General features: G+C 34.2%; 13 protein-coding genes across 24 annotated transcripts in view; 7 read left to right on the plus strand and 6 right to left on the minus strand.

The window, feature by feature from the left end:
* Positions 1-1,619, minus strand: part of LOC110623978 — a 4,015-nt gene extending 2,396 nt beyond the window's left edge. Inside the window, exon 1 of the mRNA XM_021769014.2 lies at positions 1,325-1,619. Within this exon, the coding sequence (XP_021624706.1) occupies positions 1,325-1,587 (263 nt within the window). The 5' untranslated portion in view covers positions 1,588-1,619. The remainder of the gene's footprint in view (positions 1-1,324) is intronic.
* Positions 1,620-18,831: 17,212 nt separating this feature from the next.
* Positions 18,832-21,871, minus strand: LOC110623903 (protein WHAT'S THIS FACTOR 9, mitochondrial). Its single transcript, XM_021768925.2, has 2 exons — positions 20,257-21,871; positions 18,832-19,662 (listed from the first exon to the last, which is right to left on the minus strand). The coding sequence occupies exon 1, from the start codon at positions 21,781-21,783 to the stop codon at positions 20,485-20,487; it is 1,299 nt and encodes a 432-aa protein (XP_021624617.1). The 5' UTR covers positions 21,784-21,871; the 3' UTR covers positions 18,832-19,662; positions 20,257-20,484.
* Positions 21,872-22,204: 333 nt separating this feature from the next.
* On the plus strand, positions 22,205-32,918 carry LOC110625293 (phospholipase ABHD3). 3 transcript variants are annotated; one of them, XM_021770900.2, is made up of 15 exons: positions 22,205-22,560; positions 22,676-22,765; positions 22,880-22,941; positions 24,812-24,912; positions 25,498-25,587; positions 26,110-26,232; positions 26,713-26,790; positions 28,695-28,780; positions 28,890-28,938; positions 29,472-29,527; positions 29,871-29,927; positions 30,026-30,136; positions 31,075-31,158; positions 31,884-31,953; positions 32,285-32,918. In XM_021770900.2, the coding sequence occupies exons 1-15, from the start codon at positions 22,295-22,297 to the stop codon at positions 32,708-32,710; spliced, it is 1,749 nt and encodes a 582-aa protein (XP_021626592.1). In that variant the 5' UTR covers positions 22,205-22,294; the 3' UTR covers positions 32,711-32,918. The 3 variants fall into 3 exon arrangements, with proteins under 3 accessions (XP_021626592.1, XP_021626593.1, XP_043817175.1); XM_021770901.2 differs by lacking the exon at positions 29,472-29,527 and having other exon boundaries at positions 22,206-22,560; positions 30,006-30,136; XM_043961240.1 differs by lacking the exons at positions 28,890-28,938; positions 29,472-29,527 and having other exon boundaries at positions 22,206-22,560.
* A 487-nt stretch (positions 32,919-33,405) lies between these two features.
* Positions 33,406-37,079, minus strand: LOC110624473 (uncharacterized protein At5g49945). Its single transcript, XM_021769643.2, has 3 exons — positions 35,906-37,079; positions 33,915-34,118; positions 33,406-33,833 (listed from the first exon to the last, which is right to left on the minus strand). The coding sequence occupies exons 1-3, from the start codon at positions 36,926-36,928 to the stop codon at positions 33,603-33,605; spliced, it is 1,458 nt and encodes a 485-aa protein (XP_021625335.1). The 5' UTR covers positions 36,929-37,079; the 3' UTR covers positions 33,406-33,602.
* A 184-nt stretch (positions 37,080-37,263) lies between these two features.
* On the plus strand, positions 37,264-42,102 carry LOC110624472 (APETALA2-like protein 3). Of its 3 annotated transcripts, none has more exons than XM_021769641.2 (11): positions 37,264-37,392; positions 38,925-39,727; positions 39,824-39,849; positions 39,939-39,969; positions 40,146-40,233; positions 40,327-40,472; positions 40,762-40,806; positions 40,904-41,004; positions 41,083-41,189; positions 41,297-41,446; positions 41,550-42,102. In XM_021769641.2, exons 2-11 carry the CDS (start codon positions 39,339-39,341, stop codon positions 42,006-42,008), a joined length of 1,542 nt encoding a protein of 513 aa, XP_021625333.1. In that variant the 5' UTR covers positions 37,264-37,392; positions 38,925-39,338; the 3' UTR covers positions 42,009-42,102. The 3 variants fall into 3 exon arrangements, with proteins under 3 accessions (XP_021625333.1, XP_021625334.1, XP_043817176.1); XM_043961241.1 differs by lacking the exon at positions 37,264-37,392 and adding an exon at positions 38,764-38,782; XM_021769642.2 differs by lacking the exon at positions 37,264-37,392 and having other exon boundaries at positions 38,683-39,727; positions 41,129-41,189; positions 41,550-41,711.
* Positions 42,103-43,339: 1,237 nt separating this feature from the next.
* On the plus strand, positions 43,340-46,064 carry LOC110624124. 2 transcript variants are annotated; one of them, XM_021769228.2, is made up of 7 exons: positions 43,340-43,936; positions 44,070-44,095; positions 44,178-44,208; positions 44,519-44,606; positions 44,721-44,876; positions 44,996-45,163; positions 45,274-46,064. In XM_021769228.2, exons 1-7 carry the CDS (start codon positions 43,521-43,523, stop codon positions 45,733-45,735), a joined length of 1,347 nt encoding a protein of 448 aa, XP_021624920.1. In that variant the 5' UTR covers positions 43,340-43,520; the 3' UTR covers positions 45,736-46,064. The 2 variants fall into 2 exon arrangements, with proteins under 2 accessions (XP_021624920.1, XP_021624921.1); XM_021769229.2 differs by lacking the exon at positions 44,070-44,095 and having other exon boundaries at positions 43,598-43,936.
* Positions 46,065-47,502: 1,438 nt separating this feature from the next.
* LOC110624428 (DExH-box ATP-dependent RNA helicase DExH7, chloroplastic) lies at positions 47,503-86,961 on the minus strand. 5 transcript variants are annotated; one of them, XM_043961090.1, is made up of 35 exons: positions 86,519-86,959; positions 86,311-86,416; positions 85,988-86,175; positions 83,930-83,983; positions 83,666-83,816; positions 83,453-83,581; positions 83,160-83,317; positions 82,338-82,556; positions 80,546-80,657; positions 80,164-80,346; positions 79,521-79,600; positions 74,035-74,157; positions 73,762-73,848; positions 68,039-68,139; positions 64,881-64,938; positions 63,919-63,984; positions 62,615-62,697; positions 62,356-62,539; positions 61,588-61,740; positions 61,398-61,499; positions 61,142-61,294; positions 59,612-59,716; positions 56,543-56,683; positions 56,358-56,447; positions 56,219-56,275; positions 54,927-55,010; positions 52,791-52,889; positions 52,555-52,695; positions 51,980-52,050; positions 51,310-51,379; positions 50,969-51,061; positions 50,479-50,691; positions 50,063-50,155; positions 48,769-48,891; positions 47,503-48,040 (listed from the first exon to the last, which is right to left on the minus strand). In XM_043961090.1, exons 1-35 carry the CDS (start codon positions 86,813-86,815, stop codon positions 47,963-47,965), a joined length of 4,245 nt encoding a protein of 1,414 aa, XP_043817025.1. In that variant the 5' UTR covers positions 86,816-86,959; the 3' UTR covers positions 47,503-47,962. The 5 variants fall into 5 exon arrangements, 4 of the variants coding, with proteins under 4 accessions (XP_043817025.1, XP_021625249.1, XP_021625248.1 ...); XM_021769557.2 differs by having other exon boundaries at positions 61,588-61,734; positions 83,160-83,581; XM_021769556.2 differs by having other exon boundaries at positions 83,160-83,581.
* A 1,631-nt stretch (positions 86,962-88,592) lies between these two features.
* On the plus strand, positions 88,593-89,443 carry LOC110625296 (WEB family protein At1g75720). Its single transcript, XM_021770908.2, has one exon. It carries the CDS (start codon positions 88,638-88,640, stop codon positions 89,298-89,300), a length of 663 nt encoding a protein of 220 aa, XP_021626600.1. The 5' UTR covers positions 88,593-88,637; the 3' UTR covers positions 89,301-89,443.
* Positions 89,444-89,771: 328 nt separating this feature from the next.
* Positions 89,772-92,788, plus strand: LOC110625356 (nifU-like protein 2, chloroplastic). Of its 2 annotated transcripts, none has more exons than XM_043960556.1 (4): positions 89,772-90,096; positions 90,184-90,295; positions 91,064-91,374; positions 91,838-92,452. In XM_043960556.1, exons 1-4 carry the CDS (start codon positions 90,016-90,018, stop codon positions 91,895-91,897), a joined length of 564 nt encoding a protein of 187 aa, XP_043816491.1. In that variant the 5' UTR covers positions 89,772-90,015; the 3' UTR covers positions 91,898-92,452. The 2 variants fall into 2 exon arrangements, with proteins under 2 accessions (XP_043816491.1, XP_021626670.1); XM_021770978.2 differs by having other exon boundaries at positions 89,779-90,096; positions 92,374-92,788.
* A 6,859-nt stretch (positions 92,789-99,647) lies between these two features.
* LOC110624086 (ATP phosphoribosyltransferase 2, chloroplastic) lies at positions 99,648-105,389 on the plus strand. The gene is made up of 11 exons (XM_021769162.2): positions 99,648-100,156; positions 100,856-100,915; positions 101,768-101,874; positions 102,453-102,525; positions 102,646-102,753; positions 102,854-102,937; positions 103,519-103,620; positions 103,757-103,870; positions 103,968-104,048; positions 104,457-104,576; positions 105,023-105,389. The coding sequence occupies exons 1-11, from the start codon at positions 99,878-99,880 to the stop codon at positions 105,116-105,118; spliced, it is 1,224 nt and encodes a 407-aa protein (XP_021624854.1). The 5' UTR covers positions 99,648-99,877; the 3' UTR covers positions 105,119-105,389.
* A 3,596-nt stretch (positions 105,390-108,985) lies between these two features.
* Positions 108,986-113,449, plus strand: LOC110625092 (probable magnesium transporter NIPA4). Of its 2 annotated transcripts, XM_021770625.2 has the most exons (9): positions 108,988-109,704; positions 110,472-110,528; positions 110,669-110,759; positions 110,839-110,999; positions 111,092-111,219; positions 111,316-111,453; positions 112,114-112,206; positions 112,754-112,859; positions 113,064-113,449. In XM_021770625.2, exons 1-9 carry the CDS (start codon positions 109,548-109,550, stop codon positions 113,165-113,167), a joined length of 1,035 nt encoding a protein of 344 aa, XP_021626317.1. In that variant the 5' UTR covers positions 108,988-109,547; the 3' UTR covers positions 113,168-113,449. The 2 variants fall into 2 exon arrangements, with proteins under 2 accessions (XP_021626318.2, XP_021626317.1); XM_021770626.2 differs by lacking the exons at positions 112,754-112,859; positions 113,064-113,449 and adding an exon at positions 112,634-112,747 and having other exon boundaries at positions 108,986-109,704.
* Positions 113,450-114,947: 1,498 nt separating this feature from the next.
* On the minus strand, positions 114,948-117,627 carry LOC122724884 (cx9C motif-containing protein 4). The gene is made up of 2 exons (XM_043960834.1): positions 117,191-117,627; positions 114,948-115,165 (listed from the first exon to the last, which is right to left on the minus strand). The coding sequence occupies exons 1-2, from the start codon at positions 117,274-117,276 to the stop codon at positions 115,060-115,062; spliced, it is 192 nt and encodes a 63-aa protein (XP_043816769.1). The 5' UTR covers positions 117,277-117,627; the 3' UTR covers positions 114,948-115,059.
* An 8,880-nt stretch (positions 117,628-126,507) lies between these two features.
* Positions 126,508-129,244, minus strand: LOC110625060 (transcription factor TCP8). The gene has a single exon (XM_021770565.2). It carries the CDS (start codon positions 128,869-128,871, stop codon positions 127,183-127,185), a length of 1,689 nt encoding a protein of 562 aa, XP_021626257.1. The 5' UTR covers positions 128,872-129,244; the 3' UTR covers positions 126,508-127,182.
* Between the last annotated feature and the right edge of the window lie 13,501 nt (positions 129,245-142,745).

Raw genomic sequence — 142,745 nt, forward strand, 5'->3', positions numbered from 1 at the left:
GGAAGATTTCTAAGTTTCAGCCATTTGAAATTCAGATATAAAATATTATAGCTTTAGTTTTCTATTTTTTATTATTGAAATGGAAATTGAGAATTGAGAGAGTAGAATTTGAAATCTCTCAAATTTATTCGGATTGCGGATGCAATTACCACTGGTCTAAACCACCGATTAAATCTAGTAGTTATAGTTTTAGATTAAAATTTATTAAATATGAAAACTTGTATTAAATTTTTGTGTATATTACATCATACATGTGAAGGTTAAGTCATCTCCATTAATATAAAAACTGTAAAATCAACGGTCACTGCACGAAACAATGAAAATTAATATATGCAATTATTCTTGTTTCTTGTGGAGAATGTTTTTTTTTAAAAAATAAAAAATAAATTTACGATTAAGTCTATTTATCTGAAAAATACAATTTACATTTAAAAAATATTTTTCATGAACTAATACAATAATTTATTTAACATTAATAATTTATACATAATGATGCTAATCAAATATTTAAAATGTAGAAAATATTTTTTTTAAAAAAAAATCATTTTGACAATAAAAATATTTTCAATTTATTAACTTTTTAATATCCAAATATTAAAAAATTTAAAAAATTCTTAAAAAAGTATTTTTCATAAAATAAAAGAATTACAAACTTACTTGAAAATTTTAAATTGACTTGTTTATTTAAAAAAGGTATTTTTCATAAAATATTTTTTACATTTTTTGGTAATTGAAGTAATTCATGCCAAAGTGAGAGGATTAAGACTACTTTATATAAATTTATTAATATATTTTGTTTTTTAAATTAAATTAAATAATAAAAAATAAGTTATTTTATTAAAATATTTTCAAAAAAACAATTTTCCTGTAAATATAAAAATATTTTCTAAATAGGAATTATTTTCTGCAAACATACACTTAGGGCGTAAAAATTATTTCATTTAAGAAGCAATCTAAATTGTAAGTTATTTAGCTAAAAACAATTAAATCACTTGTGGATTTTAATATGTATTGTAATTTACCTAAAAATTTTGACAGATCTTAAACAAAATGATTAATGTTTAAATGGTTTGATTACAAGTAGAGAACTCCCTTTCACATAGCATCGTTCATCTTGAAAATTGAAACTCTAATCTAGAAATTAAGCTTTCTTTATCCTAAAAACATGCATAAATTTCATAATTTCCCAAGTTTAACAATAGATTTTGAAGCAACTCAACAAATTCCAAAAACAAAACCGAAAAATAAACAAGTTGACAAATTCCTAAAACCCAAGAGATTGAGATTGAGAGAGAGAGAGAGAGAGAGAGAGAGAGAGGTGTACCAAGCTCCTTCAAAATTGAAAGAAGAAGGTCGTTTGATGAGAACAAATCCCAAAACATCTTCATAGAATTTGACAGACTCAGGAACAGATTTGCAAACAAAGGAGACATGATTTAAAGAAAGAATAGGCATTGTTCTGTTGGTAGAAGCAGAAGCTGGTGAAACCCATTTCTCAATTTCTTCAATTTCCCCCAAATTTCCCATCCAATATTCTCTCTCTCTCTCTAAAACTCTCCTCGTTTCCCCAAATGTTGGTGTATGCATGTACTCGGAGGTGGGGTTTTTATAAGGGCAGGCTATAGGGTGTTGTTCTTATCTAACCACATAGGCAATGCTCCAGAACGATCTGATATGTGTACATGATTTTCATTTCCTTTTTTTCAAAAAAAAAAAAAAAAATCTTTTTCTTGTGTATACTCCTTTTCATTGTACGGGATGGTGGGTGAATTAAAGTTTGAATCGCAAGATGAAAGTTTCTTATCCAAGAGCTGAGTTGTTCTTCGGCTTATACATTTTTTGTTTTTTTAGGAAAAATTACTTTTTAATCCTTGAGATTTAACGTAATTAACACTTCTATCTCTCTATGTTTGCGACCCAACACTTAAGTCCCTCACTTTCTTTTCTGTCCAAATCCGTTTGGAACACATGAATTGACAAAATTAACCCTTACTCAAATCCTGTTATTTCAAAATCACAAAATCCAAATCCAAATATTTTTTCTTATTCTTCTTTTTTTTCTTCCAACCCTTTCTTTTTCTTTTTCTTCTTCTTCCTACCTTTTTTGTAACGGGAAAAAATATGAAAAAAAAAATAAAGATTTTACATTGAGAGAATAGTATTTTTAGAAAAATTTATTAACTCTTACTTTTGACTCTTTGACCAAACGGTTTAAATGGACGGAAAGACTATGAATTTGAACGGAAAAGAAAGTGAGGAACTTAAGTGTTTGATCGCCAAAATAGAGGGATAGAAGTGTTAATTACGTTAAAATCTCAGTGATTAAAAAATAATTTTTTCTTTTTATATTTTACTTGAAATCAAATAAAAGATGACAGTCTTAAATTTATTTAGATACATTAATTATTAAATTAAATTTATAAATATCAGTTAATAATTTTTTAAATCATAATATTTTAAGTATTAAAATAATATAATTGCAGTGTGTAAATTCTGTGATAATTTAAAATATAAATTATTTAGAAATTACGGTAGAATTGAAGGTTGGAAAGTGTCTACATCCCGTATTTGAATGTTGAATGATTTCCATTTGTCTAAACTATTAAGTTATAGACTACACATTTTAAATATAATATTAAAAACAATTAGCTTCAAGTAATTATGTTTAACAAGAAATTAGAATACCATTTTCAAGTTAACCCAAATATTATACAACATTAACCCTCAAGTAATCGGTTTACAATTATTGTATTTATAATAATTATATTCTTTTTTTTATACACATAATTTAATATTTTTACGCACGAATTAAAAAAAATTATATCTGTAACGGTTATATTTTACTTTTTATTACTTGAAAGTTTAACTAATAAATTTTTTAATAATTTATAAGACTAAATGATGAATTTTTTAAAATTATATAATATTTAATAAATAAAATTAACGGATAAATTAATTGATAGATATTTAAAATATCAAACACGTTTTAATGTATTTTTAAAATAAAAGTATATTATAGGAATTAGTTGTAATAGAACAAGTAATGTGTGGCTCACCCACTATGCTTTTTTATTGCTTTGAATTCAATCAAGCTTGTTGCATGAATTCAAAGGAAAAAATAATTTAAAAAAAGTCCAAGCAAAATTTATAATTTTTTAATAAATATTAAAATTTTATTATATCAATAAATGAAAGCACAAAATTCTTTACTGAATCAATAAGTCAATAATCCATTAGTTATTTTTTCTGTAAATAAATCGATGTATATTAAAAAAAATTGATGACCGCTAACATTTTGGAGAGACGCCGAACCTAAATAAATATAGAGGTCCAAAATTCACGATGCCATGTTTAAGCAGACTAATTCAATATTTTAAGTCTTAACCTGAATATTTGAGGCAGATCGGATTAACTCAATGAAAAATAATTGATCCAATTATTTCGCAGTCCTATTAATATGCACGTCGAAGGAATTAAATGGCCGTCTGAAATAAAAATACGACATATCCGTACGTATAGATCTGAATAATAGAGATATATAGTATTATAACAGAAAAACGGTTAGATGTCACGAATAGATAGAAGAGAAGAGAAATAAAAGGGAAGAAACGTGATTAAGTCAAATTTATACACCCACTATAAACTCTATTTTCTAATTATTTAATTTCTTTATTTGATTTTTTTAATGAATTTTAATGGTTTGTCAATCTACTTGCAATAAATCTATATTTAAATATGAAATATTTTAATTAGATAGTGACTTTTTAATGAATTTAAAAAATCTAATTATACTTTAGAAGTTAAATTACATATTTTATTTTTTACAAATTATAAGTTATGACTTTATTGTTAAAAAAAATTATTTAAAATTTAAAAAATAAATAATGAATTTTTTATATAAAAATCAAGTGAGATTCTTTTATTTATATACTGAATTTATAATTTATTGAGTTTAGATAATTACGTTTTTATTTAATATTGTATATTTTTAAAAATTTTAAATATGCTGAGATGTATCCAAGTCATCATTATTGGTGATAGTATTAGAAGATTCTATAATTTTATATAATATATCAAAGTGTTGAAAATTTCCTTGTGTACGTTTAAATTACATGTCACATATTAAAATTTATATTAATTCGATTTAAATAGAAAAAATAATTAAATTAAATTAAAATTTTAAATAATATTTTTATTTATTTTGATTTAATTAAAATTTTAATTTTAAAAATTTTAATTATTTTAATTTGATTTAATTTTAATAAAAAAATTAAATTGAATTGAAATAATAATAATATATTATTTTTAATAATATAAAGAGATTATACTATAATTGAAATTGAAATATTTTAATTAAATTTTAAAATATTAAAAATAAAGTGTAAAAAAATTTTATTAAAAAATTTAATCGAATTGAATCAAATCAGGCCGATTCAATTTCAATCGATTTATATTTAAAATCAATTCGATTTAATTTTCATAAATATTAAAATTTTTAATTTTCAATTTATTCGATTCAGTTTCGTTTAAATTTAACTAATCGAATGTTAGACTCCCATCCTAAAATATATTATATATATTTCGATCGAAATAAAAATTATAATTTAGTTAAATAATAATTTTATTATTTTTAATATAAGCTTAAATTATATTTCAATTAAAAAATGGAAATAAGTTTAAAACTTAAGCTATCCTAGAATCTCACTTGAAGTAGTCATGTTGTCTAATGAATGAGAATCTTTAAATATTATATATGAAATTGCCAAAATAAAAAATAAAAAATCAATTGATTGCTTTAAAAATAAAATTTTAAATAAAATAATAGTTCACATGAGCTGTGCTATGTAAAACCTCAACCCAATTGGCAGGCTTCCATGATTGAAATTGAAAATGTAACATGTGCCCTCCCTATATTTATAAAAATTGGTTATCCAAAGTATTTAAATTTCGGAGAATTACTATTTAATTTTAAATTTATTAATTAATTTTTTAATTTTAAAAAATATATTAATTAATTAATAAAATATTTAATATTTAAAATTAATAAATTAATTATTAGTAGATTTATTAATATTTAGTAGATTTAAAGATTGTAATGTGTTTTTTTAGTTATATATATATATATAAATCTCTTATAAATTTACATAGCATTCGATCGGTTCGGTTTAAAATCAAATCGAACTGAATAATCTAAAAATCAAAATTTTTAACATTTATAAAAATTACATCAAATTAATTTTAATCAAAATTAAATTAAATCGAATCAATCTTATTCAAATTGATTTGGTTCAGTTCGATCGATTTAAATTTTTAATAAATTTTTTATTTTTTATATTTTATTTTTAATATTTTAAAATTTAATTGAAATATTTTAATATAATATAATATAATCTCAATATTATTAAAAATAATATATTATTATCACTGATCGATTAAATTTAATTTTTTTTAATTTTTTTATTAAAATTAAATTAAATTAAAATAATTAAAAATTTTAAAATTAAAAATTAAATCAAATTAAAATAAATAAAAAAAATTAAACTGAATTTTTCTATTCAATTGATTTTTTAATTTCAATTAAATATTTGCTCACCCGAATGTTTTTAAATTATATATATATATATATCTCCCATAAACCTGATGTGTCAAATACTTGATTACAAAGGTTTGTGTGGCTGAGAATCATCGCAAAACAATAGAAAAAGGAAGAAAAATATTATTATCGGCGAAAAGCCACATCATCACATTAATTAACACAAACAGGTACAGCTTCCACATCAGCCGTGGGCATTAGACAGCTCAGCTGGAGAAGATAAAAAAAAATTTAAAAAAAAACTGGTGATAATTGCACATGGGTGGACACCCACAAGAAGTGGATCCCACAGGCACGTGAAACAATATTTATAGGATTTTATCAGGTGTGGCAATTCCCACCGACCAAAAAAAGGAATCGAACGCTGATATTAAATATGACGACTTTGAAATTTGGCCTTTTCCTCTGCTTTATGATAAGATATCAACACGTTTCTCCTTCCTGTAACAAAATCTTACTTTCACTGAATCATATCTGCTTATTAAATTCTAAAAAGGTGTATTCTTAAAATAAAAAAAAGTGGAAATTATTTTTTAGTCCCTGAGGTTTAATATAATTAACACTTTTATCCCTCTATTTTGACAACCCAACACTTAAGTCCCTCAATTTTTTTTCCGTTCAAATTTGTAGTCCTTCCGTCCATTTAAACCGTTTGGTTAAAGAGTCAAAGGTGAGAGGTGATAATTTTTTCTAAAAATACCATTTTCTCAATGTAAAATTTCTATTTTTTTTCTCTTTCACATTTTCTCCAGTTGCAGAAAGGGTAGGAAGAAAAATAAGAAGTTGCAGAAAGGGTAGAAAAAAAAGAAAAAGAAAAAGAAGAAAAAGTTGCAAAAAGAGTAGGAAGAAGAAGAAGAAGAAGTTGCAAAAAGGGTAGAAAAAAGAAGAAGAAGAAGAGGCATTTGGGTTTTGATTTTGTGATTTTAAAATAGCAGGATTTTTAGTGAGGATTAATTTTGTCAATTCACGTATCTCAAACGACTATTTTGGATGGAAGAACTACGAATTTAGACAAAAAAAAGTGAGGGACTTAAATGTTGGGTCGCCAAGATAGAGGAACAGGAGTGTTAATTACGTTAAATTTCAGGAACTAAAAAATAAATTTTCCTAAAAAATATTAATAATAAAATAATTTTTTTTAAATATGGACAAAAATACAATAACAGGAGAATAATATTAAACTACTATAGTAATAAATTAAATTTTTTATAAATTTATTTTATATTAAATATTTTATATTAAATTTACTTTTAAGAAATTATATTGACATAAATTCTATATTTAAATAATTCTTTGATTCTATTCAATAAAAAATTTATTATTTTATTAAAAAAAAAGAAGCCTTCTTAACATTTCTAAATGTAAGAAAATTAAGGATCTTAAAAAAAGAAAATTCATGAAAATTTCAATTGAAAAATTACACAGTAAAATTTAGACTCCATCTATTTAATCAAAAATATTATTTAAAAAATATTTTTCATATTTTAAAGGTTCAATAAATTTAGTTAATAAATAGTATTTTTAATTAAAGAAAAAATTAAGTCATTTATATTATTTTTATATATAAATTTATTAATATATATTTTTAAATTAAAATTAAATAATAAAAATTAATTATTTTATTAAAAAAATATTTTATGTAAAAAATATTTTTTTAAAAAAATTTATAAAAAATGTTTTTCACACACAAATTATTTTTTTAAGAGCAAATGGAGCCTTTAATGACAATTGTTTTTGAGAGCATGCAAATAACAAGCTACCCTTTTTCTTCATCTCAAGCATCTATAATAACCCGCTCCTTAACTCTAATATTCTGTTTGGTATCAAATAATAATTTTGAAAGAATTTAATTAAATTAATTTTTTAATGGCTTTTTTATTTAAAATAAAAAATTTTAATTTTTTTAATTTAAAAAATTTTCATTTTAAAAAAAATTAAAATCTTGTATGATTTTATAAGAATTCATTTAATTTTTTTTTATTATAAAATGTATCATATAAAACGAAAGTAGGAGACAATTTTCGCAAGAAATTTCACAAACACTAAAATTGTCTTTCTTGTTAAAATTTAAAATTATCTTGTGGACTTGGCGTAAAACGATTTATTTAGCGAAACTAATATTCAGATTATGATTTAGCGAAATTCATTTCATGGCTCAGTATTAAATGTTTTGTTTAGCGGGACTAATACCAGGATTATAGTATAATGAAATCCACCTTGTGGTATAATATCATATGTCTTGTTTAGCGGGATTAACACTCAGATTATGATCTGACGGAACCCACCTTATGATCTTGGCATAAAAAGTATTGTTTAGCGGAACTAACACTCAGATTATAGTTTAGTGAAACTCACCTTGTGGCCTGACATCATATGTTTTGTTTAGCGGGACTAACACCCGGATTACGGCCTGGAGAAACCCGCCCTGTGGCCTTGCCTGACAGTACGCGCCTTGTGACAATGTTCTTGTCTCCACGCTTTCATCCGTGTCCTCACCTCTTTAGCTTTTGGTTTTACCCTTGACTCATCCTGTTGTCCTCTTTCATCGCTCATCCAACTTGATGTACTTTTGGGGTTTGTTTATTAGCTATTGGTAGATAGCAGCTGGATTCTTGATTAGAGAATCCATGAACTTGGGGTTATGTGTTTCTTTTTTCAATGTTTTCACATGCTATCTCATAATTTAATTCTTCCACCTGTATTGCTTTTGCATTGAACCGTGAGATAAAGTTCCTTAGAAACTTGCCCTCTTCTTAGTGGATCTTCCACAAGTTAGAGGAGAGTCTTTTAGGGGGCATACAAATAATAAACTTGAATTTAAATAACATAGCAAATTGGATAAAATTCTGAATTGAACCTGGACTCAAATGTTGGTACCATTTCTAGGCCAAACCTGTAAGTGTTGACGGAAACACTCAGCACAACATCAAATCGTTGACATCTTGAAGCTGCATTGTCGTCCTAAAGATTGTCAGGTGAGTTTTGAGATATGTTGTTCCCTCTTATTTGTTCAAACTTTAAAGTTTGAACTTAGTGAAAATGTCCCTCCCAAGATCTCTTCTGACAGGGGTGATGTAACGACCCCAAAAAGGACCGTCACCGGCGCTAGGATTCAGGTCGGCTTAAGGCCGCCAGAACCCGTAGCAAGCCTGCTATGCTCTCTGTGTACCTGTAAACCTCATACATGATCATACATTTTCTGTGAAAATAAAACTCTTTGCTGAACCAAGGCTTAACCTGTGCATGCACTATCTCTGTACTCTGTATCCCTGACTAGAGCTTGCTCTAGATGGGTTAATTCATACCTGTTAAGCCTGGTTTTCACATACAGGAAAACATATATACATATACAGATCATGTACAACACATACATCACTAGGTTAAGCAACAACTATTACATCTCTTTAAATACATGTCCACTCTAAGCTATTACAGATCTTTTTACTTTTCCTGTACTCTGCTGGACTGTCCCTGGACACTGTACACTGAACCTGCAAAACTGGGGTTAAGGGAGTGGGATGAGCTCTATAGCCCAGTGAGTAGAACAGTAAAACATCTCAGTAAAATATGATCTCATGGAATGCGCCATATCACAGACAAGCCACATCAAGAGTAAACCTGTCACCACATAGTCCCAGTAACTCTGTGCCAGGGCGTAGAATCGAGCACCTGGTCTTCCTGTCATATATGTATATGTGTATATAACACCTGTGAACTTACCATTGCCAGGGCGTAGTCAAAGGCTCCTGGACTTTGCTATATACCTGCCAGGGCGTAGTCAAAGGCTCCTGGTCTTTGCTATACGTGCCAGGGCGTAGTCAAAGGCTCCTGGTCTTCCTGTCTGTGACTATTGGATCATTCAGCATTTACTCACATCATCAAATAACAATGCAATGCAACATATTCGTGACTACTAATGCAATCAACCTATGGCATAAACATGATGCATGAGATATGCTAAAAGCAGTTTATGGTTCAATTAAAAGTCATAAGTTTAGTTCCACTCACCTCTGGCTATCTGGACTGACTGACTCTGCAGGTTTACCTCTGGAGCAGTACTCACTGCTGCTCTCTCTGGTTCCTCTGGTCTGTACCTATACAGATGGACTCAAATGAGGGACCAAACTAACTTATCAATACTTCTATTAAACTCCCCAAGAATCCCCTGAAACTCACTTAACTAGCCATGCAAAGCATGCAAAAGAAAGCTGGACAGAACACTTTCGGCGGCAGGTTCGGCGGCCGAATGTCCTCTCCAGAGACGAAACTCAAGCACCTTCGGCGGCACCTTCGGCGGCCGAATCCCCCAAACAGAGCCGAACATGCAAAACACTCGGGGGCAAACTGTGGCAGCCTCCGCTACCATGCAAGAGGTTCGGCGGCCGAATGAACTTTCGGCTGCCGAACCTGAGTTCATCCAGAACTCAGTTTCAACGGCAAACCATCTCCTTCTTTCCTTCAACTTCTCAAACCATGCAAACATCACCTCCTCACCATACATATACTCATGTATATGATCACAGGGGTCCAAAACTAGCTAATAACCCCAAACAACAAAACAAACATAACACATAAACATATATACATGCATAACTCATCAAAAACACTACTTCTCTCTTAAACATGCATCTCTCTCCCTGAACTTCCATAAAACCTTCAGAAAACTTAACAACATGTTCAAGAGCATCACTTACCTCCTGGAATCACGAAGATGAATACTCTGAACAAGGGAAAACGGATCACCTCTTCTCACACTCTCAAACTCTCTCAAACTCACTTTTTGCTTCAAACCCTTCAACCCTTGGTGAATGAGCAAACGCCCGCATGAGCTGCTCAAAACACTTGCAGATGAGTCATTGAAGACGTGGCTAATTCATGGCAAGAATCTGAGGCCAACATCTGTCAAAAGCCATGACTCAGCTTGGCTGGCCAACTCATCGTCGGCTGCCCAATGACATGCAAGACCATGCAACATTCGGGGGCCGAACTTCCCTTCGGAAGCCATACACTTTCGGCGGCCGAACTTACTTTCGGCGGCCGAACTTGGCTCAACTGCCTTAGGTCATTTCAACTCCATACTCATTTCCCTTAACCTTAAAACATGTAAACACATCATAACCCTTAGTAACACAGAACTCCTACCCTTAGATCGAATCCCAACACCCCGGATTCCGCCAGATAATAGGAATTCTGGTGCCGGATTTTAGCCGGGTATTACAGGTGAGGCATCGTCCAGTCCATAATCCTCCTCCTACTCCTTTTGGTACCTTTATATAGCTGTATCAGCTTCCAGTCGACATCCTGGAGCCTCATCCAACGACTCTTCTTCCTCCAACTTTGCCTTCCCTTTGGCCTATGTCTGGATCGCCTCTATCCGAGTTCTTAAGATATCAACGGAGGCTTTCTCCCTTCCCCTAAGAGCCATGAATGATGCCTCCCACCAAGTTTTGTATTTCTCGAGAATAGCCTGCAACCTTCTGATGTATTGGAACATTTGCTCATTATTTAGATTATTGAGATCTACTTCATTGACCGTAGAGGATATGTTTTATCCACTGCCAGAAGCGGAAGAAATGATAACGCTCTCATTAGTGGTAACCTTAACAGTAGCTCGTAAATTGCCGACAATTTTAAGAAAGAGAAAATAAATACTTCTTTTTTAAGAGAAAAAGGATAAGAGACAAATTTTAATCCAAATGAATCAGAGAGACTTCAATGGATTTCTTGTCAACGGAACCAAATGACATAACCGAAAAATAGAGCCGTATTGTAATTGGTTAAACCTACAAGAAAGAGAGTGCGAGATGGTTGGCGCTTACGACAGCCACCCTGACGTTCAAGTTAGTAAACTGGAGAATAGGGAGAGTATAGAAAATTGCTTAAAACTTAAGAGTCGTTGTGTAAGGATTGTGAACCTTTATCTCTGTGATCGTTAGCTTTTATACTGTAAGAAGATGAAGTTATTTATAATATTTCTTGAAAATTCGGTAGGTATCGGCTAATTGATAAGGGATCCCACCGGCTAATTAATCGGGGATCCTATAATTATAGGCGTAATGGAGATCTGCTGGATTATGCCTGCCAACGATAACTTTATATGAAGACTCGACCTATTTAGGAGAGGGCGAGCCTTGATGAAGAACCAGGTGCTATAGTGTCCGTGTCTTCCTTTCCATGGATGGAACCACGTATCGGCTTATCAGATTCTTACCATGTGGCCTATCTTATGGTAACAACTCATGACTTATTATGGGCGATTGTTATGTAACATAAAAAATAATATAACCAGAAAATAGAGTTATGTTGTGATTGATTAAACCTGCAAGAAAGAATGTGAGGTGATTGTTTGGGCACTGTTCGATACTCAAGTCAGTAAACTGGTGAATAGAGAGAGTATAAGGAATTGTTTATAACTAAAGAGTAGTTATGTAAGAATTGCATACATTTGTCTCTATAATCGTTAACTTTTATATTGTAAGAAGATGGAATTAATTATAGTATTTTCTGAAAATTCAGCGATGATGTGGCCGATTGTTTGATAAGGGATCTCGCCGGCTAACCGGTCGGTGATCCCGTAGTTACAGGCGTAATGGAGATCTGCTGGTTTGTCACTGCTAACGGTAATTTTATGTGAAGACTCGCCTATTCAGAAGAGGGCGAGTCTTGATAATGAACCAGGTCTAATGGTGTCCGAATCTTTCTTTTCTCGAGTGGGACTGCATATCCGATTATCAAACTCTTACCACATGGCCCTGTTTTGTGGTGACAACCCATGACTCACTTTGAGCAATCATTGTGTAACATCAGAAGTCTCTCTGCTGGTCTTCGATTTTTTAGATTCAAAGGTGACATAGGGCACATGGCTTGTTTAGATTGACCTTCCATACTCGTATCGGTTTGTCTGCTCCTGCCCATAAATAACAATTGCCTTGTGGCTATGAAATAAATTAAAAATAATCAACCGGTCTTATCACTTGGTCATGATAACGACTTAAAATTTTTATTAATTAGGATTGATATCCAGTCGTTAGCCTAGTAGATACCCTCTTATTGGCCTGGTCGTGAACTATGTCACAGTTCCAAAGTGTGAATCACACCAACTATCCAAGATCTTCGTGCATTCGTGTGGTCTAAGTTTAGTCTATCAAATTAAGTCAGCTTCTATCAGGTGTTGAGCGTGCGTTATTCTTGCTTTCTTCTTACTTGCCCTGCCTATCAGCCCTGATGACCTTCCGGGCATTTTCTTGTTTTGACGAGTTTTTGGGTATTTTCTAGCCCTGACCAGCTTCCGGTCTTTTTCCTCATTGCGGACTTCACTCGTTCGCTTAGCAGTCTATCCCGTCTTTGCCAATCACCAAAAAGTCTTGCTCGCCTACAATGGGCTTTATTTCTTCGCAAAAAGTTTTGGATTTTCGGAAGTATTCATAAGAGCAGTAAAAAATGCTTTGGAGACTTTTTGTGAAACGAAACCAATGCTCAGTTGCGTGCCCTGGCTCACACCAACCTTGTTACCTGGGCATGAAATGTTTTAGAATTTTTTTTGTGAAATGGGACTAACACTCGATTGGTCGACCTGGCGTATGCCCGCCTTGTGATTTGTCATGGAATGCGTTAGAATCTTTTGGTGAAACGGGATTAACAACCGATTGGTCGGCCTAATATATACCCGCCTTATGGCTTAGCATGAAATGCCTTAGAATCTTTTTGTGAAACAGGGCTAACACTTGGTTGGTCTTCCTAGCATATATCCACCTTGTGTACTGGCATAAAATTGCTTAGATTTTTTTTTGTAAAATGGAACTAACTCTGGTTGGTCGGCCTGGTGTATACCCACCTTATAGCCTGGCATGAAATGCCTTAGAATCTTTTTGTGAAACGGGACTAACATCTGGTTGGTCGGTCTGGTATATAACCGCCTTGTAGCCCGGCATGAAATGCCTTAGAATCTTTTTGTGAAATGGGACTAACATCCGGTTGGTTGACCTGGCGTATATCCGCCTTGTAGAGGCATGAAATGCCTTGTTTAGTGGGACTGACACCCAAATTATGGCCTGATGATTCCCACTTTGTGGCCTAATATAAGGTGCCTTGTTTAGCGGGACTAACACCCGGATTATAGCCTGGTGGATTTCCATATTGTGTCCTGGAGTAAGATGTCCTATTTAGCGGGACTAACACCCTGACTATGGCCTAATAGATTTCCATCTTGTGGCCTGACATAAAATGTCTTGTTTAGCGGGTCTAATACCCGAATTATGGCATGATAAATTCTCACCTCGTGGCTTGGTATAAGATGCTTTGATTAGTGAGACTAATACCCAAATTTTAGCCTAAGAGATTCCCACCTTGTAGCCTGGCATAAGATACCTTATTTAGCGAGACTAACACACAGATTATGACCTGATGGATTTTCACCTTGTGGCCTGGTGGATTTTCACCTTGTGGCCTGATATAAGATACCTTGTTGAGTGGGACTAACACTTGGACTATAGTCTTATAGATTTTCACTTTGTGGCCTGGTATAAGATGTCTTGTTTAGCGGGTTTAATACTCGAATTATGGTCTGATGGATTTTCACCTTGTTGGCCTAGTATAAGATGTCTTGTTTAGCGAAATAATACATGGATTATAGCCTGATAGATTTCTATCTTGTGACCTGGCATAAAATGTATTGTTTAGCGGATCTAATACCCAGATTATGATCTGATGGATTCTCAACTTTGTGGCCCGGCGTAAAATGTCTTATTTAGCGATACTAATATTCGGATTATAGTCTGATGGATTTCCATCTTATAGCACCCTGTAGCCTGATATAAAATGTTTTGTTTAGCAGGACTAACACCTGGATTATGATATGATAGATTTCCATTTTGTGGTTTGATATAAAATATCTTACTTAGCAAAATTAATACTCAAATTATGATATGCCTGATATAAAATGTAATGTTTAGCTAATTTTATTGTTGAGCTCATGGGCTATAATTTTGTATGGCTGATTACTCCATTTACACTTTAGCCTTTTATAAAAAAAAAAATTAATTAAGATTTGCCTATATATATAGGCACATTTTTTCTTTTTTGTTTTTTTCCCGAGACCTATCGGTAAGGGTTCCCACGATTAATGTAACTTCGGAAAATTGGCCCCAAGGGATCTATTTTAAAATCAAAATCATATCAAAATGGCTCTGGAAACTTCCATAGAGCCACCTTTCAATGTCAAACTCAAATCGTGATTAAATTAAATTTGAAAAAAATTAGTATTTTATTTATTATTTTAATTTTTATTCAATTTAAATATAATTTTTCAAGTTTTTTTTACTAAAATTATTGAGTCAAACCATACTAACTTGTTAATTATTTGATTTAATTAATTTTTTTAAAAAATAAGGATTAATCTCACTCGCTTTATTCAACTCCAATAAAAGAACTAGCTAAAGGCAATGATATTTTCACTTGCTTTTCAAGCACACATCAAGACTTGTCCTTTTCTTTACAATTACAGGAAGAAATAAATTAGCTAGATTTTTTTTATAAAAAATATACATGATTATGATAACCGCCGGATCTCATCATTTCAAAATGAGGCTGAATTTAAAAAGATAGTATTAGTTCAAAACCTATGAAGTCTCCTCGGCATACCAATTCAACACTTTCAGTCTCCTCGGCATACCAATTCAACACTTTCAGTCTCGACGCAGACGCATGGAGCAGACCGTATCACTCATAAGCACAGATCCAAAGAAGTTTAGCTCAGTGATGTGATATGAGGAAGGGTCCAGTCACTTCGCAGTCTTGTCTGCATGCACGCTAAGGGAAATTAAATGATCGTCTGGTGTGAAGAGGATATCTGACGCTTTCGTATGTATAAAGACAGGTGGCACCGTAACAGAGAGACCGTCAAGTATCACTAGCAGACATAAAGGAAGGGATAAAAGGGGAGAAACATTCTTCTTTCAAGCCAAACATTAATAATTACCATAAATTCTATTTTCTAAATTTTAAAACATTAGCTTATATTTAAAAAAATAAAATCATCATAAACTCACAATTTTAATAAATAAATAGTGTTACGTTAGAAAAACTTGAGTTTAAAGAGAGAATTTTTATATAAAAAATATAATAAATTTTAATTTTAAATTATATATAATTATTATTATTTTGATGGATGGTTGTAAAATTATATAACAATTTAAATTTTATGAATATGTATCAAAATGTTTATATTATATTACTTTGCATTAAAATTATAAGGTATCTTAATTATATTTTTAGAAATTTTATGAATACGACATTTTAAAATTTAAATTTTTACAAAATTTTTTTAGCCAAGTTGAGAGAATATACCGTAATTCTATAATCTAATAATCACCGACACTTTAAATATGTTATAATTAAATAATATATTTTAACATGATTGAGTTTTTTTTAACCAAAATTATTAATTATATTAATAAAATTTTATTCAATAAAAAGAGATATTATTTCAAATATATAGAGGATTATATCTGATAAATTTTTTAGCCAAAATATGAGTAATAAAATTATAACAAACCTATCTATCAGAAATATCAATTCTAAAATTTAACAAAAATTTACAATCATTTAAAATCAAATTTTTATATAAAATAATTTGATAAAAATACTTTTCAAGTGTCTGTCTAAATTCCTATATAAGATAATTTAATGAAAATACTTCTTATTCTTTTTTCATCGGTCGAGTATAATTATAATTAAGTTTCAACGTGACATAATTAAAATATAATTAATACAATTGTACTTATAACTAACTGTATTTGTATATTAATTTAATTATTTAAACACCAACCTTTAAAAAATTATATTAATAAACAATTGGCGGCTTATAAAGATGAACGTTGCAATGCACAGGCAATACTGCCAGGGGCGGATGCACGTGGATAATAATATTTATTTATTTATTATAATTTTATAAATTATAATTTTAATTAAGTATTTAATGAATCAATTTCAAATAATACAAAGGCCTATCTATATCTTTCCAAATTAATTTTTGCATTTATTTCATTTTTAATAATTCTCAGTAGCATTGCTCAATAATTTAACCATCCACGAATAAAACCTGAAAATTATTAATGATTTTATATTTTCTGATATTTGGGATTGATAGAAAATATTTTTTTAATAAAAAAATATAAATTATTTTTAAAAAAGTGACTTTCTGTATTAATCAATAAATTTTAATTTTTACGCTAAGTTAAACTTAAATTAAAATTTTAAAATAATTTAAACATAAAAATAAGAATAAATTAAAAATAAAATAATAATTTTTTTTTTATAAATATTATTTTTTTTACTAATTAACCCAGCCGGACTCAAAGTCAAACAGAATATAAATGGGAATAATGCATGCACATGCATGTCTACCTGCCTACAACTCAACAATTATTATCTTACCAATCCTTCTTATGTTGTTTTTTTGCTGCCGTTCAACTCTAGTTTTGATAAGATTTTTGTTAAAAATTAAAATTGAAATTAAATTTTAAATTTTTAAAAAATTTTAAAATTATATTTTAATATTAAAATAGTTTCAGTACGATTTTAATTCAGTGCTAATTTTTATTTTAATTTTTTTTATTTTAATTTTATAAATAAAATTGTAGCATTCTTATATTTATTTTAAATAATTTAATTTATAAAAATAGTTAAAAAATATTAAATATAAAAATAATAAAATATATATATGCACAAATGAAATAAACTTTTATTAAATTTGGAATAACGCTAAAATAACTATTTTATTTATATTTATTTATAATTTTATTATATATTATTTAATAATTTATAAAATTAAAATTAAAATTTATTATTAAAACTATATAAGATATAAAATATATTATTGAAATTATATAATATAAACATAATATCATTAAAATAATTTTAAAAACATATATATAAAATTAATTTTTATTTAAAAATAAATAAATCAATTTTTTGATATGTTTTCGATTTAGATGGAGCTTTTAATAAAAAATCAAAATTAAAATCAAATAATTAATAAATTCAATTCGATACGATTCAGGGAACATCAATTTATTTTCAATTTCGGTTTAGGATTCCGGAAACATTTTCGAACATAATGCTTTTTTTTTTAATGGCATTTTTCGTCCATATCATAGAGTCAATGGTTAGATCAAATTAGCTCCTAAAAGCCTGTTGATTATGTGGGACAGATTTAGGCATATTTTTCTAAGGCCATTTTCAATCCTCATTAGGGATGTAAATGGTAAGGCCTACCGCGAAAATTAAACTATTCGAATTCAAACCTAATTTATATTAGTAATATTTAAATTCGTTTCGAATCCAATTAAAAAATAATTTAAACTATCCGAATCCGTTTCAAACCCGATTATTATTATTCGAATAAAACTCAAATCCGTTTAATTTTATATATTTTAATTAATAATTTATATAAAAAATATTTTTCATTAATAATTTTCATTTAAAAAATTTAATATTTCTACAGAATATTTAAATTTAAATTTTTAAATAAAAAAATATAAAAAAATTTATAAACATTATTATAAAATATATTTTTTATATTAAATTAACTATTTATATAAACGGATTCAGATAATGGATACCCTGCACATAAAACCCGAATTCGATCCGAACCCGCAACGGGTATTATTTTTAAAATCCAAACCCATCCCAAACCCGATTATAACTACCCAAATCCGTTCTACTGTTTTATTAGGGTTCGATCGGATCGGATATCTGAAAATACCCGATCCTTTTGCCATCCCTAATCCTCATATATTCTATTAATTGCTAAACAACATTATTGGCCATGTCTATAATGCTGCTCAGTTCCAAAATGTTAACAACAACAACAGCAAATCCCAAACTAGTTGAAGTCAGGTACTTGGATCCCTTTTCGCCAAAATGTGAAGGTTATGGCTCTATAGCAAACTATGCAATATTCATTCCCCATGTCTACAGCCTATTTGCAAATATTCCTCTTAAGGCTTTCAAGTTAGTCATCTACACATACGCAAAATTCAGGGCCTGTTCAGTCAGTCATTTGTCAATTTGAGCTTCATCACTACTTCCCAAAGCTTTGGTCATAATAACAAGGGTGAACAAAGCATGCTCAATGCATATTTTCTTTGATTTAGAGACTGACACAAAAGAATGGCAATCATTTAATAAGAAATGAAGTTAGAGAGTAATTTGAAAATTAGGGAATGCAAAGCATATCATATCAGAAATTTAATGGTAGATTTCATTAATGGCCCAAAATAAAGAATCCTAACGAAAGTCCCAGCAAAAGAAGCCCAGACAAAGAACCAGAACAAGAGCAAGCCCCAAGCAAAAGAACCCAAAGTAAAAGCCCAGAGAACACAGCCTAAATCTAAGCCTCCACAACTCAACGACCCTAGGTTAATCAAGTCAAACTTGACCCCAATGCCAAGAGAAATCCAGCACAAGCAAGAATTGCAATGTAGCAGCATCGCCAGACCACGAAGCTATCAGCTGCCAAGTGAAGAATGTCAGAGCATAAAAGTGGGAAGACCTCCTCTACTACAGGTAAACCACCAGAATGAAGCCCCAAGAGGTCCCCAACTGTGGAAAAAGCACTGAAGCATCCCTTGAGGTGTCACTTGTCAGCAACAAAACCGCAGCAACTGGAGTGGAGTAGAGGGTGGGTTTGGCTTCAAAGAACTTTGACCTTTGAGGGTCACCATTAAAGTCATGCAAGCCTGGTTCATGACCCCAAGAGGTACCCATCATCTTTAAAAGAAAGCCCTTTACCTAAATGTTATTATCCAAACATGGCAAGACCTCTAAAAACACTCACCATTAAGCATGCAAGATCATAATATACAGAGCCTCTCCCAGAAGTGAGGAGGGAAGGACATGCACTCTAGGGAAGAGGAGAAAAGCTGGGCAGGGGAGACTGAGGTTTGCCCCGGGAAAAAAGAAGAGAAACAGAGAGAGTTTTGTTTGAGACAACTAGAGAGAGTTCTTTTTCCACTTCGTAGTTTCTGAGCCAATTAACAATTGGGCCACATATGAGACCAATCTCCATGCTGCCAATGATATGATAAGAAGAATGAACATTCATATATTACGTACTTTTAACACTCAATCTATGTATGATCAGGAAACAGAATGGAATAAACACCTTCATTGTAAAAGAAAACCAGAAATGACTCCATTTTTTGGAACTACAAGCTAAGTATGTCTATACAACACCATGATGCCTATAAACTTGGATGTCATAATAAATTCATAATGCTTCCAACAATACCAACCAAAATTCTACCTGGACTGCTAAAAACATCACAGATAAAACTCAATTCAAATTAACTTTTTCTTTTGAGAGACAATTCACTATAATTTTTCAAAAAATTCTATTTTGCAAATGCTGAGAGGGCATGTTGAAAAATAATGGAAACAATAAAAATAATTAATTATCCAAAAGCCAAAGTGAAATTACTCCAAGTCCATTTTACAATAACATATTATATTAATCATGTTTAACATGTGAACTTTGCAGAGCATGATGCTATCAAATATATCTCTTCTGCAAGTATACTCAAGTATTCATGGTTAAATCAACATCTCAAAAGGATGGCATAATGAACAGTGCAATTAAAAAGCAGAGTAAAAAGGTAATTCACCATCCAAGAAGCTGTAAACAGAGAACCTGATCCCTTCACTGCATATTTCAATTAGCAATATGTGCTTTTTTATTGGATCTTCTGGTAAATCTTCTTCTATATTCTCTTAATTTCTTATCTTCAAAGAGTTTTGTCCAACTGATTGTATCTTCCAATTGAGCCCTTTTGAGCATAACTCCAAAGCTCTAGCTTCCTTGTTCACAAGTCACCAATTATCATCATATCAGTTCACAAATCCAATTTCCTTACCTCATCATTGCCATCCTCAACTTCAGACTCTGAATAGTCAAAATCCTCAAACTCAGAATCAGAAGAGCCGTTTGATTTATCTTCCTCTCCCTTCCAACTCTTATCTCTTATCGTTCTTACTTTCCCTCTATTGATGGATGAGGCCACCCGCCTTCTTGACCAAGAACCTAAAGCTCCACCAGCTGCTTTTCTTTGCTTTTCATTAGCTTTATTCATAAGATGAATATACCTAAACCTCATACCCATCAATGGATGTTTTATTACCAAGAAATCCTTCCTATATGCCTCCCTGAGCACTACAGTTTGGGTCCTAATCTTATTAGAAACATAAAACATTCCAGGATGATGCACCAAAGCATTCTTAAACCTATTACCAAACCCGAAATAATCTCCCAAAATTAACACATTCTCCTTCTCTGTCTTCTTCGACACTAACAACCATAGAAGCTCATGTAGCACAGCCACAACCCACTTCTCAGCTTGATCCCCATTCGGGTTTAAATGAAAGGCATTTTCATATGGTGATATATATGGCAAACCTTGCCATTCAAAAACCCAATCTTTAACCTTCTTCTTCAAATCAAACCCATTTGGGTAACTTAAAGAGAACCCAATACGCTCTCCTTTCTTGACATTTTCCACATCTCCATGAGCCACTCTTTTCTCCATTTCAGACACAGCTAATTCATCTCTCCAACACACCAGCTCAAGATGAAGCGTTTCTTTATCACTAAAACAATCTTGAGCCTCACAAACCTGAAAATATTCAGGATAATCTGATAAAAGGGCAGTGATATAATTATGTGGCAATCCCAGATCAAACTTCAGCCTATCAATAATATGCAAAGGCAATCTGGTTGCCCTGGTGAGCATTAAAAGCTTAGCTAGCCTTTTAACTGCATCATCTCTATGAGTTGAGGAATTATGGATCTCTTGTTCTTCCTTGTGGATTGAGAGAGCATGAGGGGTGAGCTTGACGTGGAGAGGCAGGGAAGCAGAGGGCTGGAACTGGGTAAAAAGAGTTGGGTATTTTTGGAATAACTTCAGGGCTGTGGTGGGGAGGTTTAAGAGGGGTTTGAGGAGGGACAGAGAGGAAAGAGGAAGAGATTTAGATGGAGAGGTGAGGATTTCATTCTTGACAGAAATGGCTTGTTTAAGGTCTTTTTCCTTGGACACTGCTTTGTCTAGATATGGGTCGCGGACCCATTTGACCTTGGCGGCGATGAAGGTCCGGTGATGATGCAGTCGGCATGGGAATTTGGCGCCGTAGAGACGCATATGGGTTGAGAGGTGCCGGTGGTTTAAGCCCTGAAGGCTGATTGTGGTTCTCGGTGACGGAGAAGTGAGGAAGAAGGGTGATTAATAGTAGAATTACTATATAGGTCCCTGAATTTATAAAAAGTTTATTAATTCGCCTATATTTTAAAATTAATTAATTAAAATATTTTTTTTAATAAAGCTTTTTAATATTTCTATTAAATTGATCGTATGAAACATTTATATTTAATTCAATAATTTTAAATATGTTATTTAATTTTAATAATTCTAAAAATCTGTTAAAATTACTGTTTTAGCAGTTTCTTTGATAAAAATAATAAATAGTCTAAAATTTTATAAAAATAATATTTTCCTTCAGAAGCTTAACAAAACGGCATCGTTCTGAGAAAACCCAACCAACCAATCAAATTAGTCGTTCTTCTACCCGTCATTACTACAAACACAACCACATCTGTCACCACCAGTCTCTCCACGAAACTCCCTCCTCCTTCACTTTAAACTCGCTTCTTCAATGGACGATTTCACGGTACTATCGATAGACTCGTCGCCGGTCTATCCTTACGAGCTTCTCTTCAAAGCTTTATCTCTAATTCCCATCTCTCACTTTCTGCTTTGCCTTCTCTTTATACTTCTCCTCTTCCTCTACAATTTCCTGGAGATTCATTTCTTTCGTGATTTGGTTACTGGATTTGGAGGCGATCCTGTGTTGCTCAATTGCAGTTCCTCCTCTGAGCTCTACCAATCCGTCGCTTCCAAGTGTCGGATTCTTCATGGAAGGTTGAGCTTTGCAATTTGCATGCGGATACTTTGAACTTCAGTTAGTTTTGCAGATTTTTGGTTTAGAATTGTTACTTTAGCAATTCAAAGTTTGCTTCTTTTTCATTTCCTGAAGGTTTTTTCCTACACCATGGCTATCTAGTCCTCATGTCCAGACAGCTTTCTTGAGTCTTTTTGGCAATTCTCCTAATTTTGCCTATAGAAGGTTAGTACTATCGTTTTACACTGTGCTTGGACCAATATTAACTCTCTCTCTCACTCCCTCTCTCTCTCTCTCTCTGTTTAATTTAAGTGGGTTAATATATGTTTTCTGCTTCAGACATATATTCCATGCTAATGATGGAGGAACAATTGCTTTGGATTGGCTAATGTCCATTGATGGTGAGTATCAGTTGTAACCCTTTCATCTAAATGCCTTAATTGCAATGCAACTGATTCAAATATGCCCTTTAGCTACCACTGGTTTATAACTGATTACTCGGCACGCCCGGTCCATTACTCTAGTTCCCAGAAGGAGGATTAGTAGTTGGCAAATAATTAAGCGGAGTATATAGCATACATGTTCTTAGCTTAAGATAAAAATTGAAGCATAAAAGTTATGCGTTTATTGGAGCTGCACATTCTCAAATTAGAAATCAAAATATTATGCCCATTCCCACAATGATAAGCATCGCTATCATATAATCAAGAATGACCGAGAAGAACATGCATAACAATGGGATGAACAGCACCACAAATATAGAGTCATTATAAAATGAAACCAAATAGCGCTAAACTAGTAGAGAAGCAGAAATGTTACTTGGTGCAACCTTTAATCCATGGTTGGAGATGGTTTATTATTGGCAGCTTCAATTTGAGATTGCAGATTTGCGCTGCTGTTGCAAATCCATATGTATGTATATGCACACACGCAGTATTTAACAATAATGCAACTATTTCCAATGTGAAATATCACTCTATCTTGTAATGAGCGAATTCATGCCTGTCATATCATGCTATATGTTGCCACACTCTTTTCTGATACTTTGTTTTTTGCCTGGCACTATTTTTTTTCCTGAAACTGTTTTGGCTCTCACCATACTTCCAACATATTTTTCCACTCTTTCCATCGTCATCCTCTTATAATTTTGTCAAAAGCAGAGAGTTAAGAAAATTAATGCAGGGTCACAAGTGGATGTAGTAAAGTTTAGGTCAAAATTTTATGCTTTTCTGTTGAATGCTTTTGAAGCATGGATGAACATATGTGACGACAAGTTAGCAGATCTATCCGTCTTGACCATCAGCAAACCTTTAATGTCTCTTTGGTAAATGCTTTGATTGAATGGTAGGGAGAAATGTATGTGAGTTTAAGTGAGAACAAAAAGAACATGAACAAAATTGGCATTTTTTTGTTGGGTATAAAACATTAAATCTATGTTGATTTATGCTTTTATTACTTGCCAAAATATCTCTGACAAAATGATATTATGTCCTCTAGTATTTAATATCTCCTCAAGATTGAGATATGGTCTCCTGGTATATTAAGTGTAACTCCTATATAATGAGTAGTGGAATAACAATTATTATTTGGGAACTGTTTCATGTTTCTCGCGATGGACAACAATCCAGTAGAAATTACACCCTCCATCCCATAATTTTTATCCACTTACTTTTTCACAAAGATTAAGAAATGATAGTTATTTTAGTTAAAGTTTAAATTTTTTCTATTAACTTTTTAATTATACCTATTTGTAATATAAGATGAGGATATTAAATTTTATTGAAACAATAAAATTATTATTAATAACATATAGTTTGAATAATTCTTCATCCCATAATTTTCGTCACTTTACTTTTTCACAAAGATTAAGAAATGATAGTTATTTTAGTTAAAGTTCAAATTTTTCTATTAACTTTCCAATTATACCTATTTGTAATATAAAATGAGGATATTAAATTTTATTGAAACAATAAAATTATTAATAATAACACATAGTTTGAATTAAATTCTAAGAGAGAGTTTAAATTCTTATTTGAAAATAACATAACATTAAATAGAATTCCTATTTGAAAATAACATAACATTAAATAGGGCTATAATAGTCAATTTATATGTTAACCGTAATGTAAAAAAGGAAAATGGATAATATTTTGGGACATAAAAAATTAAAAAGTTGAACAAAAATTATGGGATGAAAGGAGGAATTTGAAGCTTCTAGTGAACAGGGTAGCAAATTATTTGTCTGTAGTTCTTACAACTTTAATTCTACAGTTGAAGAAGGTGTCTGCTACAATAATGATACTGTTTCACTGGATGATAAAGCTCCAATACTAATAGTGATTCCTGGCTTAACTAGTGATTCAGCCTCTGCTGTAAGTTCCTTTCATTTTCTGTATCCTCTGTGATATGTTCAAAGAATTATTGTTATTTATGTGTGCGCTGCTCACTGACATCAAACTATCTTATATCATATGGAAGTTGATAGTAGTCAATGCAAATTATTCTGTTTTGTGTACACTCTACACCACTCAAAATCATCTGGTTTGAAGTCTTCTTACTGTTTCATGTTTGATGATCTTTTATTTTTGGTCAATGCAAAGAGGTTAGAAACATTTTCTGTTGAGAACAATGTACTAATTGTTGATATTGACATGGATTGTAAAAATTATAAGGAGTGGATTCAACTATAGCAAAAATCTAGAACAGAAACTCCCTTATTATCTCCTTACAGCTGCATGTTATTAAGCAAATCTGTAAGAATTGTTGGCATCTCAAAGTTCCATTTATTAATTTTTATTTTGGTCTGTGAAATTTGAGGTTAAACTCAACTTCATGTTCACTTTTCTTATCAGTTGACATAAAACATGCTCTTCTATGGTAATACTTGCCTTTTTTGAGTACTAATTACACCATCGCACTCTCCTTTTATAATCTAATAGAAATGTTCTGTGTAACAGTATATAAAGCACCTTGCTTTCACAATGGCAAGGCAGGGTTGGAATGTTGTTGTATGCAATCATCGGGGATTAGGAGGCATGTCAATTACTGTGAGTATGAAATATTCACAACCAACCTTTTATTTTATTTTTTTATGAAGTATATTTTTCTTTCACTCTCCATGGATCATTGGTTCTCTCTTTCTCTCTCTCGACTCCCTCTTAAAAATATTGCAAAAGAATTCACATTAATAAAAAAAAGTTCATCCTAATAAATATGATGAGTAGTGGTTCATCGTTGGATTTGGTCTGAACTTTTTGATTTATAGGCTTGCTTACATAATAAATTGCCCTTTCTCTATTGAGAGGTGATTCTATGTATGGGTAAAATTTGTAAGCGGATCACGTGCTTGATGAGCATCTCATCTCATTTTGAGCATATTCGTTATTATCTACCTGCACAATAAACTATATAATATTTTAATTTGCTTGAAGAGATTTTTGTCTGTTTATCTTTTCAAAATTCTCGTCCATGAGTATTTTTTATACATCCAATGCTTGTCTGGACTTTCATTGTTGTGTTATCAAGATTGTTGACTGACTAGGTATTTTGTTATAAACATATATGGTCAGTCTGATTGCTTCTATAATGCTGGGTGGACAGAGGACATTCGGAGTATCATCAATCATGTTCACTGTGAATATCCAGAGGCTCCTCTATATGCTGTCGGAACTAGCATTGGTGCCAATATTCTGGTAAAATGAATTGCCCCTGATCTCTTTCTCTTGTCCTGTTCATTCAAAGTTTTGTGTGAAAATGCAAATCACATCATCTTAATGAACTAACTTACTATATTGTGCAAGGCATTTGAGGCATGCACTTGATTTGCATAACTGCTTTCTTCTCTTCATTTCACCATTTATTCCTAATTACAACCACTTACTTGGGTGGATATAATGGCCAATTTTCTTGATCATCAAATAGCAAATAAGACATGCAAAAAGGACACTATCTATCATCTTTTCTTAACCACAAATATTACTAAACATAAGGTACATGGTTTCATAAAGTTAACAACCATAGGAGCTGTTCTACCGAATAGAAAGAGGGAAATTGGAATCTTCCTTCTCATTCTTATGATCTAAGTGATGACAATATTGCTTTACGCATGATTGGAAATTTTGACCCATTTGAAGTGTATATTTTTTTTTATTAAGATGAAGTACTTCTTCTAGGTAAAATATCTTGGAGAAAAAGGGGTTCCTATTCCTCTTACTGGTGCTGCTGCTGTCTGCTGTCCTTGGGACCTTTTGGTTAGTATTTGCCCGATGTGATTGAATGCTAATTACCTTCAACTTGAGCTATGTCATTACAAAATTGCTTTTTTTTTTTCTTGGCATCTAATGGTTTGCACAAGGATATCATTGTTTTGATATGATCTCTTGATTCTTTTCACCTTTTCAGGGTTGAAGTGTTGCTTAAAAACATAATAGCATCTTCCTCTCCTACACAAACAATGAATTTATATGTTGCAAGTTGATTGTAGTAGGGTCCCAATATCTATTTCAGTATTTTTTAAATTGAATAGTAAAGGCTAGTCTTTCACGCAAAGAGAGAAAATAAAAATCTCTATTTCCCTTGGTCTCTTGCAAAGACATGCATGGCCATGATGAAAAAGGCATAGGTTGGTGAGATAATTTGGCTTAGTTGTGAACTGTGAGCTAAGTATAGCAGTGTGAAAAACAAGATTGAGCTTAAAGCAATGCATCATAAGTAGCACTATAAGCAAATTGGCCTGCAATTATGTGAAGTTAATCTGAACTTTGTGCTGTTTCTTTTTCTTAAACTATCAACTGTCTATATCTTCTTCTTCTTCTTCTTCCTTGTTTTCCCCTTTCATGTGAAGATATGCATAAGATCGTAAAAGTTTATTATGTTCTTATTAGGATTAGGCTTTCCTGTTCTGCAATTCTTTTAGTATGAAGTTTCCCTGATTAGGCTCTACTTCTCTAGGTATTAGGACACTATTAATGGGTCAATAACAAATTAAGTTTTCAGAGAACTGTTTCTGTGTTTTTCTTTATCTTTACTTGGTTCTACATCACTACAATAAGGGAGTAACTGCTGTCAAAAAGTTTAATCATAACTACTCTGGATGAGCAAATCAGAAACTCAACACATTCCTTATTGAAATGATGAGACCTTTCTTTTGTTTTTGAAGGACATTTATGGAGGATAAGATATCCTCTAGTAATTTACAAAGAAAAGAGGAAAAAGAAAGAACAACTAAGCTCATGTTCGATATCATTGTAGTTTTTTGGTTTTTTATTTCTGAAAAACCAAAAGCTAATTTACATTTTGTATAAACTGATTTAGAGAACAATTTTCTCATAGAAACAGAACTTACTCTTGCAGTAGTTGTGAATAAGACAATTACAACACTACTAACAATCTTGCGGTTCAATTACCCATCATCATACTTCTGTATATTTTACGTTAATCCCTCTTGAAAACACCCATTTCCATTAACCTTAGTTAAAAGTCCATTTACATGAATCATGACCTAAATTTGTAAAAGATTTCAGTTAGAAATGTAGAAGAATTTAAGTGATTGAATAAGAAACAGATAAAATTTTGTGACTCCAGGAACAATGAGAACCATGATGATCTTAGTACAAAATGAAAAATTAATTAAGAATTCTTGAGTAAAACTATAATGATGACAAAAAAGAGGAAAGACAGGAGGGTATAAAGATGAATTGTCTCACCAAATAAAGCAAGATGAAGAAGTTAGGGGAGAGGAAAGGAGAGGAAAATAGACAAAGATGAAGATATGCGGAATGAAAAGATAAAGGAGAATGAAGAAAAGTGAAAAACAAAACCACAAACTAGGATTTGTGGTTTCTCTTCTAAAAGAGTTTTGTTTCTAAACGGTTTCATAAAAGCAATAAAATAAAATATGGTAACATTTCTGCTGAATGACTTTTTTTTTTCTAGCAAATGAACACAAAAAACAAATAATGGCAATGAAACCAATCACATCCTAAAGAAGTGTCATTGTCAAATATTGGTGAAAAAAGAGAAGACAATAGATTGTCTGAATCTTTGTTTTCATTTCTTCGTTTATTGGGAGTTTTAAAGTTTTTATCTGTTAATAGAGTTGCAGTTTTTGTGAGAACAGCATACCAATTTCAAAACTATTGTGGTTGCTTTACAGGTATGTGACAGGTACATCAACCGCAGGCTTGTGCAGAAGCTCTATGATAGAGTGCTAGCTATTGGCCTACAAGGTTATGCCGAGTTGTATGTCTAAGTTACCCTTTTTTTACTTGACATAGGGCATCTCATTATAGCAGTTCTGCATGCTTTGTTTGTTGTGTTTTCTCTAGGGTTAATTTGTACTTTCCTGCAGGCATCATTCTATCTTGTCTCGTCTAATAGAATGGGACAATGTCAAGCTGGTACTCTACTTCTCTTTCTTTCTTAAACTCCACCAATTGCATGATCCACAAGTGAATATTAACAAAAAATCTGGGTTTTTGAAAACAGTTAAGTGTATCTGTCAATGAAATAACTTAGGGGAGGAGGTGAAGGACCACTTAAATGAACTTCTGTACTGATAAAGAATCCTTTTTATTCTCTAAAAAACATTGGCATTTAAATTTCCACCCAATTTAAAACTGAGTAATGTGTCATCCTAGATTATTTTTATAATGTATTGTCAGTTTGTCACTATTTTTTGTATCACTGGCTTAAATGATTGTGATGATAAGAGAGGCTTTTTGATGTCATAAATGTAGGGCGTCTTCCTTGCTCAAATCTGGCTTCTAGCTTGTAATGCATTCTTTCTAGGCTTCTAAAAACGATGAGTATAAGATGGTGGATCATGCAATGTGGATCGTATTGCTTTTGAAGTATGCCCATATTGAAAACAGCATATTTAGACAAGCAAACTAAATACTGGTCTCCTTTGTCTTTTAACATTTACATGTAGAGCTGTTTGGCATTGAGGTTGGGAGCCAGAAAAGAACTTTTCAGAAAAAGCATAAGGTTAGATGCTGTTGAAAGAAAAAAAAAAAACATTTTGGAAAAAAATATTTTGTTATTTTTGTGTCTTTATGATTAAATTATATCAAAAATAATTTTACATAATTTTTAATATTTTTTAACTAATATATTTAAAAGTGTTTTTCTCAACAACAATGCCAAATAGTCACTTAGTCTACATTGTCAACAAAGTCCACAATCAGGTTTTGCACCTTAGCATTCATGTATTTGTTCATATGTATACTGTATAGATGAAAATAATAATTTAATGACACTATAACTGAACAACTCTTCTGCTTCTAATCTGCATATTCCTTTTGATGAACTCTGGTTTTCCCCTTGACAGTCACGTTCAGTTAGAGACTTCGACAAACATGCTACCCGAGTTCTTGCGAAGTTTGAGGTGAAAAACTCTTTTTCTTATCCTCAAAGCTTCTGTTTTCATCCCCTGATTAACTAAAAGGATTCTTCTGTTTCTCAGACTGTGGATACTTATTACAGGCGTTCTAGTTGTGTAAATTTCGTAGGAAATGTATCATTGCCTCTTCTTTGTGTGAGCGCCCTGGATGATCCAGTTTGTACAAGGGAAGCCATCCCATGGGATGAATGTAGGTAGGGTGTCAGCATCCTCAGTTTTCTACACCTCTAGCATTTGGCTATATGCTCTTTTTTCATTATGTGTGGCATTACTTGAGGAAATCTCAAAGCACTTTGTTTCACGAATTGGTGCTTTTTATCATATCCAAGGCACAAGCATTAAACTTTAAAACCAATTGCTTTTCAACTCTGTGTGAAAATTCCACCTTAGGTATACAAGTCATGCTCCTATGCCAAAAGTTCTCAAACAAAAAAGGCATGCATCAGAAACCTCCTTTCCTACACTTTAGTTCTAATCATTTGGACTTAAGTGCAAGTATTGGTCAGGGACATATTTCTGGGTGTCAGACTTGCTTACTTTTCAAAATATTGATAATTGCTTCACAATTTTAATGTGCCAAATTGTCATATGGTTGCCTAAGTGCCCTTATGGGCTAAAGTGAAGGGTCAAAGTAAATATGGTTCTAACCTGAAATAAGTTTCAATACAAGTTAAGATTCATGGTCTAAGTTTTGTCCACCAACATATAATGTTACACCTGCTAATCTACACTTCTGGTGAAAAAGATCAATTGATACATATTTTTATATCTCAAGTAATATTTGGTTATACTTCCTATCAAAACTGATGGATGTATCAGTTGATGAGCACCAGATGCCCTTGTCCTTGTACTACTGCACATCTTTGTTGCTAAGGCATGTTAAATATGTTTAAAAAAATTAACAGTACTCACCCAAAAAATGCCAAATTTATGTTTGTATTTTCATTATTTGGCATAGTTCATAACTCTGTGTGCCAAATGATATCTCAAATTTATTATTATATTTTCATTTAATTAGCAGAGTTTGTTATTTGTGCCAAATGATATCCGATATTTTGCAATGGTGATAATATTATTACTTTCAACTAATTTATCAATTTTATATGAAACTGATTTGTTTGATTTATTTTAGGGCAAATGAGAACATTATCCTTGCTACCACACAGCATGGGGGACACCTAGGTTATTATGAGGGGATCACTGCGAGTAGCTTGTGGTAATTTACTGTTTCTCACTCATTCTAATGATCTTTTGCTATTCATGGGCCTGCAAAATAATGTGTGTTGTCTTGTCCAAAATTTGCTTCTGCTGCTTATACATCATTGTTGTGTTTTGCTTCCGGCATATCTTCTTTCACTAGCAAGAATTTTTTTTTTCTTTTCTAATTAAACAAGGGAGGGATTATGCCCATGAAAAAAAAAGCCTCGAGACTTCATGTTTATCGTCCTTGATTGTAGAACCTATAAACTTTTGTATTTATGACGGTGTTCCCTTTTTCAATCCTGCCTTGTGTATTCACACATTCTCCTTGTGTCTCCGCATTTTCTTCTTTTATCTCAAAAGAAAAATTGAGAGATAAATGGAGAGTCTACGCCTTCAAGAGTCCAATGGTTTAGCCCATTTTTTGACCCTACTAAAGGTGTCTTCTTAAGAGTTCCCATTTGATGTTTTACAAGGATCTCAGTAATTCCCACCAAAGTATTCAATTGATGTAAGGGAAGCTCAGTATTGTTATATGAGGTTTTCATTAGTTTTCAGGTAGTCAGTGAATTCATCCAAGAAAAAGAAGTTGACAAAATAACACATGTACAGATGTATTTCAATTTCCTGACTTATTGGGGTGTCATTAAATACTATGGCAAGCCTCTCCCTTTGGATTGTGAAAAAAATATACATGGCAATCATGATATGATGTATTAATGTTTTTTCATTCACTTGTAGGTGGGTGAGAGCTGTTGGTGAATTCTTTCATGTCCTGCATTCTAGCCCATTGAGAAACAGAAGAAAGAAGGTGCAAAATAGTTCACTGATGGCTTATATATGCACAATGCAAATGCACATGCACACACGCTTGTGCGCACACACACTGCACAAGTGTGCACAACCTTTCCTTCTGAATGAGTGGAAGATTGAGAATTTTCATGAGAAAAGAATATCTAACAAGTTGACTTTTTGCATTTTGTTGTGGCACCAACCTCAGAATACTGTTACCCAAATGAAAACACTACACATGAGAATTGGAAGCTTAAACCAAGATCCAAATTTTAACTTGTGAACTAAAATGGGATTTACCAGTCCCGGTTGACTGCAAGTTAATAGCTTGAATATTTGCTTTGCAACAGATGGAAGAATCCAACTTGACTTCTGTGTTGGAGTCCTCGATTGAACATGGACCCTACGTGAATGTTATGGAAGATGGAATGGTGACTGCAATAGGCAACAACCAAGATAATGTTGCAGCAGACACACACAGTGAAGATGGAGATCATGTTAAAAGGGATGAAGAAATCATTTCTGAAAGAGAAAGGATTGATAATGTGACACAAACCAAACTTGATATGAAGCAGTCAGCAGATCAAAATCTGAATGATCTAATAGTTCCTTTAAGAAGACACATAAATCAGCTCTCACGAGGGAGTAGGATTTCAATCTGGCTACTTGCATACATTGCAATTGTAACAACTTGGCCGCTGGTGGGTTCAGCTCTTCTTTTGTTCGTCAAAAGAAAGTTCAAAAACATCGCCGCGGGGTCATTGTTTAGAAGATAGTATACATCGTAGTACACAAACTATTGTCATTCTTGATGGGTATCCCTACCATTATAAACTGGTATAAATAATGATATGACCTACTATCTTCATAAGGATAATAAAGATACTAATGCCATTTTTAAATTTGTAAGCTTTTGAGTTTGAACTATTAGATGAAGTCAATGAACGAAAGGAAATTGGAAGGCATTTTGTATTTGTCATTTTAGCTTAGTGATTTAAATTTTATGGTCGATTTCTTTTTCTTTTGTTCTGAACATGAAATGTCCAGAATTGCATTTAACAACGTGGCCCAAGTTTCACTTGTTAGCTGTAGATTATTTTTTATTAATCCCTGATAAACAGTATTCACTAAGCAAAAGTGAAATAGAAAAGCAGCAATCTACTTGAAGATGACAAATTGGCAGGACTTGAAGTTTGAAACGAAACTTTAAACAAGCACAAATGCAAAACTGATGTATCAATTAATTTTTTAGGTAAACATCAAGTATCAATTAAAGAATAAAATATCATGAAATCGTAAAGTATCTTCAATTTTTTTTTCGGTAATTGCTGGGATAAGCAAATTATACTATAATATTAATAAGAACAACATTCAAGGACTACTTAAAATTAAATTAAATTTTATTTTCATCTAAATTTTGAAGGAAATTGCTATTCAGTTTGATAATTGCAAAATTTGGCTCCAATTAATCTAATCCCGAAACCAAGTTAAATATGTCATCTAAGAAAAATTTCAAGTTTCCAGTGTTGCATTTTGTCACATTCTAAACACTACAAGTACAACTGCGTGAGAGCATGGAATCAAGAAAATCTATAGAAGCCACAACAACCAAAATGATCGAGGGAAGAATGTAAAATACGAGGTTTGCCCAATGAGGGGATTAAAAATCTAGTGAGCACGGGTCATCTTTATTTTTGGCATACCCTTCTTCATCTGACGAGCACGTTCTTTTGCTTCTCTCTTTCGAATAGCATCTGCACTGAGCTTTGCTTCAGCCTCCTCTAGCATTTTTTTCCTCTCTGCCTTCTTTTTTTGCAGTGCTTCTTGTCTCGCGTTTTGAAGTTCTTTGTATGCCTCTTGGGCTGCTTTTGACCTGGCTGCCTCTGTTTTAGATCGAGCCTGCAGTCGGGCGAAACAGTGTTTTAAGACTATCTAAACCTGTAAAATTCCACTGCAGAAGGCAAATATAAGCTCACCCACCTGGGAACTCAACTTGTATCGCCCAATTAGATCAATGTAATAAGGAACCAGTGCTACCAATCGAGTCATATCAGCCATGTTGTCAGCATTGGGGAGTGCAAACTTGAACAATAGCATCTTCCTATGTGTTCCAGGGTGTTGATCAGAAAAATGCATGGAGATGAAACCCTTGCCAAATTTTTCAAACGCTTTTTCACCAAAAACCTGTAAAATTCCAATTGCAATTCATATTGCATAGTTCAAGTATTCCAATAATTAAAACACTCCTAAAGAAAAACAAACATTTTCATAAGCCACACTGAAAAATTCATGCATTCGACAGATATAAATGGCTAAGAAGCACTGGAGTAAAAATATGCAAAATGAACAATAATTGCATGGAAATGAAAAAAAAAAAATAAATAAGAACAGGGAGAAGAAGCTCTTGAACAAAAGAGGTTACATAAAACTAGAAGAGAAAACAGAATCAGTTGAAAACCACACATTCGTATGTAATACTATCTGGAAATTGGGAATAAAACCGGCTAATACATCCACACGTTTGCAACAAGGAGACCAATAATGAATTCCAACTAAACTCCAGCCAGATGCTGACACTTGTACAAATTCTGTAATAAATAATTTCAATGGCCAACGTTATCAAAATTTCACCATAAGAAACTTATATTCACACGTATACTGGCTCATTTGGAGAAGAAAGAAAGGAGGAAGAAAGCACAGTAGTATTTGTTCTGTTGTGGGAAGGAGACATGGTGTACATTGAAGTTCACAATGTCCCCATCTGCTCCTAGTCAATCACACATAAGAACCGTATGAAAAGGTAATAGGTAGGGAAGACAAATTAAAAACTAGAATGTGAAGTACAAAAACAGCCCATGTTCAGCTTTTTAAAAACAATTAAGTAATCTTCTACCTAACATAAGAAATCACCGAAAAGGAAGGACCAACAGTTATATGTGTGGCTCTTCATGCTTGGTACCATGAACTACTAACACAATTCCACTTGTCAAAAAATACAAAGGCAAAAAAATGAACAGTACAACAATTATAAAATTCTTCAGAGGCTACAACATAATCACCTTGTAATAATTTCATCCCTTCCAAAGTCATTACACAAACACATCTATTCAACTCCCTAAACAATGAAAAGAAGACTGCTTCCCTAGAACTTAGTTCAATATTTATAATAAAACCTCACGACAGTTTGGTATAGCTCTTTTCACAGCTAAAGATTTATCATTTTGGGCTATTTTATAAAACCTTTTATGAAATCCATGTGCTTCCTGCTTGTATCCATGCCAAGCCAACCTAACAAAATAACTGGAAAACATGGATAAGGACAGTATCACATCACACTATCATTTCTTTTTTACAAGAAAAGACTCCTTCAGGGGAAGAAAATAGTTCCGATTATCAGTTAAGGATTCCAGAAGTACAACCCAAATATATAATGACGGAAAAAAAACACTCGAGTATAAATTGTCAGAACCTCAAAGCTGTGGTACTAAAAGATTCCAAAACTAACTCCACCCAATCAAGCATAATAGAACGGTAAAGATGAACCCAATCCGGAACATGAACCATAAAAGAAAATGCAGAGTATACCAATCACAAGAATACCAGTTATAGTACCTACCATACAAAGAGGAATTCTTCCAATAGTATCAGCCATCTATCCCACTTCCCTCCACATTTAATGGTGTGGTCATGCTAAAGACATAAACGGTGGTAGATAATTATGAGATGATACCATTCCCATGGGATAAGAAAATTCCAATTCTTATTTATCTTATAATTCTACTATTTCCATATACAAGGGAGCTTAACTATGTGAAACTACTCTACCTCATAAAACAGAACATCCCACAAAAAGGTATACACCAGTCATAGATAAAAATTCAAAATCACAGTACAATTGAAAAATTCAATCATGTAACACTTATAAATCAATAAAGAATAAAAGCCAAGCAGATGTAATTTAATAACCTAACCTGCTCAAGCACAGCCTCAGTTATCAAATCCCCAGCAACCTCCTTGGACTCTGAAATAACACCCAATTCCTCAGACACCCATTTCCTGCCACTAGGTGGCTGCGCAACAATTCCTGCAAATCTCTGCAAATCCCTCACCTCTTTCTGCATACTTTTAGCCGCCTTCTTCTTTGCCAGCGCGAAAACCACATGATCCATTGCATCATCATTTATATAAACCTCGAAAGTAATCTCATCCTTGCAAGGTACTATCATATTATAGATCCTTGCAATCAAATCGTGCCTGCTTTTCAATTCCATGGTAGCCAATAACCCTTGACAGTACCTACGACCACTAGCATAAAACTTGAAAACGCTCTGCCCTTCTTTCAACAACAGCGGCGAATCATCGCCTTCCCCAACGCCGAGCAGGCTAAAATTCTTCTCGAAAATCGAGTCTTTGGTAGCGAATTTTGCTGCCCAAGATAGCGCCAAATTCTCATTTTCGCGTTTCCCAGTGAAGTAATTGATAATGAACATGATCAAGAAAGAGACGAAAAAAATCTCCACTGTATAGGATTGCTGCTTCTTAAAAATCGTCTTTGGTTTTGGATCTGTGTTTTGATTATCAGCAGGAACGGTAGATTCCTCATCTTTGGGTGTCTCCGGCGGAGGTTGATGAACAGGGACACCTTCGAATTCATCTTCGTCCCAGTATTCAAAGGTGGTGGTCGATGGTGGAGAAGAGGGTTTCAACTGATCCGGTTGTGGTTTCGAAGATTGAGAATCCAAGTCGGAACTCGGGTTCACTTCAGAATTTTCCAATACAGGATCTGGGATTGGAGCACGCGGTAAATCGGTCCGAGTTAAGGGAAGATCAGTGAGTTTAAAGGAGCCATGGTCTATGGTTTCCTCTACGACATCGTCCTCTTCAGCTTCGAAACCTTCGAAATGGGAATCAGCGGCACCATAAGAGGGAGAAAAGATAAAAAGTAGGAGGAAGAAGAGAGAGAGAAATCGGAGAAAGGAAGTGGTTCGGGTCATTTCGGTGGATCGGGTAATTTTCCTGGATATTTGAGGTTTCCTAGAGACAAAAGCGAGAGGATGACGGTGGTTGTGATGGCGGAGAGAGAGTCATCGGTGACTGAAGAAACGAAGTGGAAGATGGGACTTGGGGAATGACGCCAAGATCTCTACGGAACTGGCACTGCCACTCCTCCTTGTAATTGAGTTCGATAGGCTGGATTGTTAAGGGTACTTTTGGAAAATAAGGAAAAAGATAATTATATTAAATTTATGAAATATTTTAGGCCTATTAGCGTCAATTCACATTTATAATTAAAATAAAAAAGCAGTAATTTTATTATACTTCTTAGGGTTAATGGAGTCGTCTTCGAATTTAGAGAGAACTTCCTTGATCTAGGAATTCAGCCCTTGGATTTTCCTGGTATCGTAGCTTTGTTTGCCCTTCGTGGAAGAAGAAATTGGATTATCCGTTCCTTTTTGAGGTAAATGTAAATAGTTTTTCCTCCATGCTGCTGAGTCAGTTTTCGGGTCATATGCTTGACTGCTCTAGGGTTGAGTTGGGTTGGATATGAATCCGAAAGTGGGTTATCCTTCCCCTTTTGAGGTGAATGCAAATAGTTTTTCCTCCATGCTGCTGAGTCACTTTGTTCGGGTCATATACTCGATTCCGCTAGGGTTGAGTTGGGTTGGATAAGAATCCATTATTTGTTGGGCTTGGGTTCATAGGAGGTATTTCTATATTATTGTCTTCTGGGCTTGTATTGTAACCCAATTTTTATAAAATTATTATTTAGTTTTTTATTATAAACAAATATTAATTAATTTTTTAATTTTAAAATTTATATTATAATATTTTTAGATTTTAAAAACTTTAGCCTTTTATTAATTTAATTTAAAATATCTTTAATGTGGAGGATTAACTAGTAAATATTTAATAATTAAAATAATAAAATAATTAATTAATGAATTTTTTAAAAATTTTAAAAATATTTTAATATATTTTTTAAAATAAAAAGATTAACTAATAAATTTTCTATAAAGACTAAATAATAATTTTTTTCTATAATTACTATTATTAATAATTATTTATTATGTTTTTAATCAATAAAATTTGGAGAAAGTATAAAAAGCATGGATATAAGTTCAATTAAATCTTTATATTTTTTATTAAGATCCAATTAAATTTAATTTAAAATTTTAGACTAATTAAGTTTGAATACCTTAGGTTTAATAAATCTCAATATAATAAAATATTATTTTTTAAATAATAAAATATTATTTTTTAATAATATTATATGATAAAATTTTATTTTTGAAATTTTGAAAACTATTTATTATATAGATTTTTAAAAATTTTTATATTAATTAAAATACTAAATTTAAAAAATAATATTTTATTATGTTAGAATTTATTTGGTCTTAATAAAAATACAAAATCTTAATTAATCAAAAAATTTAAATTGAATTTATTTAACTCTTAAGAAAAACATATCGTGGTATCACATCAACCATACGATAGCAATGATAAAGGTTGATATGAAAATTATAAAATAAAATATTATTTTATATAAATTAAATAAAAATATTAAAAAATTAATTAATAATTATATTATATTTTATTTATTATATTAATATTTTCTAACAAAATTTAAAAATGATTACTATTTATTAATAATACAATAATATGAAATATTATTTTAATATAAATTTAATAATAAACTATGAAATAAAAATGAGGTAAATTGTATCGTATCTTTTAACACTTTCGTAAAATTTTCGATGTCCAAGAATGTCTGTAGTAAAAGTAACCGGAGCCAATATTCCTCCTATTTGTTCGGAACTTCTTTCAGACGAGACATCCATCAGGCACAGGTCCCCTGCCTTTCAAAATCAAAATCACCAAATTTACTAGTAACGACTGAAAATCTAAAGATTCGCACATAATTGTCCGTTCTGACTTTGATGTCCATTTCTTATCTATAGAAACTATAATTTCATTTCTTGGCAATTACAGATTTCATCATCTAGACAAGTTCTCGAATTTTACTTTGAAGTTGACTGACAAGCGAAACTCGGAAACTTCCCGGTGGTTAATGCTTATGATTATGCAGCCGAAAGTTGAAAGAAAAGAAGGAAAGACTTGGGTTATTGGGTAGACCACAGAGAAAAGGAAAAGGGAAAAGGGAAAAGGGAAAAGTGCAGACAATCCCAAGAAAATTTTCAAATCCTCTAAAATCACAATCAAATGGGAATTGGCAAATGGGTTCAGTGTCCTCAGGGAAAGCTAAACAGGCTTTCACAAGGAAGCTTCTCCGATGGAAGCGTAATCTTCTTGTTTATTAATTCCTTCCCTTGCGACCCACACTCTCTATATGCTTTTTCTTCGACGACCTGAAACTTCCTTCATTCTTGAGAGAGAGTAACTTCAATGTCTGACATTAATTTGAATGCGGAATCGGTGGAGTCAACTCTGAACTCCGATTCATTAATCATTAATCCGTCCAGAGATGCTGCTAATGGCAATAATAAGGGAGTTGATGATATAGTAGAAGTAGGAGGTGACGGGAATGGAATTGAGAATGAAAACGACACAGCGGTGACGACGGAGCATTTTCCTGGAAGCAATGGCAGGGGAGTGAGCAGGGATTCTCAGGGGAAATCACCGCAAGAGAATCTCTCGTTTGAGATTGAACAGACGATTAGTGGCGGAGAGGTTCAGGGAAATATCAGGAGGAGGAGAGGACTTAGGTCTAGAAGCTCCCTTTACAGAGGAGTTACCTTCTACAGAAGAACTGGGAGATGGGAATCTCATATCTGGTACTTAGAAAACTTTTTAATTTTTTTCATGAATTTATTGTTTTGTTGAAATATTCTTTTGATTGGACTTGTTATCTGGATCTCTATTTTGTGCAGGGATGTTGGGAAACAAATCTACCTGGGTATAGAAGTGATTTTAGATGAATGTTCTTTTGCCTTTCATTGTCAATTTCTTGTACACTTGACTGACTTTGATATTGCATTTACTTAGGTGGATATGATACTCCTCATGCTGCAGCCAGGTGAATACTATAAAAAAGAAAGTGAATATTGTTTTTTTTTTTTTTTCACATGAATCTGCTTTGTTTGGATTGAGGGAATCAGAGAGAAAAGAAAGGAAATTCAATTTAAATTCTCTTCTTTGGACAATCGTTGGATAATAGCTTTGTGTTTAACAAAATGTAGTTTCTGTATTTAGAGCCTATGATAGAGCAGCTATCAAATTCAGGGGTGTTGATGCTGACATCAATTTTAACGTAAGCGATTATGAGGAGGATATGAAGCAGGTAGGATAATTGGGAAGAAAATGATAAAAGTAAATTCAATGTGTTCAAATATGGCAGTCGTTGGGTACTTTCTTATTTTTGATCAATGTGCAGATGAAGAATTTGACCAAGGAAGAATTAGTACACGTACTTCGCAGACAAAGCACCGGTTTCTCAAGAGGGAGCTCGAAATATCGAGGGGTGACATTGCACAAGTGTGGCAGATGGGAAGCTAGAATGGGCCAATTCCTGGGCAAGAAGTGAGGTTCCGTTTTTGTAGAATTTAAGCTTTTTTGGCCTTCTCTTTTGCAGTATAAGAGTAGATATAACTTGTTTTTAAGCGGCTTCTGGTGTGCAACCGAGTTCAAAGTCCTATTACTTCGTAACTAGGTTGCAAATGCACAAGTTACCTCCTCACATTTTCAGTAGTTATTTTACTCCCTCAACTAATCTTCATTCTAAGAGTTAATGATTTTTTTATGCATTCAATTGAATATTAAATATGCCTATTTCGGAGAAGAAATTATAGCCAATGGTGCTTGCTTGCAGGTATCTTTATCTTGGGTTGTTCGACAGTGAAGTAGAAGCTGCAAGGTGCAAGTGAAATCAATTATACCCTCTTGATTTCTTGATATATTGCTTTAAGTTCGCCATTCGAATACATATTTCCTTCAAATTTTGTGCAAAGCAGGGCATATGACAGGGCAGCTATTAAATGTAATGGAAGGGAAGCAGTGACCAACTTTGATCCAAGTAACTATGAAGGTGAAATGTTTGAGGCCAATAATCAAGGTATCTTCTTTGTGTTACAGAAACTGCAATAGCTGAGAAAAACTATGTTTAATGGGTTTCTGATTGCATGTGGTGTAGTTGATCTTGATCTGAACTTAAGTCCTCCTCTTGGCAATGGCCACAGGGGAAGCGAAGAGCATATCCAGCTCCACTCAGCCTCTTACGTGCAAAACAGGGGTTCAGGGGTATGTGATCCAAGAGAAATTGATTTTTCTTTTTGAATGTTTTCATTTTCTTCTATTTTGAGTTTGATTATAAGTTTACTTTAACCGTTTCTGGATTCACTGGATAGGATCAAAGTGAGGATAACAATGAAATCCAGTCTCGTCTTTCTTCCCCAGCACCTCATTCACCCGAGACTGATCAATTCAGCTGCATGGATGTTGAACATGGCAATGGCAGTTGCAGGGCATGCTGCAGAGCAGAGAGTTTGAAAAGAAAGGTTAAAGTTGAATTCAAAATATTACACACTACACTTTCTTGCAAGATTGAATTGATCTCTCATCTTATAACACTCTTCAATTGTTTATTTTTCTTCTATGAAGGTTTTCGAGTGGATGTTTGCTATAGCCAACTTCATTGTTGAGCTCTTGTCAATAGTTTTTGAGCAGCTTTCCTCTCAGCATTACTCTCTTTTTCTGCCAATATGCATGGGGATGTCTTTGCTAGCTCTGTTTATTTGCACCTTCGAACTCGTGTATAAGGCTCAGAAAGAACGAGCCACTTGGCAGTGGTGTGGCGCAATACCTTGGTTTTATTATCCATCTCAAAGTGGCATTCGTCTTGGTTCTTTCATAGACATTGCTGGATTGGCTTGTGCATTTGGTCAATGCATTCTCACAATAATTGGTTATTGTTTGTTTCTAAGGAATGGTAGCAATCCAATCAAAATATCCATTTGGGCTAGCGTCTTTGCCTCTTGTCAATTGTGTTCCAAGTTCTGTGGAGAATTCAAACATGATGTTCATGGGCAAGTTCTTAATCAAGTCCAAACAAGTGTATAATATAAGAATTCGTCAAGTTTTCAACTCAGGACTTTACCGTTCTTGGTATGATATGTGAATTGATGTTGTATACGGAAATTATAATGATTTTTTACTTGATTATCACTCCTATTTAGGCTAATCGATATTCGGTTCAAATTGAAAAAATCGATCGAATCGAATTAATTTAAAATTTTAGTTTGATTTTTTATTCATTTCCGTTCAGTTCGGTTTTTAATTTTAAAAATTTTAATTATTTCGGTTCGATTTGGTTTTGATAAAAAAAATTAAAAAAATCGAATCGAACCGATTTAGTGATAATAATATGTTATTTTTAATAATATAGAAAAATTAAATCATATTAGTATTAAAATATTTTAATTAAATTTTAAAATATTAAAAATAAAGTGTGAAAAATAAAAAATTTATTACAAATCGAAACCGATCAAATCGAATCGAATTGAATCAGATCGGTTCGATTCGATTCGATTTCTGATCAAAATCGATTCGGTTCAATTTTCATAAATAGTAAAATTTTGATTTTAAGTTTATTCGGTTCGGTTTGGTTTTAAACCGAACCGATCGAATGCTCACCCCTACTCCTATTGATTAATGGTGAGCATTCGGTCGGTTCGGTTTAAAATCAAATCGTATAAATCAAAAATCAAAATTTTAGTATTTATAAAAATCAAATCGAATTGATTTTAGTTAGAAATCAAATTAAATTGAACCGATCTAATTCAATTCGATTTAGTATGATTTCATCCATTTGAATTTTTAATGATTTTTTTAATTTTTATCCTTTATTTTTAATATTTTAAAATTTAATTAAAATATTTTAATTTTTTAACTTTTTTTATTAAAATAATTAAAATTTTTAAAATTAAAAATTAAATCGTATCAAAATAAATAATAAGTGAAATTGAATTAGCTTTTTTCAGTTTGAACTGATTTCTAAAGATTTGAATAAAATGATGTACATCATCTAATTAGATTTTAAAAATTTAGGGACTTTCAAATTTAAGTATTAAAATTTAAATAATAAAATATTTAATAGTTAAAATTAATAAAATAATTAATTAATAATGTTTTAAAAATTTATTTTAATTTATTTTTAAAATTAAAGAATTAATTAAATAATTTCTATATAATAGCGAGTAAATAAAAAATTTCTCTAAAATTTTTAGACCTAACCAAACTTACAACCCTAACCAAACTTACAACCCGAACCAAACCCCTGCTGAAAAATTTTTATACAAGGGGAAGAAGAAGATAAATAGCGGGAAACTTATACAGCTAGATTACAGCTGGCAGTTGACTATTGTTGACTTTGACTATTAAAACTAACTAGCTACTCTTATTACTTCAGCCAACAAGGAAACTTCTCCGTTCTCTCAGTGGAAGCGCCTCTGCTCTTCTTGTTTATTAATTCCTTGTCTCACATGATGCAATAATTCTCCAAGCTCTAAGCTCTCTGTATGCTCTACTTCAACAACCAGAAACTTCCTCCGCTCTTGAGAGAAAGTAGCTTCTATGTCTGACCTTAATCTGAATGCGGAATCGGTGGAGTCAACTCAGAACTCGGAGCCGAATGAGAGGGAGAGGTTAGGGAACTCTGGTTCATCAACCGTCGTCAGTCCTCCCAGAAATGCTGCTAATGACGATAATGTAGGTGTTAATGATGTAATAGAAGTAGGAGGTGGCGGGGATGGAATTGAGAATGAAAATGGTGCAGCGATAACGACGGAGCTTTTCAATGGAAGGGGAGTGGGCATGGATTTTGGGAATTCTCAGAGGCAAGAGAAGCTCTCGTCTGAGATTGGACAGGAGATTAGTGACGGTGAGGTGCAGGGAAATATCAGGAGGAGGAGGGGACCACGGTCTAGGAGCTCACAGAACAAAGGAATTACCTTCTACAGAAGGACTGAGAGACGGGAATCTCATAGCTGGTACTTTAAATTATGAGAATTCAATTTGAAGTCTTAGGTAGAATGAATTTTGAACTGGAATGAAATATTCTTTTGAGTTGATTTCCAAATTTGGATTGTTTGGATAAATTTCTTTGTTCTTCGTATTGTGCAGGGATGAGGGGAAACTAGTCTACCTGGGTATAGATTTGATTTTGAATGAATATTTGTTCATTGTCTATTCCTTGTATACTTCTCTAACTTTGATATTGCATTTGCTTAGGTGATTTCTACACTGCTCATGCTGCAGCCAGGTGAATACTATGAAAAGAAAAGTGTATTTATGTATTTCATTAATTTTGGAAAAAGGGAGGATATTACACAAATATTAAACAATGAATGCAACTCTAAACTAAGACGACAGTTTTAACACCAAGAACGGGTTGCAGTTCAAGATCACTTAAAAGTGATGAATTAGCGCAGATCAAATAAGAGGAGGGAGCTGCCCCTAAATCAAGAGGCACATGACATCTAATATACAGGATACTTGTTGGTTCTTGTTTTTATTGATCTCATATTCTAGGTTATGCTTTTCGTTTAACATGATATAGTTTTTGTATTTAGAGCCTATGATCGAAAAGCTGTCAAATTCTGGGGTGTTGAAGCTGACATCACCTTTAACTTGAGTGATAATGAGACGGATCTGATGCAGGTAGGATAATTGGGAAAAAAGTTATTGAAGTAAATGAATAGTGGAAGAAGTAAATTCAATGTGTTTAAACTTTTGGGAGTAATTGGGCATTTTCTTATTTTGATCAATGTGTAGATGAAGCGTTTGGCCAAGGAAGAAGTTGTTCACGGATTCCGCAGACAAAGAACTCGTTTCTCAAGAGGGAGTCCCTTCGGCAATAGCAACGGGGAAAGTGAAGAGCATATCCACTCCCACTCAGGCTCCTACGACGTGAACAGAAGGGGTTCAAGGGTATTTGATCTGAACCCCATTTTGATCTTGGGTTTTTCATTTTCATATACTACAACCTTTTCCATTTTGTTTTAATTTTATTATAAATACTTGTTGGTGGCCATCTTGATCTGGGTAAGGGTCAAACTGAGGACAACGAAATCCAATTTGAGGACAACGAAATGCAATCTTGTCTTGCTTCCCCAGCACCTCGTTCACCTGAGAATGATCATTTCATCTGCATGGATGTTGAACATGGCAACGGCAGTTGCAGGACATGCTTCAGAGCAGATAGTTTGAAAAGAAAGGTCAAAGTTCAAATCAAAATATTATATTTGGAACTATACTTTCTTCCAGTATTGCTAATTTATCTCTAATCTTTTAACGCTTTTCAATTGTTTCTTTTTCTTCTGTGAAGGTTTTCGAGTGGATGTTTGCTATTGCCAACTTCATTGTTGAGCTCTTGTCAATAGTTTTTGAGCAGCTTTCCTCTCAGCATTACTCTCTTTTTCTGCCAATATGCATGGGGATGTCTCTGCTAGCTCTTTTTATTTGCACCTTCGAGCTCGTGTATAAAGCTCAGAAAGAACGAGCCACTTGGCGGTGGTGTGGCACAATACCTTGGTTTTATTATCCATCTCAAAGTGGCATTCGTCTTGGTTCTTTCGTGGACATTGCTGGATTGGCTTGTGCATTTGGTCAATGCATTCTCACAATAATTGGTTATTGTTTGTTCTTGAGGAATGGTCACAATCCAATAAAAATATCCATTTGGGCTAGCATCTTTGCCTCTTGTCAGTTGTGTTCCAGGTTCTGTGGAGAATTCAAACATGATGTTCATGGGCAGGATTCTTCTACCCAGGATTTTACCATTTCTTGATATGATGAGAACTCTGTTATATAAAGGGTATTCGGTTGCCGACGACTCCTTCAAGATCGAACTGCATGTCTAAATGGTTCATCTAAGATTCCAAAGGCTTCTGTGCTCAGTGCTCTGCCTCACTAGTCCCTCTCCCTCCACCGTGCTCCGCTGACCACGGAGCTTATTGAAGTCAGGTCGGCTCTTTTGGAGTAGGTTCATATTATAAAAAAGTATATTATTTTTTTATTACTCTAACAAATATGATATCTAGAATTATAATAGTCTTTGTACTAATGACACTAGAAATTCATTTATTATTAATAATCATAAGTTGTTTTTAAAACAAATTATTTTTCATAACTAAACTATGTTAAGATTAACATGTTTTTGGTTTTTAAAAAGTTAATGAATTAATTCAATCAAACTACTAAGGTTCTTCCATTTAATTTTCAGTTAATTGTCTGAAAATATCAAAATACCCTTAACTATGAGTTACTTTTTCATCTATATATCATGTCAAAGATTATCATATATATACCTCTCGTGACTTTTTTTTTAAAAAAAAATCAATAGTAAATAAAAATAATAATGGCAATTAAAATATTCTCTATTAATATAAATTTCAATATTGAGAATATTCCAAATAAAATAAGAATTCAATTAAGTCGGTAATTTTGACAAAAAAAATTTATATATAATCTGTTGAATAAAGGAAAAATGAGAACTTAATCACGTAGACATAAGAGAGCAAAAAGATTCGATGTTTGTCTTTTATCTGCACGTGCATGATTTCGTTCACACCCATTTCTGCTGTTTTGCATTAACGTTGGTTTGTGTCCTTCCTAGAAAGCGAAAACAGTCCATCACTATCACTATCACCACGTTAACAGTAGTGTTTATGAAAACCGAACCGAACTGATTTTGATCAAAAATCAAATCGAATTGAACCGATCTGATTCGATTTAATTTGATCAGTTTTGATTTTTAATAATTTTTTTTATTTTTTATACTTTATTTTTAGTATTTTAAAATTTAATTAAAATATTTTAATTTTAATATAATTTAATTTCTATATTATAAAAAAAACATATTATCACTAATCAGTTCGATTTGATTTTTTCAATTTTTTTTTGATCAAAACCAAATCGAACTAAAATAACCAAAATATCTAAAATTAAAAATCAAACCGAATTGAAATGTATAAAAAACTGAATCAAATTTTCAATTCGATCAATTTTTTCGATTTGAATCGAATCCTGCTCAATGCTTGTAGATTCTGTTGCTTATCTTAAGGGTTTGTCTTCATCCAATTAAGGGCAGCCGGATCACCAATTCATTATTAAACAATAGTTGCACAAGTCATTGAAATATATAGATCATTCCAGTTTGCAATTAATCAATAATAATAATAATAATAATAATAAAGTCACCAACCCTCAAGATAGCCAGCAGTAGATAAATAATTACTGCTCGAGTTACACTAGAAATCAATAATTTGTTAAGTACGAAAAAAATATAAAAAATATTTTTTAAAAAATAAAATTTTAATTCAATCGATAAATTTTTTACTTTATTTTTATTTATTATATTTTTTTCTATAAAAATTAAAATTTCATCTTTTTTATATAATCATTCGACAAAAATCCACCATCAATTACAACCAAAACAAACAAAACGAAAAAGGAACGTTAAGTTATAAATTTCTTTTTTAATGATCCATTCTTTATTAGGAGTAGTTATAATACAAGCAAAATATCCAATAAGTACCAATGGAGAATTCATACATGATGTTCATGGGCAACATACTCAATTAGATCCAAACGAGAATACATGTATAGCACCATGGATAACTTGTCAAGCCTTCTGCTTAGGCTTTGACTATTTCTTTATCCTTATATTTGTCATGAATGAGTTTACAAGATAAGAATTCAGATGAATTCTTATATGATCATGCATGATTTTATCTTTGTGCATAATTGACATTTTTCAAATTAAAAGAACTAAATTCTTTTATTTTAAATAAGATAATCCCAAGAAAATAATTGATTTCTTACGAAATTTTTGGTTCTAAATGGAAGGTATATGATATGAACTGTGAAGCATGCTATAATGAAGTTGATCATGCATCCTCAATACTGAACTTCATGTCTTATGTCATGATTAGGGAGAAACGGTGTCGCTGCTGTAGCCTGTAGTGATATGTAATGACCAGCAAAGATGGTTGCAAAGTCTGTTGCTTTGTAACTTATGACAAGGGTTTGTCTTCATCTAACAGCAGCTGAATCATAGATCTGATGACCTCATTCTCAACAATACTTGCATTCTGTAAGACATTGAAATAAATATATCATCCAGGTGCACATATGCCAGGGAAAAAAATGAAGCAAATCAGAAGAAACTGTAGCTATTAGATAATATGGTTAAGGGCAATGAAGACACAGTATTCCATTAGTGCAATTTGCATGGCACCTCCTGGTTGGTGCTTGGAAGATTTAGTAGCTGAAAAAACTGAAGCACAACCAAAGGGTAACCCTTGCCAATTGCTTAGCAACAAAAACCACACAAATGAGAGATAGAAACCAACATTAGTTGCTGTAGATTCTAGCATGCAGGAGGTAGTAATAGCTATGATCTGGTCAGGGAAACAGTATCTATGATGCACTATAGTATTTGAATTTCTTAATTCAGTATTCAAGAAAATCATATTCTATCAAGACTGCTCAAATCCGAAATTAAACCGACCAGTTCAGAAAAAAAATGGTCGAAAACCAAAAAAATTCTTTGAGAAAAAGAAAAAAAAGACACTTGAATTTAACCAAAATTGAACCAAAGTGAGTTGGAACAAAAGCAGGACCTGCCCCTTACATCGGTCCCCATCTCCCTGGCCCAGGAAATGGAGCCACTGGTTCAGTTCTCGTGCCGGCCTGGAACTGAACCATGGCTGCCCTGATTCTAGAAGATGGTCCAACACCAAGTAAACCATCAACAAAGTGTCAAACTATTGCAATTGATGACTTGTATGACCTACAAAAGAGTGTATGGAGAAACAACCTTTGGTTTTTGAATAAGTTCCTTCAATAGAGAATGAAGAGCTGATCGGAGCTCCTTAAACAAGACAGCAGATTGGGCTGGAGCCGCTAGCTTTAGCCATCCATCTATAGTAACAAGTCCTGTCTGCAAAGGAGAATATAAGAAATTAGGGAGAAAGAGAGAGATTTACCTCTTTAAGAAAGTGGAAAAAGGCATTAACCCATAACATTAACCTCTTGAATGATGCACTCTATAATTGTATATAGCCCCAAAGGGTCTCAAAATGAGGCGAAGCTAAGATAATGCAAATTATGCACATCATGATATCAAGAAAGATGATGGACGTTACATGATCAAGCATGAAAGATTACTAATTAAAAGTTCTATAATGAAGAAATGTGTCATGCAGGCCAGAAATCCTGTCATTTTTCTCCAAAAAGCATTTTGATTTACATCAAATTTTTGTATTATGTTAAGAGCATCATGAACTGTTCTTTCTTATGATACTGAAACTGGTAAGGCTACTGGTTGCTTTAAAAAATTATAATTATTTGTAGCAGACAGTTTGGTGATTCAGTTTCTTTTCTGATGGAGCATGAATGTCAGGTAATAATAACGCGTCTAGATATGACTTGAATGATTTTATTTATTTATTTAATTCCATTTCCTTCTTTTTTGGTTCAATGTACGTGTTAAATCTATGCCAGTTCTAACTCACTCTAGCTAGTTCAAGGGGAGGAGTGACTATAGCCTATATAAAGACACGTTAGGAAATTCAACACCTCCCTGCGGCAAGTCCAACATCAGATGGGAGGCTTTCTGATACAACATTAAATCTGGGCCAAGCATACCACATTAAATCTGAGTCAGGCCTAACTCACCAAAAAACTATCTCAAGGGGAGGAGTGTCTATAGTCCATATAAGGGTACATTACCCCTTTCCAAACCGAAGGGGATTCAACGGCACGCATAAAGTACAATAGGGAAAAATCTTATTACAAGCATTCGAGTTGGAGAAATTATTTTTGTTACCATCATTTGGGATTATTGGACTTGCACCGTTTGCATTGCTTATGGGGAATATGCAAGTAATTTTTTTCATCAAACCTCTAGAAAAATGGGCATCTGCTTATCAAACTTTTCTCCCTTCAAAAATACTAGCTTACATCTGCATTTACATTTCAGGTGTTGCAGTTTGGTAAACTCCACATTTCTGATGCACTTGATTTGTCAGGAGATTACTTAGTATTTAAACACTGATAGATCTACAGAAAAATGTTGATATTATCGTTGGCGAAAGAGACAAAGAAGATACCTGATGTTGAATGTTAATGACGCCACCAAATAGCAAGATAGAGAAGGGAGATATGATTGTCGTGTCCCGCAGAAAGACTTTGTTGGTCTCAACCTGAAAGTGAAAACAAATTGATGCATTATAAGCCTGATGTTCTGTGCACAAATTGATTACAGGGATATTGCAATTGAACTTCAGCTTCTTGCAACAATTTTTCAACAATTATACCATACCACATATTTCATGATTCTACTATTTTCAAAAATGCCAAAGCTTAGAACTTTGACTTCTTTGGAGTTCATATAAACTGCAAACCAGAAAAATATTGCTAATCCCACAGTAACTTAACATTACAAAATGGGTGCTGAAACGCTCTTAAACTACTGTTGATTGCACGAAAGAAACATATGAAGTCCGAGGATGGAAAATTTGCAAACCTTTTCAAGGAAGACGAGGAATGGGTGCTGAAACGCTCTTAAATTACTGTTGATTGAAGAAGGGTGTATGTGAACCTCTCTTCTTCCATCATACCAGACTGGATGACCCTTTATTGCAGGGCTACTGGACTGTTTAAGGCTGTTGATAGCTGTTGTGGTAATGCCTTGTTCAGTGGCAGCCACATTTGGGTATAAACCTGCACATAAAATTGCCTGCAACAATGTCTTAAAATCCATCTAAAGACAAAACAAACGCTGTAAATTTGAACTTTCATATTCTGGCTTGGTAGAATCGATAATGTGCTTTTGTCTGTTATAGAAATAGTTAATGGCACTGCACAAACAATCTCGACAGCAAAATAAAAGAAGTAATGAAGGAGAAAAAATATGCATCCGAACAGACAGGAAAAAGAATCAAGTAGCATTTCAACTTTTATTAACATCACGATAACATCTAACTAAATGTAAGAAAAAGCTGCACTGCTGTTACCTTCACAATTGAGGAATGATGTGAATACATATTGAATGGCTGTGATTTGTCCGACAACCAACTACCAAGATTCTCTTTGTTTTTTCCAAGATTCTGGACAAAGAAACCAGCTGACATTGTTAAAATTTTGACTAGCTATATATGGACACAGATTTTTCAAAGACAAGTTCAAAGTAAATGGCAATAAAGAATTATTTTAGAACTGAATAAAAATGGTATAGCAGTAATTGTAGCTTGCTTACTGAATCTATTCAAAGTAAGAACAATGTAAACAACTTAGTGAACTATTTCTTAAAAATCAGGTAGATGTAATGATGCATAAAGAAGCATGACCACAGTACCTGATATTTTTTTGGAACGTTAATAAACCCAATGTCTGCTAGCAGCGTTCCAAATTGTATCCTCATGTCTCTAAAATTAGAAATATATAAAAAACAATATGCCTTTTTAAATGAATTAAGAAGAAAGAAAATGAGTACTCAAAAAAGGAAAAAGGAAAAGAGAATAAATAATTGCAAACTATATTAAAACAAATGAGAACAGAACTTTTAATCATAAGGCACATTTACATGATAAGTAACCATATGTATAGGTAAAGTTATTCTTCCACATTGCCTTCACATAGACTGAGAACATTTGACTTTGCAATAAAACCTGCTGAAAAATCTTGATGAAAATCGAATCACTCTGATCTTATATTCACAAGGTGATTCCTAAATTAGGGAAATTTATAGAACTATACAATTTACAAGAACTTGCAGAGACCATGAAAATGAGAGCTAGTATTCTTTGCACTGATGGAACCAGATGTTAATCATATCCAACAGAGAGATTATCGAATATAAATTACTAGTTTTTATAGATGTAATATTACAAAATAAAGGTGTTGCAAGTACCAATATAGCTCACTTACAATGCAAAATGCAAGACAAAAAGCATAAACTGCATAAATGCATTAACACAACAGGCAACAGATACAAGAAAACAAAGAATAAAGAGGAGAAACTAAACCTTATCATGAACATAACCGAACTGCTTAAAAAATAAGAACTGCAAAATTGCTGCGCAGCTTTAACTCCCTTCTGCAATTGTCAAATTTAAATATTAGTTAATATTGAATTTCAAAATGCCATTATATGCATTATACTCAACCATTGGTACAAGTGTAAATATGAAGCGTGCATGTACAGGAATTTTTATGTCTCTTGAAATATTAATGTCCTAAACTAGCCAAAAAAAAAAAAAAAAAGATATTGCAGAGGATATCAACCTCCTCCAAGGATACATTAAGAAAGTGTACAAAATGGAGTGTTGCTAAATTGCTCAACATAAGCTTGAACTAAATAAATCACAGAAACTTTGAACTATGCCCAGGAAAAGTATTTATGTATATCATCTTAACATACTTTTTAAGTGTCCTAGAATAAATCTACTTAAGATGGTTCAAAATAGCTGCAAATTTACAACATAATTGTGTGCATAAGAATATCAAAATATAATTAAAAACTTTGCGACTATACTCAAAACTAAACTGCCTTATTCAAAATCTTTTTGACCCATTTACCGGATATAGAATACTGACTAACCTCATTCAGAATTTTCTCCCATTTCTTATATGCAACCATCATCACAATGTGGTCAGACTGCCTGTCACTTTCATTTGAATCACTTGAGCCATCTAGCTTATCAGTCAGCAAAGCTAGCTTTGCTCTTTCAACATTTTGCCTCTGGAATTTATGAGAGATAAAAGGTAACATATTAAAAAATAGGGAAAAAGTGCAGAAATAGGGAGGAAAATTTAGTGCAGTATTAGAAGAGAAACCTCATCTTTCGGGTAGACAAAAGGTGATTTATGGCTAAGAAATGCAGAAATCGAGAGAATAGGTGATAAGCAACCGAATATTGCACCATACAGCATCATCTGCATTTCCAGAGCAAAATGGTTAAGGTATATTCCGAAGGGAAATTGCTGTAGAAGAAATAGATATGATGTTAAAGCATCCATGAAGTTTAATAAGTTGTTAATTTCTCAATAGGCTTTTCATGTGCTCAAGGATTTAAATAGCTCATATCTAACATTCCCAAGCTACCCTGAACCAACAAAAAAAATAACTTACTCTACTGATCTCAATCCAGCCTCATTCTACAATACAGTCTAAAGTCCGAATCCATCAATAATGGCTCCCGTCAGGCCAACAGGACATCAACAAAAACCAACAGTAATAACTTAATATAATAGAGTAGTCATACCGGAACCGAGTAACAAACACCTTGATATTGAATACAACATTAGTGCTGACACTTCTATCTATAAGCAACACATCCTGAAGGGCATAAATTCATACAAATACCATTCAGGTCCAGTACAACAAAGGAACAGAATTTTTAAATAGTTTATGAGTTTTAACTGCTACATTGTTTTTATGTTCTATCTAAGCCAAGAAAACAATTTTCATATGATATTGAGAAAACACTTCAGTTATAAAAAATTCAGGCATGGCCTTGACTAGCACACCAAATCATAACCATAGTTATTAAAGTCTCAATGCACAACAAAGCGCCAAGAGGTCCTGGAGCCTAGGCTGGCTCACGTCTGAGCAAAACAAGGCACAAGAAAAAAAAATTATATAAATACTATAGATTTAATGAATGTAATATTAGTCACATACAAAAGTATTTTAGTATAAAATTAATTTCCTTACTTATTTTTATTTTCTTGCACCACTGAGTATGCAGTATATGCATTTAAATAAATTTAAAATTAAAATCATAATTTTAATTTATACAATACATGTAATTTTTACCTTACTAAAAATAAATTAAAATTATTAAAATTGAATTTCATAAATTCATTAATAATAACTATACATTTCATATAAACATGTTTATAGTTATTTTAACTTATATAAAATATTTTTAAAAAAAATAAATATAAATGCAAAAGAAAATAAAAAAGATTTTAGATTAGATTTAAGGCCAAAAAATTTAAAAACTTTCTAAATTAATTTTAGGCCCAATAACATTTAAACCTTGCCAACTATTCCTATACACTACACAGCCACATGCAGCATGCTACTCTTACATTACAATCAGATAAAAAAATAAAACAAAACAGAAAAGGGGACAGCCACGTGATCAGAGCAGAGGTAGCAGCCAGGTACAAGCTGATGCTGCTGCTTCTTCCAACTTCTTCCCCTTCTTCTTGCAACTTGGGTTGAAGACAAATGACCTAAAAATGCTCTGGAGACGGCCTGAGCTGGTATTTTCTATCTTAACCTCCTCTTCTTTTCTTGTTTACTACTTGCATGTAGGTAAAGGGGAAAAAAAGAAAACGAAGAAGAAAAATCATGCATCTATGGCTGGGCTCTCTAAGGCTCACCTGGCTGTGCCTCTTTCACATCACCCGCCTTTGGTTGTTTCAGGCGATGGGTCAGGGGGCATCAGGTGCACAATCATAACCCAGCACAATGTCATAACTTTTAAGCCCTAATGCCATAGCTATAATTAGTTTTGCATAAGATCCTCTGAGGCTCTGACATCTAAAAACACACCTAACTTTCCTTAAAAGGGCCTCAAATAAACCATATGCAACAGAACTTTTGCTACCCCAAATCTGATTTCTCAATAGAAAAGGAACAACACTTGGAGAATGGATAGAGTAAAAAGATTTACAAGTAAACACTTCAAATAAGTTCAAAAGACCAATTCCTATCTAAACTAGAAAAGGGCAGAAAGGAAAATAGAAAAGGTGTTATTGTATCCCGATCATATAGTTTCCAAAAGCACAAGATATAATTTAGAACATTATATGGGATGCTCCTAAATAACTTCAAGTCAAAACATTGAACTAACTAGTAGCAACAAAAAGAAAATGTATGACACCAAAATAGTTATTTAAGTTTCAATCCAAAGAGCCAAGTGCTAAAATAAATAAGAAAGAACAATTTTTTATTTAAACCTTTCCAATCAATAAATCAACAGGAAGTTTTGCTAAATGATGCCCAAGAGGTGTCAATTCCTCGTCACCTTCTAAAGCACCAACCTGAAAATGGTCCAACAGCAGGTTGTTAGTTTCATAGGCAAGCTAGATGAAAATATAAGCCCCAAAGTAACAACTGCCACTACAATTATAATCTGTAGATACTTTTGAAATATAAAACATTACAATATATGCAACTTATTGTTTAATTAGCAAGAGTATCAGCAGCAACCTATACAAATAAGAGAACAGAACAGTAACATACAAGAATCAATCTCATTTCCCCAAATTAATCCCCTTTCCGGGGAATCCTCTGGAGAGAGAGAGAAAGAGAGAGAGAGAGAATGCGGCAAACTGAACAAAAACCTAGGAAGATTATTAATATGTGCAAAACATTTCCCAAAACCTCCTAAGATAACATACATAAAATGGCAAGCTGTCAAGTTTATATAAAATCTGCTAAGTGATGACAAGCAGATTTAATAGGAACCAACAAATAGTAACTGTTACATATCAGCCTCAACTTTGTCTACCAGTAGCCAGAAGTGCCAATAATCAAATATTCACTCGTAGAAACTCAAACTTGCCAGAAATAACCCATGAACAGTCTTTAATCTCTTACACTTTTGTTGAGGTTCATCAACAAGTACTAAAGACCTTGTGCTTTTCTCAAAGCAGGACACTTTTTGTCCTTTTGGAGTCGGATAATTCAAATAAACAAGATTAACACTATAATCAGCTAAATCATATAGATCTCTTTAAGTTTGTGCCGTATCTTGCTCCAGAAAATTCTATTTCCTTCTCATAAGCATCAGGCACTTCAATCTTTACTTTGTTTCAAGATTCTAAAGTAATACCTCCACTTTTTTTCTTTTTGGTCAATATACCTTTTGTGAGAACTGCAGTATTTGCGAGTTAAGAAATGTCGAACCACCGCCCATCTAAAAAGCTTAAGATATTAAAAAATATTAAGGTCTAAGGATGGTTATAGACTTTAATCGTTAAATGAGGACCAAAAAAAAAACCAGTTCTGATCTCTACAAGAATTACATTCTGGACTATCAGGATAGACAAACTCTGGTCTCACCTAACTGAAATACTAGAATGAGTTGTTAGGTAATTTACATATCAATAAATTTAATTGGTCAAAACTCTTTGCATATCTCATGTGATACAAGTGAATTAGTTGTCCTTTCTGCAATTTCTACCCATCATACAGTCCCAATTGACAAACATAAGTTAGAATTATCAATTCAATAGGAGAAAACTACCTCATATAACAATGAAATCGCAGAGGTCATTGCCTCATCCTTGGGAGGTTCCAAAGCCTATAGTTAACAATATAATCAGTTAGAAGACCTCATCAAATTAAACCATCTATCCTACAGAGCCTCAGGAGGGGGTAGTTACCTTTGATAGAAATGGCTTTATATGACCCAGAGAAAGTATCTTAATTTGCAAGCATAACTCCACTAAAGGCATCCGAAGCATCTCAGGAACCTTGTGAATATACAAGGGGAAGAAAGGAACATTCAACAAATTTATCAGCAAGTGCATGATGATAGATGCCTTAATATTATTCATGCAAAAGTTACCTGATAAGGACGCATAACTTTCTCATATCTATGACATGTGTACAAACAAAAGCATGTTCCAGGTTTAACACGTCCAGCTCTTCCACGACGCTGTCTCGCATTTGCTTGAGATATCCAATCTTCAACCATGCTTGTTAATTTCTAAAACAAACAATAAAACTGCTTAGACACCACCACCAACAGTTAAATAATGAACTGGAACAAAGTCTATAGGACCTCAGAGATGACATCTATATATATACATATATATATATAACTAATAATAAAAAGGCTCATTTGAACCTTGATCTTATTGAAGAACATTTTCTATGCGTATACATTTTGAACAAATGTATAATTTATTTAAAAGAGTGTGAAGCCTAACTAGGAATAAATCCCTATAATTATGCCACCTAATTTAGGAAAAGAATAATTACATAATCACACACATAATCACACAGGTTGGAGTGAGCCTACATCCACAGAAACAAAGCCTCAAAGGGCTACATCTTTATTTAATCGGATTCTCAATCTCATAATATAAAGGCTTGCTTATTTATAATGGAAAATCCAAAATATAAATGGTCTGATACCACAAAGTAAGGGATTCTCCAACGAAATAGTAATAAAGCAAATCCCTCTAATAGGAATATATGTACATAAATTATTCTACCTATTTAGAAATATTATCCTACACTAACTGGAAATAACTTTTCATAATATTTCCCTTAATTATAGTATGGAATCTCATCAATTCCAACACTCCCCTTGATGAGATTCTATGTAGAAGCCAAAAAACTTTCTTACAACAGATTACAACTAGTAGCTCATAAGCAGACTCATAAATACTCACACAAAGGCACCCACACAAAGCACAAAAGATAAAACAACCTTGAGAATTGCACTTCCCCCCTCCAAAGACAATGCCAACAAGAAAACATCAACACAAAATCCCTCTCCAAGGTAATGTGAACAAAGAAACATCACCCCAAACCAAAGTCCCTCTCCAAAGATGATGCTGCAAGGAAACATTGCAAAACAACTCATAGAGTTGCACAAAACACAAATAAAAGATAGAAACTTAGGTGTGAACAGTGTCTATGAATAGTGCCCATGCATTGTATCTAAATCCTAAAGAACCGAAGGCTTTGATACCATGTTATTGAAGAATATTTTCTGTGTGTATTCATTCTGAACAAAGATACAATTTGTATACAAGAGTGTGAATCCTAAATAAGAATAAATCCCTGCAATTATGCTACCTAATTTAGGAAAAGAATATCAATTATCGGCATATCACATGCATAACTACATAGTTGACTTTCTATAACCCTAGAGAAAGTATAAAGACCTCTAGGAAAGAGCAAAGGTCTCAGGCCTAAGGTTTTCAGTTTGGAGTTTGGACAGCATTATGTCATTCTGTTTCTTTCTTAACTTTTAGAACAGCGGAGAAAAAGAAAATTATTAACATAATTTCCAAGTGAAGAAAAACAAAAATCCCAGTAACTGAAAAAGTTGTCATTGCTTGTGCCAGAAGCATTACATGTTAGCTCACAGGATTAAATGGAAAAGATGATATGCAGCTATCTAGAATTGGTGAACCTAATAATATATGATTTTCAGTGGAGCCTATAAACTAAAACAATTCACATAACCTTGAAATATTACCGCTTTCATTTTCAAGTACTTTAGTATATCAATGAATTTTATTAAAAAATAACAATAATAATCAAGATTCAAACAAAAAGTTTGGACTATACCTCTTTACATTTTTGTTAATTTGTGCATTTATAAACAGGACCATACAGAGTTCTTACAATAGCATGGATCTAGGACAAATAAAGGGAAAAAAAAAGCTTCATACAGAGTATTTAATGACAAGGACAGGGACATCAAGGAAGTAGAACATTAACAATCATTTTTAAATATTTGCTAGCTTCAATAACGCAGGTTTTCTTGTAAAACCTCAAAGTTTTCTCAATGGTTTCCTTCGCTTAAGGGCTTCTGCTTCATGGAATTTCTAGTTCAGCATAATTAGACGGCTTTCAGTTTGTTTGCTTTGCTGTTTATAGATTTGTTCTGGTTAGACTATAAGAATACAGTATCCTAGACAATAGTATTCTCTCCTCCCTTAAATTTCAATCGTTAAAAGAGCAAATGTTCCTTTTTATTGATATGGAATTCTGCCAATAGTTATTACCTTAACATAAGTTTATTCCTACAGTTTTCAAAGGCATGTTTCCTGGTCTGATTTCCTTTCTTTCTCTCTCTCTTCCTTTTCCTTGTTCCTATCTTTTAAAGGTTGCCTGCAACAGTAATCTGTTCACAGCACCTACCGAATTTTCTCCTTTTCTTACTCTAATAAGACTTCGCTCACCACCATACCCCTAAAACTCGTTATTACTTGAGATTTGTCCACAATAAAAGCCTCATTTGTCAGATGGTTGAACCTGTCATAAGATGGTCAATTTTTGTGTTCCCTGAGCTCTGCATGTCCACTCATAAAAAATTATAAACCACCTCACAGCATGCCATTTGCAATTCCAACAATTGACTCGTAACCATCTGCTCATTTTCAACTGAAGTAATGGCAAGCTACTAAAACAACTCTATATGTTCATTACCTCCATGTTGACTTTCAAATAAACTACCTGTTGTTGGTGGTATGATTATGAACCATTCTTATGATTCTCCAGCAGTAAGGTCCTGATAAAGGATATGTAGAAAAAAAGTCTGGCTGTCAAAATTTTACATTAAGTGCTGCTCTCAAGACTAAAGCCAATGCCTGTACCAAGACTTTTAAACATTGTATAATGAGACTATGGCTCCTAGTATACCTACTACGCAATATCTAAGCTCTCACATACATGTCCATTAAGATAGTATAATTCATTATCTAAGACATAGCAACTCTCCTAGTATAGGTCATACAGACAAAAAGTAAAATTTTTGTGCGCTGAAATTATATAAAGGACCGTGCTCTTTGTGGAAATACATTAAATACTTGAAAACAACTATCATTAATCATTATCTTTTAAAGAATTTAAACAAAAAATCAGAAAACCAAAAGAGGATGGAAAAACAACAGACCTTCTGAGGATTGTAACGATTTTCTTTATGCTTCCCACAGTCAATCACATAAACTACATCATCTATTGTTATACTTGTCTCTGCAATGTTTGTTGCAATAATAACCTGCACACAAAGCAGAAAAGAAAGAGAAAGAAAATGAAAAAGGCAAGTATTGAACCCAGAATATCTTACCACTCCTCTCAAGAATATAAATCCAAGCACAATTGAATACATGAACTTTTCCATCCAAATCCCTTAAATATGAGAATGCTATGCTCTCTAAATAGGAAAATCCAACTGGCTGCAACTTTTTCCAGAGCTCTGGGAAGTGTTTGAAAAAAAAAGCCTTGAATGCTACAATCCCTTCATCAGGGGCAATCCTAAATTTCTTTTAGGACATCCACCAGGGTACAACACCACATTTTAAACTAGGGTTTCAAAAGAAAGCAAAGGGGGAATTTTCTACATTTGGTTTGGTTTTCAAAAATTACTTGATGTAAATCCATAAAATATTTAAGCATTTGAACCAGTTGATTCAGGTTTCAGGAAGTCTCAATGATCTAACTATATATGTGGTATCACAGTCTAACCAAATGACCCAGGTGCTATGAATCACACCCTATGATTCCTCATAAAGTGGCAGAGTTCTAGTCAAAATAGGACATTATCGATTATAGGAGATTATCCTTATCCATATAAAATTCCATAACCTATCTCAAATACAATTTTATCGTCTTACATGTGCTCCTCACAGTGTTCAAACTTCAAACTCTATCCAAAATGCACTATATGAGTAGCCTCCATCATCAAGTACCCTATTTTCTCTATAATTAATTTTATGATTTACTCAATATCCATACTGCCTTAAGCATCAGATGGATTCCAAGTCAGCCTGCCCATGTTCTCTCTTATTTTTGGTGGTCCATGCTCGAAGGAAAATTTCTTGAATAACAACATTACTGATTGGAAGCATAAGAAACCCATGAAGCAAGGGAGTGTGCCATGATGTAATATACAAGGGCAAACTAAACCTATTGGCTCCATATGTCTCCAAATTGTCACCTTGCATTAGTGTTGTACAAAAAGGAGTCTAAACTGAGTAGCTGAACCCACACTAATAAAACCAAAGATATATTCTCAGTTATAAATTCTTTGCAAGCGGGCTCCACGAGTGGTTATTTTACAAATGAACATCAATTAGAACCCGATTAAAGGGACCTACCTCCTTTTGAGCTCCTACCTTACCGATTATCTTTGTCCTACTCTCCCATGGAACTCTAAATTTCATCACAAGATAACCAACTCCGACAAGGACCTCCTTTGTACAAGATCCAAGCACATAATTTAGCTCCAATGATGTTTGCATAAACAATTAAACATGCAACAAAATCACTTATCACAACTTCTATATGAGGAGCAACTTTGTTGAGGAAAATAATGCATTCTTAGAAGAAACATAATTAGACCCTAAACTAATTCAAAATGGTTAGTCTTTACAATGAGCCACAACACTAGAAGAATCAATAATAATTGACAGCAAGAGATTACCTTACGTATGTTTTCAGGAGGTCGTAAAAACACCTTTTTCTGATCTATTGATGCTATAGATGAATGCAGAGGGAGAATCCAATCAGCTGATTCTCCACCAAATCGATAAGAAGCTGCTAACCTATCAAATAACATGTAAATTTCTGACACTCCCTGTTACGGGTAGAAAGTGTATCAAATTTGTGAAGAATACCATACTTAGAGAGAAGCAAATGCTAATGAGTTATTGCTGCAAAAGCATTATTGATGGACTTACAGGCAAAAAGACCAATATGGCACCTTCATCAAATGTTTCATCAACATGGCAAATCAAGTCTTCCAGCAGATCATAATCAATGACATCTTCATTCAATCTTTTCTGTAAAGAAGATTGAGCAATTGCATATTATAAAATCTTGAAATAATTGGCATGGAAAATATGACATCAATACAGCCACTGCACGTACCAAATTCTGTTGTGTTTGCTCACCATAAGAACAATAAGTGCTTGAAACATAATGGGGATTAACGTAGTCCTCTGAAAGCAAAGAATCATCCCCCCATCCAGATAATACAAGGTTCTTTTTTCCTCTGCGGTTATTCACAGGACCACTCTGCAGCTACCACTCATTACTTAGAAGTTAATGACAAAAAAAATGTTGAATTAGCAATAGAAGACCAACTACATGCATCCAACAGACCAAACCTAAAATTAAAGGAGTACGTAAATAATACCATAAAGTTGATGAATGAAGCCAACCAACATCCAGAATATTAAATGTAAAAAGTAATTGTAGATTTGCAAACAAGAAAGCCTTCTAGAACAAGAGTGATCCTAACACATGCTTAATTAAACAATGCACGGTACCAAGCTTTCATGCATACAATTTATTGTTGAGAAATTCATCAAATAACTGCTAAAATAAGACTATGAAGGGCTTGTATTCAAGCACATTAGGAAGTAAGATATAATTCGAAGTTCATATGTAAAGAAGGCAAACCTTCACCGAATCCACATCAACAGTCCAACCATGTCAATTACAATTTACATAAATGAATGGAAAAAAATTAATGATTTAAAATTAGAAAATCACCTCTGCAAAAGAAGTTAATATTTTATACATATTCAAAATGGATCTACATAATCTGAGTCATGAAATCATGTGTGCTACATTAACCAGCCCATGTGGCATCAAAAACCATAACCTTATTTTGGAATTAATATGTAAAACCACCTTATTAATTGTGGATGTTTCATATCTTAATGCAGCTGGAGAATCTGAAGCCAAGTGATAGTTGATACTTTCATATATATCCTCAAGAAAGTAAGTTGTCACAGGATGTGTACGGCCTTGTGCAGTAAGAACAGGACAGTGTCCAAAGTAACTTGAAAATAAAGTTGAATCAACCGTTGCGGACCTGAATGGCATCAATTTAATAATAATCAACACGTTTTCAGAGAACCAGAGAAGTTCAAACTGAAAATATGCATACATAAGAATAACTTTCAGCTTTGGATTGCCGTGATCAGATTGCTTCTCAATCAGGTTCTTCAAAACAATAAGAAGAAAATCACCCTGTTACAGCAAGAAAAATGATAAGTTTGTGCAAGTCAACCTTTTCTCCTATTCTTTTGCTGTATAAAATGACATCTAGCCAAGTACATCACATGTATTTCCCTATCATTCAGGAACTTGAAGGCAAATATAATAATGAATGGGTCAACTCAGTAGCAAAAACCATAAACAGCAAAATCAATTAGGCCATGCCTTGATTTAGCAGTGCATATTTTAAATGCTTTAAAATAATTTTAAAAAATCAAGCTGTGAGCCCATCCAAGTGAAATAAATGATAATGAAGGAGTGCGCCTTGAATTCTCTTCTTTGATGTAAATATTGATTCCACTTGAAATTGTTAAACCATCAACCACTATGGGTATAAATACTGTAGACACATGAGATAAACAGCCGCCTGTTGCATGAATATCACCAGCATAATTGGGCATGTTAACTATCAAGCAGAGGTAGGTGAAAACTTTTTAGTCTTATCTTCTTGGCAATCAGGGTCATGCATTTCCTATAGCAAAACTCACCATGCATTTATATAGCAGCACTCCTAACCTCGAAAGGAAACCAAGAAGCCTAGTAAGAGTTAGAAAGTTTCACTTCATAGTTCATAATGTGATGCCCGTAGTGGAACGTATCCACCAAATTATCAAGTACATAGCAGTATATCATTCTAGTATTCTACAAAAAAATCAACTGATTTGCAGGTGATTTGGGTTCCTTACAAGGGCTTCAATTAGGAGATATATCACGACATCACACACTTTCCAATATACAGTAACAAGACCGAATCCTAGTTTCTAGAGACTACCTGCTAGAAACATTCGCCAGTCAACAAATGAAAAGCAAAATGGAAGCTCTTTATTGAACAGAACTCCTCGAATTATTTGTACTCAACATAAATATGCCACATATGACATTAGAAATAAATGAATGTCATGTGTCATCACCATACGATCTTAAGATTTTATTGACTCACCAAAGACACTGCATATGTGCTCTATTATGAAGGGAAAACTAACTCCATTAATTTATTCCCATGAAATCCACTAATATGTTAGAATGAACTGCCCTTACTTTGCTGCTTGCTGAGTAATACAAGTAGGAACATATTACCTACTACACATGTAGTACACCATACAAGAAAATGAAAGGAAAAAAATGAAAGAAACAAGATTTGAAATCTAAGGACCAACAAATTAAAATACTTAGGCTACATTAAATTTCACTCACCAAAATAGACCGCTCATGAACCTCATCAACTATGACATGAGTAATGCCAGTCAAGTTTCTATCCCCCTGCAAATTGTACAAAAAAGAAAAAGAGCAAATTTCTGAAATATTTCATACTTATTTTAATTTTCAGATAAAGAAAATTATAAACAAAAGAAAGTTGGAACATTACGAAAAATGGAAAAAGATCCTACGCTAAATTTAACTCATAATATGATACCCCATCCATAAATATATGCCTTCTTTTCTTCACATATTAAAAAAAATGTAGTTGATATAGTTAAAGTGATAAATTTGCTTATCCCCTACTAAAATCAAAAAGAAAGGGTGACTGAGTGCATGAAGCATCCCATGCTTGTGAGCTCTAGCGATCATATGCTTCATAAAATTAAATGGCCCACGTACTAATTATTCTTGGAACAAATGCAGTTTCAATTTTTTCATGTATATTAAAAATGGGGGCATATTAGGAAACTAATAAATTAACTAACCTTTTAAAAAAGAAAGTGGACTATAATTGGAGATAAGTGAAAACGAAAAGTGAACATATCTTTACAGATGGAAGTAGTATTGATTTCAATTCAGATATTGATGCCAATCATAATATCCCCTTATTTTGTTTTTTGAACAGAGCATCACGACAAGCCAAAGTTATGCATATGCAGCATTTTTTTTCTTGTGAAAAAATAATATTAAATGAGAACAGGAAAGTATGATTAAGGTAACAAGGATTGGTTTTATCCCACTGAGGGAACAAGGAAATTTTAGATTTTCTTTTTTGGAAAAAAAAAAAAAAAAACTTGTAGTAGCTTCAAATTTTGAAAATTGTTTTTATATGCATATAACATGTGGTAATTTACAACTGAAGTAAAAGACATGTAAATTGTTTTTTGTTAGCAAAATACATTGTGGGCCAAATTTAAACACAACAAATTGAAGAACAACCAATGACTTAAGCTTACCGCTAGCCTTCTCAAAAGTATGCCAGTTGTACAAAAGAGAAGCTTTGTTTTCTCACTCCTACAGAAATGAAATACAGGCAAAAAAATTTAGTTTTCATGAATAATGATACCCCACAAAAATATAACACAACTACTACTACAGTATTCCACAAGATATTTAAGTGTTGCTCTGGGTGAAAGGATGAGTCCTCAGAAGTCAGAACCTCTTCTCAAGGGATTGGAATAAAATCCAGATGAGATTACTTGGACCCTGCTTTTCTTCAGGAATTGAAATCACTCCAAATGATATCATAAAACCTTGAATCGCATTTTTCTTACAGATTGCAATTAACCATAGCAGCTTGACACTTCAATTTGATATCATGGATCCTTTGTCCAAATATTTTTTTATCATGAATTTTCAGCTGTGGTGTTATTCCATACAAGATTTAGCACGTTTAGCACCATGCTAGAAAAAACTTTATAATAATGAAGTATTTTTTATATTCTTACAGATTGAGATTACTCATATGGGTTCGACACTGCAAGTTGGTTTCATTGATACTTGTCCAAATCTTTTCTATCATCATATTTCCAGCTGTGATGTTGTTTCACACAAGATTTTGTATGTTTAGGACAATGCTAGAAACTTTTTATAATGATGAAATATCATTCTACAGTTGTGTTTTGCAATGAGCAAGTATGCCTTCTATAGTAAATATTGAAATGGCTTAGTGATAAATTTATCAAACCTCAATTCATATTGATTGAAAACCTTCTTTCTATCCCATTGCTATACTTTTATCCATTTATTGAGTTTTATGTTCTTCTCCATCTTTCCACAAAGTTCTTGTAGCAGCATTTTACAAGAATTGAGTATAAAGAAGAGGCTAAGGCAAAGAAACAATGTTTCCCAAATAATTCTTTACATAAAGTTCTACAGAAAATTGTGATTTGAGGATTTCAAAAAATGTCTTTTCAGGATACTTCTTTTTGGATCTTGCGAATCTGACTTCGAATATAATGACATAGTCACCATCTGCTGCCTGCTAGCTCAGAGAATAGATACAATTTTGGTATTTGTGAGTTGTAAACATGTTATAATAATCTGGACTCTGGACTTTCCATTTTAAGCTCTGCAAGATTTTCATCATGCTTGTGTGATAGAGAGAGGATTTGACTACTCTCACTAGGGCTTATGATGCTCATAAAAAAAAGGACAAGTTCTAAGTTGTTTTCAATTAGTTTAGGGCTTAAAAACATGTCAGGGTTTCAGCCTAAAAGAGGTACTATAGTATAATGTTACATAGAAGAGAGAAGAAGAGTTATTAAGTGAAGATTGATGAGGTGGCACTAGAAAGGTAGGAAAGGAATTAAGTAGTTAGCCGAAGAAGTTAGGTTGTTGTCAAGTAGAGGAATTAGTTACTAGCAGTTCTTGAGTCTGCTATATAAATCAGATATCATCTCTTGTATTGGATTCCAAGAATTATCAAATATTAATCACTCTTTCTTTCTTCTATATCTCTCTCTATCTATCTAATTCTCTCTACTCTGCATTTCTCCCCTTTCTTGCTTCCCCCTTTCTTCTATTTTCTCTCCCCTTTCCTCTCTTTATGACTTGTTAGGGATTCAATCCTTAACAAATGGTATCAGAGCCAACGATTTGGAGGCCTAAATTCCAGGTTCTTTCCATTCTCTATTCTTCTTCTCCTCTCTGAATTTCTTCTTCCTTCTTCCCCGATATTTCTTCTCCTCTTTCCTCTGCTCCTCTCCTTTCTTTCCCTGGCTTGGAAAATCCATTCTTTTACCTAACTAGGGTGATGATAAGAGACCATCAACATCTATTACAAAGTATGATTAAGTGGGTCAAGCTGCTACAACAAGATGCAACTGGAAGGATCAAGTCTTTCATTTGAGCTCAGTTTTCATAATTCTTCTCTTTCACATTCTTGGGGACAAGAATGTGCTAATGGGGGAGGTATTGTTGCATATAAGAGAGAAGAAGAGTTATTAAGTGAAGATTGATGAGGTGGCATTAGAAAGGTAGGAAAGGAATTAAGTAGTTAGCCGAAGAAGTTAGGTTGTTGTCAAGTAGAGGAATTAGTTACTAGCAGTTCTTGAGTCTGCTATATAAATCAGATATCATCTCTTGTATTGGATTCCAAGAATTATCAAATATTAATTAGTCTTTCTTTCTTCTATCTCTCTCTATCTATCTATCTAATTCTCTCTACTCTGCATTTCTCCCTTTTCTTCTATTTACTCTCCCCTTTCCTCTCTTTCTGACTTGTAAGGGATTCAATCCTTAACACATAATTACAGAGAAGTAGAGAGAATAGAGTAGAGAAACAGAATAGAGAGAAAAGATGAGAGAAGAAGGCAGAATTAAGAGGGAAATGGGAATGCATTTCTTATTGAATTTCAGAATGTCTCTCCACTGTAATTAAATCTGTATTTATAGAAATTCCGAGTTGAAGATTAGATTTCAGGCTCTGTAACAGAATAACTGTCACTTTTACTCCAAAATATGAGTAGCTAGCAGCTACGCCTACTAGCTACAGAAGTAATAACTCCCTAACTACTTAACCAGATTCTGTAGCTACTAGATTATCACTTATGTGACAACACCCCTCCATGAGCACTGTCTTGTCCCCATGATGGGCAAACTCCGGAAATTGGGACAGGAGAAAATTTCTGTCAGTACTGTATTTCTGTCCTAAAAATGAAACAAAACAACTGCAAACAATTTCAATTTGTGTAAGCATGGGTTTTACAACCATTTGGTTCTATTTTGAATTAACTTACAAGGAAACTAGAGACTTGGTTCAGTGTCAAATTTTGCACAAAAATTAAACTAGAGTGCAAGAAGGATTTGGGATAAATAAAGCATTCCATAAGATTCCATAAACCTATTGGGAAATGGAAAGAAATAAGATGTTTACTGAAAAAATAAGCATGAGTTTCAAACAGACAAACCCTAGTTTGTCTTTCAACTAAATCTCAAAACAAAAATAATGATCAAAAGTATGCAAGTAGAAAATGAATGAAACAAACACAACAGTACCACAAAATCCAAAATATGAATGCAGTTTGAGTTTGGAATTATGGTTCACCTTAGTCCTCACCAAATCCACAAATGTAATGATAAAAGCCAACAAGAAAGAAGAAAGCATTAACACCTTGCACTATCAAGACGAACTTGATAACCAACCAAAGAGCCGTTCAAACCAGGTGAGGCTTCACATCGCTCATCAGAAACTCTTTCAGCCACAGAAATAGCCTACAATATGATATAGCAATCAGCAAACTACAGTTACCAAATTTGGAAAAGCTTCCTAAGATCAAAGATGAGCTACATATAACAGGGAAGGCAAACCTAACTTACAACGCATATGATGATGAGGAGTTGAAGGTATAGGAGAAAAAACTCATACATGCTCATAATATTCCTTTTCATTTTGAAGAAACTGATCACAGAAAGACATATAGTTCATATGGACAAATCCTCTGCTCCTTGGCCAATAAAATAAGGAAAAGTATGATAAGAAGTTGAATGCACCATGCTTTTATTAGGACGTGCATTTTATGAGTTGGGAATTGTTAATAATAGAAGGTTCCTAATTACGAGAATTCAAATCTTTGAGATGCTAATTAGACTTGATTATAGGACTTGATTATAGGGATTTTATTCTTATCGTAAATATTCCTAATTTAAGTTGATTCTTTGTGTATAAATACTCAAACCTTGTAAAGATCAATTCAATTAGAATAGAATTAAAAATTCCTCCCAAAATCCTCCCTACTGATGTTGGGCCTCTCATAAATATTTCATGCTCTAGTATAGTCCTGAGCTGAGGAGTGTGTTGAATCCTACAACGGTTTGGGATAAGGGTAATGTGCTCCTTATAAGGGCCTTAAACACTCCTCTCCTTGAGCTAACTTTTGGGGTAAGTTAGGTCTGACCCAAATTTAACATGGTATCAGCGCCTTACCACTTTAATTGGCATAGCTTTTAAATCTGTCACAAAAAGTTAAGGTTAACTAATAGGTCAAGCTTCTAGGTTGTATATCAAAGGAGTTGTTCGACACCATTCGTATTGAAGGAAAGCCCATCAAATTTCCAGCCGAACCCCGGCGATGCAACCCCGCTCTGAGCACGCGCATGTCCTCACGCACCGCCATAGCATTCTGCGTCTCCTTCCACGCGCCGGCGCATGAGCCTTTCTTCAGCATCCTTTTCCATCGTTGCTCCTTTCCGGCCCTCTTTCCGGCATGTTGCGCCTCTGACCGGGCCTGTTCTGTGACAGGATTCTCCTTCGAACTTTTCAAGGTGTTTTAACAGTAACTTGGCCGTTCCTGCCTTTTTGTGTTGCTAGCCCTTTTTATTTTTAAAATGTCAGATAAGAAAGGCACTAATGAAGGTTATGTGCGTATTTTTGATACTGCTCCATGGATTATTGATTCTAGTGCAAATAGACACATGACGAGTTTCTCTAAGCGCTTCTTTAATTACCTTCCATGTCTACAAAAGGATACAGTCAGAATAGTCGATGGTTCTTTTGTTCCTATCTCTAGAATCGGATCAATTGTTTGTACTTCCAATATTAAGCTATCATTTGTTCTCCATATTCCTCATTTCCCTATTAATCTTTTATCTGTCAGTACTCTTACCAAAATTCTTAACCGTAAAATTTAATTATTTCCTGACCATTGTGTTATCCAGGACCTTCAAACCGGGAAGAAGATTAGTTATAGTAGACTGCACGATGGCTTATATATGTTGGAAGGAAATCTGGGTTTGAATTCATCTCGTGCTCTTTTTGGAAGAAATCAGGATGTCAACCAAAAAAATCATACAGTGGCACCGACGATTAGGACACCCATCTTTCTTTATTTTAGAGAAACTTTATCCTGATTTATGTTTCAAAATTCAATGTGGTTCTTTAGTTTGTGATGCCTGTGAGTATGCTAAGCATACAAGAACCTCTTATTCCTCCAGTAACAATAGAAATATGATCCCTTTTGTGACCATCCATTCTGACGTTTGGGGACCTACTCAAACGGTCTCACTATCTAGTAATCATTGATTTGTTACTTTTATTGATTGTTGCACTCGCATGACTTGGGTTTATTTGATAAAGACGAAGAGTGATGTGGTTTCTTGCTTTCAATCTTTTCACAAGATGATTTGTACTCAATTTGATGCTAAGATAAAAGTTTTGAGAACTAATAATGGTATAGAGTATATGGATGGCTGTTTTTCTGCTTATTTGGAGTCTAATGGGATACTGCATAAACTAGTTGTCCACTAGTGCTCAAAACAGTGTTGCTGAAAGAAAAAATGGGCACCTGTTAGAAGTAGCTCGATCTCTCCTTTTCACCATGAATCTTCCAAAAATCTATTGGAGAGATGCAGTCTTAGATGCAGTTTATCACATTAATAGAATGTCTCTCAAAGCTCTTGTCTTTAAAAGTCCTTTAGAGGTGTTACAAGAGAAAAATACTTATACTGTTCCACCAAAGGTGTTTGGATGCACGTGTTTTGTTCATACTAGCACAGGTGGGAGGCTCAATCTGAGGACTCTTAAATGTGTTTTTATTGGGTACTCTCTTACACAAAAGGATTACAAGTGTTACCATCCTCCATCTAGAAAATACCTTGTTAGTATGAATGTTACGTTTAAAGAGACTGAACCTTACTTCAGTACTACCCCATCACCTCTTCAGGAGGAGAACAATGAGAAAGAAGAGATGATTCTTAGTCCTATAACTCTAGAGCATTTTACTCTAGAGAAGAATACTACACAAGGAGAGACTATTAGTGATCAGGAAAAAATAAGTGGGCATTCGGATAAACCAGATTTAAGGAGATACTTAAGAAGAGATACAACAGAAGTAGAAAAAGCTACTGTGCAACCTATTTAGTGTCATGAATCTTCCTCTTCTCCATCTAGTGAGTCATCCCTAAACCTTGAGCCCATTAATGATATAAATAAACCAATTGCTCAAAGAAAAGGAGTTAGGTCTTGTACAAAGCACTCTATTTCTAACTTTCTCTTTTATGATTCTTTGTCTCTATCCTATAGAGTCTTTGCCTTATCTATTTTCTCTGTCTATCTCACAGGATTGGAAGGAAGCTCTCAAAAGATTTTAATAAGAATAGAGCAATGATTGAAGAAAGGGAAATCTTGGCTAAAAATGAGACCTGGGGCTGGGAGTTGATTTCTCTTCTACCTGAAAAAAATCCAATTGGTTGCAAATGGGTGTTCACTATGAAACACAAAGCAGATGGATCAATTGAAAGATTCAAGATCAGATTAGTTGCCAAGGGATACACTCAAACCTATGGAATGGATTACCAGGAGACATTTGCCCCTGTTGCCAAAATGAACTTAATTAGAGTATTGTTATCTTGCATTGTCAATCTTAACTGGGAGCTACAACAATTTGATGTGAAAAATGCATTCCTCCATGGAGACTTGGAGGAGGAAGTGTATATGAAAATCTCTACTGGGTCTACTGATGAAAAGACACAAGGAAAGGTACGCAAAGAAAAGAAGGCTCTGTATGGGTTAAAACAATCACTCAGAACTTGGTTTGATCAATTCAACAGAGCTATGATTTCATTTGACTACCAATAGAGCAATGTTGACTATACTCTATTTATCAGACATCACAAGAGTAAAATTACTCTTCTCATAGTCTATGTTGATGACATAGTAATGACAGGGAATGACACTAAAGAGATGACTTGACTGAAAAAGCTTTTGGCTCGGGAGTTCGAAATTAAAGATCTAGGAAAACTTTAATATTTCCTGGAAATCGAAGTTGTCAGATCAAAGAAGAAGGGAATTTTTATTTCTCAGAGAAAATACATTTTGGATCTTTTGGAAGAAACTAGTATGTTAGGCTCCAAACCAGCAGAAACCTCCATTGAGAGAAATCATAAGTTACAAGCAGAGATTGGTGAATCAGTGAATATTGACAAATATCAAAGGTTGGTAGGCAGACTGATCTATCTTTTGCATACTTAACCAGACACAGCATATGTAATCAGCTTAGTCAGTCAGTTTATGCATGATCCTCGTGAGTCTCACATGCAAGTTGTTTTCCGCATTTTGCGATACTTAAAGTCTACTCCTGGAAAAGGTCTCCTATTCTCTAAACACGGTCATCTCCGCATAAATGCATTCACAGATGTAGATTGGGTTGGATCCTTTGATGATAGGAGGCCGAATAGTGGTTACTGGACACTTGTGGAAGGAAACCTTATCACTTGGAGAAGTAAAAAGCAAAGTGTTGTTACTATTAAGTGTTGAGGCAGAATATAGAGTTATGGCACAAGGTGTTTGTGAACTCCCATGGTGCAGAAATTGTTGGAGGAATTGAAATTGTTGGAGAGGGACAAACTCCGCTTATACTGTGACAACAAAGCTGTCATCAGTATAGCTCACAATCCAGTTCAACATGACCGAACAAAACACATAGAGATTAATCGACACTTCATTAAAGAGAAATTAATAAATGGTGTCTTGAGATTAGATCATGTGACTTCCAATGCACAGCTAGCTGATGTGTTTACCAAAGGGATAAGCAACAAGACCTATCACACCTTGGTTTGCAAGTTGGGCATGTGTGATATCTATGCACCAACCTGAAGGGTTGGGCATGTGCGATATCTATGCACCAACTTGAAGGGGAGTATTGACCAACGTAGAAGGTTTCTAATTAGGAGGATTTAGATCTTTAGGATCCTAATTAGGCTTGATTATAGAAATTTTATTCCTATTGTAAATATTTCTAATTTAAATTGATTTTTTGTGTATAAATACTCAAATCTTATAAAAGATCAATTCAATTAGAATAGAATTAAAAATTCCTCCCAAAATTCTTCAATAAGATTGTGGATGAGAAAGTTTTTGGTGCAAAGAGGAGGAAATAGATTGCAGATTCCCTCTTCTTTCCAAGAGTAAGCTGGAGTTTCAAGGGGTTTGAGGCAAAGTGATCATCTCTTCCTTCTTTGTTTAATCACGTAGTGGATGCTCTTAAGGGCACTCTGCTGAGTAGGGATAACAAGAAGGGTCTGGTTCAATATATTAAATTTGAATTTAAGGAGGTTACTGCCTTTAATTTGCAGCTGACTAATGTCTGTCTTCTTATTCTTTAATAAGAGTGAGAACTTCCTCAACCTCAACATGAAAATATTATATTACACAGAATTGAAAGTGTCCATTTTAAGGATCTAATGTCTAAGAGTTGCTGGATAAGGATCAAATTACAGTTACACCATAAGGGTTTAGGTAATACTGTACTAGGTAGGATTCTTTAAAGAGAGGTGCAGTATATGGTTGGCTGGCATTTGACTTATTTAGCATTAGCAGTGACTTTAGAAAGTAACCATAAGTCAATATTTCAAATGACAACTGGGCTAGCTAATGAATTTATAAGGTACCAGCAGGACAAAGGAGGGGAGCAGAAATGGAATTTGTGCCATCTTTGTAGTGATCTGGAGTCGCTGGACAGAGAGGAGAGCTAAGGTACCAAGAAATGATTTTCCATTGGAACTTCAGGGTAGTGTAAGATAATATAGTACCTAGACATATATTGCAGTTATTCCTTACTGATTTCCACCATCAATATGAGGATCTAAAGAAAAGTATTTCAAATTTTCAATCTGTAGCAGTGTTTTCCCTCACATCTAACTTTCGTCATTTGTGGCAAAACAATATTCTAGTAAAATTGCTTCATAAATTAGTTTTTTCCCCCTTTGCAGAGTTGTTAGATATAGAACAAACTAATGAATGTTTTATTTGGAAAGCAAGTCATGTAATGCATAGCAACACGTAGATGAGATAAATGTCTAAAAATATTCATCCATTTACGGATAAACTCAAGTACCCACCGCTATTCTCCTTGGTTGTGTACATATAATGTTACACTGTCCGCCACGTCCTGATTCAATCATGTCATCCAGTATAAATTGTGGAACCTACATACAAAAGGCCAGTGGGCTAAAATTTATTTCTTAAAATGGAAGACAGGAGAAAATAAAGCAGACATCAGTTGGATAACAAAACACCAAAAGCCTTAGCCAGCATAACAACTATGCAGTTAAAAGTAAACAAGGAGAGAAAAAAGAAGTTAGCTTGGAGGCAAGGTCAATGTCAATATGGACCTGAGTAGTCTTTCCAGAGCCTGTTTCCCCACACACAACAAGAAAATTGTTCTCCTTCAGCATTTGCAAAATATCATCCTTCAATCCAGCAATTGGAAGAGCACTTCTAGTTTTCAACATTTCCTAAAACATGCATACAAGTATTTACATAAGCAACATAAACTACATGAGAAAATTCCAAAGGAAGAAAAAGGGAATGTAAATGCAGACCAAATCAACCCCACTTAGGCTACATCCATTATTTTTTGAAGAATTTTGGTTCAAATTTTTTATTTTATTCCAATTGAATTGATCTTTACAAGGTTTGAGTATTTATACACAAAGAATCAATCTAAATTAGGAATATTTAGAATAAGGATAAAATTCCTATAATCAAGCCTTATAATCCAGCCTAATTAAGACCCTAAAGATTTGAATCCTCCTAATTAGGAATCTTGTATGTTGGTCAACACTTCCCCTCAAGTTGGTGCATAGATATGACACATGCCCAACTTGCAAATCAAGGTGTGGTAGGTCTTACTGCTGAGTCCTTTGGTAAACCCTCAGCTAGTTGTTCGTTGGAAGTCACATAATCTAATCTCAAGACACCATTTATTAACTTCTCTTTAATAAAGTGTAGATCAATCTCTATGTGTTTCATTCGGTCATGTTGAACCGAATTGTAAGCTATACTGATGGCAGTTTTGTTGTAATACAATAGGAGTTTGTCCCTCTCCAACAGTTTCAATTCCTCCAACAACCTCTGCAACCATAGGAGTTTACAAACACCTTTTGTCATCGCTCTATATTCTACCTCAACACTTGATCGAGCAATAACACTTTGCTTTTTGCTTCTTCAAATGACAAGGTTTCCTCCCACAAGTGTGCAATAACTACTAGTCGATCTCCTATTATCAAGGGATCCAACCCAATCTGTATATGTGAATGCATGTATGTGGAAATGACCGTGTTTAGAGAATAGAAGACCTTTTTTAGGAGTAGACTTCAAGTATCGCAAAATGTGAAAAACAGCTTGCATGTGAAACTCACGAGAATCATGCATAAACTGACTAACTAAGCTGACTGCATATGCTATGTCTGGTCGAGTATGCGAAAGATAAATCAATTTGCCTACAAACCTCTGATATCTGCCAATATCCACTGATTCACTAATGCCTATTTGTAGCTTGTGATTGCTTTCAATAGGAATATATTTTGTCAAGATTGTGATTACGTTAGGCTTCTGATTTGGAGCCTAACGTACCGGTTTCTTCCAAAAGATCCAGAATATATTTTCTCTGAGAAATAAATATTCCCTTCTTTGATCTGGCAGCCTCGATTTCTAGAAAATATTAAAGTTTTCCTATATCTTTAATTTTGAACTCCCGAGCCAAAAGCTTCTTCAGCCGAGTTATCTTTTTAGTGTCATCCCCTGTAATTACTATGTCATCAACATAGAATAAGAGGAGTAATTTTACCCTTGTAATATCTGATAAATAGGGTATGGTCAGCATTGCTCTGTTGATAGTCAAAGGAAATCATAACTCTGCTGAATTGATCAAACCAAGCTCTCTATGTGATGGTTTCAACCCATACAAAACCTTCTTTAGCCTCTACACCTTTTCTTGTATTTTTTCATCAGCAAATTCCGGATGAATTTTCATATACACTTCCTCCTCTAAATCTCCGTGGAGGACTGCATTTTTCACATCAAATTATTGTAAGTTCCTGTCAAGATTGGTAATGTAAGATAGCAATACTCTGATTGAGTTCATTTTGGTAACAGGGGTAAATGTCTATTGGTAATCCATTCTATAGGTTTGAGCGTATCTCTTAGCAACTAATCTGGCCTTGAATCTTCAATTGATCCATTTGCTTTGTTTCACAGTGAACACCCATTTGCAGCCAACTGGTTTTTTTCCAGGTGGAAGAGACATCAACTCCCAGATCACATTTTTAGCCAAGGTTTTCATTTCTTTAATCATTGCTCCCTTCCAATTACAATCTTTGAGAGCTTTCTTCAAATCTTGTGGATAGACACAGAGGAAATAGACAAGACAAAGGCTCTATAGGATGGAGACAAAGAATCATAAGAGAGAAAGTTAGAAATAGAGTGCTTTGTGCAAAATCTAACTCCTTTTCTTTGAACAATTGGTTTATTCAGATTATCAATGGACTCAAGGTTTAGGGATGACTCACCAGATGGAGAAAAGGAAAATTCATGATACTAAGTAGGCTGCACAATGATTTTTTTTGCTTCTGTTGTGTCTCTTCTTGAGTATCTCATTAAATCTGATTTATCCAAACACCCAATTATCTTTTCCTGATCACCAATAGTCTCCCCCTGTATAGTAGTCTCCTCTAGAGTAAAATGCTCTAGAGTTATAGGACTAGAAATCATCGCTTTTCTCTCATTGTTCTTCTCCTGAAGAGGTGATGAGGTAATACTGAAGTAAGGTTCAATATCTCTAAATGTAATATCCATACTGATAAAGTATTTTCTAGATGGAGGCTCGTAACACTTGTAACCCTTTTATATGGGAGAGTACCCAACAAATACACATTTAAGAGCCCTTGGATCAAGCTTTCCACCTGTCCTAGTATGAACAAAACATGTGCATCCAAACACCTTTGGTGGAACAGTATAAACATTTTTCTCTTGTAGCACCTCTAAAGGGCTTTTAAAGGTAAGAGCTTTGAGAGGCATTCTATTAATGAAATAAGTTGCGGCCAAGACTGTATCTCCCCGATAGATTTTTAGAAGGTTCATAGTGAAAATGAGAGATCAGACTACTTCCAACAGGTGCCTATTTTTTCTTTTAACAATACTATTTTGGGTACTAGTGTAAAAACAACTAGTTTGATGCAGTATCCCATTAGACTCCAGATAAGCAGAAAAACAGCCATCCATGTGCTCTATACTATTATCAGCTCTCAAAACTTTTATCTTAGTATCAAATTAAGTACAAATCATCTTGTAAAAAGATTGAAAGCAAGAAACCACATCACTCTTTGCCTTTATCAAATAAATCTATCATGCGAATGCAACAATCAAGAAAAGTAACAAACCAACGATTACCAAATACTGAGACCTGTTGAGTAGGTCCCCAAACATCAGAATGGATGGTCACAAAAGGGATCATACTCCTATTGTCACTAGAGGGACAAGAGGTTCTTGTATGCTTAGTCTACTCACAAGTATCACAAACTAAAGAACCACATTGCGCTTGGAACATAAATCAGGATAAAGTTTCTAAAAAACAAAAAAGGTTGATCTCCCAACCGTCCTGCCACTGTATGATTTCCTAGTTGACATCCTGATTTCTTCCAAAAAGAGCCCGAGGTGAATTCAAACTCAGATTCCCTTCTAACATATATAAGTCATCGTGCAGTCTACTATTGTCAATCTTCTTCCCAGTTTAAAGGTCCCGAATAACACAATGGTCAGAGAAAAATTCAATTTTGCAATTAAGTGCTTCGGTGAGAGCACTAACAGATGAAAGATTAACAAGAATCAAGGAATATGAAGAATGGAGGATAGCTTTATATTTGAAGTACAAACAATAGAATCGATTCTAGAGACAAGAGTGAATGAACCATCGGCTATTCTGAGAGTATCCTTTTGTAGACATGGAAGATAATTAAGGAAGCCTTTAGAGAAGCCTGTCATGTGTCTATTTGCGCCAAATCAATAATCCATGGAGCAAAATCAGTAGATGAAACGAAAGCATTATCAGAGACCCTAACATTTTCCACATTAGTCACTTTCTTGTCTGCCATTTCAAGGAGAAGAAAAAATCTTTCCAAAACAAGTAAAGAACTACTGTTCAAAGGAGAAGCAGAGGCAAAAAGGCATGGGACTGGGCTGGTCAAAGGCGGAACGTGAAGGGAGGTCGCCGAAAAGGAGCGTTGTCGAAAAAGGGCGCCGGAGAAGGACCGACGCCGGTGTGTGAAAATGACGCCGAGACTGTGGTGGCGCGTGAGATCACAAGCATGGCCGGAATGGAGGCGCGTCGTCGGGAAAAGGTTGGAAATCCAATAGGCATTCTCCTGGTATGAGCGGTGTCGGTTAACTCCCTCTATAGAGTCGCCTAGAAGCTTGACCTATAAAAAACTATATAAAAACTAACTCTGTGAACAGTACCAGAAAACCTTATGCCAAATAATGTTAGCAAAGCTCTGATTCCATGGAGAATTTTGGGAGGAATTTTTTATTCTATTCCAATTGAATTGATCTTTACAAGGTTTGAGAATTTATACACAAAGAATCAATCTAAATTAGGAATATTTACAATAAGAATAAAATTCCTATAATCAAGCCTAATTAGAATCCCAAAGATCTGAATTTTCCTAATTAGAAATCTTGTATGTTGATCAACATTTTTCAACTCAAGAAATGAACTATAGCACTACTCTGTGTTCAACTGTCATACAGCTTCTAGAGTTACATTCTAACATCACTAATTTCAGCTGAAAACAAAGGGTTTGGATGTAGAAAATGAGAAAATATCAAAATTGTGCTTCCTTTGTGTGCATCTGTGGTATCATGGAGTGCTTGGAAGGAGATGAATGCAGACACTTTCAAGAACAAAAGTTTGACATTGATTTGTTCATGGAACATGGACATCCAAACTTCTTTATGAACTCATGCTTCTGAAGATTTCAAAAATGTCTGTGTTACTCAGCTTCAATGGAAGGGGTCATAAGAAAATGGGCAGTCCTATTTCATCCCCATAAGCTAGCTCAAGAGAGGAGTACCCAAGGGTTTATAAGAGGCACTCCTATCCCAAACTGACGTAGGATATTGAACACTCCCTCCGCTTAAGCCAAACACTTGGAGCATGAAACACTTATGGGAGACCCAATATGGCTCAACACCATCTAAAGAAAATGAGCGCACTTAACTGATCCCCAAAGTCATCTTGTAGGAAATGCCATTATAATAGCAAACCATCCTTTTAATAACTTTATAACTCACATTAATTAGTAAGGATAGGTATAATATGCTTTCTTTTTACTGAACTAAAAGACAAATGAACAATGTAAGCTTCAAGGATCTCTCCTTGTTTGTAGCTTCTAACGTTGGATTGATATTTCAAGATGTGGACATAACATCTATGTCTCTATGCAAATATCAGTTCTAATGATTATTTAATATTTATTCTATAGTTCATCCAAAAATGTTAAAAGAACTTGCTTTTAAATTCCATTTCAGTAGGATCATAACTAGGAACTAAAAAATACATTTAAACATGCCATAAAGTGAATATAAATAAGCAAATGATCCACTTAACTTTGATTGATAAAATGATTCACTTAAATTTGAATCACATCCAACAAATGACAGACTAGATAAAGCTCAGGATTTTATTTTTATTATGCCTTCTGGGTGAACTAAGGAATTTCACATAAAAGACATATGAATCACAAATACAGACAAATGTTAAAAATTCCATTCAATGATCTATTTTCCACCACGCAGCACTGAGGATTAAAAAAGAAACAACCTTGTATTTCTGCATTTTCTTTTTCTTCTCTTGCTCCTGTCTCAAATGAGAACTTTCCACATCTCTGGTATGGTTTTCTCCTACAATATGAGAAGGCCAAAATTTAGGAAATCCTATCATATAAAATTTGGTAAATTTTCAAAATGCTTTGTGTCATGATTCTTTAATCTTCATACAGTAATTTGGATGATTGAGTGACTCAAAATCTACCAGTCTGTCACCTCAATCTTTTTTTATTTTGTATAACCACACATATTATTCTGCTCACACCGGGTTGACTCACTAAAGTAAAATACTTCTGTAGTATTTGCTCTATTCACGAGGATTGAACCCTCAACCTCACTAAAGGGAAAAATTGTTGAATTACTCATCCCAACACTCGTTGGTTCAATCTTTAACTGTTCTTTCACAGGCTTCATCATTGTTTTCAAAAACTAGGCAGGAGACGTCAAATAAAATGAAGTAATATATTAAAAAAAAAAAGAAACAAAAAAATGATAATAATTACTAGTGCAACTGTTCTGAATCAAATGAAAGCACAGACTTTATTATTTATATCTTATAAAAAAACAAGTGACACTCTCAGCAAGAAAGTTTACTACACCATTTACTTCAGAATGCACCAACAGAAAATAGTACGTACTCCCTGCTACTGGATCAATAGCAGCATCTCTTGAATTGTTAATATCTTCAACATGAGAGTTGTCTAATGTTTCTGAAAGCCTGGTAGCAACAGTCTCAGTTGATCCATCGGCATTCAATAACCAATCCACAAAACCAGCCTTCCGATCCTCTAAAGTGTTTTCTGCTTTTATTGATGATTCCCCTATAAGGATTATTAGACTTTAGCATTCTGAGCTAATCCAACAATTGCAATGAAACAACAAATTTTAAAATTAAAAACAACAAGAAGAACAGTTATGACAGTTCTAATGAAAAAACTTGAAGGTAGAAATAAATTAACATCTTCATAGCAAATAATTGGCTTAATTCAAGTTTTATGGCCTACAATTAGAAAGAATTACCTTCTTTCCACTGCAATATAAGAGAAGCATAAGGATCAGTGACTATTAAGTGAATGGGGATATCAGGAAACAGTTGATGAAGAGCAAATGCTGCAACTCTGTTCTGAGCATCCTGCAGGTGAAATGCATTTACATCCATTTCAAATACATCCAAAGAACAAAATTTAAAATGGAAAAAGAAAAATGAATGAATAGCAAAAGGAAATAGTGCATAAATTGAAGTAAAGGATTAAAGACAACAGCAGGACTAAGCATCAATTGCAAAGGAGCAGAGGATCTCAAATCAAGCCCCAAAGTTATGAGGATAAGAATGATAAAACTAGGATTTGGTAGGAAAAGAGAAAAAAAAGTGAACATAACATCATAAATTTAAGGATCAAACCCAACCAAGGAAAGTGAAAAAATTAAACCCTAGAATATCTCATCCTCATGTTCATTCAGAGGAAAAAAAAATTGAGAGGTTTTATGCTTGAGTAAAGACATGCATATGACTTGCATTATTAATATTTTTTACAATTATGTCAAATACATTACACAAAGATACGGATCGAACAGATACAAGAGTCAGCATCCAATTATGCCTGACAAAAAATCAAGATGTCCTCCACCCCTGATATAAGACCTACCACACTTGCATTTGATTGGAGATTAGGAGTTATCCCATCCATAGAGGCCATGGACTTGAAATGCAACTTAACAGTCTTCAGATATTAGTACCACAAGCATTCCACTTCCACCCCAAAATCATTTCCTAGTTTAGCATCAAGCCATCAAACCTTATCTGCTTCCAGTTAAATGTATGATGCATCGACTTTTGCAACACAACATCAGTAAAGGTGATATTTGGCCTCGAGTTAAATTTTCAATTAAGTTTGCACAGAGAGACCATATACCTTGGTAAATCAGCTGTGATTAAAGGTATAACTGTGAAGATGTGATAGAGTTTGTTAAATTCTCACATTGGATTGGGATTGGTGATGTGCCCCTTATAAAGCCTTCTTCACACTCTCCCCTTGAGCTCGCTTATGAGAGTGAGTTAAAACCCAACCCATTTCTTAGGATTGTATCAAACCTTCCATCCAATGTTGGACCTCCCAAAATATTTCAAGATTGTATCAGACCTTCCCATCCAATATTGGACCTCCCAAAATATTTCAAGATTGTATCAGACCTTTCCATCCAATATCAGACCTCCCAAAATATTTCAAGCTCCATGTGTTTGGTCTTGGACATGAAGGGGAATGCCCACATTGGTACGGATGGAGCAAAGTTTTGGAGGTAAGTTAGGTTGGGCCACTTTCTTAAGAGAGGTAAAAATAAATTAGCCTTGGAAAGCAAATGGGATAATACATAAACTAAAGAGGAGAAAAATAACAATCATACATAGAGGTATCTAAATATCAATTAGTAATAACTAATCATGGTCAATGACCAATGCATTGATCACATTCTTCCCCCAATCCAAGAATGGTTGAGATTTCTTCATTCCCTAATTACACACCACAAAAGTTGGCATGGACAGAACATTGTCTAAATATGAATTTCCTTTCCTAGTTATAACTCAGAAGGTGGAGAGATCCAGACAAGGCTTCCAAGAAGAGGGACAGAACAGTGTTGTATTTAGGATTAGGATTGCGAATTGCTGGAAGTGAGAAAGATAAATAACGATTGTCCTAGCTAAGTGTCTCATTATCACCCAGAAATTCACTGCCTAGAATCAACTTGCAATAAGTGTAGAGATACGAGTAACTTTGAAAGTTTGAATTTGCAAATAAAGAAAGAGGTAAAGTACCTCTGCAGATTCATATGCTTCATCCTGTTCAGGAAGCTGAAGTGTGATCAATCCTCCGGATTTTCTGCTCTTGCCCCTTCCACTAGCTTTGCGTAATATGCTAACAGAATATGAGAAACCTTTTTTCCTTTCAAGAATCTTATTGAACTTTGGAGCTTCCCACCCTGATTTTTGACATAGTTGGTGAAGAACAGCCTTAGGAATCTTCTGTGGGTCTCCCTGCCATTTTTTAGGCCTCATCAGAAAAAAGAAATAATAAAAGAGGGAGCAATTCCTACTTACTTGCAAAACAACCACAATATAGGAGCCAGATAAAGAAGATAATTATATTAGCTATGGAAATTTTGGATGATAATCCACCATGGGAGAAACTCGACTTAACTAAACCCAATCCAAAGTAGTTCAGATCAACTACAGGGATCCCTTTCCTTCACCCCACTTCATTTAATACTACATTTTTCAGAAAAAGAAAAATGAATTGCTAAATCTTTTTCCACTACCTTCCCATGAAAGGAGAAACACACACAAAAAACAAAGGGATATAATTGTATGCATCCAGCTGGAAAAAAATGGTCATAAGTCAAAAATGTTCAGAAGCAGCATATATTCTATTACTCCAAATGTTCCAACCCTTAGATTAGTACAACAAATTCATTGCATTTCAATTGTTCTCCTAGAGTATACTTGCAGGAACAAAATAAAAGAGAGAAAAAAACATACAAGTATATACATGAATTTTGCACCAGGCAGGCAGCATGTGTTGCTAACATCCATTATCAATAATATTTTCTTATCAATTTCCTGTATTTCAAATGTTAATACCTTCTTCCAGATGCCATCTAGTTTCTCTAAATTCTTTCCGCTAGATAATTCTCTCATTTTTTCTTTCTTTTGTAATTCCAATACTTCAGGAGGCAAAGCTTCATTAGATGCAGCATCTTCGAAGAATAAACCCCCAAGCTCCACATCTCTAGCATCATCTACAATGACAATGGTTCCCTGAGCAGATTCGCAAGACAGAACAGGTTTTTCTGGAAACTCTTTAGAACTTGAGTTCTCCATATCAAGCACATTTACTGGTGATTCCTTGGGGAACGCAACAAAGTTTGACTGACCTATGGTGCTAGATGATGTTTTTGCCTGAAGTTGCTCATGAGGGATAGTACTTGTTAATGTGCCCTCAGACCCAGAACCAAAACCTCGATTATGGCTAAACTCTTGTGCCAATATCTCATCTGATAATCCTGCTCAATGAATGTAATACAGCACAAGATAATTGATATCACAACCAGATTTGATCATGAACCATGAAAGAGAATGAATTTAACCTAGAGAAGACAATTCTTGTTTGAGTTTGCGAATAATATGCCCTGCTTGCTCCTGACTTTTTTTGTCCCCTTCTTCTTTGGCTTTTGTGGCTTCTAATCGTGCCGCATAGTACTCTTTAGCAATAATGTCATAAGACCGCAGAGCAGGATCCTATTAAAATAAAGAGAAAGGGATTACATCAAGGGAACAACATAGGCTTCCAAATTATTCTACCACCAACTATTTCCTTTTATGATGCTAAAAAGGAAGACTGGTGAAAGTACCTTGTTAGAAAAACTTCCATCCACAGCATAATCTTCCCACATTTGAGAGTCATCCTGCAAATATTACAAAATGAGAGTTAATTTCCATGATACATTAAATGTTGAAAATAAAATTTGCTTTCAAATTTAGATAAACAAATTTCTTATAGAAATGATCAAATAAATAACTTTCTAAAATGTTATAAATGCAAATTAAGCCAAATGTATCAAATGAAGAAGCTCTTCCACACAGTACAGTTCTATCGTGCTCCAATTCTCACTCAACAGTTTCTCCGAAAGGAAACATGAATCTAGTTGCCTCAGCATTTCCTTAAAAATCAACAGTGATACCCAAAACCAAGGAACGTAATCTCTTTTTCTTTACAAGAAAGAAAGAATATCAATTAATGATAAAATATAGGACAATATATAATGAAGAAGGACAATGAATACTCCAATATAGCTCATAAGAAAACTACAAACAAAGACACAAAATGCACGATAAAGCATACATCATTGTGAAGCATAAAAACATACATCATATTTTAATTCACTTTTACCCTTAAAATTTAGCTCCACCCAGAGCCCTGTATATATTTCTGCCAATGAAGATATGCTCAGCCAGACAGTAGTTTCATAACGCAAATCTAGCAGATTCTACAATACAACATAAGAAAGATATCTCATTATTTTTGCACCATGTTTCCAAGTTCCAAGAGATTTCTTTTTTCCCCACAAGTAAATTTAATCACCATGTTTAAGCCCATTATTAAGAGAAAGTCATTTACAACATAAGGAAACAACAAAATTTACAACAATCACCAAAACTTTGACCGCCATGGCAAGTGTTCAAAATCCTCATCCATAAGAGGATAAGAAGTAAGCAAAGCAAAATTTTCCCTCCAAATGCCCCTCTTCTCCCCTGCCCTTAAAAAAATTGAAAAAAAAAAAAAGAAGGAGAAGGGATCAAATTCAGAACTTTCTTCTTACCTAAGCAAAAACAAAACCACCTCTCAAGTCTCAAGCCAAATTCTTCCACAGTCAACCCAGCTACAACCAGGATACTTTAACAACAGGGTTTTACTATTCTTTGAATAATAGCTTCCTGTCCTATCAAATACAAACCCTAAACCTAATAAAAGAAACATTTACCCTAATTTATTAACCCTACAAAAGTACCCTTATATAATAAAGAAAAACTTTTTACCCTTTAAGATTTTTTCTAAAGAACAAGGTTAGTTTCATTTCACAGAAGCTTCAATGTCTATCTGTCCCATTACCAGCCATTATGAAATTTGATTGGGGACTGGTAGCTCTCAAGTGTGGAGCTACACCTTTTCATTTAAGCAAGCCCGCCACAGCCCCAATTCATTAATCAATAGCCTTTCAGAAATTTTTGTTGATGATAAGTTGCAGCAAAGGAGTCTATTGTTCATTCTCTTCTCTCCATCTCTCTCCCCTCTTTTCATCTTTGTTGGTACATCTGATGATGTATCCAATTATATCTAAATTATGGGACTACGAAACTTTTTTTTGTTGTTTTTGTTCAACAGAAGAAGCATAAAACCAAGAAAGGAACAAATTTTGAGTGCAAGGACATATTCTTCATATATATAAATATGCACTCTCCAACCTTTGACAAAAATATTACATTTTAGGGTGGTAAGGCGGGGATTAAACTAGTTGACCCAACTTTCTTGAAAGGAACAACAAAATTTATTTTGCTGGAAGTTTTTGCTCTGGCACACATTATTCGTGACATCATAACAACGTATACAAAATATGCTACTTGACAGCATTTTCACACAAAAATAAAAGTGCCCTCTATATATTAAATATAACCTTAAGTTATTCTTGATAGATTTGACAAAAACTATAGCAAAGAAAGTAAAAGTAAACTTTTTTCTTTATGAATCCAAGAGCTCGGAAGTACACTATCACACATGCCATGTTAATCCTGTATCAAATTCTAGCAGATTGCAAGAACACCTAATCGTCCATGTTATTTATTTCCCTTCTCTTAAAAATAAATAGAGATGCATGAAATTCATAACATGTAAAAGCATTCATTCTGCCTACCTCTTCCTGCTGTTCCATATATTGCCTAATCCAATCTGCTTGTGAAGGTTGGCGTGAATCCAAAGTGTCATCATCATCCCACCGCCCCTTAATTCTAACAGAAACTGGCTGCACATCTACCTCAGTCTTGATAGGATTGACTGGAGGAGTCCAATCACCACGTGCTGTTGATACAACACTAACAGAACCTACAAATTACATCACGAAAGAGTGGGAAATTTTGCTAACAACATGTTTCTCTAACAATAAACACATTATAATAGATTGTCAAGCAGAAATTCATTACAACAAAATTTATTCAGTGAAATAAAAATCAAACATACCTTGGTTAGTATGCAAAGAAATTCCACTAGAAAACTTCAAAGGAAGCTCATTTCCCGGTAAATTCAAGCATAACCAATCCAAAGCAGACTCAAATGTAGCATTATCCTGATCCCAGTAGAAAAAACACAAACAGCTCATAAAAATAAAAAATTTTCGATCAAAAGACTCCACCTTTCCTCTGTGTAGAGAGTAACAAGACATTATTACCTTGAGAGAAGTCAGGGCAAGTTCAATCTGATCATTAGAGAAACCTTCACATGAGAGCTTCTCGTAGACGTTTTTTAGTCTCTTAGCTTTTTGGGTCTTTGAGAGATTGTCCTGGACAGAAGCAGCTGAGGCGGGGTGGGTGGAACGGTCTGAGTTTAGTAAGAGCCGCCGTAAACGGTTCTCGTTCTCCGCCGAAATCTGAAGCCTTGGACCGGACGACGAAGATTGTGACTTTGATTTGGAAGAAGAAGAATTTGCTTTGTTGTTGTGCTTCTGTTGCTTCTTTTTGGGTGCCATTTTTTTCCGACTCTATGCTTCTGGCTTCTCGGAGAGAGACCAGTGACAAAGACGATGGCAGACGATTAACTATCCCCCTGAACGACGTCGTTTGCAAGAGCAAATGGCCTTGAGCGCACACTTGCCAAAGCGGCTGAAAGCTTATAGCCTATAGTCCTCCAAATTTTGCTGATTTAAAATTATATCATTTATGAAAATTTTAAAAATAAATAATATTATCCTCGTACTATGAAAATTTTTTGGTTTTTTTCTCTGGAGTAATCCATTTTCTGTCTCATCGTAGGTTTTTTATGCACATATTCTCTTCTCTTCTTGCCGTGGATTATACTTTCTTGTTGGATGGAGATATAAATATTTATTTTTTAGCTTTATAGTCTCATATTGGAGCAACATGTGAGGGTTTGGTTTATTGGAACTGTGCATTTCTTTCCCTTTCTTTTGCAGGCTAGATCAAGTATCTTGGATGTAAGAGAAGAATTTCATCTTCATGCTACATATCTTTTCGATGTTTAGATTTCGAGAATTACATTATTCTTATACTTATACTTAAATCTCAAGAGTTACATTGTTTTTATATTTAGCGGAGCCAAACATTTATTAAACATGTGTTAGAAGCGATAATTTTTAAATTTTTTCTTGTGATATGTTTTCTCCAAAAATGTTATCATGTTATTTTTAAAGCGTTCAGCTTTCTAATGACTTGAAATACGATGTAGATCTACCTTGCTACCTACACACTTTTTTTTAGCTCCACTTTAGTCTTTTAATCATACTATAGTTATTTTTTTAGTTCGAATTTTTTAACGATTCTATATTTTTAAAATTTTTATTTCGAGACTTTGTCAGTAGATTTTGCCATATATGAATTTTTTATGTACTATTCTTGGTTTCTTTATTTTCTCGGAATGGTTTGATATGGATTTGATGATTGATGTGGATTTGATGAAGTAATAAAAGGTGTTTACTAGGTTAGTCGAAAGTTCGACCGGTTGATAAGGTGTTTATGGTTGTTGATTGTGGGCTTATGGGCTTTCCTTTTTATTGTCCTTGGACTAGTCTACAGTTTTCGTTTAAAACCATGGGCCTGTATCTAAATAGTTGGGGAGTTTTCTTGTTTATTTTTGGGTATTTCTACATATATGAGTCTGTCCTCTTATATACTGTTTATTGGTTTAGCCCACATCTTGCAAAGAAACATTTTATGCCTGACCAAAAAAAAAATAAATGCAGTTAAAACAAAAATGCAATAATTTTAATCCAACTTTAAACTATATTTTTTGTATTTTTTATTTTTTTATTCATAAAGATATATTGCTAAATTACTATCTCAATTTTCAATTTAAATATATAAATAATAAAATTTAATTTTTCATTAATTCTCAATTCTCTTAAATAATTTTAATAATATTAGTATTATATATCTTTTTTATGCTAAAACTTATTTATTTATATATTTAAAATCTCTATAGTACTGATTAATTAATGATCTGATGCCTAAATGCATCTTTGTTGCATGCATGGAGGGCAGAGCTACCTCTTCTTTTAACCCTAATCCACTGCAAATCAACCAACACGTGAAACTCACGTGCACACAACCATTGGTGGTTTACCAGTCTTAATCAAAACCCTCCCTCTTCTGATACAATCTTAACCTTGAAACAACATCCTTCCTCTCCAATGGCCTCTGCTTAATTCCTTCTCACTCCTTTTCTTCTCATCTTTTCAAGTATAAGCAAAGAAACCCTAACCAAACCCATCCTCAAATATTTCATTCTCACACCTTCGAAGAGCATTTCTACAGTTTATCATCTTCTGATCCGCCATGGAAACCCCATATAGCTCCTCTGTTGATTCTTCTCGCCCTTTTCGCTCCGTCAAAGAAGCTGTAGCCATCTTCGGCGAGAGGATTCTCGTCGCTGAAATATATTCTCCCAAGCCTTATCACCCGCCGCCGCCTCCTAGCCATCATGACCTGCCATGGATGTTTCCATCATCTCCAGTAAGTCCTGTAAACTCTAATAAAGAAGATGAGCACGAAACTTTGAAGAAACTCGAGACTGAGCTTGAGCAAACCAAGGTGGAGCTGAAGCAACTGAAGGAGAGAGAATCGGAGACAGAACTTGTAGTGGCTTCTTTGAATGCTGAGCTTCAGAAAAACATGTCTAAGTTGGCTGAGGCAGAGGCTGCAGCGGCGAAGAAGGCAGCAAGAAGGGTGAGTTTTGCCACGGAAAAGAAAGAAGATGTTATTAGAGATGAAGAAAAGAAGAGAGAGTTAATGATAAGAATGGAGAATTCGTCAACTTTGACTCAGATATTGAGTCTTGTTGAAGAGAAAGGATATTTCGGAAGCAAAGAAGATCAGAGGAAGAAGATGAAGAAGAAGCCTATTGTTCCTCTTGTAAAAGACCTGTTCTTCAGGAAAAAAGGATTGTCTACTAAAACTCTTAATAATCCTCTCTTTGCTTCAGCTCGTGGTGTAGTTTGATTAGGGAAAATTAAGCAAAGTTGTTGATTATTGTTTCAGGTTGATCAAGTTTCATCAGTTTTCTTTGAGTTTGTATTGATGCATGCATGTGTTGTTGTTTGTATACGTTTGTATAAAAATTTCTTTATTTGCTGCTTGTTCTACTAAAGTTTTTGCAGTCTTGAAGAGAAGAATTTTGATTAAACTTGCTTGATACATATCAGCTTGTAATCTGAAAAAACAAATATATATGATTACTATAAGATGGAGTTTATATCAAAATGAATATCAGCTTGTAATCTTATTTTTAGCTCACAAACGACGTAGTTTTCTTTTTGCCAAAGAAACGACGTAGTATTTGACAGCATAAACGTCTGGTCCACAAAAAACGGCGATTTTTTTTTTTAATAAAAAAACAAGGCGAGTCTAACGGACTGGTTCTCGGTTAAACCAATCGAACCGAATGGTCCGGATTTGTGAAATAGAACTCGGTCTGGCAATATCATCACCCCAGAATCGGCAACTCCCAGACTCCAGCCACATTTGCAAATCAAAACAACCACCTCCAGACACCAGCCCTCCATATTCGACCAGAGAAAATAGAAAAATAAAAGAAAAGGCGGCGCCGGCGAGAACTTGCATAGCGATTCATCGACTCATCATCTTTTATTTTCATTGAATTCGTATTAACTCTGTGTTTCTCTTTGTTTTTGATTTCACAATCAAGAGAGAAATAATGCAAGCTGTGGTGCTCAACCCAACTTACTGTAGGGCTCAGCAAATCTCAGATTCTCCTTCTTCTTCTCGCCCCTCCAAGGTATTTCCGTTCCTCCTCTCTCGTTCTCTCGAAAAGTTTTTTTTTTTTTTTTTTAAATTAGCTCATTTGAATTTGTATTGAATCCAGAATCCGAGCTTCTTTGGCACCCAGGTCTCGCTCAAGCGTGGGCGTTATCGGCTCAGGCGAATCCCGTGCCGCTCCATGCGGATTCGGTCGCCTACGTTGACGCGGAGACTAGGTTTGTTTCTGTGGTTTCTAAAGAATATTCGATTCAGCATTCTCAAAGTGTAAAGGCTTATATAATTAATTGCTACTTGTTTGCTTCTTTTGATGTTTATAACTGATTATGAATAGACACATTTTTTTCTTTCTGGTCCTTGATCTGTTCATCAATATGAAATATAATGGATTTCTCCAAAAGAGTTCTAATTTTTTTCTTTCTTTCTTTTTTTTTTTTTAATATTCCCGTAAGCCAAGATTTCATTTTCCTCATAATTTATGCTCGAATTCCATTTCCTGGTTTTTCGGAGAGGATTGGCATTAAAATCATGACCCAAACTTGGGTTGAATTGAGGAGAAATTATTCAATGCAATACAACAATTTTCATTGATCAGGTTGTTACTTACGGTGGACCCACCATAATCAATGATTATAATTTAATTATATTGTAAAATTTTTCTGAATTGAGGCTTTGACTGTTAACTTGTTAAAGTCAACTTCTTCCGCATTCTTTTTGCAGTGAAAATTTTGAAAAAGGTAGCTTTGGTAAGTTAGTAAAAATGACGTTTTAATTTACCTTGAATCCAAGGTTATTATCCTCAAAAAAGTTGTACTTGACTCATAGTTTGATTCTCCCTTTTGTAGTGTTCATATTGATTTCTTTATGCAGGTCTGATCACCCACTGCATAGTTGATTTTAGTTGCTAGTATATGGATTCAGTGTCTCCTTTTTGGTGGATTTTCAAATGATTTTGTTGTTGAATTAGATAATTTGCTGTTGTGCAGTTGTAAAGGCTGTTGCCCCCCCAGATTCAGCCTTGGAATTGCCGTTAACTGCTGAGAATGTTGAGAGCGTATTGGATGAAGTTCGACCATACCTCATTGCAGATGGGGGTAATGTGGCATTACATGAGATTGATGGCAATGTTGTGCGGTTGAAGCTACAAGGAGCCTGTGGCTCCTGTCCAAGTTCTGTCGTGACGATGAAGATGGGTATTGAGCGTCGGTTAATGGAAAAGATTCCTGAAATAGTTTCTGTAGAACCAATTGCAGATGAAGAAACTGGGCTTGAGCTGAATGAAGAGAATATAGAGAAGGTAATCTCATGACAGACTTCAACCTTAGTGTTAATTCTGTGTAGGGTAATTAAAAGTTCAAACTACTTGCATGGAGGAATTGAAAGAAGCCAATAAGTGATAAATATCTCACTTCTCAAAGAATTGAACTCTGTTCAGATTAAACATCATTATATGCACCTATTGCAATTTTGCATCAGTTTTTAAAGTCTCTACAACATATGTCCTATAAGACAAGTTTGAAACACTTTTTAGTGCAAAGGAAAAAATCAGTTTTGCTCGTGTGAATCTCTTTTTGGTTCCTCAAAAATCGTTGTCATGGATCTGCTTAGTGAATTCTAACTAGTTTCTTTTGTTTGCATTGATGTGATATCCTTTCTTCTTTAAATGGTTGCTTTAATACCTGTTATAGCTTCTTGGATTGGGCATACCCTTTTACCTGTTTATTCTCCAATTGTATCTAGAGTTTTTTTTTTTTTTTCAGATTTCTTTAGTATGTACCTCAAAGTGGTTTCAACTTTGTTACATTAGCCTCCAAAGTTGAAATTGCTAGCATGCACTTGGGTTTCTCTCTGCCATTTTCCGCCACCTCCAGCAACTAGTTAGTCTCAATTTTGTTTCTACTCACACACTTACATTTGCCTCCAAAGGTAAAATTGTTGGCATATGCGTTGGTTTGTCTGCCGTTTTCACTATTAAATGTTATCATGTCCTGTTAATTGCAACACAACAAATGGGATTAATAAATAGTGTTATTGCTATTTTTTTCCCCTTTGTCCAGCTCTGTCCTAAAATTACCAATCACTGAACAGGATAACTAAGTTGTTATGTCCTACGTGTGTGCAAAAGAGATGGGACTATCATTTTACTTGCTGTGTCCCTTGTCATATCCTATCACCAAATGCAACCAGAGTAGTGGACATGTGCTTTCTCCATCAAATTAAATGGATGCTTGAATTAAAGGGGAATTACTGTTTTTCTTATCATGATTTACTTTTGCTTATCATATACATGTGCCAGGTACTTGAAGAAATTAGGCCATACCTTGTTGGGGCAGCTGGAGGATCTCTCGAACTAGTAACCATTGAAGAGCCAATAGTAAAAATCCAAATCACAGGTCCAGCAGCTGGTGTCATGACTGTTCGAGTAGCTGTCACACAGAAACTACGGGAGAAAATTCCAGCCATTGCTGCAGTTCAACTTCTATCTTAATGACACTTCGATGCACATAGCAGCATCCTCAAATAAAAAGAGCTATATGCTCACAACCTGTATAAATAGTACAACACAATGTGTACAGTTGAGCTTAACTGAATGCAATTGTTGAATGTTATTAAAATTAGTTTAGGAGGAAATTTTCAAGTGAAAAATCATTTTGTGTTGGCCATTTGATATCCATTGTTGAGCTTGAAATTCAATGTATTAGCATTTTTCATTGGCATTTTCATAGATGCGGACAATTTCTTTTTAGATTACTCTGAAATTTGTGGATGGGTTGAAGGTTCCTCCAAATATGTTCTTTTCATTTAGATCATATGGACTCGTTCAAAATGCAATCATAGAATTAAGAGAATGCCATAGGCCCTTAACACACAAAAATGCGTATGGAAGACTCGCCTCTTCCATTTGAGCTTGAATGTCCGCGAAGAATTTCCAGTGGAACAATAAGAGGGTTCTGATTAAGATCATAATTAATAAACCATGCCATGAAAACGTATGCTGTGCAATCATCAGAATATGATGCAAATACAAGCACAAGATACTTTTCCCAGCTCCTTGCTTCCCCCAATTACATTATCACTTGCATCAAATGCCAACCTCAGATGTAAGACAAGTAGAAAACAAGGAAAAAATAACAGAAGCTGTGAATATCAATGAAGGAGAATAGCAGGATGAACTGCAATGGAATATGGATGAAACTTTTCGGAGTCGTGTCTCAAGTTTCTTATTAGCTTGTGTTAGTAGGATGAAAAACTGATGATACTGGAAGTCCATGCAGCTTAAATGGAAGCCTTTGTGTAAGCTCTCTAATGAATTATTCAGTGTTTCGGAAATAATTCATGATATGAATGTACCAGCTCTCTATTAAGCTTACACAAAGACTTCCATTTAAGCTTAAAAATATTCAAGCACAATATTGAGTGGAATATTTTAAAGCCTTCTTAATTTTGTTATTATTGATTTCAAGCACTAAATCAACCCTTTAATTTTGAGTTTAGAAATATTTGTAAATTATATGGTGATTGGTAACAAAAATTGTTCCTGGTATAAGTTGTTTTCCAAGTTGAAGCTCAACTAAAAAAAAATCTACTATTTAATAACTTCTATTTTGTTTTTTAGGTATTAAATTTGCTTTGCTTCATATAATTAATTAATACATTACAAAAATTAGATTTCAACAACAATTTTTTAACATTATTATGCACATAATATTAATATTATATAAATTATATGTATAATATCATATACAATAATATTATAAATTAATATGAAAGTGTGTGTAAAATATTTAAGTTACAGAATTTATACACATTATTATATATATTGAGGTTCTGGGATCCATGTAGAATTTCAGTATATGTGAGTGAGCTTAGATTCACACCTTTCTCTTTTTTTTTTCTCTTATTCTCTAGTGACGTATAATCGTCATCAGACTACAGTGCCACCTGTTGCTATCACACAGAATTGTATATACGAATATACCCGTCTTCTCACCATTATCAGGTGGTTATTTAATTCACATCCGGATCGTGGTATAGCTGGGTCTGTTTTCCACTAATCCATCATATCAGGAGGTTCGATCCTTCTTTGATGAGTTTAGACCCCGTTCTGCCTCAAATGTGATGTGGATTATATGATGATGGACCAATTTGCACGATAGACTCTCATGAATTTTGGATCAAACTTTTCTACAAAAGCTCAACTATGGTTTGAGTGTCAGACGCCCAACGGTCGTAATATATTATATACTGATAATTTTTATTAATATATAGTTTAAGCTTTTTAAGAATATATAAAATATGTTGTTATAATATAATTTTAAATAAAATATATCATAATTTATATCATTTATCAATTAAATATGTATATATAAACGCACTAACATAATATCTTTATCCAATGAAAATAATTGCATGCAGCCATGCACCATCGCCTACAATTTTGACAAAGTTTGTTTCATTAGACTTTTCAGGCTAATCTATTTTAGTATTTTTTTTTTTTTTTTTGAAAAAAAATCTATTTAGTAATTGTTACACTAAGTTTTTGGGAAAAAAAATTGTTACACTAGTTAATTTGAATGAATAACATTTTAATAAAAATTATAATCTCTTACTTAAAATAAAAAATTTATATCAATTTTTTATTTAGAATAAAAACTTTAATTATTTTTAATTAAAAAATTAAAAAAATTAAAATTATGCATAATTTTATAGAAATTTATTCGAATTTTTTAAATGAATTGTTGGAAACAAAATTTATAAGTTTTATCCTTAAATTTAGATTAATAAAAATGTGCATTAGATTAATGTATAAAAAATACTTAGTAATACTTAGATTAACTAAAATTTTTAATATTTTAGTTAGAATTTTAATTTGAATAATATTTTAGCCCAAATTTTTAATATTAGAAAAAAAAAACTCCTAGTTAGAATTACTGCCTGTGTACCAGAGCATTTGATTAATTAAATGAAAGTGAAATCAATTTGATGAATTTAATTATTTGAAATTGAAATCACTGAATTAAAACACAATTTTTACAAAAGTAAAAAAAAAAATAAATACTTTTTTATATTTAAACATAAAATATAATATTTTCTGTTATTTATTATCAATTTTAAGACAACTCCGTGTGTTTGATAAAATATATGAGCGAGCCACTCGCCATTTCTTAATTTTATTTATATAATATTTAGGTGTGCAATTTAATTTAATTAATAAAAATTTAATATATTATATTTGACGTGATAATTATATATTATAAATTTTAAATAATATTTATGATTAAAAAAATTAAATAATATTTATTATAATTTAGATTATAACATTTATAAATTAAATAGAAAAAAAAATATACGTGAAAACAACTGCATGCTTCCATGCGATGTAGCCTAAAATTTTTGACAAAGTTTCATTTGGACTAATTTCCATGTTCTCTCATCCTATACATGTACAAAGAGAAATTAAAATTACAAATGTAATCATATATTATTTAAATTTAACTGAAATCCCCTTCTCTCGCATGTAATAAAAAATTGATAAAAAATGAATAATTATATAAATATAATTTAATAATAGGTAAATGAATCTTAAAAATATAATAATTAGTTAATATCTTTTTAAAAAAATAATTATTTTTATATAATTATTTGTTTTTTATTAATTTATTATACTATATAGAGAAAATTATTTTTTAGTCCCTGAGGTTTAACGTAATTAACACTTCTGTCCCTCTATTTTGGCGACTCAACACTTAAGTCCCTCACTTTATTTTCTGTCCAAATTCGCAGTCCTTCCGTTCAAAATAGCCGTTTGAGACACGTGAATTGACAAAATTAACCCTCACTAAACCCAAACCCAAATACCCCTTCTTCTTCTTCTCCTTCTTCTTCTCTTTCTTCTGCAACTTCTTCTTCTTCTTCTTTTTTCTCCTCCTTCTTCTTCTTCTTTTTCTTTCTTCTTCTTCTTCTTCTTCCTACCCTCCTTTCTGCAACTTCTTCTTTTTCTTCTTCTTTCTACCCTCCTTTCTACAACTTTTTCTTCTTCTTCTTCTTCTTCTTCTTTTTATTCTTCTTCTTCAACCGGAGAAAACATGAAAGAGAAAAAAAAAGAATTTCACATTAAAAGAATAGTATTTTTGAAAAAAATTATCACCTCTCACTTTTGACTCTTTGACCAAACGGTTTAAATGGATGGAAGGACTACGAATTTGAACGGAAGAAAAAGTGAGGGACTTAAGTGTTGGGTCGCCAAAATAGAGGGACAGAAGTGTTAATTACGTTAAACCTCAAGGACTAAGAAGTAATTTTCCCTACTATATAATATGTTTTATATTATAAAACCGCCTCGCTATGTAATTTTTCTCTGAAAGTTGGAGATTTTCTACACATCCACCTCAATGCAAGCGCCGTAGAAGTTTGACAAAGTTTCAGATAGACTTTCCAGGCTAATAACTTATTTAAAATCTCAGCAAAGTTAACGCAACAGGTTGAGGTCACGTATCACTGCCCATTTTCTGCAAGTCACCGATCATAATAGATGTTGAAGCCAAAGGAATCTTACATTTGGTCACGGTAACACCATCAGATTGCAAAGAGCATGGCCAATTCATTGGAGTTTTTTTTTATAAGTAAAAATATTAGTTTATCTCATAATTTTTTATTTATTTTTTATATTATTTTTATTTTATTTTTTATATTGTAATAATATATAGATGAATTATTATTATTTTATTTTATTTTTAAAATAATTTTTATTAATTACTATTTTTCTAAATGAATATTTAAAATAAAATTTAATATGGGTACAATTAAAAATTAATAAAAAAATATTTTTTATAAAAAAATAAAATAAATAAAATTATAGGATGAAAAGAGTATAAAAAAAAAAGTATAAAAAAAAGAATTAAAAAAAAAACTAAAACCTTTAGAATATTCTTTTAGAGAAAGAGCTCTATGGGTTGTTTTCTTTACAACCCACAGAGCTCAGAAAACAACCCATAGAGCTCTTTCTCTAAAAGAACATTCAGAAGACATAGAGCTCAGAAAACAACCCATAGAGCTCTTTCTCTAAAAGAATATTCAGAAGACATAGAGCTCAGAAAACAACCCATAGAGCTCTTTCTCTAAAACTTTAAGCTTACATTGAGGTGGGATATGACAAAAGTTTTAAGCGTAAAAGTTTGACAAAAGTTTCATATATAGAATTTTCCAATACTCTTCTCAATTATAAAAGTTTAAAACAACAGCGCCAAAGTTCACTCATCCCTATATATAAGGAAATTAAAACTCTTATCATACACTACAAAAATCTTGCAGCAAAGTTAACATGTCTTCCTCTACACCATCAGATCACTCATCATCATCACTGCCCATTTTCTGCAAGTCACTGACCATAGTAGATGTCGAGAAGAAGCTCTCAGTCCCCACAAAGGCTCTGAAACATTTGCCCAGTTTTGGAGACAATCATCACTTGTATATTGAAGCCATGGACGACAGAGGTTATTTTTGGAGCTTTCAATGTTCCATTCGCAGAAATGGACACCCAAAGCCTACTCTGTCTTCAAGGACTTGGCTCCCATTCGTTCGTTATAGGAATCTCACAGTTGGTGACACCATCAAGTTGTATAAAGAGTATGATCATTTCACTGGTGTTAACTACAAGATTCAAGTGGACATCATCAGGAAGAACTAAACTAGTATTGGAAAATATATATATGCCATGCTCTTATATATGTCTACGTTTTTGCTTAAATTTCTGCTAATAATCGCTGCAAAAATATATATATATATATATATATCTATTAAATTTTCAGTTCTACTCTCCAATTTCCAATTGATATCTTCTCCTTTTACAAGTCAAGTTGTTCCTAAAGCTTTTTAGGGGGAGTGGCTAGTTGCCCACTGTCTGGTTGGCTACCGTAGGCCTACGGAAATCCTGAACTAGCTGTGCCTTTTCTCCTTGTAGACCGTCCCTCTGTCTACAAGGGAGGTAAGAATTATTGTAACCATGGTATCGATAATAATGTATAATTATTATTTTACCCTTGGAATAAAATAAGTATCTTGTTCAGTTCTTATCTTTTGTGTCTACTGTGAGGCTTCTGATTAAATGCTGCCTATTGGTTTCGTTGCTCGCTTATATAACCTTGACTAATTAGGGTATTCACGCTCACAAGATATCAGGTGATTCCTAAGGCTAATTTGGTTTGAAGGTGTTCAAGTCAAGTGTCGCATGGTCCTAAACGAATGTCAAAATGCGGGTCCGTGAGTTAAAAAAAAATAATTGTTTTTTGATAAAATAAATTATTGACTAAGTTTCATTTGGTCTAATGTCCAAGCTCTCTCATCCTATATGTATAAAAGAGAAATTAAAAACTTAGCCCTAATTATAGATATGTAAATCTTCCAGCAAAATTATTTATTTATTTATTTTAATAGATGGAGAGAGAGGAGTAGAAAGTCTAATCCAGGATACTGAGATAAGTTGCCACTCAATCAAAGGAGGGCACACATCTTCTAGCAAAGTTCATTAACATTCCCTTGTTCCTCTCATATAAAAATAAAAATAATAATAAAAAAATCCTTCTCCTTCATAGCTTCAAGTGACTCAAAGTCCTTATTATCATGACTTCAGATTTTCTACACACCCACCTCAATACAAGCGCCGTAAGAGTTTGACTCATTTAGCTTTTTCAAGTATAACACTCGTTCGAATTTTCATATCAAAATGAGAAATTGCAATCCTAATTTTCCAGCAAAGTATACATGTCTTTATTCATGAAAAAATTATTAGAAAATAAAAGATAACTATAAAAATAGAATTATTTTGTATGTGATAATATTGTCCTTTAAAAAATTATACCCCTATTATATATTATTGTTGAATAATAGTAAATTTCTTTCAAGATTAATACAAAGGCGGATAAAATAATTTTCCAAAAAAACAAAGTAAAAATTATATTACAGTTTATTTGCAACATATTTATAGCAGAACATAACTGTTATAAAACGGTTATTGAGATAGCAGCTGCAACCTTGGCTTTCAACAGTTGTGTCTTTTCTCAAAAATTTAAAATAAAAATTTAATTCTGAGAACTGCCCAAAGTGCCCGAAGTTTTCTCAAATTTTTCCACCAACTAAATTTAATTAATTTGATAATTTAAAACTTACAAACTCAAAATATTTCTCATAAACTTTAGAGGTAGAATTAAATAAATTTTTAGTTACTTTTTACTGACTACCATATCTAATAAAACTGTACGTGATTATATACATATTAATATATGATATGAAATATGAAATATAGTTAAGCGATAAACATGTATAAATATATCTTATATAATGTGATCATTTATTTATTTAAAAAATAATAAAAATAAATATATAAATTTTTAATTCATACGAATTAATATTAAAAAGATTTAAATATTTAATTTTAAAATATATGAATTGATTTATTAATTATATTAAAATTTAAGGGATATAATATTTTAATAATTTAAATTTTATAAATTTATAAAATATATAAAAAATTAATATTCCACTTGCACACTATAATTTTCTCGTACGTGTAGCCGGAGTTTCAACAACAGATCTGTCACTCGTAAAGAAGCCTCACGCACTTCCAAACAACAGAATCAAACCGCATTCTGATTTCACTGTCTTCACTTGTTAGCTCCCATCTGTTCACTTCGCCGCTTCGCTTCCAAGGCCACCGGAGTTTCTCTCTTCTCACCGGCAAAACCTCTTCTCCCGGTTCTCTCTCTCTCTCTCTCTCTCTCTCTCTTGCTAATAACTAAAAAGCCATGTCCATTCCTCTTATCCAGCCAAATGTCCAACAATGCGCCGCCGTCTCCACCTCTTCCTCCATTTCTCACTTCCCGTCCTCTTCGTTTTTTCGTATAATCGCTCTGGGACATTCAATTTCGTCTCTTAAATCTGTTGTTTGTTGCTTGTCGCAGTCTAACTCTCAGGTCGCAGTTGTTAATGGCAGAACCGATACTAGAGTCTCTGGAAGGAATGAGATTCGTCTCGGTTTGCCTAGTAAAGGCCGTATGGCTTCTGACACTCTTGATTTGCTCAAGGTATGTGTTTGATATTATATATATATATATATATATTTCGTTTGGTGAAAATGATTGAAATTGGAATGAAAAAGGTTAATCTCGAGTCGAATGTTTAATATCCTTTTTTGTTATTTTGGAGTTAAGAAAACTGCTGAACATAGTTTTACGGTTTAGCTGAGTTCGATTTGTTGTTTGAATCTCTTGCTGATTATATTTGGCTATTCTCTAATCGTTACATAAGGACTCTGCTTTAGCTTTAGTAAGTTTCTTGAATTAAACCAAGTATTCAGCTATTTATGTGTTCATATCGTGAGAAATGATAGAAAAGATAGGACTTAACAAATTTGAAATTTCTTCCTGGATGAATTTATTTAAAACTAGTTTCCATTTAGTTCCTCGGAAGAAATGTGCTTAAGGATTTGTTTGGTTGCTGAGAAAATTATTTAATTAAAACAAAAGTGGAAATCGAAGCTTCAATTTCAAAGACTTTATCATATTAAGGATCTTTCATTTAGTTTTCAGTAGGCTTAAGTTGACAGGTTCAGTTTTTTGTTTTAATTTGCGTTGGAAGCTAAAAACAATGTGAAACATGATTCTGGTTGGTTGCCTAGTAACTGACTAACTCTTAAATAGGAAAAGAGGATTTATTTTGAATTTGTTACTTTCTTTCATTTTATGCCTTTTTAATTCTGATTCTTTTCTGTACTTTCTGTAAAGGACTGTCAACTATCCGTCAAGCAGGTCAATCCACGACAATATGTTGCAGAAATTCCTCAGGTTTCTCTTCCCTTATTTTTTTACCTCTCTTTCTCCTCCCAGCCCTCCCTACTTTCTGTTTATCAAGAATGCACAAATAGGGTAACTTTAAGAATTCCTCAATGAAAGGATTGAATAAGAGTTATACTTGTACAGTTTTGGATCGTTTTCTTCACATCTTGGGAAAATACATATTGGCACAACCGATGAATGAAAATTCACCAAATGCTAACCAGTGATCTTTTAAAATTGGCAAATGTTGGTGTATTTTCACTTAATATCTAGTTATGGATATTACATGGTAGAACATTGGTAGCAAAAACAAATTGAGCTGGTTCCTAATGACTGAGAATAGGAGTTTGGGTGAAGGTTAATCCTTAATGGTTTAAATGCAAAATGAACATTTCGGGATCTTTGGAAAATCTGGAAAAATGTCATCTAATTGCGACTTTGATTTAACTATCATTCATCCATTTGCTTTTGGTGTATAAGGTATATAAAGAATAAGAGCTTTATTAAGCTTGGACTTTGTGCTCTCTTGATGATTCTAGATACTAATTGAACTAATTTAACAGTGAACAAGTATTTGGACATACTTGAAGTAGGCAAGTTGAAAAGAAAAATGATACATGTACTGCTACTTTCATATGTGCTGCACAAATTTAAGCATGTAGTCTAAACTTTGAAATAAAATATTCCTGTTTAAGCTTGCAATGTGGTTTGTGTGTGTGTGTTTTTAATATATGGTTATAAGAACATTAAATTAGTGGAAATGCCATGTTTTAGTTTAGTACTATATTTTTTAAGTTTAATTCATTTTAGTTTTTGTTCATGAGTATAGATAATGGTTTCATTAGCATTGTTCTTCTACAGCTCTCCAATTTGGAAGTCTGGTTCCAGCGACCCAAAGACATTGTAAGAAAGTTGTTATTTGGAGATTTGGACCTTGGAATCGTGGGTTTTGATACAGTCAGTGAGTAGGCAATATTATTATTCAATCAGTTCATATGGAGATCTGTTGATGTTATTATGCATCTAAAGTCTGGAATTTTTTATGTTCATTATGCTTTGTTAGAATGGGTTCAATTGTGCTTTGTTAAAATGGCAGAAGCTTTTAATTAGTGCTTTCAATTCAATTAATCCCTAACAGATGAAGGATTCTTGAATACAGTAGTAGTACTTAGTACTACTGATGGCTTAAAACGTGGTAGAAACACATCTTGAGCATTTCCACTTACAAAATGGCATGTGTACACTTCAGAGCATTGCTGTGGGTCCTTAGACTCTGTGATTCTGAGTATAGGTGGTAGTATTAAGATCTAGTATTAAGTTTTGAATGCAGTGCAACTGCCACAAACCTCTAGCATTTTTAAGTTTCTTCATTTACTGAATTTTAACATCAAAATGCTGTACCATGTTGTAAGCCTGCAGCTATGCTGATCATTTTCATTCTATTGTGTTGTTCTTTTTAATTTCTTTTTTTCTGAATGTTTTTCTGTCTCATTGTATGGATATGGAGGAGTGCATTAGCTTCTGAAATTGATATTTGAACTAAAACCTGTCAGGGGAATGAAGATCTTATCCTTGTTCATGATGCTCTTGAGTATGGGGATTGTTGTTTATCCCTTGCAGTAAGTTTCTCTCATTTTTCACATATGACTAGCTAGACTTCAGCATGCTGATATCAGAGTCTTCACTGGTAATATTCTTAATATATATATATATATATATATTTTCAAATTTTGCCTCAGATTCCAAATTATGGGATTTTTGAAAATATAAACTCAGTGAGGGAGCTAGCGCAAATGCCTCAATGGAAAGCAGAGAAACCTCTCCGAGTTGCTACTGGCTTCACTTATGTATGATATTTATTGAGTCAATTGTAATGAAATTTGTAAGCTTTTGGTTATCAGTTGCATTAAGATTTATTTTTTTTTTCTGTTCTGACTTTATGCACAGCTGGGTACCAAGTTCATGAAAGAAAATGGGCTGGAGCATGTGACATTTTCAACTGCTGATGGAGCATTGGAAGCTGCACCAGCGGTGAGACACAATCCTTTATTGTAGGACAGCATGAACTATTTATAGTCTAATATAAATTGATACAACTTTTTAGAGTACTATCATTAATAGATTAATTCCAATCCTCATTGATGAGTCCTCGTATGCTGCATCATCTCACAAGTAAGATGGTTGAGAGATAATTTTGATTTAGTTTACCTTTAATGTTTTACATGCTGCATAAACAAACTAGAAAAGGCAATGCTTATTCGTTTTGTTTTATCCTCTTTCATTGTGAATGTGGCATTTAATTTTCATCTTTTTATTTTTTATCACTTATTGATATATGAGTCAATATTCAGGTATCACTGTCTTGACAAGCTTTGAACATATATATATTAACATTTGGCATACTCTAGGTTAAATTTTTCGTAGCACAGTAGTTTAGGTAATGGAATATGCAGATGAGGATTCAGTTTAGCGTGAATAATGATCCTATTAAATCATATTTTACCTGTTGCACTCGGTTTCTTCTTGATTTGAGCCTTCCACTTCCACATCTTGGAAAATGGTGCTTAGAATGCATCCACATGTATTTATATGAATTCTTGCTTTCTTTTTAGATGGGAATTGCTGATGCTATTTTGGACCTTGTGAGTAGTGGAACAACACTGAGAGAAAACAACCTGAAAGAAATTGAAGGTGGAATTGTATTGGAGAGCCAGGTAAGCTACCAAGCTGCACAACGGACTTCATGACCATCACTATGTTCTTGTAGCTCCAAAAAGGTCCTTATGCAAAATGGTTAAGATAATGCCTTCCCTACATATTCTCTTACCTTAAAGCTGACCTATTCTTCAGACTGATCTTGTTGCTAGCAGGAAATCTTTAATTCAACGGAAGGGTGCGCTGGACGCTTCACATGATATTCTTGAAAGGTTGGAGGCGCATTTGAGGGCAATCGGTCAGTTCACGGTGTGTGTACCATTTATTTATATATGTACCTCTTCCACTGTTGTTTGTTTTTTCTTTTTCTCTCTTTTTTTTTTTTTTTATAACATTTTAATGGCAGGTGACTGCAAACATGAGAGGAAGCAGTGCAGGTGAAGTGGCTGAGCGTGTACTGAGCCAGCCATCGTTATCTGGGTTGCAGGTGAGGATCAAGATGGAACATGTCTTAAAACAGTTAACATGCAGTTTTTCCCCCGGTCGCAAATGCCATGACTTGGAATGGTTGACTTGCAGTTCAGTGTACTTACTATTCCTATGGGGGGAAAGTAACTCGACCAATACTCTCATTCTTTCATTTCAAACACATATTTTTCACTTTCTTATGGGGGGATGGCTAATATGGTATCTGCAGTTCTTTGGGTTCAGCCATGTCCTTATCAGGCATTTTATGGAAATGAATCATTGAGGTTGGCAACCAAAGAGACTGTGGTAGGACTTGAACTTGGAGAAGACTCATGATGGCCGAGTCTCAAGACTCCTGCCATTCAGGCAACCCCCTGGGTTTTTGTTATTTCAAGCTCTTACATGTTCTTTTTGTGGTCACATGCAGGGGCCTACTGTAAGTCCTGTTTACTGCAAACGTGATGGAAAAGTTTCTCCAGATTATTATGCAATAGTCATTTGCGTCCCAAAAAAGGCGTCGTACAAGTCTGTACAGCAACTCAGAGCGGTGAGCTATCTAATTTTAATGGAAGCTATGATGTGTTATTATAAATTGGTAATTCAAAAGCTGTAGGTAGAACCTTTAAATCTAAGCACGGAAAATCCAAGATTTTCCTTTTATTTATTTCTTTGATTAACAATACCCAAGTATAATCAGACTCAATATTAGTGTATTACCTTCAGACGTATTACCTGTTAACTGGTTCTGGCTGGACCAAGCTAAGACAGATACGCATTTTACTGGCTCTAAATATTTCTTTTTATACGCATTAGAACATTGTTTTATATGCTCCCACCTTTCCTTTGGATTTTGCATTTATTCGATGTTTGACAATGGATCCAGTGAAGTATTGAACTAGTCAATTGCTCCTATTAGTTACTGTTCTGGACCTTCGACAAAAAAAAATGTTCTGGACCTAGTGAATTTTTATGCTTGTGCATGGCTGTCTGCAGATTGGAGGCAGTGGAGTTCTAATTTCTCCTTTAACTTACATTTTCGATGAAGAGACTCCAAGATGGCGCCAGCTTCTTTCAAAACTTGGCTTGTAGCTCCCGTTGTCAGTTGTCATTGTCACGTCTGTTTACAGTTGTGTTGCTTCTTGAAATGTTTTGGGCCGTTCACTAGGTACATCTTCAGAGCTAGGGCATATTTTCATTGAGTAGGACTTGAATTGCTTAAAGGAATTCTGTAATGTATCTGTATTTTCTGGGTCATGATTTGAACTCTTGAACTAGAATTTTGCTGTAGTTAAGATTTTGTACCTTCTTTTGTACCAAACAAGTTTACTTTTACGAATATAATTTTATTTATATCTTTGTTTCATCGAATGTAGAATACGTCATGATATTAATAAGATTAATTGGATAAAAAAATTCAAATATTTAAATCCTAACCTTAAAATATTAAATAATAAAATCAACCATTTGATATTTACTTTAATTTTAGCTATTTATCTTAACTAATTTTAAGTAAAAATTTTTTGAGCCTCATGCCACCTATGAATTGGTTATTCTTAAAAGATTTATTAGATAAAAAAAATTTAAATCTCTATGTTAATTTATATTTATATTTAAAATTTTAAATAATAAAATTAAATATTTTTCAATTTATCACGATTATGACCAGAAAGATATAATTGAATTAATTTTTAAAATTTTATATTAATAAACATATAATTTTTTAATTTAAATTTTATATCAAAAATATATTTATTTTATATTTATCATACATAATATTAAATAAATTTTTATTATAAATAAATTTTTCTTTATATAAAATATCACATATAAATATTATATATTAAAATATTATATATATATTTTTAACATATAAAAATTATATTTTATATTAATAATATAAAATAAAATAAAATATTATATATTTTAGTATTTAAACTCACTGCTTTTATGATTTTTATAAAAACTACTTATAAATTATTTGAAATATTTAATATTTTTATTTTATTCATTTATATAAAAAATAAACTTTGATATATATTAATTTATTATTTAATATGATAAAATACTGTATTTTATATAATAATATTAAATAAAAGTAAATATTATACATTTTATACTACAAATTTTTTATATTTTTAAATTTTTATTAAACTATAATATTTATATAAAAATAGAATAAAAAGTAAATAATAGAATTAACAAAATAATATTATTGAAATAAAATATTTATTTTAATAATTATTTTATTAGTCAAATAAAATTTTAAGAATTATATTATAATTTTTTAATAATTTTTCAAATTTAATTTAGTCCATCAATTATAATTGAAATAAAATAAAAAAAATTAATTTTATTATTTAAATTTTAAAATTTTGAATATAAATATATATTAATGTAAATATTTTGACTTTTTTATTTAAATAAATATTGTGAGAAATAATTTTACATTATATGTAAACTAAAATTTTTTTATTAAAATTGATTAACATAAATAATTAAAATTAAAGTAAATATAAAATAATTAATTCTATTATGTAAAATTTTAATATTAAAATAAAAAGATAAAAAATAATAAACATTTAAAATTTTTTGATTACCTATTAATAACAATCTTCATTATGAGCATTTCATTTTTGTCTCCATTTTTTATAACCGTACAATATCTGATTCAATTACGGCAAAGTCGTGGCTATGGTTGTCGAGTCTAGCCAGCCTGTGGTTGGAGCTGCCAAACAATTGAGGTCAAATTTACCTCACTTGACCAACTAATTGGGATAGTGCCGGCTGACTTGGAGATGAGGTGGCAACCAGCTTATTGTTTTTTATTTTTTTATTTTTAACTCTTTTCATTTGTAATATATAAAATTGATATAGCCAGTGGTGCTATGGTTGGCATAATGCTGTGTGTCGTTGTCTCTTTTGAAGAAAAAACTTGTAGTGCTCTACATGCATTCAGCATGAAAATTTTGTCATTCAGGGGAGTTCTTATCTTTAAAGTCTTGGGAATTTTGGAAGTATCCTTATCTGTATTTATTAGCAATATATTTGTGTACTTGCATGGATAAACTAAGCCTAAGTAATACATGCACAACTTTTTATTTAAAAAAATATATATTTTTTTAAATTATTTGCATATACGTGTGAAGAAGACGACGATGATGGTGATCATCCAAGTTAAAATCAACAATTGGGAGGAAGAAAGCAGTGACAAATCAAACCCAGACGACGAGACCTAAAGAAAATAACCAAACACTATTAGAACCATGAAAAATTAATAATTAAATAAGCCTTTGTCCCCCATTGATGAAGCCAATGCCACAATGGGAAGGGCCAATTTCCTTAAAACTTTTATTTTCTCTAATATCTAGCGGAATCTAATATTTTAACACCGGTTTGTTATGATGGTTCAATGATTTAAAATTAATTTCATTAAATTTTTCCGTACTTAATTTTGAGAGAGAGTCTGCAAAATAAGAAAAATAATTGGGATCTATCGGAATACTCCCTGTTGACGCCCTCCAATATTCGAGTTAAATTAAATGTTATTTGAAGTTTTATAATATAAAGATAAAATAAAAGGAAATGAAATGTTAAAACATTTTCAAAATTTTCTTGATAATTTTTATTTTGAGAATTCTTTCGTGAGTATAAAAGGGAGATTTATTCCTTTCGAGTCTTAGTTCTGGGAGAAAGGAGAGCTTCTATATGCATGGTTCTTTGATTGATGTATCATAAATAGAGTCTCCACTTTTAGAAAACTCTTTTATTTTAGAGAGCATCAATCCACACCAGAGTTTAAGAGATATGAGAGCTATCTATTTGAACCAGCTTTCCCTTCTGCAATTAATATTGAGCTTTTTAAGTTCATATTTTTTGGCAAGTGCACCAGTTATTCTGCAAGCGTATTTAGTGTATCGGAGTGGGCTAGAGAGAGCCGACGCATGAAGATCAAGTGACTTGCTCTAATTTTGTAAGGTGTGTCTGGTCTACACGACTTTCACGAGAATAGATGGATTTTATATTTATTTGTAGTATGTGATACGAGTAGTAAAGAGGTGGTCTCGTTCGTTCCGAAGATTAGAGAGGTCAAGAATGCTAATGGTTTGATCTTTGATTGCTTATAGATCGTCCTTTTTTCGGTCTGATTAGATCAGACGAAAAAATTAAATCACCTATTTTAAATCATGTATACACGTATTACGATCTCAATAATTATTGATTTTTTATAAACGTATTATAATCTCAACAACTATAATACGTTGTCACTGCCTTTCTTACTTGTTCAATTTGAAAATTTTCCCATCTTTTCCATGAAAACCTAGCCAATCCTCTGTTAGCCCTTTCTATCCACCTCTAATGGCAAACTTGAAATGACATTCCTATCAATTCAATCATTTTGAGACTGATATAAGATGGATACTATGAGTGCTAGCTAACTTATATCAAAATTTATTTGACTATGTTTACATAGCTACTTGATGCAATTGAAGTTTGTCTTTGTTTCCCTTCTAAAACTCATTGTTTATACTATTAAAAATTATATGTAAGTCATTTTATGGCATTTTAAGACATAAATATTATTGGTAATAAGTATTTATATTTCATTATCTGAGGTTAGAAATTTAAATATTTTTATTTTTTTATAAAAATTTCAAAAGCTAAAATATAATTTAGCTTTGTTTTTTTTTAATTTACCATCGAGTTTCAGTAATTAAGGTAATACGTAATAAGAAGTAACCTTTTCCCTTCTAATTATGAAGATTTTGCTATTTTTTATACTTAGACTGAAATAATTTTAATTGGTAAATATTTGAAATTTTAAAAAAAGGAAAAAAAAATTCTAAAACAGTGGGTGAAGGTTGTTTTTTATGAAAAAAAAAAATAAAAGGAAAAAGCATAGTTAAAACCATGGATAATGAGTAAATAATTAAAAAAGAAAGAGGAAAAATAAGTAAAATGAGAAACAAAAAGATGGAGTGTATGACTCATGTTTCATTCATCAACCTTGAGTCGGAGAAGAGTCCTTATTCTGGTAAAACTTATTAAGAACCGCTTCTTCTTTCTCTCTTCTTCCAACCTAAGCAATCTCACAGCTTTCTCTCTCTCTCTACTGTGTTTTTTTTCTCTCTTCTTTAAGCTCTGTACAATCTTCATTTTCTTCTCTCTTCCTTTTCCCTGCCATTCTTAGATCCAATCTTCTTACACCTCATTTCCGAGTCTAAGTCCAGTCAATATCACCATATACCACTCATTTTGACTTACCCACCTCACAAAACTTGGAATTTTGTATGAAATCGACTTCAAACTGAGTTGGGTCTTCCTTCTAATTCTGTATATTGCCGGCTACTCACTTGAAAATTGCATCTTGAAACTTGGGTCTTCGTCATTTTTTGTGAGTTCATCCTTTTGAAGTTGATGCTGAGTTGAGAATCTGTGCAGATATGGTGGTTTTTTGATATTCGGGTGAACCATTGAAAACTTGGAGGGATTTTGTGGGTGCTGTTAGTTAGTTACAGCGATGGCGACACAGAGCTGGAGAGACTCCTACAAGGGTATGTCCTCTGATAATATCAAGGGGTTGGTCTTGGCTCTATCTTCGAGCTTCTTTATCGGTGCCAGCTTCATTGTCAAGAAGAAGGGATTGAAGAAAGCTGGTGCCTCTGGTATTAGGGCAGGTATTTACTTTGTCGTATAATCACAGGTCATTTGTCAATTATGGAAAATTTTGATGTATTGAGTTACTTGTTTTATATGGATCTCTGTCCATTTGATAATGATATCATTAGTTTTGGATCTATGTTGCTGTTATCTGTTGATGGAAAATGTGAAAATTCTTTTCATTTGGAGGTTGGTTTTCAATAGATCCTTGAAATTTTGGGTTGAGTGACCAATATAAACTATGTTCTTGCTTTATTGTTGGTATGATTATGCTATGCTTAAAAGAATGTAATGCAAAAGTGGGAATTTTGACTTTGCTTCACTTTAGTCAGGTGAGGTTAGGTTTCTGATCTAGGAAGATCCACATCTAATCTTAGTAATAGGTGTTTAGAGAGTACTCATGTTTGTTTAAGGTATTCTACTTTCTAATGCTGGCACTTTCATGATGATTTTAGTTTCCTGATAAACGAGGTTAAGTATAAAAATTTGTGTCCACATCACATCAATAGCAGCTAAAAATCTCTTAGCTACTGGATTTATCAAATTCAAATGTAGTTTTTTGCAGTGTTGCTATACAAATACAAGTCTTTTTATTATTTCCTTTCTCGGAGAAGTTGAACAGGTTTTTGCATGTTTGAATTTGTTGTTATCCATAGAAGCTAAGGGGACAAGTTAGCCACCGTTTACATTTATTGTTTGCTTACTATTGTCTTTTCTTAACATTATTTGACTATGATTTACGGGAATTTCACTGAAATTTAGTTTTGTTCAAAACAATTTGCAGGGAGTGGAGGTTATTCTTACTTGTATGAACCACTTTGGTGGGTGGGCATGATAACAAGTGAGTTTTACTATTGGTTTTACTTTGCAATTTCATTCTCTCTCTCTCTCTCTCTCTTTCTTTTCTGTTCATCCACTTAATTTTCTTGGATACTTTTGCTAAGAAGGAGTCATACTGATGCTTGGTTGTCATTTTAACAGTGATTGTTGGGGAAATTGCTAATTTTGCTGCCTATGCTTTTGCACCTGCTATATTAGTCACACCTCTTGGTGCTTTGAGCATTATTATCAGGTATGATAGATCACATCATCATCTAATGTTTAAGTCTGTTATCCTGGTGTTGAGTTCTGATCGTTTTGTTTCTTTGCAGTGCTGTTCTTGCACATATTATTTTGAATGAGAAGCTACACATTTTTGGAATTCTTGGTTGTGTTCTTTGTGTTGTGGGTTCTACAACAATTGTTCTGCATGCTCCTCAAGAACGTGAGATTGAATCTGTTATAGAAGTTTGGGATCTTGCTACGGAACCTGGTAATAGTTGATATATTATTTATGCTCCCAATGCATTATACAAAAGAAAGGACTTAAGAACTAAACATGTTATCCTCTTTTTCCTCTTCCAGCTTTTCTGTTCTATGCGGCCTTGGTCATAACTGCTGTATTTATACTTATATTCCACTATATCCCTGACTACGGCCAGACACATATAATGGTTTACATAGGAGTTTGTTCTCTTGTTGGCTCTTTGTCGGTATGTTCTGTTATGTGGTTCACTATTTCTTCAGTTTAGTTTGTATGTATTCTTCCTTCTCTGTATATTTTTCATTCAAAATTTGTTGTTTGACAGGTTATGAGTGTTAAAGCACTTGGAATTGCATTGAAGTTGACATTGTCAGGGATGAATCAGCTAATATATCCCCAAACATGGGCGTTCACTTTAGTTGTAATTACTTGTGTGCTTACCCAAATGAATTATTTGAACAAGGTAACTATCATTCTTATATGTGCTTCTAATAATTTTTAGATTTTGATGACCATGTTTATTTACTTGGATATCTCGATCTATTTGACTAGTTGACTTTGATCATATTTTGCATTCTTCATTTTTCGTGTCCTCCACTCTTTATGCTCAAAATTTCTCTTCATAAATTTTCCTTTTAATGCTAGAACTACGGTGACAAGAAAAATGCAGGCTACATTTTTGTACTTTATCTTATAATTTGTTGTGGACTGTGGACATAAGGAAATTGTAGGCATTTCTGAAGTGTAGAAACAGCTTATTTGGTTCCTTCTATAGGTTCTATTCCTTTCCTCTTTTGTGCAATTTATAGTCTCATTCATTTTAACATCAAAGGGATGGATGAGTACAGAGTTGCTGAAAATTAAATGAAAGAGAATAAAAAGGAGAAGCTTTGAAGTGTGACATTATATACACTGTCATATAGCATCTAATGTGCATTGTTTCTTCTTGGGTTTTAGGATGGTTTATCTTACCTAAATCTACACAGTACTGAATGAATCTTTGTATTGGACTGCTGTTCATTTTTTTTCTTTTCCTGACAAGAAACCTCTGAACTATGCACTTCTTACAACTTCTATTGTTAGTGTTCTGTTTAATTTTTTTCTTTTGGTTTTGCTCCTGCAGGCACTTGATACATTTAACACTGCTGTTGTATCTCCCATATACTATGTTATGTTCACGTCTCTCACCATTCTGGCTAGTGTTATAATGTTCAAGGTAAATTTTCTGCCAACTGATACAGTCACCTTGATCTGAATGATGAGTTATGTTAAAATTGCCTGATTCATTTACATTCTGAAAAGAATCCAGAGAAAATGCCTGAAGGAAAAAAGTAAACATATAAATGATTTGCAAAGCAGTCTTATGAGATGATATATTTGGTGTTTCCAGTTAGGACTTAGGACCTCCATCAGGTTTAGGTGCTTTTGGATTTTTAATATGAACCCTGTTTGAAGTTCTGTTCCGTGCCATTTTAAAGCATGCTATCATTGGCTCTTAGTCCCAGAACCCTTAACCTGTCTTTGAATGAGTGATCTAGGCTTTACAGAATAGAATGTGGCAATAATTCATGTTATTACTTGGGCTTTTTGATCTGAAGCTTAGTATTTTGCAAATTTTTTTTATATGTTTTAGTTTATTATTGGACCATGCCATTTTCAGTTTGATTCATTATGTTTTTGGCTTGTACAGTCTGGTCTGCTTTCTTTCTTTCCTTTACCCCCCCCCCCCCACAACTAATCATCAAGTTTGATTTTTTTCTCAGGATTGGGATAGGCAGAGTCCAACTCAGATTGTCACAGAAATGTGTGGGTTCGTGACTATTCTCTCAGGAACCTTTCTTCTTCACAAAACTAAGGATATGGCTGATGGTATGGTTTGTCAGCCATCATAATTAATGTTATTACCACTGTTATTAATCTGCAATAGCTTCATTGTTCACCAAGTTGTCACTCTTCATTTTATACCCACATGCATTTGTAACATGTTGACTGGATTCCTGCCTGCCATAACCGAAGTGAATTCATGTTCGTGTAATTCTTAATCGAGATTTATGTTTTTGAAATGAGATGCAGGGTCTTTGCCTGTGCGACTCCCTAAGCACACAGATGATGATGGCTACGGTGTTGAAGGCATCCCTCTTAGACGTCAGGAGTCATCAAGGTCAGCTCAAAATTGAAATATTCATCACCTTGTTCCTGCAATTGCCAAGGAATTGATATTTGGGGGAGAGACTATCTGACATCAACCTATATATTATGGGAGTACTCCCATAATTTCGTTTTCGGGATACAGCCAGAGAAATGAAGGTGAAGTTTTTCCCTTGCATGTTTCTTTTTGGCTTCACAGAGAAGAGTATAGCCTTCAGCTGTTTCCTTGTATACGATCCCCTCTTCATACAGAAGGAATTGGCCAATGTAATTTTGAGCACATTGGTAATATATAGTGCATCTTTGTTTCATTTGTCAACAAAATTGTGTCCTGCAAAGCTTACGTCTCCCTTTCTGTGGCATGTGCATGCAACTGTGGAAAATAGAAAGGGAGAAAGAAGATTTGTGGGATTACTTGAATTTCCTTTTAGCAATGGGTAGAATGATCATAGCAAGATATATTCCCATTTTAACAGCAACAAATAGAGGTCTTCATTTGCACAAGTAGTTGCAAATTGATGCTTTATCAAGATATTTTTCTGTTTTGCCAGCCAACACTGAATGATGGGCAAATTACATGGAAACTATTGCGCCACGAAATAAAATGCCTTTACCCTGTCAGTCGTGAAATAAATTCGTTTCATTTTGGTATCAAATTCTTAACGCCACTGGATGTTTCCATTGGAATTTAAGAAAAGAGAACCTGATCACCATTCTCATTTTTGTTAAAGATTTACAAGGACTTAAATGGATTCTCCAATCAACTTCCAATGATCTTGATTCCATGTCATCGTTAAGAGAGCAGCAGCCAAACCCAGAAACAAATGCAACATAAGATTGCAAGAGATCATAAAGCAACCACTAATTGGAATGGATACTTAAAGAATCTATTCTCACATGATATGAAGCTTTCAGCAGTTCAAACATCTCAATGAGAATCAAGTACAATGATGGACATTTCTTGTGATTGTGATTTATTGTGACTGCGATTTCAACCTCAATCACTGTTTGTGAGTTATTCGAGAGTCGACTCGATAAAAATTTGATTGAACTCATCCAATTTGTAAACGAGCTAAGTTCGAATCATTTAGTAAACGAGATAAGCTTAAACTCCATAGTATTTGAGTCGTGAACTTGACTCTTTTCTAAGTTCATGAGCAGACTTGTTAAACAGGCTGAGGTTAATATCATAAAAAAATTAAACTTAAATATTGTATATAACTAAACTCAAATATTGTACATATTTTCACGAGCAAAATCTAAATTTTTAAAAATTTAACTCTATATAATTTAATTACACTTTTAAAACTTGCAGATATTCAAATCGTTTAAATTTAAAAGTTATTCCTTTAAAAGTTTGCGAGCTAATTTATATATATATATTTTTTAATTAAAATTATTCAATTTTAAACTTATTAATTTTAAATTAAAACTCATTATACATATAAATAAATTAAACTGTTTATAAATTATTCGAGACTAAAATCGATAAAAACTCGATTCATCTAAACTTGTTTGCTAAACGAGTCAAATTTGAACTTTTTAATACCCTATTCGAGTTCGAAATGAATAAAGTTTGAATTCAGCTCAAGCTCGAAAAAGTTTCAACAAACCAAATTTGAGCTCTTCAAAGTTCAGCTCGGTTAAGTTCGTTTACACCCCTAATCACCAAGTTTTTTAGCTCTTTCTTTTTGAACAATTACCTCTGATGAATAATAGTTTTCTGTATACAGTTTTTCCCGTTTGGTATGAAATCAGATCATACCTTGACCTGGAAATCTAAAAGAAATTTATTTGTGTACACCATGATGTGAAATGTGGAAATTGTATCCAAGGTTTTGGTTCTGTAGTATTCCATAGAAACAAGCAAGATATTGACCTTTTAGTTTGCATGCAAGATATGTAGGTTAGGCTCTCAGCCTCACTTGGAAATTTGCTTCAGAAGGCCGGACAAAGAACCACAATGTGTTGACTTGTACTCGCATTTCTCACAGCAAGTCTGAAGTTTTTCAATGACTTTAAGGCACCTGTTTGCACCATTTCAAACAGCTAACCATCAGAAACTAAAAAGATGGACAGAAGATGTATATCAATAGATATAAAAGCTCAACAATATCTTCGTCCTATAATCAGAAGGAATTATGTTAAAGATATGGAGATACGTTGCAGTACAAAAATTCAATTAAGATGACATGAAATCACGTAAAAATTCAAGCACATTAACTAGTTGTCAGATCAAGGTAGAGTACCAACATAACCCAACTAAATGCCTAGGGATCGATCCATATAATACCAGTCCTCGCTTTATAATTACTTACATGATTAGGGTAACTAGTCAACACAGCTAATCACGTCCTAGATCATGCATACCTACTGGTCCAAGTATCAACTCGTATATTGGTGGGTCGTCAGCTGACTAGAAAACTTAGCAGCATCATATGGGAAAATGACAACTGATTGAACAGCTGGAAGCAATGACCCACAACTATTATTATATGACGGGAAAAGAAAAGACATGAAATGGAGGATGATATTCATGATGAAATCGGATTGCCAAGAAGCCATTTAGTAGCTAGATAAGTACTTGCTAGTGTTGTGAAACTTGAAATAAACAAAAAAAAAAAGAAGAAAAAGAGGCAGAGGTGGAAAAAAATTGCATGAAATACCTATACTCAAAATTCAAGAAGACAACATTCTAGTTTCAAGGCTGAAAGTTTTACCATTGTACCAACCAATGTTCCCTTTTTACCTAGTACCTATTAGTGGGCGTTTTCTCAACGGAATCATATTTGTTTGCATACACACAATCAAATCAACTAACAAATAAGAGATATCTACATGGGAGACCAAATCATCTACTGAGATGATGCACTGTAGAATATCTCACGGCTATAATTCTGTTCCACAGCTAAATGCTGAAAATGATGGATTGGCTCAAGCAAGTCTAATGAATTTCGTAATGAAGCAAACATTGAATCATTCTGCATTAGTATTGAGTTTATTGTAATGGACAATTTGAACCATATATTACATGCCTTAGGATAGAAGAAATATGCTGAGTGAATACTGAAAAATGAGCTGATGATCATCTGCACCCTCTGCCTTTGGTCAATAAATCCATCATAACAGGTAGTAATATTGGCATCATTCAATGCACATAACCATGTCTGTTTAGAGAACTTAATAACCAGCAGACGAAGTAGGTTAAAATTGGAATTCCAGATTAAATTACTAAAATAGTAAATCTGAACTTTGGTGCAAGTTGGTATATCCCCCCAATCCAAACTAGTAGTTACTAATATTTCCAGTAAGATCCATAAATGAATCAAAATGCCTAAATATGCTTTGATTCCTTTTTTGCTACTACATAATGCTTTGCATTTCGTGCTCAAAGTGGAAAAGCATCCATGGCAATGAAGCAACTGTCATAAGAGAAGCCAGGCCAAAGAGTAATAGAAAAATGAAAGATACAAATGGACAAACATAATACATTCGAACTCTTGCAACAACTAATTACATTTCTTTTAATTAAATTAATCAATTGGATTTGGACCTGCATAAGCAACAAGAAGCAAAATCCTACTCTCTTCCAAGTCCCATTGACATGCAAGTAAAATTTCAGGCATAATCCATCCCAACAAGTTCTCTTTGTTTATTTTTCTTTTATAACATCAACTTGATGTTTCCTCTTGTTTTTCTTTTTTTTTTTTTTTGGGTACATCATAAATTAAATTGTTCTTATTAAAATAAAAACAGAGAGAGCTTTTACCAGTGTATCTCCTTATTCAATACAGATATTCATTTATTAACTGAGAAAATCCCTTGAAAAATGATAAGCAAAAAGCTGCTAAACCGCTCGATACATGCGCATCCATCAAAGCAATAGAAATGGGTTGAATCATATTTTGCTAACCCAACACGAATTCAGTGAATAAAAAAAAAAATCTTTGTTTTGATCTTTAGAATAAAAATTTTGAGAATTAGAATGCGAATTACGTTAATCATAAGATCATATCATTGAAAAATGAAAAAAAAAAGGAGAGAAAAATTACTTTTGAGGGAGGAAGTTGTTCTTGGAGAGACAAGCTTGAATGTCGCAAGCTTCTTTCTTGCACGGCTCTTTGCTCGGTTGCGCCATTTCTCAGTCTCTCTCTATCGGAAGTCAGAAGCTCCCTACAAAGGTCAGAATAGGCACAAGAAACGGCGCCGTCCATTTCGCTATTGTAAACCGCCTATATTTATTTATTTATTTATTTTAGAGGTCTCTTTATTCACATGGATCTAACGGATTTTAATTTTAACCTTTTTCATTTAATTCTAGTTATATTCAAATTTTAGATTTGATAAGCTTAATTCCATGGAAGATGAGAGTGCCCATGCCTAATAATATCCCTGTTCAGAGGATGTTTGACTTAATTTATAAATTTCACCCTCAATTTTGAATTGAATTGAACTGAGCAGTAGCTTATATTTGATGCAGGTCTCCTGTCATATAGTTTCCATCTCTAGCTCTGTTATCTCTCTCCAGAATGGAAACACGAAACCCATTAATAATATTCAGAAACAATGTCAAGCTAGCATCTTTGCTTTGGCACGAGGGTCTTCGAGAAGCTTGTTGCCTTCACAGAGTAGTCTTTCTTAGTCTCATGTACCTTTTTTTTTCTTTCTTAACTTAATAATTTATTGCTTCTTAATGAAGCGAGAGATTCAACGGACTGTCTAGATGCAGATATTTGAGCGATGATTCGATTTAATGGGTTGATAATTGATTCATGATTGATTTTGTCAGGTCCCTTTATATCTAATTTTGAGGAAGGAATCTGTAAGATAGAAAAGACGTCCAAGAGATAATAAAGGATTTAAAAAGAATTTTTGGAGAGCATGTATTTTGAGAGTTCTTCCGTGAGAGTTTTAGAGGGAGAGATAGATTAACTTTCGATGAGTTAGTCTCTGGGAGAGAGAGAGAGCTTCTAAGAGCTTGAGAGAGGAGAGAAGCCAGTCCTACCAGTGAGAGAGAGGATTTTCTCTTCTTCTCCTTCGGAGAAGAAGAAGAGACCCCATTTTTGGATTAAGCTAGTGATATATATACCTCTAATAGCTGACACCCCTGGTATCGTGTTCCCATCATACTGCTTAGGGATGCTTTTGGGCAGGTGTGTCAGACAGCACATTAATGATGGACGATAAGACAATAAATGCAGAGCTAGCCAATTCATAAATTTGACATGCGCATTTATGATTCTTGTGCCGTACCATGTGCCGTACCAAGGAGACGACCAGTGTATGGAAGGTTGGCATCCTTACTCTGACTTTATCAAGTCGTGCCTGGTTTATCCGACCTATATGGAGGTTAGTTTATTTCGATTACTGAGGTCGGCCACGTCTGCGTTCAAAGCTCTATTATAGTATGAGGTTTGAAGAGGTTTGCCCATCTTTTCTGGGTTTTGAGGAGGTTGGTTTGTCTGCTCCGAGTTTTGGTAAACTCAGGAGTGTCGGTGGTCTAATTCTTTATACTCAATAGGTCAGGGCTTCCTACTGCCCGGTCCAACCAGATGAAAAGTTTCGCATGCATGCATGCGCCTTTTGAATCACATATATACGTGTTATGATCTTAATGAGTCCTTTTTTTATATGTTATCAGTTGCCCTTTCGCTTCTACGATGGTTATTTATGACTGCCGGAGAGGGAAACCCGACCTACTAATTCGGTGTCACATGTTCATTTAGTAAACGCTTATGAATTTTAAAGGAAATTGAATTGGTCGACTTTAGTATGGGTAGAACTAAGAGAGCAAATTTTATATCTTGATAATCTTCCCTTTGGTAGATCTAATCTTCGTAGTCCTTTTTATGGAAAGTATAACCTTGATAGTTTTCCTTTTGAAAGGTCCGACTTAAGTGCTCTACCCTTCCAGACTTGTCTTTTCGATTTGACTTTAATAGTATGCCCTTTTGGGTCTTCTTTATGGGAGATTTGACCTTGACGGTCATCCTTTTCGACCTTATTCTTTTGATTTGATCTTATTGATCTACCCTTTTATATCTTTCAGGCTTGAAGTCCTGGGTTATTTAATAAGCATTTCAGCTGATTGGTTTTGAGAGCGATTTAGCTCTCTACTAGACTCTTTAGCCTTGACTATTTTTACAAGTATTTTAGCTCCTTATTGAGCTCTTGAGTCCTAAACGTTCTTTTGAACTCTTTGATTTTCTATATCATTTCAGGCTCTTTAATTCTGAATATTTTTGTGAGCGTTTTAACTCTTTTTCAAACTCTTTAGTTCTGATTCTTTATTCGAGCTCTTAGGCTCCTTGTGATCTTCCTCTGGGCTCTTAGCCTTGATTTTTGGTTTGAACGCTTTTGCTCTTTATTTTCTTCTGGGCTCTTTTAGCCCTAGACCTTAGTTGAGCATTTTTGCTCTTTGTCATTTTTCGGTCTCTTAGCTCTAACACTTAGTCCGAGCATTTTGCTCTTTAAGTATCTTCTGGGCTCTTAGTCATGAGTTTTGGTTGGAGCGCTTTTAACTTTTCGTATTCTACCAGGATCTTTTTAGCTCTGAATTTTCATTTGAGCTTTTTGGCTCTTAAGCGCTTCTTTTGAGCTCTTCACCTCTTAAGCGCTTCTTTCAAGCATTTTTATTCTTCCAGGCTGCTTTTGCCTTAAGCGCTTCCTGGGCTTTTTGCTCTTAAGCATTATTCCATAGTGGTTGGATTTTTTTATTTATGTTGTATCTCAACTTAGCTTTACCTAGTACGAGGGGTCAACTTTCTGAGGCTGGCACCTGTCGTGGTTGGGTCTTCTTCATTTGATTCCTCAACTTGGCTTAGTGGTGCTAGGGATCTATTTCTGAGGCCGACATTTGTCTTATTATGCTTCTTTATTTTCTCAACTTGACTTTTTGGAGTCAGGGGTCTATTTTCGAAGCCGGCACCTGCCTCTCCTGCCCCTACCCTCGACATTAAGTGTGTTATCAGATGAATCTTTGATTTCCCTTTTGCGAATGCTCTCGCTCATGACAATATCTTGGACTTCATTAAAATTTAATTTCTTAGACCCATGTGAACTGTTAATTGCTGAAATAATAATATTCTACAACTCATGTAGAGAGGATAACAAAATTAGGGCTCTTATCTCATCATCAAAATTAAACTTGACAGAGCCGTGACAGATCCACTTTTAGACATTTCCAAATTAAATAAATGACACATCAGATATATCATGTTAATGGCCGACGATTTCTCATACATGTTCACTAGAGCTGCCAATAATCCTGCAATTATTGTCTCCTTAACGATATTGAAGACAACATTTCTCGCCAACGTTAAACGGATCAACCTTAGTGCCTTTCAATAATTCATATCCCAAACCTCCTGTTTCATAGTTTTTGACTTCTCCTTGACAGGGATTCATGGAGGTTATTATGATACAGATAATCTTTAATCTGCATCTTTTATAAACTAAAATCGGTTCCATCGAGCTACTCAATTTGAATCTTTGAGCTTTTCATTGTCTTTTCAAATTATTATGATACGAACCAAAAGTTCTGATACCATTTGTTAAAAATCGAACAATCACACATTCCAAAAATAAAAATAAGTACGAAAAAAAATCAACACACAGATTTTACGTGGTTCACCAATTTGACTACATCTATGACAGATAGGGTTTTTTTATTTCTTTGTAAATTTTCGAACAAAATACACTATGAGAATATTATATATTTATATGTGCAGAGAAAATTAAAAAAACAAAAACAAAATAGCCCTCACAGTTGGATCCATAACCGTGGATTACGGTGTACAATCTATAATATATTATTAGTGTAACATTCCAAAAAAAAAAAAAATAAAAAAAAATAAATAAAAAATAAAAAATAAGAATAAAAAGAAAGAAAAAAAAAGATAAATTAAATTTTAATTTAAAGACAAGGGGCACTTTACTAGCCACTTAACCAAATAAATTCTTTAAAAAAAAAAGAGAAAAGAAAAGGCTAGAAGAGGAAACCCTATTTCTCTTCCTTTTTTTTTCTTCCTTTGCCGTGAATCAAGAAAAAATTCTCATTATCCATCTTTTATCTTCTACACCAAATTTCTTCAAATTTTCCACCTCCAATTAATTACCCATTTTCTGTCAACACCTTTCCAAAGTAGAATTTGAAGAAAAGAAGAGAAATCAAAGAGAAAATTCAAGATTGAGAGAGAGTTAATAGTAAAAAGTATTGGAAAATTTAAAGGTATGTTAGAAGTTTTGATGTAGGAATGTTTTTTATCATTTTTATATAAATATTTATGAGGAATATTGTATTAATATGATTTATTTGTTTATTTTTCATGAAGAAGAAGTGGAAGGGAAGAGTGAAAACTCTAAAGGAAAATAAAAGGAAGATTAAAAAATTTTAAATTTGTGGAAGATTTTGGAAGGTTTAAGGTTTGTGCTCAACTTTATTTGAAAAAATTTAATAATTTGTTAATTAGGTTTTATTTGAAAATTTTACTACCTTAGTAGAACTAGATCAAGGGAATAATATTTTAATTATATTGCATGATCAAAGTTTGAAGAAATGATAAACTTGATAGATAGAAAATTTTGAAATTAATATGTAATTTGACCAAAACTCAAGTTATGGATCAAGTGTAATGTCTACTTTCTTTGATAGAGATGTAATTTGGCTAAGATATAGTTACAAAAAAAAATTATTAGTCTAAATAAGAAATACTACTTTTTATATGTTAAACGTTGTAAATTAGTTAAATTAGGGTTGAAAGAAAGTTGTTGGATAAAAATAAAAATTAAAAAAAAAAGAGAAATGAGATATGGTGTATCGCGATAGATAAAAAAAGATATTAGATTAGAAAAAAATAGTAATAATAAAAATAATAATAGTTAATTAATTAAGAATTAAATTATGAATTTGTAATTTATGTAGTTAAATTAAATTAATAGATTTACATTATATAACAATGTTTAAAAGCAAAATTGTAATATGATAAAATATTAGACTATGTTGAAATTTTTGTCCCCATGTTTAAATCTAGAAATTATTTAAAATCTGGCCGTAGTAAGTTTAGTGGGAATTGTGAGTTAGTTTAAGAGTGTGGCATGCCATATACGGATTTTGCAGTACTGCACTACAGTTACACTTATTGGTATACTCTACAGAGTCATACAGTTATTTGGCACTTTGTGCCCTACAGATATAGTTTTCTTATCTGACTTGACAGTCCTATTTAAATTTATAGGGGCCAAAAAGAAAATAAAAATAATAAATAAAAGTATTAAGAAAAAATAAAATTTTTTACATAATGAAGAAAAAGAAAAAGACTATGAAATTAAAATCTATATATATGTGTGAAATAATAATATGATTTAAAATTATTTCAAATTATTAGTTATATAGTTTATTGTCATTTGTTTGATTTATGGTTGATAAATGAATTTTGATTTAAATATTTTATTTTAAAAAAAATGGTTGAGCACCACTAAGTAATTTGCTTAGCGCGTAGGAATTTATTTTTCCTCGCGCAGGTTGTACATCCAAGGATCTGCATCAATCCAGTTTTAGAGAAAATTATATATGGTTGGAATTAGATATATTTGAAGATTTTAATTTTGGTGTAAATATTGGTTATTAGTATAAATTTTTGTGTTGAGACTAATGAGATGGTTTATGAAGTGTTTGATCTGAATTGAAATTGTGTTAATGTTAAAAGAAGTTTGAGGTTAAGGTTGAAGTTTATATAAGTGAGACATTACTATTCACAGGTAGAATTAAGCCATATTTTAAGGAAACTCTACCGGATTTTCGGTAAAAAAGAAAAGTCATGAATTACATGATATAAAGATAAGAAAAAATAAGAGAACTGTTGCAAAATGTAATATCTCTTGCTCGGTTAATTAAATAATCGGGTAGGGGGTGTTACAATTAGACTCCATATCTTAACAACCACTTGATGAAACCAAATCCAACGAGGTGTTAGAGATGCGGACACTCAGATAGCGGCTCGATTCGATGGGTTAGTTGTTGATTCATGATTGATTTCGTTACGTCCCTCCATATCTGATCTTGAGAAATGAAACTTGTAAGCAAGAAAAGATGGTTAAGGGTCCACCGAGATATTCTTGATGGAGACCTTCTGACGCTAACTTAGATAAAGGAATTATCTTAAACTCATTAACAAGAAGAGAAAATGAATAATAATAAAGCATTCAAATGAAATTTTCGAAGAGTATATATTTTGAGGGTTCGTCTGTGAGAGTTTTAGAGAGAAAGAAATTAACTTCATGTGCAAAAAAAGAATTCTTTGAGGTGTTTGATCATATAAAATTTGGAATTCGAAGTTTTGCTTTGCTTTTGTGTGTTGAAAATCAAACTTGAATTTTGTCCTGGTTTGTCCTCTTTTTGATTTCGGGTGGCAGGTCAAGAAAGCTTTTGATTAGAACAGGACAGTGTTTTCTCTTAAATTGGTTCCATTTTATTGGGAAGGTAACTTATATATTTCTCTCTGTCAACATATAATCTATTCTTCAAGTTCAAATTTGCAAATTAGCTGTAGAATGTATTTTGGTTAGATTCTCTATTTGGTTAGTTTCGAGTATTTTGAATTGTTGAGCAATACAAAATGTGAAATTTAGAGCTAAAACGAAGCAACTGTGAAAATTTGGAATCCTGTTGCTCCATTTTAAGCTGCGTTGAGATACAAAATCTCTGGATTTAGCTACAGGATTCATGCCATATATAGGGAAGACAATCAACTTTTGAGTGAGTGATAAGTGTGCATCTGCTATTTGTTGTGTTGCATTGCACCATTGACTATTGACTTGATAATTGCTAACTCTGCTCATTATCCTAGGTACAAGTGGAATTTGTCTGAAGTGACACTGCACAGACAGCTAGACTTCTTTGAATCTAACTGGGGTTTTTTTGCTGGTTTTAGTAAAATAGTTTCTTGCTGGAATTTCTTCTTCATATTTCTAGTGTTTATCCCTGATATTTTCCCCCAGCTATGCTGTGTGCAGCCTCATGTCTAGTAAAGTATCCACGCACTCAACTAATGTGCACTTTTCCGTACTTCGCCGACGTGGGACATCAAGCAGCTTACTTTCACAGAAGGCCTTTTGAATTGTCTCACAACAATGAGCTTTCATATTCACTCTTGACAAACCTTTCATAATTTCTGGGCTCAAGTTAGTTTTTCCTTAACTCATCTGCTTAACAATGAAGTTTGGGTTAGTTCTCCTCGATTGCACGAGCAGCATTCCCATTCAGCTTAGCAGGATTCTCCTAAACTTTGATCCACTCCACAACTCGTTACACCTAGAAAAATTCCCTTCCATTAGAAGTTTTAAGTTTTCATTGCCACTCACACAACTTGGAAAATACTGTAGAACAATGTTATATTTACCTGGTAACTTCTTCTAGGATAAAATGATATTTTAAAAATAAAAATACATTAAAATATCCAAACATTTTAAAAATTTTAATAATTAATTTTTTTTAATTTTACTGCTAAATATTTTACAATTTAATTTTTAAAAGTACAATTAAAGTCAAATATTTGTAGTAATTACATGCAGTACTTTTCGTTAAGAAAATAATAATTTATTAATCCCAAATTGAACTTTTTGTTTGCTGAAATTGCGGAATGGGGATGGCAAAAGAAAATAATAAATTAATAATAAATAGTACAAGTAATTAGAATTAATAAATAATTAATTTTGCATGAGAAGGGGATGAAAGTAAAGTTTTGTCTTTTGTAAAGGGACACTAAGACATGAAACAGAGTCGTCTTTGAGAAATTTCATGTTTGAAATTTTATGTATTTTTTTGTCCATTTTTCATTTTTAGCCTTTATCTCCTTCCAACGACACATTCTTCACATTTTTCATAACTGCTTCTTCAAATGATTTAGTCCAAAATAATTAAATTAAATTATTTAATAACTTTATATTAATTACCTATTATATAAATCCTAAATTACTTTGTAATTTGTCAATGTAGGTTTAGAATTTAAAACTCTATTGAAATTTAATGATCATCGGAACTCATCACTCTTGAATAAGATTGGATCCAAGAAAATAGCGCTGACTTAAAGTTTATGGAGCCTTTTTTTAGTTGATCGATCCAGTATCTTAAGTCTCGCGCGCGGGACAGGCCGGATCATTCGTGAGTCTAGGTCTGATGAGAAGAATTTCAGTCCGGTAATGTGACGTGATGAGAGATAGCAGAACCAATCACTTCACAGTCCTACCCGCATGTGCACCGAGAAAATTAAATGACCGTCTAGTGTGGAGAAGAATTTTGACATTTTCATATGTACAAATCTGCGTGACAGAGATAGGACACTGTAATAGGAGATCGTTATAGAAAAAAAAATGAATAAAAGGAAGACAACACCTTGCTCTCTAACTAAGTTACTGACTAAAAAACTCTATTCCCTAGAATTCAAAACATTAAAGTTTATGTTGAAAAATATTTTTATTTCTTATTAAAAAGAATTCCTTCAATATTAATTAGAGAGTATTTAATAATTAGTTCAAAGTTAAACATATTTTAATAAAACATTATTCTTCAACAAAATATTGCCTTTATATTAATTTTTTGATATTATTATTTTTTTTTTGAAAAAAAGAAGGAAAAGGAAAAGAAAAGACAAGATAAAGTGGGGATGGGGATGAATTAAAAAGTAAAAAAAATTGGGGCCAAAGGATGAATAAGTAGAAAACTAGAGGAGACGTAATGCAAAAAGCTGAAAATGATTTAAGCAATGAAAACAAGAAAGTCATCTGAATTAACAGTACAAGTCAAAACAAAAGTCATTCTCAGCAATTAATTCCCTAAAATTAAATTCAAAAGGAAAGCTACTGAGTTGATCCAGTCACAACTCACTGAGTCAACCAAATCTCATTTTAAAGATTCTCAATTTCAGGCTGTACCTTCCTTTTAACATTAATCACTTTCTCGAAATCCAAGAAAAATTGACACAGTGACATCAAACTGAATCAATAAAATAGTGTTGTTCTGATTTTGAGTTTGATTTTCAGCAAGTACAAGATCTTCAATTTCAAGGTAACATAAAAACTTTCCTGGAAATATGGGAGATTCTCAGGAAAATGAGGCTGCTTAAGAAAAATAATAATTAATTATATATACTACTCACTCTTCCTGTAAAGTTATTCTTTTTTACCTCTTTTGGCTAAAAAATTCTTACCCATATAGTTAAATCACCTAAATGTTTTGTTTTTTTTTTCTCTTGACCCATATATTCAATTTCCACTTCTTTGATAAAGAACAGTAGAGCAGGCAAGGAGGCATATTGAAGTTTTACATGTCAAACAGTTTATTCCAACCACCAGCTTTATGATATGTAAAAGATTTCTGTAATTTTCTTTTTTGGCATTCTGTAATAAGGGACAAATAATGATTTTCTTTTAAGTCTCAAGGAACAATTACTTGTCCATTTTGCTCATACATAGGATATAATTACACTAAACACAAACAAATATCCTCCTATACAAACTCTACCTCTCACTATCTCTCTAGTCCCACTTGTTTGTCCCATTTTGGACCAAACTAACAAATTACATTATCAATCTAGAGAAGAATTCAAAAATTAACAAACAGAAACCAACATGGCAATATCCTAAGATGGGAGGGAGATGAGATAACACGAATTCTTTTTCCATTAACTAGAGATCTTGAATTCGAACACTAAATATGGAAAGAGTGTTTTGTCTCTTTATCGAGCTTGCCCAATGTAAATCTGGATTAGTGGAGCCTGTGAATTTGAATACTGGATGGTATACACCCAACCAAAAGAAACTAGCATGGCAATTACTAGGAGATCACTTATCACTCTCAAAAAACTAGACCAAACACAATTCCATTCCCAAATCTGCAAACAGCAAAGCCAACAACAATCTCTAGCTCGCTAGCTAGCTCCTGCTGCTTACTATGCAATAAAATGTGACCCAGAAAAAATCAAAGGCATCAAGCTATCATTTAGTTATATATTTTGAATAAAAGCTACTAACTCACTTGTGAATTTTGTCACTGGGAACTATTGGGATCTTCATCTCCAGTACTATCAGTGCCTTGAGGTTGCTGGTGTTGATGATGTTGATCTAATTGGTTGTTTTGCTCAGAATTCATATTCAAACCACCTCTGGAATATGCATTAAGAGCAGCCAACATTCCAAAATTTGACTCTGCCATGCCTAAACCAAGATGCTGTGATGGTTGTTGCTGCATTAACATGGAACCCAATTGTAAAGGAGTTCCTCTTCCACCTTGAAATTCAAGATTACCAGCTGAAAGATTGAATCTTGGCATGAAATTCAATGGAGCTTGTAAGGAGTTTCCGCCTGCTGGTGTTGCTGTAGGAAAAGGCCACATCTGGGGTTGGGCTTCTGAAGGTCCAGCTCCGGTTGTGCCAATGGAAATTCCTGGGCCACCACCGGCGGCACCCACTGGCAGCATCCAGATTGTGCTGCCACTGCTGGGTGCTGGTGCCATTGCCCACATGGCAGTGGCAGGTGAGATATTATTTGAAGGCCTAAGTAGTCCACAAGATCCTGTGTCTTGTTGCTGAGGTTTTGGTAGCTGCAAACCACTTTTAAATCCTTTAATAGGAGATCCTCCGCCTCCCCCTCCTCCTCCAACACCACCTCCGCTAGTACCACCACTACCACTTTCTCCTTCTTGTTGTTGCTGATTATCCTCCTTGAATAAATCTTCCCGGAAACGTTTTCTCATATAATTCTCACCAGAATCTCCCCTAGCATCTCTACCACTCTCCCCTCCTCCTCCTCCTCCTCCGCCGCCGCCACCACCACATGGCAGCGCTACCGCTATTTGATCTGATGTCATCAGGTGCTGCTGCTGCTGCTGCTGATGGTGGAAACCCAATAAAGCTGAATGGGCAAACCCTTGTTCATAGTGAGGATGATGAGCCAAAGCCAAAGCTCCATGAAACGAATGAGGAGCAGATTTCGAAGGCGGAGCCAAAAGGGTGGATCCAGAACTCCTTAACGAAACATTGAGCGTAGAAAAATTCGCTGGTATAGTCCCAGTCCCTGTGGCTGCTATAATCGCTGGTTCTGCTTGACGTAGCAACCACTCAATTGTTTCTCCATCAGATTTATGACCCAATTCTCTTGTCAATTGAAAAACCCTAGCTGCACAAGTTGCCGGCATTCTGATTCTCCGTCCTCTTCCATCTACCTTAGTGTGTCGGTCCTTCGTGGACCGCTTCGCTGGTGTTGCTGTTACAGAAGTGTTGGTGGTGGTGGTGGCAGTGGTTGTGGATGTGGTTGTAACTATGGAAAGATTCTGCTGCTGAAGATTCTTCTTTCCCGAGTCTAAAAGCGGCCCAGATCTGGTGGCGATAGCGAGAGAAGCGTCAACGAGACGGGGAGGAGCTGCAGAAGAAGTGGAGGTGGAAGTAGAAGAGGAGGAGGAAGAAGAAGAAGATAAAGATGAAGAAGTTGAAGTTGAAGGAGCAGACCCAGTATTGATAGGAACTGAAGAAGAAAGACCATGAAGGTGGTGGTGGACATGAGACAAGCCAGCTTGGATAGATATGGAGCCCATAAAGGGACCTGGAGGTGATGGTCCTCCTCCTGTTGATGATGATCTGCCATTGAAAGAAACTTGATGGTGGTGGTGGTGGCGGTGTTGCTGGTGGGGTTCTTGGGTGGTATTATTTTGCTTGTTGCTTTGCGTATCTGTGACTTCCATTTGGTGGTGGGGTGTGTTTGATGGGCTAGAATTATTTTTCCCAAACTTTTCTTTTCTTTTCTTTTCTTTCCTTTCTTTTTTTTTTCTTTTTAATTTACGTTCGATTTCCAAACCATCTGATCAAAACCCATCTCTTTGTTTCTCTTCAAGCTCGTGTTTTTTCTCGAGAAAAGAAGAGGGAGAAAGAAATAGTTTTTAAAATCTGGCAGGGTCAGGATCTAAGTAGAAGGACTCGGAGTTTGTGGGGTTACTTCGTTTTCTGATTGACTGTTGTCTTTGCCTGAGCACAACAAGAGAGAGAGAGAGAGAGAGAGAGGGTGCGCAGGTTAAGCGGCTGGCTGGCTAAACAGAAGCGGGCGAAGAGGGGACACCTTGACGGGGAAAATAAATTGCTAGCAGAAGTCCACTCGTGGGGTCAAGTTAAAAGCAATGTGAAAGTTTTCTTCTTTTATTTTTAATTCTCTTATAGACCAATACCCAATATTGGCCTCAACTCAACCATGAAAATCCATCTGATAATATGGGCAAAATTGTCTCTAGATTGTAGAATCCATATCATATACTTTTACCACTAAAAGATCAAAGTTGCCTACTTTGTGCGCTTGTAAGTATAATTGTATTAAATTAAATCGTGAAAAATTTCAGTGCAATCTTTTATTGAATTATTAAAAAAACAAAAATTATCGAGTTGAGCATATAAAGCCTAGCTCACAAGAAAGATGATTTGGGTTTGGGATTGTACAAGCACCGTCAACGTTGATAATGCAGCAGCAGAAGATAAAGGAAATATATGTGAAAGTTGAGTTTTTAGGCTTTTACTGGAAGCAAACCTTCGATCTGTCTGGCGACTGATCACTCTGCTGACCTTTATAGGTCTATTGACCTCTTCATAACTTATCGATCTATCTGATACGTTTGCCTGTATAGACCTGTTTGTCGACCTGTATAGGGCTATCAAGTGCATTGTCGACCTATCATTTCCAATATAGACCGACCGCTCTGCTGACTTTTATAGGTGATAGAGCATAATTTAGTCCATTTTATTATGATGTTATTGATGTTAATTTACATTATTTCTGCTTAATTTTGTAATTTTAATGTTATTCTGCAAGAAAATGGTGTCAAGAGACAATTTGGTGAAAATATCTCTAAAACTGTCTTAATTGGAGCAAAGGAGAGCAAGTATGTCAAGTGCAACTGAAAGGAGCCAAATAAGGAAAGTAATTTGAAATTCAATTTCAAATCCTTAATGGAATTCAAAATTCAAATTCAAGATTCAGTCCATTAAGAAAAGTGCTAAATAAGGAAAGTGCCAAATAAGGAATGTAACGACCCGAAAATCGGACCGTTACCGGCGCTAGGATCCAGATCGGCTTAAAGCCGCCGGGACCCGTAGCAAGTCTGACATATAACCTGTAAACCTGTATAATCCCATACATGATCAATAATCATACATAAAAATTTAAAACTTTTCTTTCATTTCTCATACACCAAACTCAACCTGTGCATGCACTAAAACATAATCATAAACTTGACCCCTCTGTGAGATCTCATCAATGCCCCAATGGGCGATATACATGTGTTGAGTTGGCTAACATCTGTATCATCAAATATCTAAGATCATGCATCAACAAGGGATTACAATACTCATAGGGTCAAGCACGTCTATAACCTCAATATACCTCATTACATAACATACTGAAATCTCTTACATTACATCATAGTACAATTGTCATGTCCACAATCTAACTATTACATAGACATACTTCAAAACTCTGGCTAACCTCCTGGTCTACCCTGTACCTGCACATCTGGGGTTAGGGGAGAGGGGTGAGCTACAAAGCCCAGTGAGCAGAATAATAGAAAACAATATTTAAAATCTCATGCCATTATGTAATGCAACACATCACAACTAATCACATCTCGGATGGTATTGTCACCAATAGTCCTCTACATAGTCCAACTGTGCCGGGACGTAGAATGGGTACAACCGGTCTTTCTCTTATCATAACATATCATAACATACTAATGTGCCAGGGACGTAGAATGGGTACAACCTGGACTTTCTCTTACATCATGCCAGGGATGTAGAATGGGTACAACCTGGACTTCCATACCATATCATGCCGTAACATCATCATGCCATATGAGGACTAAAGGATCATCCAATAACCAATCCACATCAACATCATAAATGCAATGCAACATATTCGTGAATACTAATGCAAACAACCTACTATATCTCATGGCATTCATGATGCATGGATCATGCTCAAAATCCATATTTCATTTATTTTAAAATTTAAAGTTTATTCCACTCACCTCTGGCTAGCTCTGACAAACTCTGTAGCAGCTGGCTCACTGCTGGGGTCCTCGGTTCCTCGGGTCCGAACCTACACGGGTGGACTCCAATGAGGGACCAAACATACATAAACATAACTCTAATATACTCCCCAAAAACCCCCTAAAACATCATAAAACAACTACATAAAAACATGCAGAAATGGCTGAACAGGGCATTTTCGGCGGCAGGTTCGGCGGCCGAAAGTCCCTCCAGAGCCGAAAGTCAGGCAGGTTCAGCGGCACCTTCGGTGGCTGAAACTCCCAGACAGAGGCGAAACTCACGCATGTTCGGCGGCACCTTCGGCGGCCGAAAGTCCCAGACAGAGACGAAAGTCTCTTTTCGGGGGCAACTTCGGCAGCCGAAAGGCCTGCCTCCCCAGCCACGTTCGGCGGCCGAAAGCTCCTTCGGCTGCCGAACCTGGTTTCTGCCAAAGGGCAGAAACTTGGTGTAACGACCCGGAAATTCGACCCGTTACCGGCGCTAGGATCCAGATCGGCTTAAGGCCGTCGGGACCCGTAGCAAGCCTACATACCTCCTGTAAACCTGTGGAATCCCATACATAACAACATATACATGATCTGTAAAAATTTTTCTTTTCTCTTATCCAAGCAAAACCTGTGCATGCACAAAATCATACATAAACCCCACACTGGAGTCCTCATCAAATACTCCAATGGGGTATCATCATCATACATATCGGCTTGGATAATCATGGTCATTAACATCATTACTCATTAAACACTCTGTACATAATGGGGATTCACACACCTCTAGGTCAAGCACTACTATAATCCTCAATACATCATCAAATCATTCATTACATTACATGGTCATAAATACTCATTACATCATGTTCATGTCCACTACTATCTATTACAACATACATGACTTAACTTCACTCTAGCCGACTTCCTGATCTATCCTGTACCTGCAACTCTGGGGATAAAGGGAGTGGGGTGAGCTACTAGAGCCCAGTGAGCAGAATAATAAAACATCAATTTAAATCATGCTTTCATGTATGCGCCATAACACAAACATTTCACAACAAGGATGAACTTGTCACCATTTAGCCCCTATCTTTCTTACTTGTACATGCCGGGGGCGTAGAGCCGTAGCAGGCACACCCGGACTTCCATAATCTGTCATAGTGCCAGGGGCGTAGAGCCGTAGCAGGCACGCCTGGACTCACATAGGCTATCATGACATACAAGGGCTAATGGATCATTCAACATTCATCCACATCAACAACAAAGTATGCAATGCAACATATTCGTGAATTCTAATGCAAACAACCTAATATATCTCATGGCATTCATGATGCGTGAATCATGCTAAAACATTTCATTAATTTGCTTTAAAACTTAAAGTTTATTCCACTCACCTCTGGCTAGCTCTGAAGAGACTCTGAAGCAGCTGGCTCACTGCTGGGGGTCTCGGTTCCTCGGGTCCGAACCTACACAGGTGGACTCAAATGAGGGACCAAACATACATGAATATGACTCTAAAATACTCCCCAAAAACCCCCTAAAACATCCTGAAAACATCACATGAAAACATGCAAGAAATGGCTGAACAGGGCACTTTCGGCGGCAGGTTCGGCGGCCGAACCTCCCAGACAGAGACGAAACTTGAGTTTCGGGGGCAGGCTTCGGCAGCCGAAACTGCCTCCACAAGGGGGTTCGGCGGCCGAAAGTCACTTCGGCGGCCGAACCTGAGTTTCTGCCGAAGGGCAGAAACTTGGCTCCCTTGTGTCCACAGCCTCCAAAACGCCTCAAAACATGCATAAACTTGTTTCTACACATGCATACACATCATACATCACACCTAGGGGTCTCAAACTATAATATACCCCAACTACAACACTTCAAACAACACATTTCCAACATACATTGTTCAAATCACAACATAAACCCATAAACCTAACAACAAGCCTAAACATGCATTCTACCCCATCAACTTGCATAAAACTTTCATAAAACATAAAAGAAGCATAGATCGAAGCTTACCTCTTGAAGATCGAGAGGAAGAACGACCCTAGCTCGGAAAATGGAGGGATTCAGCTCCAAGACTTCCAAGCTCCAAACTTGCTTAAAAACACTCAAAAACTTTTGTGGAACCTTAAAACTCAAAGAAAATGGTGGGGATTGAAGGAAAAACACAAGATTTGGGAGAGGGAGGTCGGAAGCTTGCTGTGGCTGAAAATGGGAGAAAACTCTCCCATTTCGGCTAAGTGCCCCTTTTATAGGTGGCTGGCCAGGCCACGTTCGGGGGCCGAAAGTGCCTCGGCATGCATGCAAAGTTCGGCGGCCGAACTTGGAGTTCGGCGGCCGAACCTGCATTTCCCTCACTCAAAATTTTCGGGCGCCTAAAGTCCCTCCGAAAGCATGCATGTTCGGCGGCCGAACTTCGGAGTTCGGCGGCCGAACCTGGGTTTTCCTCCAAAGATTTTTCATGCAAAAACTCATTTAATTTCTTACTTAAAAACATGAAATACATGAAAACATTTCATAAAATCATAGTTTTACCCTTCTAGAGGTTTCCGACATCCGAGGTCCCACCGGACGGTAGGGATTCCGATACCGGAGTCTAGCCGGGTATTACACTTGGCTCCCTTATGCATTTATGCCTCCAAAACTAACCAATCATGCATAAACCTATTCTACAACATTCCCAAGCATTCACAAGCAAACATACAAGCTCCTAGGGGCATCAAACCAACAAAAAAACCCCAACTACAACACACAAGCAACTCACATTGTTCAAAAACATAACATTTGCTTAAAAACTCATACAACCCTATACATGCCATTCTACCCCATAAAACCACTTAAAACTTACTTAAAACATACAATGAGCTTAAGATCGGCTCTTACCTCTTGAAGATCGAGAGAGAGACGACCTAAACTCGGAGATCCAAGCAAATGAGCTCCTGAGTTCCCAAAGCTCCAAAACTTGTCTTAAATGCTCAAAACTTGCAATGAGAGGTGAAAACTCAAGAAAAATGGAGGAGATTTGGAGAAAGAACACAAGATCTGGGGAGAGGGAGGTCGGAAGCTAGCTGTGGCCGAAAATGGGAGAAAGCTCGCCCATTTCGGCTAAGTGACCCTTTTATAGGTGGCTGGCCAGGCCACGTTCGGGGGCCGAAACTGCTTCCGCATGCATGCCATGTTCGGCGGCCGAACTTGACTTTCGGCGGCCGAACCTGGACTTCCCTCACTCATGCTTTCGGGGGCCTAACGTGCCTCCAAAACGCATGCATGTTCGGCGGCCGAACTTGACTTTCGGCGGCCGAACCTGGGTTTTCCTCCAAAGACTTTTCATGCAAAAACTCATTTAATTTTCATACTTAAAACCATGAAATACTTTAAAACATTTTATGAAAACATGTTTCTACCCTACTAGAGGCTTTCGACATCCGAGATTCCACCGGACGGTAGGAATTCCGATACCGGAGTCTAGCCGGGTATTACAAGAAAAGTGCAGTCAACAGAGCAGTTTGAAATTCAAGATCTTCAAGAATCCTTTTCCTTATTTAAGAAGCCAAATCTTTAAGATGCACATTCAGATTTTGAAATTCAAATTCAGCTTGTCAAAGAAGCCAAATAAGTCACACATGCTACACATGCTTTGCACATTCAAAATTTGAAATTCAAAAGAGAGGCTCCACCTCATTAATGTGCAAAACTTGGGCAGCCCTTGGGCAGCAGCTTGGACAGCCATTAGGGCATCACAAGAACCTTATAAATTCATCTCCAAGGTTGCCGCACAGCCCATATAGGACTCCACTCCCATTCGGCCAAGAAGGGCTAGCCGCACCACCTCTCCAAGGCTCTCTATCTTCGGTTCTTCTTATTTCTTTCTTCTTTTCTTTTATTTTCTGTTTTGTTTCAGCCATGAGAGGCTGAAACCTTTTATTCTAGTTGAAGATTGGTTGAAATTTTGGTTGTTTTATGGATTGTGAGATCTGAACATAAGTTGTTTATCTTTTGGTTATTCAATATTTGTGCAATTTCATGCTTGATTCCATTATTGCTTTGTTATTATGATCAATGTGGCCACTTGATTTTTGATTGCAAGGTAATATATTATTAGTTTGAATAATTTTGAGCTCGTAATTGCTTGGATTGTTCAAACACAAGAACACTTGGTGTAAAAACTAAGGAAATTGTATGATCTAGCAATATCTCATGCATTTGAGTAGCTAGGATTGGCTCTCTCTATCTCTTAATGCAATTAACAATTGTTTTGATGCCTAAGGCCCAAGGACGTTCCTTGATAATTTGTTAATTAGTAATTAATTAGAGGACGTTCCCTAATTGGTTTATGATTAAGGAGAGACATGGTGGTGAGAAGCATATTCCATCTTCATAACTAATTTATTGAATCTATCAAGGGAAACTAGGTGTCAATGATCAATCCCAACAACTGAAGTGGATCCAACTCTTCAACTAGATCTTTCTCATATTTGATTTCTCTTTATTTTTTACTATTTGTTTCTTTTATTGCTCCCAGTATTAGATCAATTGAATCAATCTCAAAACCCCCCCCATTTTACTTTCAGTTTATCTCGTTTCAGTTTATCTCGTTTCAGTTTATTTCGCTTTCAGTTTATTTCGCTTTCAGTTTGTTTCTCTTTCAATTTATTTTTATTTCAGTTTATTTTCTTGGTCTTGATAAGGAAAATATGTGAGTTTTCAATTTCCTGTGGATTCGATCCTTTCACCACTATCTGTAGTTGTAAATTGTTGATAAGTAGAAAGGTTATTTTTGACCGGCTTCGACAACCGCGAGTCAACAGGCCTGTTGACCTCTTCATGACCTGTCGACCTATCTGATCTATCGACCTGTACAGGGCTGTTTGGTGCATTGTCGACCTATCGTTTCCAACATAGTTTAAGACGTGATTTGAGTATATCTTTTTTTTTCTTCTTTGTTTTGCATAGAATAGGAAGTTTAGTTTATATATTATAGGAAAACTGTATACGAAGTTTAGTATTCTTCGATTTTCCTGAATAGGGATAAACCGTGTGTATATATTATCCTTTTTCTATCAATGAAAGAAACAACTTTCATTTTCAAATTGTGTGAGTTTTTCTTACATGGTATCAAAGTCATGGAGGCTGGAAAGGAATGCGAGGAAAGTTCAGAAGCAGAGAAAAACTCTTCCAACCCTTATACACTAAATTCCAATGACAATCCAGGCAATTTAATCACCCAGGTGCAGTTGAAAGGAGACAACTACGAAGAATGGGCACGAGCCATGCGGACTGCACTAAGAGCTAAAAAAAAAATGGCTTTATCGATGGATCCATCAAACAACCAGAGGACGATGCATCGGAACTCGAAGATTGGAGAACAATTAACTCCATGTTGGTTTTCTGGGTATTCAATACCATTGAACTAATACTTTGTTCAACTATCTCACAGGCCGAAAGGGTGAAGAATCTGTGGGATCATATTAAGCAGAGGTTCTCGATTGGCAATAGACCACGAATGCAACAATTGAGATTTGACCTAGCAAACTGTAGACAAGATGGTCAATCCGTTGTTTTCTATTTCGGTAAACTCAAAATCTTATGGGATGAGATTAATAACTATGACCAGATACTGGTGTGTGCATGTGATGGCTGCAAATGTAATCTTACTATTAAACTAAAACAAAAATGTGAAGAAGAAAGATTTCATCAGTTTTTGATGGGCTTGGATGAAGAAGGATATGGTATTGTACGGTTCCATATCTTGAGCACTGATTCTTTGCCTGATCTGAATCGTACTTATGTTATGGTAATTCAGTAAGAGCGAGTACAAACCATGACGAGAAGCAAGGAAGAACGAGGCAACCCCATAAGTTTTGCAATTCAGTTCAGTGTTCAGAATTTAGAGGGGGATAAAGATAAAACTTGCTCTCATTGCAATCGAAATGGTCACGACGCTGTAAGTTGTTTTCTAAATGATGAGGTACCTGGCCTCGTAGCAATTACGGTGTGCAGAGCAATACTTAAAGGCATGGGACTAGAGTAGGACGTAATAGAGGAGGAGCTGTGCATGCACACAACGCAAGCATATGCAGTGGATCCTGGACAAAAAGTAATGATGGATGCAAATTGAAAGGGATTGAACGGACTCAATGATGAGTAATGGGCCACTCTATTAGGCATGTTAAACTCTCACCAAAATACAAATAAGAGGTTGACAAGTAACTAAAGAAATTTTTCTTGGATTATTGACACAGGAGCCCCTCATCATATGACAGGGACTGAGGTTTTCTTAAGCGACTTACATAATATTGTCCCATGCTCGATTGAATTGCCTAATGGGGAGACGACCATGGCAGTCAAAGAAGGAACAGTGTTGCTTGGCAGGATTTTGAAATTGCGACGAGTTCATTTTATTTCTAATCTAAAATACAATCTAATTTCTAAAATAGCTCAGCCTAAACTAGCCCAAATAACTTTTGGACCCACTTTTCACTTGGCCCAAAATGGTTAACTCAAGTTATTTAGTAGTTTCGTACTAACTATTATATACAATTTGAAATTGTCGTATTCAGCCGATGTGGGATTGAATCCCAAGCAGGCAGCTGACCATTACACTCGGTCCTACTAAATTTACGACGTCCTCGTCGCAACTAAATCAGATACAATTGTAAATCAATATTGAACCCTCATACAAGTAGCCCTTTTCTCGCAGGTCCACTAGCTCTGCACAATTTATCTGAACCAGGGTGGCTCTAATACCAATTGAAACAGCTCGGCCCAAATAACTTTTGGATCCACTTTTCACTTGGCCTAAAATGGTTAACCCAAGTCATTTAGTAGTTTCGTGCTAGCTATTATATACAATTCGGAATTGCCGTATTCCGCCGATGTGGGATTGAATCCTAAGCAGGCAGCTGATCGTTATAATTTATGTCTCTCAACTTCTTAATGATTTAAATTTGGTTATTCAACTCACTAATAAAATATGTACTATCCAAGACCCAACACAAAGATTTTGATTGGAGTGGGTGAGCAACGAAAGGGCTTAAAGGGGTCACTTCAATTCATGCTTGCAAGCTGAGGAGTGGAGGTGAGCTTTGGCACAATAGAATGGGGCATCCGTCTTTTGAGGTGACAAACTTGATTTCAGGAACTAATAGATTGGTTAAACAAAATAATAAATCTTGTGAAGTTTGTTTCTGAGCAAAACAAACAAGAAAGATCTTCTTTCCTAGTGATAATAAAGCAAGTGAGTGTTTTGATTTGATACACTGTGATTTGTGGGGACCTTACACAGTTTCCGCTTCTTGTGGAGCTCGTTATTTATGGATTATAGTTGATGATTGTTCGCGGACTGTATGGATTTATTTAGTCAGTAACAAAAGCGATGTGGCATGTGTTTTTAAGAAATTCATAGCCATGGTCAAATGTCAATTTAACAAAAGTGTGAAAGTTGTTAAGAGTGATAATGACAGTGAATTTGTATGTTTAAAGCAATACTTTGAAAACCTGAGAATATTGCATCAAACCTCTTGTGTCGGAACACCCCAACAGAATGGCCGAGTGGAGAGAAAGCATTGTCATATCCTAAATGTGGCAAGAGCCTTGTGATTCTAAGCAAATTTGCCCATAGATTTTTGGGATGAATGTGTTCTAACAGCCAGATATTTGATTAACAGAATGTCATCCGAGGTGTTGCATGGTAAAACTCCTTATGAGATTCTCTTCCAACAAGCTCCCTCTTATAACCACCTTCAAGTTTTCGGTTGCCTGTGTTATGCCCATAACCTACAAAGGGAGAAAGACAAATTTGCCAGTCAAATTCGTCGATGTCTCTTTGTCGGGTATCCTTTTGGCCAAAAGGGTTGGAAGTTGTTTGACTTGGACACTTAAGAGTATTTTATATCTCAAAAGTTGTATTTACTGAAATAAACTTTTCGTTTACCCAGCACACTGGTAATGTGGCCGATGATTGACGAGGTGTAGACATGGAAAATATAGTTGGTGACTCTCATAGTAACATGGGAGAAGAGTTGTCTAGTCCCCTAGGCGGTTTCTCCCCTGACCTTCCTATAGAAACTGACCTATCGAATTGTAATGAAGGGGTCAGAAGGAGTACATCAAATGAAAAGGTCAGAAGGTATACGACAAATGAAGCGATTGGAAGGAGTGCTTCAACCCTTAAACAGTCTGGGCAGGGGTATAATAAAGAGGTCAGAAGGCATAATACTGCCCCTAAACAGTCCAGGCAGGGGTGCAATAAAGAGGTCGGAAGGCGTAATACAGCTTTCGAGCAGTCTGGGTAAGGTTGTCCTAAAGAGGTCAGAAGGAGTGCTTCAGCTTCTGAGTAGTTCGGGTAGAGTTGTAGTGAAGAGGTCTGAAGGAGTAATCCAGACCTTGAGCAGACCAAGTAGGAGTGCAATATAGAGGTTGGAAGGAGTAATATAGGTTCTGAGCTGTTAGGACAGGGACAACAAACTAAGCAGATTTCGACTCGCTTGAAAGACTATATGACCCATGCGATTTGCATAAGCCCCTCAACGTGCTCATTCCCTCCATCAGTTTTTTCTTTAGGTACTCCTTACCCTATAACACATTATGTGAGTTATGATAAATTCTCTACACAACCTAGATATTTCTTAGGAGCAATTACTGTAGGCCATGAACCCAACTCTTATACTGAAGCTTTCCAAGATGCTCGATGGAGAGAGGCTATATGCATGAAAATTTGAAGTTTGAAGGACAATGGTATATGGACGGTCGAAGCTTTACCTCTTGGAAAGCACGTCATTAGTAGCAAATGGGTGTACAAAATCAAATATAATTCTAATGGGAGTATTGAAAGATACAAGGCACAATTTGTAATACCCGGCTAGAATCCGGCATCGGGATTCCTGCCTTCCGGCGGAATCTAGGGTGTTGGATCTCTCTAGAAGGGGTAAAATGTGTTTTCTCAAATGTCTTTACTGATTTCATGGTTTTAAATGGAAATGAATTGAGTTTGAAAAAGAAAAGACCAAGGAGGCGTTTGCCAGGTTCGGCCGCCGAAAGTGAAGTTCGGCCGCCGAACATGGAAAGGCTTCGGGAGTGCTTTTGGCCTCCGAAAGTCTTGTTTGAACGAGCCAAGGTTCGGCCGCCGAAAGTCAGGTTCGGCCGCCGAACTTGCATGAGTTTAGGGGGCACGTTAGGCTGCCGAAGGTCTTTGACCAGGCCACCTATAAAGGGCCCTCAGATCGGAAATGGGTGAGTTTTCTCCCCATTCTCGAGCTCAGGTGAGTTTATGCCTCCCTTTGGTCGTTTTCGTGTTTTCTCTACCCATCTCTCAAGTTTTTCATGATTTCTACCCTTGTGTTTGAAGATTTAAAGCTTAAAAGGAGTTTTGGGAGCTTGGAGCTTTTGGAGCTTGGATTCTCCATACCTCCGAGTTAGAGATCTCGCAACCCTCGATCTTCAAGAGGTAAGTGTAGATCCTTATTTCCCTAGTGTTTTCATGAAGTTTTAAGTAAGTTTTAAGAAGGTTTTATGTTTATGAATGAGTAGATATGCATGTTTAGGTTTATGTGGGTTTTATACCCAATGTATGTTATGTGATGTTTGTGTTGAGGAGTTTATGTTAGTTTATGCTCCTTTATGCTTGTGGGAGTGAGTATGCATGATTGGGAGAGAGTATGTAAGGATTTGGGGTGTTGTGAGTTTGGTTTTTGGCTTGGCAGAATCGGACCTGTCGTCCAGAGGGGACCAGGTTCGGCCGCCGAAAGGAGTTTCGGCCGCCGAACCTGCATGGGAGGCAGTCTTTAGGCTGCCGAATGTGCCCCCGAAGGAGGGACTTTCGTTTCTGTCCTAGGGTTTCGGCCGCCGAACCTGCCGCCGAACCTACCCGAGTTTCGTCTCTGGAAGGGACTTTCGGCCGCCGAAGGTGCCGCCGAAAGTGCCCTGTCCAGCCGTTCCTTGAGTGTTTTCCATGCATGTTTAAGTGATGTTTAGAGGGGTTTTTGGGGAGTTGTTTATGAGTTGTTAGAATGTGTTTGGCACCTCATTCGAGTCCACCTGTGTAGGATCGGACCCGAGAGACCGAGGAGGCCATCAGTGTTAACAGTTGCAGAGTCAGTCAGCGTCTGCTAGGAGGTGAGTAGAACTAAACTTAATCTTTTATGCACAAAATCTAATGCCTAAAGCATGTTCATGCATCATGATTATGTATAGTAGGTTGATTGCACTAGTTCACGAATATGTTGCATTGCATTATTTCATGTTGATGCTGAGGAAGGGTGGATCGAGGCGACTTCAATAGCCCATATCTGTCACGAGTCTTGTCTGGTCCTTTGAGAGCCGGACAAGTACATGTAGGAAAGTTCATGTGAGCTCTCTGTGGACCAGACACCATGTCATGTATGTTACAGGCCTTTGTGAGCTCTTATGGGGGAGCCGGGCACCGACAGAGGGATTTTTGATGTCATATCCATCCTCTGAGAGGAAAGATGCATGCAAAAAGGACAGACTCTCAGAAACCAGGGTCCGTGGGGAATAAATATTGCATAAGCCCCGAGACGGACAAGATTATGTGATTTCTCTGTGTTATGATGCATTTCATGAAAGCATGTAATTAATGAACTGTTTTCTCTGTTTCTACTCACTGGGCTTTTTAGCTCACCCCTCTCCCCTAACCCCAGTGTTGCAGGTTTAAGTCAGAGTCCAGAGGCTGCAGAGTAAAGTCAAGGTTAAGAGATGCATGTTGTAATAGCTTAGATTATGTTTATGTTTAGTAGTTTTAGAAGTGGACATGTAATATAAGATGATGTAATGTAATTTGAGATAATGTATGAAACTGATAGTAGAGTTTATGTTTATGGATTAGAGTGTGCTTGGCCCTATAGACTGGTTAATCCCCGTTGATGCGTGGTTATGTAATGTTTTTATGTTGAGTTGAGAACCAGGCTTGTGGTATGTAATGTTGACCCAGCTAGAGCATTTGATGAGGGCTCTAGCATGGGGAAGTTTATGTTCACAATTATGTTGTAGCATACGGATCAAGCTTGGTGTATGTTCAGTTTTCATGTTTTTATGGTTAAGATTTTAATCATGTATGGGATTTGACCAGGTAATAGTATGTATGTTTGGCTTGCTACGGGTCCCGGCGACCTTAAGCCGATCTGGATCCTAGCGCCGGTGGCGGTTCGGGCCGTTACAGAGGGGTATCGGTTTCCGGGCTGTTACAGAATGGTATCAGAGCTTTGGGCCTCGAGAGTACGGTGTGTTGCACATCGGAAAGAGGTTGGCTTAGAGGTCATAGAAGGGCAAGCACAATAAGAAAGATTCAGAGTAAGATCATGTCCACTAGGATCGGATGGGGAGTCCCGTCTTGTTTGATGATGTGTAATGCCATGTGTGGTGCATGTGCATTTATGTTTATATTATGGATGTTGATAGTCCCTTAGCTACGAAATGGCATAATATGTACTGATATGAGATGAGCTGAGAGACCAGGTATGGCCTTTGGCACAGCTGGTCAAGGCATGTTCTGCTATGTTGTAGGCTATAGGTGACAGGTTCAT

This window comes from Manihot esculenta, chromosome 10 (genome assembly GCF_001659605.2).
Source record: "Manihot esculenta cultivar AM560-2 chromosome 10, M.esculenta_v8, whole genome shotgun sequence".
In the NCBI taxonomy this organism is placed as follows: domain Eukaryota; kingdom Viridiplantae; phylum Streptophyta; class Magnoliopsida; order Malpighiales; family Euphorbiaceae; genus Manihot; species Manihot esculenta.

Coding starts and splice junctions, on each gene's coding strand:
- LOC110624124 (XM_021769228.2), top strand. CDS start 43,521: ATGTCTGACCTTAATCTGAATGCGGAATCGGTGGAGTCAACTCAGAAC. Junction 44,096..44,177: donor GGGGAAACTAGTCTACCTGG/GTATAGATTTGA, acceptor GCATTTGCTTAG/GTGATTTCTACACTGCTCAT. Junction 44,607..44,720: donor ATGAGACGGATCTGATGCAG/GTAGGATAATTG, acceptor ATCAATGTGTAG/ATGAAGCGTTTGGCCAAGGA.
- LOC122724884 (XM_043960834.1), bottom strand. CDS start 117,276: ATGGCGCAACCGAGCAAAGAGCCGTGCAAGAAAGAAGCTTGCGACATT. Junction 115,166..117,190: donor AACAACTTCCTCCCTCAAAA/GTAATTTTTCTC, acceptor TGGTGCAAACAG/GTGCCTTAAAGTCATTGAAA.
- LOC110623903 (XM_021768925.2), bottom strand. CDS start 21,783: ATGCGTCTCTACGGCGCCAAATTCCCATGCCGACTGCATCATCACCGG.
- LOC110625296 (XM_021770908.2), top strand. CDS start 88,638: ATGGAAACCCCATATAGCTCCTCTGTTGATTCTTCTCGCCCTTTTCGC.
- LOC110624428 (XM_021769556.2), bottom strand. CDS start 86,815: ATGGCACCCAAAAAGAAGCAACAGAAGCACAACAACAAAGCAAATTCT. Junction 73,849..74,034: donor GCTCTGGAAAGACTACTCAG/GTCCATATTGAC, acceptor TTTTGTATGTAG/GTTCCACAATTTATACTGGA. Junction 52,890..54,926: donor TTGATTTATTGATTGGAAAG/GTTTAAATAAAA, acceptor CTGGAAATGCAG/ATGATGCTGTATGGTGCAAT.
- LOC110625060 (XM_021770565.2), bottom strand. CDS start 128,871: ATGGAAGTCACAGATACGCAAAGCAACAAGCAAAATAATACCACCCAA.
- LOC110625092 (XM_021770625.2), top strand. CDS start 109,548: ATGGCGACACAGAGCTGGAGAGACTCCTACAAGGGTATGTCCTCTGAT. Junction 111,000..111,091: donor GGATCTTGCTACGGAACCTG/GTAATAGTTGAT, acceptor TTCCTCTTCCAG/CTTTTCTGTTCTATGCGGCC. Junction 111,454..112,113: donor AAATGAATTATTTGAACAAG/GTAACTATCATT, acceptor TTGCTCCTGCAG/GCACTTGATACATTTAACAC.
- LOC110624473 (XM_021769643.2), bottom strand. CDS start 36,928: ATGACCCGAACCACTTCCTTTCTCCGATTTCTCTCTCTCTTCTTCCTC. Junction 34,119..35,905: donor CTGAGGCTGTGCTTGAGCAG/GTTAGGTTATTA, acceptor GGAATTTTACAG/GTTTTTGGTGAAAAAGCGTT. Junction 33,834..33,914: donor GATACAAGTTGAGTTCCCAG/GTGGGTGAGCTT, acceptor GCCCGACTGCAG/GCTCGATCTAAAACAGAGGC.
- LOC110625293 (XM_021770900.2), top strand. CDS start 22,295: ATGGACGATTTCACGGTACTATCGATAGACTCGTCGCCGGTCTATCCT. Junction 29,928..30,025: donor GAGTTCTTGCGAAGTTTGAG/GTGAAAAACTCT, acceptor TACTTATTACAG/GCGTTCTAGTTGTGTAAATT. Junction 30,137..31,074: donor ATCCCATGGGATGAATGTAG/GTAGGGTGTCAG, acceptor GATTTATTTTAG/GGCAAATGAGAACATTATCC.
- LOC110624472 (XM_021769641.2), top strand. CDS start 39,339: ATGTCTGACATTAATTTGAATGCGGAATCGGTGGAGTCAACTCTGAAC. Junction 39,970..40,145: donor ACTCCTCATGCTGCAGCCAG/GTGAATACTATA, acceptor TTCTGTATTTAG/AGCCTATGATAGAGCAGCTA. Junction 40,807..40,903: donor AGTGAAGTAGAAGCTGCAAG/GTGCAAGTGAAA, acceptor TGTGCAAAGCAG/GGCATATGACAGGGCAGCTA.
- LOC110625356 (XM_021770978.2), top strand. CDS start 90,016: ATGCAAGCTGTGGTGCTCAACCCAACTTACTGTAGGGCTCAGCAAATC. Junction 90,296..91,063: donor TACGTTGACGCGGAGACTAG/GTTTGTTTCTGT, acceptor GCTGTTGTGCAG/TTGTAAAGGCTGTTGCCCCC. Junction 91,375..92,373: donor ATGAAGAGAATATAGAGAAG/GTAATCTCATGA, acceptor TACATGTGCCAG/GTACTTGAAGAAATTAGGCC.
- LOC110624086 (XM_021769162.2), top strand. CDS start 99,878: ATGTCCATTCCTCTTATCCAGCCAAATGTCCAACAATGCGCCGCCGTC. Junction 100,157..100,855: donor ACACTCTTGATTTGCTCAAG/GTATGTGTTTGA, acceptor CTTTCTGTAAAG/GACTGTCAACTATCCGTCAA. Junction 103,621..103,756: donor GAATTGTATTGGAGAGCCAG/GTAAGCTACCAA, acceptor CCTATTCTTCAG/ACTGATCTTGTTGCTAGCAG.